General features: G+C 60.8%; 8 protein-coding genes across 31 annotated transcripts in view; 4 read left to right on the top strand and 4 right to left on the bottom strand.

Moving 5' to 3' along the window:
• Positions 1-16,090, top strand: part of FNBP4 (formin binding protein 4) — an 18,212-nt gene extending 2,122 nt beyond the window's left edge. Inside the window, exons 2-17 of one of the 6 annotated variants that reach the window (XM_075928922.1) lie at positions 1,240-1,332; positions 3,429-3,565; positions 4,081-4,270; positions 4,631-4,778; positions 4,859-4,979; positions 6,098-6,430; positions 7,443-7,653; positions 8,289-8,404; positions 9,015-9,119; positions 9,729-9,862; positions 10,771-10,949; positions 11,460-11,770; positions 13,144-13,288; positions 13,391-13,653; positions 14,244-14,401; positions 15,064-16,090. In XM_075928922.1, the coding sequence (XP_075785037.1) occupies positions 1,240-1,332; positions 3,429-3,565; positions 4,081-4,270; positions 4,631-4,778; positions 4,859-4,979; positions 6,098-6,430; positions 7,443-7,653; positions 8,289-8,404; positions 9,015-9,119; positions 9,729-9,862; positions 10,771-10,949; positions 11,460-11,770; positions 13,144-13,288; positions 13,391-13,653; positions 14,244-14,401; positions 15,064-15,154 (2,735 nt within the window). In that variant the 3' untranslated portion in view covers positions 15,155-16,090. The other 5 variants (XM_075928921.1, XM_075928920.1, XM_075928923.1 and 2 more) reach the window with 5 other exon arrangements.
• Positions 16,091-21,012: 4,922 nt separating this feature from the next.
• Positions 21,013-52,534, top strand: AGBL2 (AGBL carboxypeptidase 2). Of its 10 annotated transcripts, none has more exons than XM_075928909.1 (20): positions 21,013-21,077; positions 22,461-22,520; positions 22,793-22,856; positions 24,548-24,694; positions 29,671-29,859; positions 30,627-30,734; positions 32,660-32,774; positions 33,933-34,712; positions 38,870-39,029; positions 40,081-40,207; positions 42,600-42,700; positions 44,319-44,449; positions 45,026-45,089; positions 45,738-45,857; positions 46,204-46,299; positions 46,844-46,982; positions 48,299-48,392; positions 49,075-49,123; positions 50,878-51,077; positions 52,248-52,534. In XM_075928909.1, exons 2-20 carry the CDS (start codon positions 22,491-22,493, stop codon positions 52,516-52,518), a joined length of 2,985 nt encoding a protein of 994 aa, XP_075785024.1. In that variant the 5' UTR covers positions 21,013-21,077; positions 22,461-22,490; the 3' UTR covers positions 52,519-52,534. The 10 variants fall into 10 exon arrangements, with proteins under 10 accessions (XP_075785024.1, XP_075785022.1, XP_075785027.1 ...); XM_075928907.1 differs by having other exon boundaries at positions 21,015-21,077; positions 32,660-32,810; XM_075928912.1 differs by having other exon boundaries at positions 21,017-21,077; positions 32,660-32,810; positions 48,186-48,392; positions 52,248-52,414.
• Positions 52,535-52,816: 282 nt separating this feature from the next.
• Positions 52,817-61,272, top strand: MTCH2 (mitochondrial carrier 2). Of its 3 annotated transcripts, none has more exons than XM_075929103.1 (13): positions 52,817-53,053; positions 55,364-55,448; positions 56,269-56,375; positions 56,767-56,793; positions 57,113-57,169; positions 57,930-57,987; positions 58,274-58,325; positions 58,468-58,527; positions 58,955-59,048; positions 59,348-59,395; positions 59,828-59,895; positions 60,839-60,914; positions 61,101-61,272. In XM_075929103.1, the coding sequence occupies exons 1-13, from the start codon at positions 52,967-52,969 to the stop codon at positions 61,185-61,187; spliced, it is 906 nt and encodes a 301-aa protein (XP_075785218.1). In that variant the 5' UTR covers positions 52,817-52,966; the 3' UTR covers positions 61,188-61,272. The 3 variants fall into 3 exon arrangements, with proteins under 3 accessions (XP_075785218.1, XP_075785219.1, XP_075785220.1); XM_075929104.1 differs by having other exon boundaries at positions 52,911-53,031; XM_075929105.1 differs by lacking the exon at positions 52,817-53,053 and adding an exon at positions 53,898-54,027.
• On the bottom strand, positions 53,864-54,638 carry LOC142829374 (basic phospholipase A2 homolog 1-like; the record flags this gene model as incomplete). The annotated part of the gene is made up of 1 exon (XM_075929139.1): positions 53,864-54,638. A coding segment is annotated over one exon (636 nt), but the record flags the coding sequence as incomplete, so codon positions are not given.
• A 1,254-nt stretch (positions 61,273-62,526) lies between the features above and the next one.
• On the bottom strand, positions 62,527-69,727 carry LOC102453937 (glycine N-acyltransferase-like protein 3). Of its 6 annotated transcripts, none has more exons than XM_075929061.1 (6): positions 67,737-69,709; positions 65,846-66,082; positions 65,006-65,113; positions 64,583-64,709; positions 64,237-64,357; positions 62,527-62,985 (listed from the first exon to the last, which is right to left on the bottom strand). In XM_075929061.1, the coding sequence occupies exons 1-6, from the start codon at positions 67,980-67,982 to the stop codon at positions 62,550-62,552; spliced, it is 1,275 nt and encodes a 424-aa protein (XP_075785176.1). In that variant the 5' UTR covers positions 67,983-69,709; the 3' UTR covers positions 62,527-62,549. The 6 variants fall into 6 exon arrangements, with proteins under 6 accessions (XP_075785176.1, XP_075785177.1, XP_075785180.1 ...); XM_075929062.1 differs by having other exon boundaries at positions 65,912-66,082; positions 67,737-69,708; XM_075929065.1 differs by having other exon boundaries at positions 67,579-69,706.
• Positions 69,728-76,806: 7,079 nt separating this feature from the next.
• Positions 76,807-82,700, top strand: AIP (AHR interacting HSP90 co-chaperone). Of its 2 annotated transcripts, none has more exons than XM_075929083.1 (6): positions 76,807-76,960; positions 78,003-78,182; positions 79,054-79,242; positions 79,627-79,803; positions 80,547-80,680; positions 81,714-82,700. In XM_075929083.1, the coding sequence occupies exons 1-6, from the start codon at positions 76,862-76,864 to the stop codon at positions 82,054-82,056; spliced, it is 1,122 nt and encodes a 373-aa protein (XP_075785198.1). In that variant the 5' UTR covers positions 76,807-76,861; the 3' UTR covers positions 82,057-82,700. The 2 variants fall into 2 exon arrangements, with proteins under 2 accessions (XP_075785198.1, XP_075785197.1); XM_075929082.1 differs by having other exon boundaries at positions 80,547-80,688.
• A 5,020-nt stretch (positions 82,701-87,720) lies between these two features.
• Positions 87,721-116,512, bottom strand: PITPNM1 (phosphatidylinositol transfer protein membrane associated 1). Its single transcript, XM_075928881.1, is given in 25 exon segments — positions 87,721-88,854; positions 89,171-89,299; positions 89,787-89,970; positions 90,090-90,239; positions 90,556-90,704; positions 94,082-94,198; positions 94,536-94,646; positions 95,405-95,553; positions 96,197-96,346; positions 96,591-96,761; positions 101,361-101,548; positions 101,877-102,037; positions 103,919-104,026; positions 104,373-104,562; positions 105,719-105,963; positions 106,252-106,313; positions 106,589-106,696; positions 106,924-107,019; positions 110,166-110,477; positions 111,992-112,216; positions 113,117-113,238; positions 113,796-113,974; positions 113,976-114,011; positions 114,123-114,215; positions 116,297-116,512. Coding segments are annotated over 24 exon segments (3,675 nt in total). The 5' UTR covers positions 114,201-114,215; positions 116,297-116,512; the 3' UTR covers positions 87,721-88,599.
• A 3,260-nt stretch (positions 116,513-119,772) lies between these two features.
• CDK2AP2 (cyclin dependent kinase 2 associated protein 2) lies at positions 119,773-126,011 on the bottom strand. Of its 2 annotated transcripts, none has more exons than XM_075929132.1 (4): positions 125,874-126,011; positions 121,213-121,313; positions 120,996-121,128; positions 119,773-120,151 (listed from the first exon to the last, which is right to left on the bottom strand). In XM_075929132.1, exons 2-4 carry the CDS (start codon positions 121,225-121,227, stop codon positions 120,084-120,086), a joined length of 216 nt encoding a protein of 71 aa, XP_075785247.1. In that variant the 5' UTR covers positions 121,228-121,313; positions 125,874-126,011; the 3' UTR covers positions 119,773-120,083. The 2 variants fall into 2 exon arrangements, with proteins under 2 accessions (XP_075785247.1, XP_075785245.1); XM_075929130.1 differs by having other exon boundaries at positions 125,463-125,992.
• Positions 126,012-134,877: the final 8,866 nt, after the last annotated feature.

Below are 134,877 nucleotides of genomic sequence, written 5' to 3'. Positions count from 1 at the left end.
TCTGCCATTCTGAGGTGGAAGCTAATGTCTTCTCTTGAACCACACAGCCTCCCTTTCCACAGACCCTGTGGCTTCCTTGACTGAGCTCACTGCTCTCTTTGCACTAATGATGTGATTATTTCACCATTGGCAACCCCCAATCCCGTCTGTGCCCAGTTGGTGCCTCACTGGAATGCCAGTTAGTATCTGACGCAAGGGAAGCGAAGATTTTTGCCCGGCTGTGCAAGGGGGCTACCCTGCCGGTTTCAGTTTCTAAAAGAAGCTATGAGAGGAAAATAAAGATCTCAGCGTGCAGTTAATAAAACAGATGCTGTGCCACCGGCCTTCATGCGTGTGGTGCAGTGACATAAGGGATGGAAGGCAGAGCTTGGGGTCTGGGCTTCCTGGCTGTTTTGAGCACGAGCTGGGAATTAGCAGCATAGCATTCTGAGAATGTCCACATAAATGTTGTGTAGTGCTCAGAGGCCCTGCCTCTCAATTAAGCTTGGGGACTTCCTGTCCAGTAGGTGACTAAGCAGTATGATCTCCAGAGAATTTCCTTGGAGAGATTAGCAGAGGGAGTACCAGAGCTGCTGGGAGAGAGGGCACGGGAGGGAGAGACTGCTGGGCTATCTGCCCCCAGAACTGCCTGCAGCTGCTTGGCTCCACCTTTGCCACAGCAGTAGGGGCGGGAGCTGTCCCTTTTTCTGTTTTGGGTCAGTGTCTTGCTCTTTTCCTCCTTAAGACATGCTGCCTACAAGCAATCTGCCAGCCTGTGGTGGCTGGCCTTACGCGGGTCTTGGGGAGAGCTGATCTTATTTATGAAAGAGGGAACTTGGCAGGGAGTCTGAGCAGCTCGGTTGTGCACACGGCCCCATTGCTGCCTTGCGTAGCCCCCAATTATTTCAATTAGTCGCTGCCTCCCTCCCCGCTGCTCAGTATGGTCAGGTGAGCCATGTGGGAGGTTTTGTGGTAGCCAGTGGCGGGCTGGGGCTATGCTGTCTGGGTTGTGCCCCAGAGCAGGGACCAGAACCTACTGGTGCTTTTGCAGGGCAAGATGCAGTGATCGCCCCAGAGGAGTGTATTGAGCTGCTGCTGTGTGGAATGGGAGGCGTGTTACCTTTGCAGCGAAGTACCCCATCCAGTGTTTACCCAGAAACAGGCATGGGGAGTTTCTCCTTCACGGGTTCCTTTGGCGGCAGAGGCTCTTCGTTTGATGCAGCCACTGAAATGACGGTCGCTTTTCCTTCCTTCATCCAGATGAACCTGAGGTGGTTGGGGAAGTTCCCAGAACAGCTCCCAACCCGCCCCAAATGACTGCCCCTGCTGGACCAGCAGCTGTCAAGCCAACAGGTAGGTGGGGCATGTCCTTCCTTTGCTCTCCCTGAGTTTTAGCAGAGCCTGCAATTACTAATGGCAAGCAGCCAAGTCTGTGTCTGATGTTTGGCGCCAGGCGCTCTAGGGAGGCAGCTGCCAAAGTCAGAGATGGCGTTTGTGCCCTGGTCTGTTTGTGCAGGAAGGAGGCTTGAATGGATCTTTCAGAGCAAGTGCCTCCTGCTTGTCCTTTGCCTAGGAAGGCTCAGGGTTGTCAGGTTTTGTTTTCCTGTATGCACTGAAGGATTTCACGGATGACTGAGGCTTTGTCTACACTTAAAAGTTGAAAGTACAGCCGCAGCATTGCTTTAAACTGAAATGTGGCCATGGCACAAGCTCTGGGAGAGCGCTCTCACATTGGCGCTTTGCAGCACTGGAACTTGCTGTACTTGGGTGAAGGGCTGGGGGGGTTGTTCACATCCCTGAGCCAGAAAGTTATGGTGCTGCAGAGTGCCTGTGTAGACTTAGCCTCAGTGGCTTTCTTTCTTTCTCATCCCTAATCGTCGATGTAGAGGTGTTGAGTCTTTTGCTATTTGTTCCAATTTTTTGGCTTTGTCTTGAGGTCACAGAGGGGTAGCCGTGTTAGCCTGTAACTAAAAAAAATTAAAAAATCACAATACTTCTGTAGCGCCATAGAGACCAACAAAATATATAAATAGTATTGTGAGCTTCTGTGGGCGCAGCCTACTTCTTTTTTTTTGTCATATTTGTTATCTGAAGAGTGAAAGCTCGTGATACTATTTATATGTTGTTGTTAGTCTCTAAGGTGGTATGGGACGATTGTTGTTTAAGGGTTTTTTTAACTTTGTCTTGGTTACTCAGCGTCTTCTCCTGCTTGAATAAAAATCCCTTCCTGCCTCAGACAAGGTGTGTCTGTGTTTAAAATGGCGCTGCAGTTAACACAACCAACAGGAAGGGGAGAGTGTAGGTAATTCACCTGCCCAACAGGAAGGGGAGAGTGTAGGTAATTCACCTGCCCAAGAGGCGCTAGCTCGGCTGAGGGAAGAATCTTCCGTTGACCTAACTCTCTGTACACCTCGAGTGAGATCAGCATTGCTGCGTCTCTCGAGGCTCTGGATTTTTCACACCCCAGAGCTATACCGATACACCAGCCTACTGCAGACCAGGCCTCAGTTAGGTTCAAGCATCAAGCCCACTAGTTCTCCATAGACTGCTCCGTCTAACGGTTTTTTCCAAGGGGCCAGAATTTGTAACATGAAACTCTTCAGGCCCCTTATTAGTGACCTTTATGAAACAAAGCAAGGGGGTGATACTGTTGTTTTCCCACTTCTCTGTGCTCACCTTTACGGTGCACTGAGGAGCTGGCTTCTGGAATGTGTGTGTACCCACTGAACTATCAATCCCAGTCTGGAATCCAGAGCTGTGCACTCTGAAGGCACCTGGAGGGAACGCTGGGAGTGGGAAGGTTGCTGGCAGGCAGCTTTTTTATTTACACCAGTCCCAGGCTTGTGGCCTGATTCAGCTTACTGAGCTCCAGCAGCCTCTGGGCTGTTAAATCTGGTTTGTTACTTGTTTGGATTTAATCTGTAGTTAAACAGTTGAAATGCCTACAACTCTGGGGTAGGCCACTGGCTTTCCTGATTTCTAATGCTGCTCACAACAGTTACCTCAGTAAGCTTTTGCTCTTCCTGCGCTGCCACGTTCGACAGCCACTGGTACGTGTAGGAGGAAGTACCCCGTGAGCATGCAATCTCCAGCACAGAGCCTGGGTGGGATGTATGGGACCTACCTGACTCGTTCAGTGCACATCCAGCACTGCAAGCTTCTAGCCTTCCTGGTTGCAAAGTTGCATCTTGTTTAAAATGAGATTGCGAGCTTCCTGAGGCAGGGATCAGGCCTTTGGTGGGTCTGTCGGGTGCCCAGTGCTGCAAGCCTGTGCCACAATATGTATAACAATCATTCCTGCTGTGCCAATGGCTTGCTGACACTTCCTGTATACTTTGGGGTGGTGGCCTCTCTGTGTGTGCACGGTGCAAGAGATGGACAGCGGGGTCTGTGTGGTTCAATTGCCCAAAACTCAGGGAGCTCCTCACGGGTACCTCTCCTCTGCCTAGGTGGCTTATGTTTGCTCGGTGCGTACGCAGACAGTGACGATGAGGAGGGAGAGGCACCTGAGAAATCGGTGCCGTCCACAGATGCCAACGGCAACAATTCGACAGATATTGACAGTACGCTGGCAAACTTCCTGGCGGTGAGTAACAATCCCATCCCGCGTCAGTCCTGAGGGGGCTGGCAGGCCCCGGGGTCAAACGGGGAAATCTCACCACCTTGTGACCGGCCTTAGTGTGTTTATAGAGGAAGGTGGCCAAAGATGCTTTCCCTGGGGCTGAAGGCAGAGGGTGGGGAGTAGTGTTTCTTAAACTTTTTAAGACTGAGGAACACCAAACAATATTTTTTGGGGGTGGGGAGGGGTGGCAGGGAAGGGTCGGGGGAAGGTCACCTTCCCCTTTAAGGGTGGCCATATTGAATTCTGTTGTCCTCCGTGGCACACCGCTGACTGCCTCGCAGCACATCGGTGTGCCACAGAACACAGTTTAAGAAACGCGGGTGTAGAGGATGAAGCTGGTAGGCAGGGGCAGGTTTCCGGGGCTGTCCCTGGGGTAGCGGCTGCTGTCTGCACATAAGGGATGGGCTTTTTTGCCCAAACTGTCTGAGTGCCCAAATCTGGGTCTTCAATTCAACTGTAACCCTTTTATGTCTTTGAAGGAGATTGATGCCATTACCGCTCCGCCCCAGCCTACTGGATCCACTGCTGCCTCTGCCGCGCCCCCGCCAACTCCGCCACGCCCAGAGCCCAAGGATTCTGCCTCCAGCCATCCCTCGGCTACGGCGAACGGCACGGGCTCCGCCCAGTCGGCGGAGTGGCAGTATGACACCCAGTGCTCGTTGGCAGGAGGTGAGCTCTGTTGCCGGGTTCGTCTGCCCCAGGGCGTGCGGGCAGCCATTCCAGCCAGGGCGCTGGGGGGGCCTCCATCCCCGGCAGCACGCCAGTCCCTTTCATTGACTGGAAACAGCCGCGTTCTCTGTAGCTGCGATGTCAGAAGATGAATGTTGTGCTGTAGCCCCAAGAATGAGACACTTAGTGGCCGACACACACAGGTTTGTGTCTTCCAAGGGCTGTTGGTGAGTGGCTGGCGCGGGGGGATGAGTGCAGGGACAGGTGGTGGGGTCTCTGTCTCTTGAGGCATGTGCAGTGGGCCAGGGTGCGGGTTTAGGGCATCCTGCTCACTCAAGGCCTTTGGTTTTCTTCTCTCAGTGGGCGTGGAGATGGGAGACTGGCAAGAGGTCTGGGATGAGAACACCGGCTGCTACTATTACTGGAACACGCGGACCAATGAGGTGACCTGGGAGCTGCCGCAGTATCTCGCCACCCAGGTCCAGGGGCTGCAGCGTTATCAGCCCAGGTAAGGCCCTGCCCAGTCTCCTCTGGAGCGGAGAGAGGGTGATGGTGCGGCCTGTCACAACCTCTCCTTTTTCTCCCTAGCTCTGCGGCAGGCGGGGAAGGGAGTTTCCTGGTGGCGGCAGATCTGTACCCTCAGGAGAAAGGGGTCGCTGTTGCCAGCATTAGCCGCGGGACTCTCCTACCCAAGCGAGAGGTGAAGAAGGTCAGTGGAACTTGCCCCTTCCCTATTCCTGCAGGCCAGCTCAAAAGACGCTCTATCATGCTGCAGTCTAGTCTCCTCCCTGGGCTCCCGGGGAACAGATGGGCCAGGAAGGAGCTAGACGTCGCTTGGTCCTACCGTGAGGGCTGGGGCCTGGACTTGATGACCTCTCAAGGTCCCTTCCAGTTCTAATGTTCTGTGCTTCTAGACAGCCTGGTGGGACCTCAGCTAGCCACAGAGTTTGAGCATGGTAATGGGATAAAAACTGCTAGCCAGCTTCTAGTGCCCCACTGGATCAGACAGGATGCTTTCCCCAGAAGGACTGTGTTCAGCTCTGGGGCCCCTGCCCCGGGAGGAAGACAAGAGGTCAGAGGCAGGTGATGAGTGATCTGAGGCTGGGAAAACATCCATAGGAAGGGACTGCAAAGGCTGCAGCTGTCCAGCTTAGAGAGGACGTTGGAGAGGTGAGGGAGAGGAGGAGCGTCCGAGACTCCCAGTAGCCCCCAGGCCGTGTTCAGGTAAAGGGGTTAAGAGGAAGTCTGTGTACACCAGTGATCCCTGTAAGCTGAGTGCTTAGGCAGCCACCCGGAAGAGATTCAAATGCCAGACCGTTGATTAGCAAAGTGCCCATAGCCGGCAGCATGTGTTCTTACTGGTGGTGCACACCTATATAGGCCTCAGTGCGCGCACAAAATTTATTCAACACATGAATGTAAGAAATTAGAGGAAACGTTGCTGTGCACCAAGGCCTATTTGTTTGGGTCTAGCAGGCCTGCAACACGCCCTAGATGCCAGCAGAGCTGAAGTCTTTGGTCATAAGTCTGGGTGTTTGCTAGGTCAGATCTAGCAGGTTAAAGACTGAACCCCTCCCCAGTGACGCTAGGGAGATACTTCCCCATTACTCCGGAATTGTCCACTGCAGGGTTCTTGCACCTTCCTCCTAAGCCCTGGTGCAGGCTGGAGCATTGGACTGGTTTCATGTGGCACGTCCTTGATTGCTTCAAATCGCTGGCTGGGAAAGAGGCCCTGTTGCAGGGATCTCTCCAAGGGGAATGCTTCTTGTTCCCCCCGTGCCGCTGTCTGAGAGGCCTTTGGGTGGCTGACTCCTGTCTGTCCCGCAGGAGGTGAACGAAGGCGTCCAGGCCCTCTCGAGCAGTGAGGAGGAGAAGAAGGGGGTGGCAGCGTCCCTGCTGGCTCCCCTGGTGCCCGAGGTGGTGAAGGAGGAAGAGGAGCGCTGGAGGAGGAAGGTGATCTGTAAGGAGGAGGTCGAGCCAGTGCTGGAAGAGAAGGCAGCTGCAGAGGAAGTGGCAGTGGCCGCTGAGGATCCGGACCCTTGCAAGGATGCTCTGGAAGACCCTTCCCAGGAGGGTCTGTGCAGCGTGGTGCAGTCAGGGGAGAGCAGTGAGGAGGAGCAGGACACGCTGGAGCTGGAGCTCGTGTTGGAGAGGAAGAAGGTAGGCAGCAGGCGTGGCCAGGTCCTCCGCCATTAACAGCCCTAGAGGGAAACTGGTCACATCGCCACCCAGCCCCGTGCGGGCTGTGCTGGGGACTGAGTAAATGGGCTGCCCCTCAGCAACAATGGGGGAGAGAGGCACCACGCAGAGTGCTGCTCCCTCCGGCAGAATGGCCCCACAGCTATCGCTACACTGCAAGCCCTACGACTGCAGTGCGGCCGCTGTATACAGCGAGGGAAGGGGTTTCCCTTCACTGTAAAGACTCGAGCGGTGCTAGCCTGGTGCTCGGAAGCATTCTTCTGCGAACCTTGCTGTGTTTACACAGGCCGGAAGGTCGGCATAGCCACCGGGTGTAGGGGCTTGGAGATTTTCATAGATAGGCTGGTCTCAGTTAAAGCACAGACCGGGGCTGGAGTAGCAAGGAGCAGCGTTGGCTGAGGCGCTGCATAGAGAAATCTGGCTGTGACTGAGGGGTTTTCCCGAACGAGCACTGTTTCATTTCCCAGTCGGAGAGAATTGACGGGAAGGAAAGTGCCGAAGGGGGGCCCTTTCTGGAAAAAGGGACTATGCCCCCAACCTCAACCCAGGGGGTCTTCTCAGGGATCCCATTACTGCCACCCACCCCCTTCGCTATGGGCACACGTGTGCTAGGCTGCTGTGCCATCTGCTGGCAGATCCCTAGATTTCCAGGCCAGAGGGGCCCATGACGATTCAGGCCAGTGGTTTCTAGACTTCAGCAAGGCAATCCACCAACCGCACTTGGTCTGTTTTTTTTGGGACCTACCATTACATACATGTGCCTCCGCACCCAGCCCCCAGGGGTGTCTCCTGTCCTGCATGGTTGGCCCCAGCTCTCCACTCTGGGCTTGGCCCTCTGGCATGGGGATCGCAACACTGCATGGGCTTGGCCTGGCCACACTGGGTCCTGCTGTCCCCTCCCTGGGGCAGGGCTTTGCCTTCTTCCCCTACAAGTTCTCCCCCCGGCAGCACTCACCTTCTGGTCTTGTGGCAGGCGGAGCTGCGAGCCTTGGAGGAGGGCGATGGCAGCGTCTCGGGTTCCAGCCCGCTCTCCGATGGGAGCCAGTCAGCATCACACGACCCAGTGCCCAAGCCGCCCTCCAAGCAAGGGAAGTGGAAGCTTTTTGTCGGGGCTGCCAGCCCAGAGTCCACCAGCCGCAGCTCTAGCAAGGCTGGCCGAGAGACTCCTGAAATCAAGGAAGCAGGTAATTGGAGAGGTGCCTCCTGGGCCAAGGCCCTTGCTCCCTGTCCCGCCAGTGACTCCAGGGAGAGCTGTAGCCTCACACCAAATTGCAGAGTTCTGTGTGGGCTGTTCCTTCACCTTGCGGGGTCAAACACTTGGGGGTTTATCTGGGAGGGTCTCACTGCCAGCCTGAGCTCCTTCCTGTCTCTAAGCCCAGCAGAGGTGGCTAGGTTACGCATGTTTTCTTGGGGTCTCTGTGCATGCCCTCCACTGGGAGGAGCATCACAGCATGTGGCGCCCCAGAGCCTTTTGGGTGCCGCTCTGCAAGTCTGCGCGTAACTGCTTTTTATCCATGGAGACAGATGTCCACGGGATAGTTCTCGGTCTTCAGATCGGCTGTGGATACAAATTTTGTATCTGCGCAGGGCTCTGCTCCTGGGACAGCCCCAGCAATAGCAGGGAGCCGCTTGTGGGGCGGAGGGTGGCGTCGCTGCATAGGTAGTAGATCTGGGTGTCTCGACAGCTCTGGCCACGGGGGGATGGCATGTGCCCCAGAGCCTGGCAGGTGTGAGCAGCATTGCCACTGAACAGCTCCCTTCCTGGCAGAGGGTGCTTGGGGCCAGTCGGAGGGCTCACGTGTTTTGTCCCCCTCAGCAGTGAGTGCAGAAGCCACTGAGGAGACGTCGGACAAAGAGCAGGAGCCAGAGGAAGTCCAGGACAAAGTGAAACCTCAGGGGGCACCCAAAGCAGAGGAGGAGGAGCAGGACCTGAAGGTGGGTGGAGGCAGGGGAGAGAAGAACATGGAATGGGCAAGTGTTTGGGTCTCAGCTGCATTGCGGGGTGGGGCAGGGAGACCCCTCCCAGCCTCATCCTTGAGCATGGGCCATGTGGGGGTTGGTGCATGCCCTTGGGGCACTCTGTCGGGTTGGCCCTCTGGCCTGGGCCCCAGGGGAAGGTGCAAAGTGGGAGGGTTGAGGAAAGCCACCAGCTGGGTTTGGGTTCTGGGCGTGCTGCTCGTGGCTGTGCTGAGCAGCAGTACAGCGTGTGCTGGGGGCACGGACAAGACGGTGGCTGTACGGTGTGTGTGGAGGGCAGGGGTGGGAGTTGCCTGCCACTCCAGTGTAACCCCTCCAAGTCAGAGGGGGAAGAGGCCTCTTAGCTCAGGGCAGGGCTGGCTTGTTCCAGCTGGGCAGCATGAAATGGCTTTGCTTGCGGAACACGGGCCAGGGAGCCAGATTCTGGGTACTCTGTACAGCCCCTGGGCTTTCTCTCTGCCTCCCCTGCCTGCTCTTAGCTACCCTGGGGCTGTCCGAGGCCTGGCAGTCCTGCCCCGGGGCAGTCTGCAGGCCATTCCTCACCCCCTTGCACACCCTCTGTCAACAGTTTCAGATCGGAGAGCTGGCAAATACCCTGACTAGCAAACTGGAGTTCCTGGGCATCAACAGACAATCCATGTCCAACTTCCACATGCTGCTGTTGCAGACTGAGGTACCTGAAGCCTTCAGCCCTCTTGTTGACCTGTGTCCCTGCGGAATCAAACACCCTTCTCTTCCCTGGGTGCTGGGGCTCTGCAGAAGCCAGTCAGCTGGGCCCATTAATCTCACTCTAGGCAGCTAACTCCTGTCCCCTTACATTGTTCGTGTCCTTCTCTCAGCCCACCAGATGCTGGCCTGCCGAGGGGGGGTAGGGCAGCCCTCCTGGGTGGGCATGTAGGAGCCTGTTTGGCACCAGAAGAGCACACGTAACAGTGCAGCCAGCAGCTCGCTGGGCACCAGCAGCACAGGCACAGCACTGCCCGAAGCTCAGGCGGACCACGTGCAGCTTGTGTGGGCCTGGGGGCCCATTGATTGCTCTGCCCTGCAGCCCAGAACTGCTGTCAGCGGGTCTGCCCGCACAGGACAGGTCTGCACCCTTGCCCAGCCCCGTCCACAGGGCTGGCTGAGCTATGCCACCTGCCCCCTTGCCAACAGGGCATCCCCCTCTGTTGCCCCCAAGGGTGGCCCAGCTCTTGCCAGTGTTGAAAGGGATCCCCTGGCCAAGTGCCGTGCCCTCTCCTTAATGCCGAAGCGTGACAGCTGCTTTGTTTGCTGGCCCTAGACCCGTATTGCGGATTGGCGCGAAGGAGCTCTCAATGGAAACTACCTCAAACGCAAACTGCAAGACGCAGCTGAACAGCTAAAACAGTATGAAATAAACGCCACTCCTAAAGGCTGGTCCTGCCACTGGGACAGGTACGCACTCTTCTCCCCTTTTCACCTTTCACCTTTGACCTCTCAGACATGGTTTGTGACCATCACCACCTGACGACGCGGCGCCATCTGTGCGGAGACTGAAAGCAGCAGCCGTTAGCGGTGCTGGGCAGGCAGAGAACCTCCGGCACTCAGAGTTTGGGAGTGCTTGGAATGGCTTTGGGTCGCTGATTGGACAGAGCTGGTGTTTACTCTCCCAAGTGTAACGGCGCTGAGGAGGGCGGGCTCGGGGGGTCGCGCATGCGAGAGCTCTGTGCACTTTGCAGGACCTCTGGATCTCTACTCCAGCTAACAACACCGATCCTCAGGAGAGCCCCCTGGCTGCGGATGGGAACCAAGCACAGGATTACTGTCTCCTCCCGGCAGGTCAGACCCAAACATTTCTTTTTCTATTTGGCTTTTCTGGATTATTTGTTCTTCGTTTGAAATGTTTGCTCTTTTGTTTTTCAGCTCCCAGAGCCTCTCACTCTCTCTAGTGTTCACTGTATGTTTGACACCAAGAGTATCATGCATGGGACCTCGACAGCCCATGGGGGGAGCAGCCGCCTTGCTTAAATTGGGCTGCTCCCTGTTTGTACTCCGGAGGCAGTTCCTAAAAGTCCTGTTCCTAGAGAGAGCTCGCCCCCTGCTGAACATTAGCCTGCTTTCCCAGCCCTTCTCTCTTGGAGGGAGGGCTCGGGGCTGGATTCACAGAGCCAGCAATGCAAACAGCTTTGAGCGAGCCAGCTCCGACCTCCCGCCTCAGAGCTGTTTGTTGCCTTTGTGAATGGCAGCCCTGCTAGAAGAGGGGCTTCCCGGTGAGAGCACAGCGCTGTCGCGGGAAAGGCCCATGTCTGCGTGTCAATGCAGGGGAGGGAATGTAAAGCCGCCTGTTCTTTCTTGTGATCTAGGGACCATAGGCGCTATTTCTATGTTAACGAGCAGACAGGAGAGTCCCAGTGGGAATTTCCAGATGGCGAGGAGGAAGAGGACGGGCCGGCCCCGGACAGTAAAACCGAGGCTGCTCCCAAATCGGCTCCGAAAGAGAAAGCTGAGCCCAGTGGTGACTCTACAATGGAGAACACCACAGGTACTGGGGGGAGGAAGGGCCTGGGGCGGAGAGATGGGAGGGGAAAGCAGCATGGACGGAATGGAGGGAGAGTGAGCATGGCTGGCAGATGCTGAGAGCTGCTGGTACCAAGGGTGGCTGGGTGCATAGAGACAGCTTCAGTTCCCTGCTCAGCCATGGATTTGCTGTGTGATCGTGGGCCAGTCCCTTGATGCACTTGTGCCGTCTGTCAGCTGCTGAGGGGCCCTGACAGCACCAGAACAAACTCCTCTGAGGCAGAGAGGGGCAAAAATCCCCTGGCAGCTCAACCTGCCAGATTTCACTAAGCTGGGATGTAGCTAACCCAGAAGGGAGGTGCCATGCCGGGGCAGCAGGCCCATCCTTGGCAGAGACACTGTGTATCCCTGTTCCCAAGAAGCAAGCTGCCCCTTGGGGGACAGGAGCCACATGGCCAAACGGAGGAATGGGTGAGTTGCAGCAAGGGCTGTTTCCAGGGTGGGTTGCCGGGCTCATGTCAATGTGTCTTCGCAGGTCCTCTCAGCAAAGACACCTTCTCTGGCCAGGCTTCCGCTTCGTCTCTCGTGCCGCTCACCCCGTTCTGGACGCTGCTCCAGTCCTCTGTCCCTGTGCTCCAGCCCCCTCTGCCCTTGGAGGTGCCCCCACCTCCGCCGCCTCCTCCAGAGTCACCACCGCCCCCTCCACCGCCGCCGCCCCCTCCTGGGGAGGACGGAGAGATCCAGGAGGTAGAGATGGAGGATGAGGAAAGCGAGGAACCGCCAGCCCCAGGAACTGAGGAAGATGCTCCCCTGAAACCTCTTCGCCCAGCCATCACCAGCAGCCAGGTGAGGGCGGGGAGCAGCTGCAGCTTGGGGCAGGTCCAGAATTTTGTGTGTGACAGAGACTGACAGTCTCGGCCGGGCATGTTTCCCAGTGGTCCTGCTCTGTGTCCTCCTGCGGCAAGGGCCAGCTCCTTTCCCCCTCCCGCTTCTGGGAGAGACTCAGGTGAATGATGTGCCCTCTCCAAAGGCCTTGGGCAAGGTCCCTCCCAAGAGGTGGTTGAAAGGTCTTAGAGTGTTGCTCAGCCCTGGGGGGGGGCAGGAGCAACGTCCAGCTTTAACCTGCAGAGAGGTGGCCGGGCGCACACTGCTCTGTGCTGTGAACTAGGATGGGGGCCGGGGATCAGCAGTGTTACAGTTAGGGAGATTCAATTTTAGTTCAATCAGCTAGTGGATGGAATTTCCATTGATTGGTCGAAGCGCAGCACAGTTAGCTCCCAGCCCCCGGAGCTAGCCCCACTGCGGCTCTTTCTTTTAAGTGTACTAAGAACTGGACAGCTGATTCCTGGCTCACGCCAGGTCCCCCCCGCTGCACACCCGCCTTTTAAATCTATTAAGAGCCTGCCAGCTCTTAGTACCTTTAAAAGGCAGAGGTGCAGTGCCTGGGACTGGGCACGAGACGGGAATTAGCTGATTCCCGTCTCGTACCTGGTCCCTGCTACCCCCTGTCCCCTACAGAGATGGTGCTGGGGGGAAACAGCTTTTAAGCCAGCTCCCACCGGCTCCTGCTTCCCTCCCCCCACCTTGCTGCCTCTCTCTGATAGAGGCAACAAGGAGGGCGGGGGAGGCGACTAGTCACTTACATCCCTAGTTACAATGGGTGAGGGGCAAAGTGCCCAGTAGTGAGCTGCCTGGGGCTGGTGGGGTGCTGCTGCTCTAGAACAGCCCAAATACCTTGACTCCGTGCAGGGTTTTCTGCCACGTGAAAGGGTTCCTTGGCAGGAGTGCAAATGTTTCCCCAGAGAGTCTATTTGTCTGCCAGGGCAAGTGAAACTGCAGACCAAAGGCGAGTAAGACTGCAGGCCTGCTTGAGGTGCAGCCCTCCCCCCAGCACACCGCCGGCCCTCTGCGCTAGCAGCCTGTTTGACTGCCCCCTGTGTCAGGGTATGGGCCACGGGGAGCAGTGAGGTCCCTCAGACAGGCCGGAGTTATGGGGGAGGCTGGAATGAGGCGGTGTGGCAGTCCAGCGTGGTGGTGATCTCCCTCTGGCCCTGGGCCCCCCAGGCCTAAGCTGGTCATGAGCAGAACTCAGCACAGTCCCAGCTTGAGTGGGCACATCCCTTGGCAGAGAGCCCCTCTCAGGTTTGGCCGGCTCTGCAGAGGGGCCAGGGAGACGGCTCCTCTCAGTCCAGCCCCCTGACTGCCCCCCCTGCTTGCAGAGTAACTCCGGAGGCAGCGCGCCTGCTGCCCCCTCCACTAAACCGCAGAAGAGGAAAGCCGGCGAGATGAGCACAGGGCTGGTGCAGCGAGCAGCGACCATCGGCAGCTGTCCCGTTCTCTACAGCCAGCCCATCGCGGCTGCCAGTGAGTACCAGGCCCGGCGCGGCTTCTGCAAGGCCAGGCTGCTAGCGTCTGCAGGGAGCAGCTGGGGACATACCGACCTCCATCTCTCTGCTGTGTCTGCAGGCCCGCAGCCCACGGGACTGAGCCTTCAGCAAAGTTACCTGGGCATGACCGTGCCAGCCATCGTGGGCTATTCGGAGTGTGCCGTGCCCTCTCGGCTCGCGGCCACCATGGCGCATCCAGCCCCTCCACGGGGAGCCCTGCCTGCCAAGGGGGCCATGGAGCAGCAGCCGCCGCCCCCACCTCCGCCACAACCGCCACCCCCGCCTCCCCCCGCCACCAAACCGCTGCCTCCTGAGAAACCTCGCAAGGGGAAAAAGGACAAGGTAGGAACAGAATCACTGCTGCCCATGTGGGCCGAGCTTGGGGGGAGCTGCCGTGGGGGAGATCCCAGCGGTGTCAGTGGGTCCTGCTGCCGAGAGAGCAGTCGGGGCAAGTCACTTCCCTCCTGTCTGTGATTGGGAGGCTGGCCCATGTGTGGCGTGCCTGGGGGCCCTGAGCGAAGGGCTGATGCTGCTGGCCACACTCCTGAGCTAGTAGGGGTTGCTGCTGGACATCACTGAAGTGACTGAGGGGGGAGGCCTGCTTTCCTGGTGGTAGCTAGAGACGCTGAATTCTAGGTGCTTCTCCAGCATTAACGGGGGCTGAGGGCACTACCATAATGTACCACCCCTAGCTTAGTAGGAGCAGGACTTGTGCCAGCCCCTTGACTCACTGCTCAGTGCCGCCCTCCCCCTGTCTCCCAGCCAGCCACCGGAGCAGAGTAACACGCCCTTCTGAAAGTGTCAGCTGTCTTTCCCGCCCACTCTGCCTCCATTCACATGGCTGGGTCCGGCTTGCTTCCTCTCCCTCCAACCCTGGCCCTGTGGGGGAGGGCCACCTGCTTGGTCCCACCTGTCCCCTTCCGCCTGTGCAGGGCAAGAAGGGGAAAGCAAAAATGCCCTCGCTAGTGAAGAAGTGGCAGAGCATCCAGCGGGAGCTGGACGAGGAGGAGAACTCCAGCTCCAGCGATGAGGACCGGGAGCTCACCTCTCAGAAGCGCATCGAGGAGTGGAAGCAGCAGCAGCTAGTGAGGTAGGAGGGTGGCGTGGGTCTGTGGGTGATGGGAAGGAGCCAAGTGGCTGCTGCTGCTTCCTCCCCTCTTCCCCAGTCCTTCCAGTAGCCCCGATGCCTGCTCTGAAGATGTTTATAGGAAGCTTCTTCTCTCTGACCATCCCTGTGAGAGGCATGGCGGGAGGAGCGTAGCTGACCCCTCCCATCAGATCTGAAGCCTGACTGCTGTGCTGTCATGCACTGGGGGGCGGGATTTCTGGCAGCCCCAGCAGCCAATAGGCACAGGGCCAGTTTCTGGCTCTCTGGAGAGTTAATTTGGTCACTCTGTCAGAGGCGGCTCTGGGAACTTGGCATCGCGTACACGTCCTCCCTGTGCGGAGCCTCCCCTTGCAGGGCGCTGTAGCCGCTGTCGCATCCACAAATGCAGGCTCCGGGCCCCCACCGGCTTACAGCACAACAGGCGGGGCGGGGCAGGGCGTGACTCGCATGGCGCTGGCAGCTGTTTTAGTGCCAGTCAGGCCATTTTCAGAGTTCCCGTTTCTGGGCTGAGACTCCTGTCACGGAGACCAGCTGTGTGCTTGGCTGCACTGGCCTGCCCAGAGGAGCCCAGGCCTCCGAGGGTGGGTTGCCTGTGCTCAGCCCCCACATCATTGCAGGGCCTGATGTGCTTTTTGTCCCCACAGTGGCATGGCGGAGAGGAACGCCAATTTCGAGGCCCTGCCAGAGGACTGGCGCGCACGGCTCAAGCGGAGGAAAACCACTTCGAGCACATGAGGCCACCGGCACTGTTTTGTTTTGTTTTTTTACACGTGTACAGTTTAGAGCCTCTTACCGATACGACTGTTGTCAATAAATTGTAACCGTTTGGGGCATCCTGTTTCAGTTGAATGGGCTGATGCAGAATCCCCCTAAGCCGGGACCTCTCTGGGAGTGGCAGGTGTGGGGAGGTGACAGGCCTGTTAGGGGTTGGGCAGCCCTGACCCGCCCTGTGCTCACCCTTTGGCTCCTCCTGACACAGCAGGAGGGCATGAATTGTGCATTGGAGGTTGGGCTCCGGCAGTGACTGCATGGGATGGGCCTGCCTCCTGGGTAGTGCTGTGCCTGGCCAGTAGAGCGGAGTCCAGCACCCTTTTCTTGCCCCTTGCAGTTCAAGGAGGAAAAAACTGCTCTTCCCAGGTGTTCAGACCTAGTTCTCTGATGCCTCCTGGCATAGCCATGCCCAGCATCTGTGCCCTGCTGTGGCCCTGTCGGAACCTGTGTGTGCAGTTCTCCTGTCAGCCAGCCCATGGCCCAGACATCCCTTAGAGCTCCCCTTTCGCTCGGTTCCAGGCTGTGTCTGCAGGTCCAAGGGCAGAGACTAGACGTGTCCACTTTGCCAGGGCCATGAAACCTTTTGTTGGCCATTGCTAAGTCCCATGGGTTGAGAGGCCTCATGTCCGGAACCGCTCGTGGAAAAACGTTGCTGTTCTTTCTCTAGTTTCCCTAGGCCCACCACCCTTCGCTCCCCCTCAGCCCCCTGGTTTCAGCAAAGGTGGCATTTTGTCCATTTTAAGCTCCCTCCCCCTTTTTCTTTGGCTCAGAATCAGGTAAAAATCATTTTCTTCCCACGGAAGGGAAGGCCGCTCGGGTTTCCAGACATTCGTATTTCTCCAAGTTTTGGCTTTGTAAATGTGTACATAGACATGAATAAAATCCCTTTTATACTTCAAAGCCTGTGTTCTTATGTGTCAGCACGGGGCTGCAGGGACATGGGAGGGAGCAATCTTCTGGGGGACTCAGACTCCTCCAGCCCCGTCAGTTCTCCAGCAAAAGGGGATCTCTCTTGGTCTGTGGCACACTAAAGCGGTGGTTGTTGCAGGCTCAGCAATGTTGGGGAATCTGTTTTTGGAGCGGTTCAGTGACACTTCTGACACCTTCTTCTCTGTGTAGTGGGATGATGATGGCAAACATCCCGTCATGGGATTTTTTTTTCAACTTAATTCATTACTTTGGTCCTACAGGCCTACCCTGGTCCCCCTGTTCTACCAGCCACTTCGTAAAGCCATGTCTGTCTTGTGCCAGAAGGAAATTTCTGAGAGGGCAGAAAGATTGAGGGTTTTTTTTTACGGAGTAACAGAATGCAAGCGTTCTCAAGTGCCGGTCAGGGGTGCGGAGAAATGCCATGCCCTACCATGTGATGGGGGGGGGCAGGCACAGTGAGGCTAATGTAGTGAATCCTAAAGGTTAAATTGACGTGGCATGATGAATCCCAGCAAACCTTCCTCTTGCCAGGGGGAGTGTGGTATCTGTGTGAAGGGGGCAGGGCCATGCCATGGGGGAAACAGGCTGGCACGAGTCACAGCTCAAAGCTGCTTCATTTGTAGGACGAGAAGTAACTAGTTGACCGCAACAGCCATCCCTGGCAGTTGTGCATACTGAGGCTTTATTGGCAGGACCAGAGGAGACGCCTGCCAGGGGACCTAAGGCAGAGCCAGGCAGAGCTGCTTGTGCTGGAGTCAGGCTGGCACATGTGCAATATGCCCCTCCACCCCAATCCAAGGGTCCTGTAGCGCTGAACCCTTGCTGGGGAGCAACGGCCAGCTCCAATTCCTGTGTGTACCCCACAGGGCGGACCATGGCCCTGCTTTGCTCCCTGCAGCTGGGGGGCAGCTGCTTTCTGCAGAGCTTGCTGCTCTACTGCCTTGGCAACCTGCCCGCAGCACTCTTCACTTGTCACACTGCTGGCTGCAACTTCCCTGCTGGCTGTCCTTTTTCTCCCGCCCTATTACACGGTCCCAGCCCTAACTGTGACTTCTCCCAGGGCAGCAAATTGCCATCCTCGCCCATGGAGAGGTCTGATCCTCCCATGCACTTATAGGCCACAGGGACCTGGCAGCCACTTCCTAGAAGCCATGGTAAGCACTGGTAGGACTCTACCCCCTCCCCCCCAAATTCCCTGCTGCAACCCAACATCCTGTCCCATCCTGGAGCCACCTCCTGTGCCCCATACTTCTCACTCCAAAACTCAGACCTCACTCCTGCCCACCGTCCAACCTCATGTTCTAGCGCCGTGAAAGTGAGCAAGGGTGGGGCAGAGGAAGAGGGGATAAAGAGCAAGCAAGGGGCAGGGCCTCAGAGGAGGGACATTTGTTGATGGAGTGGGGCAAGAGGTCCCCAAAAATTTAGTATTAAAATGGGGGTCCTCAGGTTGTTGTAATCAGGAGTGCTGCTGTTTAAGCCTATCTGTTCCTCCCAAATTAATACAACAGGCCCACTCCATATAGCAGAATTGCATGTGCAGGCTATGGGGAGCAGAAGGGATCCCTCCATACTCACAGGTGCAGGTCTATAGGGTAGGAAGGCCTTCCTACTACACACCCGTGGCCAGGGCTATGGGGCAGTAGAGCCTGGTGTCTGTGTGCAGGTCTCGGGGGCAGTAGGAGCTGCTCCATACAGGGACAGCTTTAGACCGATTCGCCCGATTCCTCTGAATTGGGCCCCGTGCCCTAAACCCGGAAGTGTGCTGGGCGCGCTGTGGGAGGGGGCGTTGGCCCCGCAGGAGGAGCGCGGTGGCTTCTGTGAGCCGCGGGAGCAGGAGTCGGCCTCTGGGTTTGGCACAGTGCAGGGCTATGGGGCAGTAGGAGCTGGTCCACACATACGTGGGCAGACCCCTGAGGCTATGGGGCAGTAGAGCTTGGCCTGCACAGGGCGGGGCTGTGGGGCAGTAGAGCTTGGCCTGCACAGGGCGGGGCTGTGGGGCAGTAGAGCTTGGCCTGCACAGTGCGGGGCGGTGGGGCAGTAGAGCTTGGCCTGCACAGGGCGGGGCTATGGGGCAGTAGAGCTTGGCCTGCACAGGGCGGGGCTGTGGGGCAGTAGAGCTTGGCCTGCACAGTGCAGGGCTATGGGGCAGTAGAGCTTGGCCTGCACAGTGCGGGGCTGTGGGGCAGTAGAGCTTGGCCTGCACAGTGCGGGGCTGTGGGGCAGTAGAGCTTGGCCTGCACAGTGCGGGGCTATGGGGCAGTAGAGCTTGGCCTGCACAGTGCGGGGCTATGGGGCAGTAGAGCTTGGCCTGCACAGTGCGGGGCTATGGGGCAGTAGAGCTTGGCCTGCACAGTGCGGTGCTATGGGGCAGTAGAGCTTGGCCTGCACAGTGCGGGGCTATGGGGCAGTAGAGCTTGGCCTGCACTGTGCAGGGCTATGGGGCAGTAGAGCTTGGCCTGCACTGTGCAGGGCTATAGGGCAGTAGAGCTTGGCCTGCACAGTGCGGGGCTATGGGGCAGTAGAGCTTGGCCTGCACAGTGCGGGGCTATGGGGCAGTAGAGCTTGGCCTGCACTGTGCAGGGCTGTGGGGCAGTAGAGCTTGGCCTGCACTGTGCAGGGCTATGGGGCAGTAGAGCTTGGCCTGCACAGTGCAGGGCTGTGGGGCAGTAGAGCTTGGCCTGCACAGTGCAGGGCTATGGGGCAGTAGAGCTTGGCTTGCACAGTGCGGTGCTATGGGGCAGTAGAGCTTGGCCTGCACAGTGCAGGGCTGTGGGGCAGTAGAGCTTGGCTTGCACAGTGCGGTGCTATGGGGCAGTAGAGCTTGGCCTGCACAGTGCAGGGCTGTGGGGCAGTAGAGCTTGGCCTGCACAGTGCGGGGCTATGGGGCAGTAGAGCTTGGCCTGCACAGTGCAGGGCTGTGGGGCAGTAGAGCTTGGCCTGCACAGTGCGGGGCTATGGGGCAGTAGAGCTTGGCCTGCACAGTGCGGTGCTGTGGGGCAGTAGAGCTTGGCCTGCACAGTGCGGGGCTATGGGGCAGTAGAGCTTGGCCTGCACAGTGCAGGGCTGTGGGGCAGTAGAGCTTGGCCTGCACAGTGCAGGGCTGTGGGGCAGTAGAGCTTGGCCTGCACAGTGCAGGGCTGTGGGGCAGTAGAGCTTGGCCTGCACAGTGCGGGGCTATGGGGCAGTAGAGCTTGGCCTGCACTGTGCGGGGCTATGGGGCAGTAGAGCTTGGCCTGCACTGTGCAGGGCTGTGGGGCAGTAGAGCTTGGCCTGCACAGTGCAGGGCTGTGGGGCAGTAGAGCTTGGCCTGCACAGTGCGGGGCTATGGGGCAGTAGAGCTTGGCCTGCACTGTGCGGGGCTGTGGGGCAGTAGAGCTTGGCCTGCACAGTGCGGGGCTATGGGGCAGTAGAGCTTGGCCTGCACAGTGCGGGGCTATGGGGCAGTAGAGCTTGGCCTGCACAGTGCAGGGCTGTGGGGCAGTAGAGCTTGGCCTGCACAGTGCGGGGCTATGGGGCAGTAGAGCTTGGCCTGCACCGGGCGGTGCTGTGGGGCAGTAGAGCTTGGCCTGCACTGTGCAGGGCTATGGGGCAGTAGAGCTTGGCCTGCACAGTGCGGGGCTATGGGGCAGTAGAGCTTGGCCTGCACAGTGCGGGGCTGTGGGGCAGTAGAGCTTGGCCTGCACAGTGCGGGGCTATGGGGCAGTAGAGCTTGGCCTGCACCGGGCGGTGCTGTGGGGCAGTAGAGCTTGGCCTGCACAGTGCGGGGCTATGGGGCAGTAGAGCTTGGCCTGCACCGGGCGGTGCTGTGGGGCAGTAGAGCTTGGCCTGCACTGTGCGGTGCTGTGGGGCAGTAGAGCTTGGCCTGCACAGTGCGGTGCTATGGGGCAGTAGAGCTTGGCCTGCACAGGGCGGGGCTGTGGGGCGGTAGAGCTTGGCCTGCACAGGGCGGGGCTGTGGGGCAGTAGAGCTTGGCTTGCACAGTGCGGTGCTATGGGGCAGTAGAGCTTGGCCTGCACAGGGCGGGGCTGTGGGGCAGTAGAGCTTGGCTTGCACAGTGCAGGGCTATGGGGCAGTAGAGCTTGGCCTGCACTGTGCAGGGCTGTGGGGCAGTAGAGCTTGGCCTGCACAGGGCGGTGCTGTGGGGCAGTAGAGCTTGGCCTGCACAGGGCGGGGCTGTGGGGCGGTAGAGCTTGGCTTGCACAGTGCAGGGCTATGGGGCAGTAGAGCTTGGCCTGCACTGTGCAGGGCTGTGGGGCAGTAGAGCTTGGCCTGCACAGGGCGGTGCTGTGGGGCAGTAGAGCTTGGCCTGCACAGGGCGGGGCTGTGGGGCGGTAGAGCTTGGCCTGCACAGGGCGGGGCTGTGGGGCGGTAGAGCTTGGCCTGCACAGTGCGGTGCTGTGGGGCAGTAGAGCTTGGCCTGCACAGTGCGGTGCTGTGGGGCAGTAGAGCTTGGCCTGCACAGTGCGGGGCTATGGGGCAGTAGAGCTTGGCCTGCACAGTGCGGTGCTGTGGGGCAGTAGAGCTTGGCCTGCACCGGGCGGTGCTGTGGGGCAGTAGAGCTTGGCCTGCACAGTGCGGGGCTGTGGGGCAGTAGAGCTTGGCCTGCACAGTGCGGGGCTATGGGGCAGTAGAGCTTGGCCTGCACTGTGCGGGGCTATGGGGCAGTAGGAGCTGGTCCCTACAAACAGATTGAGGCAGCATGGGAGGGGGAGGGGGAGGGGCAGGGGAGGTCCAGTCAGGCCGGGCGGGGGCGGGGCCCCGAGACGAGACGAGCCAACCCGCCCCGCACGAGGGTGGGTTCGATTGCATCTGGCTCCGCCATTGGCGCTCATCGGGGCCGCCCCGCGCGGACAGACCAATGAGCAGGGAGCTCTTCCGCGGAGCCACGCCCACTGCCGGTTGCTCGGTTACCGCGTCCCGGCATGAGGAGAGGCCCAGTGCCGGCCGCGAGGCTGCGGTGAGGGGCGCGCGGGGGGGGGGGTCAGGGCTCCGGGGCTCGGGGGCGAGGGGAGCGCGGGGGGGGTCTGGGCTCGGGGGCGGAGGGAGCGCGGGGGGGTCTGGGCTCGGGGGCGGAGGGAGCGCGGGGGGGGTCTGGGCTCTGGGGCGGGGGGGAGCGGGGGGGAGCGGGGTGGGGGGGGTCTGGGCTCGGGGGCGGGGTGGGGGGGTCTGGGCTCGGGGGCGGAGGGAGCGCGGGGGGGGGGGTCTGGGCTCTGGGGCGGGGGGGAGCGGGGTGGGGGGGGTCTGGGCTCGGGGGCGGGGGGAGCGCGGGGGGGGGTCTGGGCTCTGGGGCGGAGGGGAGCGGGGTGGGGGGGGTCTGGGCTCTGGGGCGGAGGGGAGCGGGGTGGGGGGGGTCTGGGCTCGGGGGCGGGAGGAGCGCGGGGGGGTCAGGGCTCTGGGCTCTGGGGCGGAGGGGAGCGGGGTGGGGGGGGTCTGGGCTCTGGGGCGGAGGGGAGCGGGGTGGGGGGGGTCTGGGCTCTGGGGCGGGGGGAGCGTGGTGGGGGGGTCTGGGCTCTGGGGCGGAGGGGAGCGGGGTGGGGGGGGTCTGGGCTCTGGGGCGGAGGGGAGCGGGGTGGGGGGGGTCTGGGCTCTGGGGCGGGGGGAGCGTGGTGGGGGGGTCTGGGCTCTGGGGCGGAGGGGAGCGGGGTGGGGGGGGTCTGGGCTCTGGGGCGGAGGGGAGCGTGGTGGGGGGGTCTGGGCTCTGGGGCGGGGGGAGCGTGGTGGGGGGGTCTGGGCTCTGGGGCGGGGAGAACATGTGGGGTGTGTCTTGAGGGGGAGTGTTTGGGGGTGGCTGGGCTGAGGGTGTGAGGGGGGTGTCCCTACAGCACAAGCAGCAGCCCGGCCTCCTGTTTTCTACATGCCAGCTGACTGCCTGTGATTCCAGCTTAGCCCAGCACTTGGCTCTGCACTGTCAGCTGCCGGGGGGGCAGCCTTGAACCAAATGGGCGTGGATGGGGGTGAAAGTGGAGGTGCTGAGCCCCAGAGCACACAGCCCGTGGGGCAGGCAATAGCTAGGGGTGCAGGGAAGAGGTGCGGTGTCCATGGAGCACCTAGGCCCGTGCGGCAGGTGATGGCTGTGACAAGCAGCATGTGAGGGTGCGTTGTGATTGGGATGTTTCTTGATAACTTGGCAGATACCCCACCAGAGCAGCCTCTACTCTGAGTAATGTGCCCTGGATCCTGAGAGCTGCTGAGGGAGCAGAATGGGGGTGCAGAGCTGAGATTCCCTTCATGAAGTGTGTGGGAACATATAGAATGGGAGGTCTGGTTTGTGTGTAGGCAGGGGCAGGGGGCCATCAGGTCCATTTCCACTCCGGGTGACCAATTTCTCTGCTTCCCCTAGTGACCGACAGAGCTGTCACTGCTGCCTGCCATGTCTCCAGCCCAGGGGCCAACCCCTGAGGTTAGTGCAGAACTGGGCCTGCGGGGAGCGGGATCCATTCACTGATTTCAGCCAATGGGGCTAAGCCATGGGGGACTGCAGCAAGGAAAGGGGAGGAGAGCAGTGCAGGGCATCGGGGTTGAACCGGCACAGGTGAAGGGGCTGGCCCGACAGGGCTGTGGCTAGAGGGGACTGGCCCTGTGCTCTCTGTCCCGTTTGTTCATTTTACTCGTGTGCTGGTATCCAGAGGTGTGGAGGCCTGGGTCTCACCTTTCCCTTTCCCCTCCCCGCAGCTGCTCACGGATCCCTATGAGAGCTTCATGCACCACCATCTCCAGTACTATGGCTACTTCAGAGGTGAGAGCACCCCAGGCACCTGGCTGCTCACCAGCCAGACATTTCACTGGGCAGCAAGCAGAGACTCAGCTGCTGGATGCCTCTAGGTTTCACTCCCCCATCCCTTTAGACTGCCCTCCTGCACTGGGCACAGCATGTGGGGGCAGCTGTGGGGAGCGGTTTGCTGTCAACTGCAGAGCTTGGCACCTTCCCTACTGCTGTATGGAACACCCCGGTCCCAAGGAGAACAAGACATCGGCTGGGTGCCAGGACCCCATAGGATTGCCAAGCCTCCCGCTTTTGCTGGGAATCTCCTGGAATTGAGTTCCATCTCCCATAAGCTCCTGAAACCAAACCGGGAAATCAGTCACTAAAAGTCCAGGGGCACTGCAGGGCTAAGGCAGGCTCCCTGCCTGCCCTGGCCCTGCCACACTCCTAAAGCAGCTGGCAGGTGCCTCCCTGTGGCCTCCATGTGTGGGAGTGCAGAGAGTCTCCATGTGCTGCCCTTGCCCCAAGTGGCAACTCCACAGCTTCTATTGGCTGGGTATTGCAGCCAAGGGGAGCTGCAGGTGTGGTGCCTGCAGGAAGGAGCAGGTCATGGGACCATATGGCTGCCTGCCTAGGGGCCACAGGGAAGGATGTGCTGGCCACTTCTGGGAACAGTGTGGGACCAGGACAGGCAGGGAACCTGCCTTAGTCCTACTGTGCTGGTGACTGGGACTTGGAACCGCCCAAGACAAGCGCTCACCCCAACTTCCTGCCCCAGCCCTGATTCTCCTCCCAGAGCCCACACCCTGTCCCATACCCCAGTCCCCTCCTGCACACAGCCCTGGGCCCCCCACATCCAAACTCCCTCCCAGAGTTTGCACCCTCACCTCCTCCTGCACCCAGCCCAGAACCTCTTCCCACCCAGAGTCCACACCCCCTCCCACACTCCAACCCTCTGCCCCATCCTGGTGAAAGTGAGTGAGGGTGGGGGACAGCTAGTATTCAGGCATCTAGTATCTGCAAGCTTTGTGCCTGTAGGGAACCATGGGACCAGGGACGACTCCTCAGTGGGACAGAGTGACTCCTCTGGCTCCCATCTGGCCTTTTCACGTTAAATGACTGAGATCCCCCGGGAGGACCCTACAGCCAATAGCCCTTCACTCCCTTGTGCTCAGGAGCAGAGTAGCTGGAAGTTAGAAGATCTGCTGCCATCCCTAGAGGGGCATGGGACCCAGGGCGACCCTCCCACAGTGCCTCAGGCATGGCGTCCAGGGAGGGGTCTCTGCAGGCCCCAGCCCATCCTCACTCCATCTCTTCCCCAAGCCTCACTCTGATCTGCCCCACCCTTTCCTGCCCCTGCTTCCCCCTCTTGCTCCTATTGAACCCCTCGCACAGGGCTCCCTCCCCCAGACCATGCCACCTCAGTGAAGCGTGGGAGACAGGCAGCGGGGCAGAGTGGAGCAGGCTACTGGGTCATTCCAACTCCCACCATCGCAGTGAGTGTGGGAGGGGGGCAACCCCTGCTGTAGCCCTGTACCAACCCCCCCAGGTAATACCCCAGGCCACCCTGGGCTCCGCTAGTCCCATCCATAGGACGATTGAGGTGGCTCTGCCTGCTGGTCCAGTCTGTCCCACCCCCGAGCGCGGAGCTGGGTCGTTCTCTGCGCACGGTGGCCAGGCTAGCTCAGCACATCCCCAGCACTGGCAGCAACGTCTCTTCCTAGATGAGGAGCAAGCAGTGGAGAACAGCTCCCCTGTGCGGCAGCTGCCCAGGCCACAGAGCTCGGACTCGCTGCTGGCACGGGAGGCCCTCCAGGAGAGCGGTGGATCAGACCTTGAGTCCCTTCAGGACAACGGGAAGAAGCTGATCTGTGAGTGAGCAATGCAGCGTGAGGAGCCAGTTTCCCATGGCCATGACAGCCATTGGCTCAGTTCTGCAGCTCAGGGCCCGCGTGAGGTTGAGAAGAGACCGTGGGGGTGGGGAGCACAGGGCCCGGAGCAAACGGCTGAGCCATGTCAGGGGGCCTAGCTGGGGGCTGAGGAGCCACCATCTCCCAGGGGTCTGAACGCCACTTTGTAGAATACGCTGCGTGTTGGGAATGGCACCTTGGCTAAGGAGTGGATGTATGAAAACGCAGCTCCCCAGGAACAGGGCTTGTTGCAAGTTGCAGCACAGTCTGTCCGAGCTGGGGGGAATGACCGGTCAGTGCGCCGCTGGGGAGGTGGCTGGTTACCCCAGGAAAGTGGAAAAGAACTTGTGTAAAATCCAGATTCTGGGGGGGTCCTGATCTCATCCCAGTACTGCGCAGTCCCCTTTTCCAGTGAGGGGCTCTTTATAAAGGGGCTCTGCAAAGTGGGGGGCAGTGGCTGGAGGGGATCCTTCCTGGGGCTGGGCATACTGAAGGCTTGGTGTTTTCTGCCTGTCTTTTACCTGTGGAGTAGATGGATCAGGGCTGTGATGTCTTGCCTCCCCTGTTTAGGAGATTTGGCTATTAACAGTCCCAGAGCACTTGTGCAGTGGTAAAGGGTTTTAATTCCAGAGCAGGCTAGTGACTTGATCCCTTTGTGGGCTGTTGGGCTTCCCAGGCTCTCAGCGAGAGGGAACCAATCCACTGTCCTTTTATGGAGAGCACAAACAAGCAAATGTAAAGCTAATGAATTCCCTGCAATGCTCCCCAGGGCAGCCGTCCAATGGGAGCTCCAGGCTTCAGTAAGAAACTACCACTAGCACGAAGGAGAATGAATAACTTTGCCCTGAAAATAAACCGAGATCAACAATTGATCAAAGCAAGGCACGAACAGTCGGTCACATCGTGCAGGTGGCTGGACACAGCCTGAACCTTTACCCACAAAGCCTTGGCCTCACCGAGACAGAGCCGCCTCCTTCTTAGCCCTAGACACTCTGCTGCCTCTCTTTGAAGCACTAAGAATGGAACGGGTTGCTCAACCCCCCCACCATCTGCTTCCCAGCCCCAAGGATCCCCTCTCAGGCAAGCTGTTTTTTCCCAATACCTGCCCAAAGCCAAGCGGCACAGTGTGGTCTGGTTGCTTAGGAGTCAGGTACGTCCAGGTGCAACTTTCCTACAGGGACTAGCAGCATGGTGCAGTTGCTTCACATACACATGAACTGGGCACCTCCCCACGAAGGTAGGGTTGCCAGATGGCTTCCCAAAGAATAACGAACACGCGGGCTAAGAATTTGTCGAGCAAAAAAAAAAAACCATTGCCACGAACACACATGCTGTGTTTAATGCTTACCTTTATTATAAACCGCTTTCATCCTACACCATCTCTATGTAAAGAGGCTTAGAAGTAATTGTGCAACTGTGCATGCTATATTCATTGTTTTCTATTCCTCTAAAGCGAAGGCTATAGAAGAATTTAGAAGAGCTCCTTTTTATCCTGCAGCTGAAATGATTGTAGAGAACTCCCAGCGCCAATCGCGCCCCGCCTTCCAGCCACTCCCCCGCCCCCGCCAGGCTTCTGTGCAATCACAGGCTCCTAGCACCAATTGTAGCCCCGCCTTCTAGCCGCTCCCCCCGCCCACGCCAGGTTCCGTCCACTGTGCAGACAGGAAAAATCAGAGAATACCGGACATTGCACGTGTCTGGTATTTTTGATCTTTTTTACCAGACAGAGAGTGCAAATACCGGACTTTCCGGTAGAATACCGGACACCTGGCCACCCTACCCGCAAGTGAGGTAAACGCAGATAGTGCAGGCGTCCCCACTGTTCGCCAAGACAACAAGCCAAAAGTGAGAGAAACCCCCTGGGAAGAGGCTCTGTTGTGTGGCTGGCTTGGCCCGTGGAGCTTTGCAGGCAGTTTGAGGAGCCAGGTGCTGTTCTCGGCTTGGTAGCTCACCGGGGTGTTGTCCCCCACTCAGCTCTGTGCTGTCTCTGCTCTCTCCATGGGACGGGCCAGGCAAAGTGGGGGTCGGCTGTTGGGTTGTGGACACGGCACGAGCCCACCTCTTTCTCACTCACCTGGCTTGTTCAGGTTGCTGTTGGCGCCTATCAGGCCCTGCTCTCCCCCCAGGGATCTCTAGCACATAGCAGGATCCGGATGGGGTTTTGTACCCCAGCTGCATGGCCGTGTCCAGGGTGAGTGGGGTCAGGGTTAGCTTTGGGCTCACGTCTGGGAGCCTCCTTCCAGCAGGGGAATTTATCATCATCTCCATCTCGAACTGCAAATCCACATGCTCTCACCCTGGGGAAACAGCCTGGGGGTCACAGATGGCTCTCTGGCTTGTAAGGCCTCGCCACTGCCCTGGCCTGGCTTGAGCCCATTGCCTTTGGGCCAATAACAGAGGCACTGCCCCCCCGCCCGTTCCCACTGGGAGCTGGCCAGGCTGTCACCTGTGGCTAGGCTGGGGGAAAGGCCGTCTGGCTAGTCCCAAGGCAAAGCTGCTTTGGATCCTATTACTGGAAGGTTCATTACAAATACGAGAGCTGAAAGCTGAGACACTAGGCGGCTGGTACCCACTGCTGGGTGCTGAGCCCAGAGCTTGCACTGTGGTGTTGTGCACGGGACTGTTCTGCAGGGCGCTGGCTGGGGCCCCAGGGACTACTGCTGCCCAAACCATAGCTAGAGCACACTGGCTTTACGGGGGCGTCCCGGCTGAAGAACACATGGAAGAGTGTAAAGCGCAGCCTTTCCCACCTAGGAGGGTTGGAGTGAACAAGCTAAACCCGGCCGCCTCCCCCAGGCCCTAGGAAGGGTGCCCCCAGCATGGGCAGGCCGTGGGAGGAGCCATGGCAGAGGATGTTCCAGTGGGCTGGGTGCTGCACTGGGATATGCTCCCTGAGGGTATGTCTACACTACAAAGTTAATTCGAACTAACGGACGTTAGTTCGAATTAACTTTGATAGGCGCTACACTAGCGCTCCGCTAGTTCGAACTAGGTAAACCTCATTGTATGAGGACTAAGCCTAGTTCGAACTTACTAGTTTGAATTAAGGGGTGTGTAGCCCCTTAATTCGAACTAGTGGGAGACTAGCCCTCCCCAGCTTTCCCTGGTGGCCACTCTGGCCAACACCAGGGAAACTCTATTGCCCCCCTCCCGGCCCCAGATCCCTTAAAGGGGCACGGGCTGGCTACGGTGCCCGTGCCAGGTGCAAGCCTGCCAGCACCCAGCTAGCAGACCCTGCACCTGGCACGGCTCGAGCCAGCCACCCGATGCCCCCCAGCCCTCCCCCTCTTCCCGGGACCAGGCTGGCGGCTCCCGGGAGCTTGCCTGGGACCACAAGAGGCGGGCACCCACCTGGGCTAGTGCGGACATCATGGACCTCGTCCACGACCTCCGCCCTAGGCACAGGAAAGTGGCCGTCTAGGGCGAGAGAGCTGCCAGCCTGGCCACCCAGGAGCAGGTGTGCATGAAAATCAAGGTGGTCCACTGAGACCCCCGACCCTGAGCCCTGAGCTTACAATGGCCGTCCTGGGTCAGACCAAAGGTCCATCTAGCCCAGTAGCCTGTCTGCCGACAGCAGCCAACCCTAGGGACCCTGGAGGGGATGGACCGAAGACAGTGACCAAGCCATTTGTCTCGTGCCATCCCTCTCCAGCCTTCCAAAACTTTGGGCAGGGACACCACTCCTACCCCCTGGCTAATACCACTCCATGGACCCAACCTCCATCACTTTATCTCACTTCTCTTTAAACTCTGTTCTAGTTGTAGCCTTCACAGCCTCCTGCAGCAAGGAGTTCCACAGGTTGACTCTTTGCTTTGTGAAGAACAACTTTCTGTTACTAGTTTGAAGTCTGCTCCCCATTCCTTTCCTTTGGTGTCCTCTAGTCCTTCTATTATGGGAACTAATGAAGAACTTTTCTTGATGCACCCTCTCCACCCCACTCATGCTTTTAGAGACCTCTATCCTGTCCCCCCTCCGTCTCCTCTTTTCTAAACTGAAAAGTCCCAGTCTCTTTAGCCTCTCTTCATATGGGACCTGTTCCAAACCTCTGATCATTTTAGTTGCCCTCCCCTCTCCCACCCTCTCTCTTCCCCTCTCCCACCTCCTTTTCCCAGTCTCCCCGAGTTTTGTTGAATAAAGAGAGATTCTATTTTTGACCACACTTTTTCTTTATTTTGTACATCAGGAAGGGGGTTAGGGAAGGGTAAGTGGAAGGAGGTGAGGGAGGAATGGGGCACGAGCCCCCGATGGGGAGGACTGAGCTGGCTCTGCGGGCTTCTGGGGATGGAAGCTCTCCTGCAGCCCCCCAATTGCCCCCTCTCCCCAGATGGCAGCCTGCGGCAAGTGCAGCCGGGCTGATGGCCGAGTGGTGTGATGTGCCCAGTGTGGGCACTCAGGGCACTCCAAGCCAGGACTGCTTTGCAAGCGGGGCACCCCTGAGAACTGTCTGTGTGGGGTGGGGGTCGGGACCCTTTAAGCGCAGCCCTCGGCTAGCCTGAGACAGCATCCCCATGCTCTAAGTCCTCCTCTGATGCCCTGCCGGCACTGCTTCCGGCCATCTTTAACCCCGGTTCAGGGTCCACTTAATGTGGACATGCTAGTTCCAATTAGCAAAACGCTAATTCGAACTAGTTTTTTAGTCTGGATCCGTTAGTTGGAATTAGCTTAGTTGGAATTAGCGCTGTAGTGTAGACGTACCCTGAGGGACCTTCTGCAAGTAGCCAAGCTAGAGCTGCCGCTGTGCAACCCGGGCGTGAGCTGTGACGGAGGTTTGGTGCTGCTCCCGCCTTGGCCGATTCAGCTGCTGGCAGCCACGTGGGGCCAGGAGTGCTGGTGAGCCTTTTCCTATCGCTGCCGATTCTCAGCTGTGCCGTGTGCATGCACCAGGGAAGCGGGGCACCAGGCCAGCCCCCAGCGCCCGCTCCTGTTCTCTTGGCAGGTTCGCTCATGCTGGAGGCGGCCCTTCTCAAGAGCAAACAGCTTCTCTTCAGCCACCTCGAGGGCCCTGGGGTGCGGCGCCTGCGGGAGCCACGGGGTCTCTTTGCTGTGCCCATCTCGCAGGGCCCCCTGCAGGCCCCCCGCTGGCCCGTGGAGTGCGAAGTCATCGAGGAGCAAATCCAGCACATCGGTAACATACTCTGTGTGTGTCACTGCCCCTGTCGGGTGTGGGGCTGCCGGGGGCTTCCATCCAGACAGGGCGTTGGGAATCAGAGCCCTCTGTGGGTCACTGCCCCTGTCCCCTATGGGGCTGCCCTCCCAGTCACAGGCTAAAGCTCGAGCCCACGACCCTCGATCTTCCCTGTCCCCCGAATCTCCCTGTTTTCGGGATGCACCCACCCGGCAGGGGCTTGTAGCCAGAACGCTCCCCTGCCTTTGGCATTGCTCCGCTCCCCTGAACAGCTCGTCTGTTTGTTGCTTCTCTTATCTGGCCCCGCTCCGTTTTTCAGGCCCTGCCAGGGCACAGGTTGCCGGAGCGCTGTGCCTGCCTCCCTGCCAGCTGGTCGGATCTAGTGCACCAGAAGCCAGATTGCTTCTCCCCCATGTGTTGGATCATTCCCCATTGGCTTATGCTGGGCTCTGTGGCACAGGGAGGCTTGGAGAGCCAGGGCTAAGCCCCAGCATTACCCAGAATTCTCTGCCTCCGCAGCAGCCCATGTAGCACTCTCCCTGCACAGAACTTTCCAGCCAGCCCTTGGGGTCTCCTGTTCTTTTGGAGGACCCAGAGTGGGCGTTTCCCCTAGGGGAGTCTGGGGGAATGACACCAGGGAAGGGTCGTGCCTCTCTCTCTGTCACTACAGGGCACAGAGGCTTGAGAGCTCGCTTCCGGAGAAAGCTTTTCTGTTGCCATCTGACCCCCCTGCAGCCATAACAGAAGCCATTCCCCTGTCTCCGCAGAGTGGGTGCCGCCTGAACCGGAGCCCTTCTACCAGCCCACAGGAAATGAGCCGGTCCCACTAATTGTGGGGCAGGCGAAAGGAACCGTGGTCTATCGCATACGCCCAGGTATGTGCACCCCCTAGCACTGGCCGATAGCCTGGGCGTGGAATCTCTCAGGGCTTTCTGGTGCAGGGCTGAGACATGCCTGGCAGGCCTCCGAGAATGCTGGCTGCAATGGTTCAGCCCCAGAGCAGGACACAAGCTCCCCACCCTCTAGTGAAACCCTCGGGGCGCAGGAGCTGAGTTACTTTTGCCTGTGAATGCTCCATCCCCTCTGCATGGGGGCTCCACCCTTGCTCTGCTTCTTCCTGCCCCTGCTCTGCTCCTTCCCACGCAGCCCCCATACATACCTCTCTGCCCCTCCTCCCCATAGCACCTCCGGCCAGCCCCAGGCTCCCCCTGAACTGTGATCAGTAGCCAGCCCTGGGCCCCGGAACAGCTGCAACTGATGGGTGCTGAGCACCCTCTATTTTTTTCCATGGGTGCTTGAGCCCCGGAGCATCCATGGAGTCGACCCCTCTGCTCGCAGTCTTGCTCTGCGCTTCCGGTGACAGATCTGCAAAATTCCCATCTCCAGCTCATGAGTCATGCAAATAACTCAGGGCCAGAGCCAAAGGCCAGTCAAGCCAAAGCTGATCAGCCCAGGTGTTAATTGGGAAATTAACACTTTAATCAGCACTCCTGTGGGTACCTCTGTCTAGGGTGGAAATTACACCAGAGCCCATGCTGGTGGAGCTATGCCAGCATAGCCGCCAAGGAGAGAAATAGCCTACCCTGACAGAAGGAATATTTCTGCCAGTGTGGGGGCACCCCTGCCCCAAACGATGTTAGCTGTGTCAGCAGAAGCCCTCTTCCCCTGGCGTTGCTGCATCCCCACAGGGTGTTGTTGACACCGCTATGTCGGGCACCTAACTACGCCCGTGTCACTGAAGTGTGCACTAAGGTGCACCATGTCTAAGTGAAGCCACCTTTGCGCACTGGTCTGGCAGCTACTCAGCTCTCAACCTAGCGCTCCAGCAGGTCATGTCCACACCCAGCCCTTCGCGGAGCAGCGCCGCCCCTGGGGCTCTTAGCGCGTCTACACAGCCAGCAGAAACCCCGCAGCAGCAAGTCTCAGAACCTGGCTCACCTGACTAACCCCAAAGTGCCGTGGTTCTAAACCCTGCAGTGTAGACGTCCCCTCTTGGCTGGAGCTGGGCTCCAGGAGCCTCCCTCCTGGACAGGTTTCACAGCCTCGCTGTGGGATCCTCTACACTGCTGGGTTTAGAACCCTGGCATGAGCCCAACGCACTGGACCCGGGCTCTGAGTCTCGCCGCCGCGGCAGGTTCTTGCGCAGACGTGCCCCTGATGCAGACACATCGGAACAGGGATGTTTCTGTGCCTGGTACGAAAGTCCCGTTTCCTGTGGCGCACGGGGCAGAGGCATGGAGGAGGGTGGTGCTGCTTGCCCACGCTCTGGCTCCATCCTGCTTCTGACGTGATACCAGCACCTCACCAGCCCGGCAGTGAGCACCAGCAGAAAGGCTGCGCCTCACGGCAGACAGACCCCTGGTCTGGGGCTTAGGACACGGGGCTCTGTTCACAGGCCTGCTGGGTGACCTCGGGCACATCGTGTTACAGCCCTGTGCCTCAGTTTCTCTGCTCCATGACTATTAGGAGTGCTCTCCAATCATGGCTTGGGGATTAGTCCAGGCTGCCCCCAGGGGAGGCAACGGGGGGGCTGTCGCATGGGGGCCTGAGGGTGAGGGGACATGAAGAGGAGGCCATAGGGGAAGCCAGAAGTTCAGCTGCAGTGGGGTATTTGCTTGGTAATGGGGGCAGCTTTGGGCACTTCCAGCACAGACGTTCCCTGCCTTGGACTGGCACCCAGAAATTTCCCCGCCCTGCGTTGGAGGGCAACAGGACTCCAAACACAGGCCAGGCTGCGAGGTGCAGGGGACGGGTGCAGCGCAGGCTGTAGGTGTGACACGGGCATCTCCTCTCCCGGCAGCGGCCAAAGGCTCCTATTTCACCTGCTCCCGCGTTGGAGGCGCACAAGGGCCCATCATGTCACGTGCCGTCAGCTTGGAAGGTCCAGAGGACATCACCCTGCTCTTTGAATCCAGGTTCGAGAGCGGGAACCTCCAGAAGGCCGTCCGAGTGTGAGTGAGAGGGCAGGGGGCAGAGGCCGTGGGGCTGTCCAAGGCAGGCAGGGCAGAGGGAGCTTTCCAGCTCAGCCAGGGTGCCCGGGGTAGGCTCTCCATGGAGGGCAGGCAAAGAGGGAGCTTGGGCGGCTGCGTTGGGTAGGATAGGGGCATGAGGGGACAGTGCCCCCAGTGGTTGCCTGCTGCATTGCTGGGAGGAGCTTTGGCAGCTGGGCCGAGGGAACAGCTACAGGGCTTGACTGGCCAGGCCTGAGCCTGGGGATCCCCTCTCCCGCAGCCTCGGAGGGAAGGAGGGGAGGCTGCACTGTGATGGCTGCTGGATTCTCTGCCCCCACCCAGGTTAGAGCAGCCAAGAAGTTGCTCTACTCTCTGCCAGCTGGTAATGGCTCCAACACCTCTGCCTCCACGTCCTGTGGGAAGGGAAGCTCATGCACTGACTGACGCAGGGAAACACAGCAGGCGGTGGAGTCTTTATGGCTGTACCATGCTGCGGACTCCCCCAGGGACAGGCGTCGGATTGCCGGGCACAGGTGAAGCTGGTATTTCCTAATGGCCTATTGCCGGACTTGCCATTTAAAGATCATCCTTTTAACGAGGCTTTTGGCATGTCATTGCATGTAACGGAACAAAGGCCTATTCCCCGCACAGACCTGCGCACTGGAGGGGGATCTACGGCCTACACAAAGAAAAGTTGGAGAGAAACCTCTGTCCTCGTGCTGGCGGGTTGCGACATGACGTGACTTTATTGCTAGAACGCAGAATGTTAACACCCAAAAGCAGAGAGAGACCAAGCAGGCTGCTCCCTCCCTCTTCCTTGCTGCAGGCTGGATCTCTGCTGACTGCCAGTCTGCACACTTCCCTACAGCTTCCCCTCGCCTGCAAGCAGGGCCGGGCAACTCCCTGAAATTGAGTGTAATAGCGTATAATTATGACACTGTTTTCACTGCCCCACTGGCCTAACTAGGGAATCCAGCTGGAGTCCAAGTATCTAGAGCCACTCCAGACGAGCCCACTAGCTGGCAGCTGATGTGCACAGAGCAGGCCTATCTGTGGCCTTTCCTGCGCTCCGCAGGCAGAAGCTGCTCCGGGTGTCTCAGAGTTTCTCTTTGCTCCTTGCAGAGGCCCGTACGAGTACGAGCTGACGCTGCGCACGGACCTGTACACCAGCAAGCACACCCAGTGGTTCTACTTCCAGGTCAGGAACACCAGGAGCGACGTCACCTACCGCTTCTCCATTGTCAACCTGATGAAGCCCAAGAGCCTGTACAGCATGGGGATGAAGCCACTCCTGTACTCGGAGCGGGACGCGCAGGAGCACGGGGTGGGCTGGCGGAGAGAGGGGAGCAACATCCGGTATTTCCGGTGCAGCTCCGAGGAGGGCCAGGCCTTGTACTGCCTGACGTGGACAGCGCGCTTCCCCCACGACCACGACACCTGCTACTTTGCCCACTTTTACCCCTACACCTTCTCGGACCTGCAGCGCTACCTGCTGGCGCTGACCAGCGACCCGGTCCGCTCACAGTACTGCAAGCTGCGCGTCCTGTGTAGCAGCCTCGCCGGCAACACCGTCTACCTCCTCACCATCACTAGCCCATCCCGCAACCCCGCCGCCATGGCCGCCAAGAGGGCTGTGGTGCTGAGCGCCAGGGTGCACCCCGGGGAGACCAACGGCTCGTGGGTGATGAGGGGCTTCCTGGACTTCATCCTGAGCGACTCTCCCGATGCTCAGCTCCTCCGCGAGCTCTTCATCTTCAAGGTGGTGCCCATGCTCAATCCAGACGGGGTGATCGTGGGGAACTACCGCTGCTCGCTGGCCGGCAGAGATCTCAACCGCAACTATCAGACCATCCTGAAGGAGTCCTTCCCCTGCATCTGGCACACCCGGAGCATGATCCAGAGGTGAGCTGCAGGGCGCTGCGCTCATTGGCCTCAGCGGGTAGCGGGGAGCAGCTACGCCACCTCTGACCAGTGCCTACACTGAGCCCTGGTCTACATGAGGACGTTATTTCAAAATAACTCCCCTTGGGTTGAATTTATAAGTGGAGCGTCCACACCACCAAGCCCATTAGTTCGAAATAACGGGCCGCTTATTGCGAAATCTGCACTCCTGCTTTTCCTGGGGAATAACGCTTGTTTTGAAATGGTTATTTTGAAATAGTGTTAGCGGCACCAGAGCATCCACACTATTTCAAAATAATGACTCCCCAGAGTAATTGGAACTAATTACTGCCCACTGCTTCCTGGGGCTCTAAGTCGAGGTAGTGCATCCACATTCACGGAGCCTGCCTCAGTCTGATTTCAAGGCTTCCCTGTAGTGGGGACACGCTATTTCAATTTTGTACAATCAGGAGTTCTTAAGTTGGATTTAGTTAGTTCAGAATAATTTCCTAGTGGAGACATGCCCTGAGATTGCCCAGTTAGGACCAAACTGCAAAGAATGGGGCAGACGATCTCCCAAACTGGTGGTTATTTCTTAGACATCGATTCACCCAGCCAGCAATAAAACAGCTTTCACAATGCCTTACCCAGAGCCAGTCCTAGGGGCAGGTGAGCCAGGTGGTTGCCCAAGGCCGCCATTTTCAAGGGGCCACCGATAGAACTGGTCTTAAGGGTAGGCCACGACCACATTTTGCCTGCCCTCCTGAACCCTCCCCCCGGGTTTCCTGGTTATTCTCCATCACTTTTTTTTTTTTTCCTTTGCTTGACAAATTTTCGTCAGGTATATTTTTTTTAACCATCTGGCAACCCTACGGGCGAGCCGGATGGTCACTCGGGGCCACCAATTGGTTAGGACCAGCCCTGATCTTACCAGTTACCCAGAAGCCAAACCACAGTTCCTGTAAAGCAGGGTTGGGGAACCTCAGGCCTGGGGACTGGATGCAGCCCCTGGCTTGCCTAGATCCAGCCCCCAAGGCTCAGGGCCCCCACCAGCATTGGAGAGCCCACACTGGCACTCCAGCACCCCTACTGTCCTATTGCAGGGCAGGAGCGTGCAAAATCTACTAGGCTGGGCCCCCCATGGCTCTAGTGCAGTGTTTCTTACACTTTTTAAGACCAAACAACACCAAACAATTTTTTTATGAGGAACTCCAAGGATTTTTTGTTGGGGGGGGGGGATGGGTCGGGGGGGGGGGGTTTACAGAGCAAAAAAAAAAAAAGTTTGCCTGCCCTTTTAAGGGCAGCCATTTTGAACTCTGTTGTTCTCCGTGGCACACCTCCGACTGCCACGGAACACAATTTAAGAAACACTGCTCTAGTGTGTGAGGGGAATGCTGGAGTGTCTTTCTCCTTTTCCGTCAGGGGTCACATCAGTGACGGGTGGTTTTTTTTGGTTTGTATTTTTTTTTTCTTTTCACTTGTGTGCAGCCCCTGACTGATGTTTCTGTGGGTGAGAGGGTGCCAACCCAAAAATGGTTCCCCAGCCTTGTTTTAAAGCAACCCAGCATTGGACTCCCACACAGACAGCCACGTCAAATACAATGGGGGCTACTGAAAATCTTGTTTGTCATAAAAAAAGTTCTGCTGATCCCAAAGAATGGGACGCATGACTCACCAGGTTCATGAATGCTTCAGAGTTTGCCCAAACACATGCTTATAGGCAATTCTTATTAACTAAACTAAAATGTATTAAAAAAGAAGAGAGCGAGAGAAGTAGTTAAAAGATCATTATGCATACAGACCTGAATATAGTTCTCAGGTCAGTTTCACAGTAGAGATGGTGAGTTTCAGAGTGAACTTTAGAGGTGCAAAAAGTTCTTTCAGAATTAGTCCCTAAATTACAGTCCAGGATCAGGTGATCCAGACAGGACTGGATCTCAGTCTTGCAACTCGAACTTCCCCGATGAAGATTAAGCAGCTCTGACATGAAAGGATCCGAGAGTTTGAATATATCCCAGGGTGGGTACTGCCAGCCTCTTGACAGCAGTGACAGTGAAGTGTCTGTGAATGAACCTCCTATTTAATCTCCCTGTCAGTAATACATCCTTAGGCAGGAACTTAGGGTTACAATGGCAACCTCTAACAATACATATGTAACCACACAAACCCCACAACCATTCTCTGTGAATGGGTCAGTTAGCCCTTTCTGGCCTGGGTCAAACCACCACAGCATAGCAAAGGAAAGAGATGACCCCTGATGAGAGGCAGTGTGGCCTAGTGGTAGAGCACTGGAGTGGGTTCTAACCCCGGTTCTCTCACTAGCCTGTTGACTATCCCTGGGTAAGTCATGTCCTCGCTCTATGCCTCAGTTGCTCCCTCTGTAAAATGGGGCTAATGATCCTGACATCCCACCCCTTGGTAAAACACTTTGGCTGTGTCTACATTGGCACCCTTTTCTGGAAAAGGGATGCTAATGAGACCAGTCGGAATTGCAAATGCCCCGTGGATTTAAATTTTCCCTGCGGCATTTGCATGAACATGGCTGCCGCTTTTTTCCGGCTCGGGGCTTTGCTGGTAAAAAGCGCCAGTCAGGACAGGGATCTTGCAGAAAATAAACCCTTTTCTGGAAGATCCCTTATTCCTACTTAAAACCAATTTCTATTTTTTAGAAAGAGAGTGCTGCCTAGTGGCTAAAGCGTTGGTCTGGGACTCAGGTGACCAGCAGGGTCTATTCTTGGCTCTGCCTCTGGTTAGCCATGTCTCCTCTCTGTGCCTCAGTTTTCCCATAGGTAAAAGAGGAATAATGAGACTGACCTGGTTTGCCAAGTGCTTTGAGATCGTCTGACGAAAAGTGTTGGATAAAAACTAGGCATTATTATTAATTGTTGTATTTCCCAGAGTCTCCTCTAACCTCTAAGTTTCTCTCCTCCTCTCCTCAGTGACACTGAGGTTTCGCAAAGAGTGCCACTTCATTTTTGCATTACCCATTGATAACTGCTAAAATGTCCTTTAAGCCTGAATTTACAGTCCGGTGTCATGTTCCATTTTGCACCCATTCGTCCAGTTTTGTTAAAAGCCCCCATACAAGTATCACACCTTTGCTAATATATTTATTTCACCTCTTTGTAACTTTAGCGAGTGCTTCCTGAATTGACCTTGCTCTCACAAACGCTTTGAACAGAGAGAAAGCAGGCGTTGATTGTTAGTTGATTAGCTTTAAATGTCTAGTATTTCTAATCTGAAATGCATGATTAGGCTAAGGATGAAAGATGGCACTAGAACAGGATTAATGTTTCTTATCCAGTGTAAAGACTAGCAAGAGGCTACTACTTCAAGGTAGCTGCTTCTGCAGTAGTTTGGGCAGGTAGTTTGCAACTGTTAATCAATGTAAGTCTCTGCTTGAGATTCATTAGTATGCACTATATGTAATGTCATGCTGCACTGAACAGCTCCTTAGCCCATGCCCTGTCCGCCCGAGGGAGCTGGTTTCTAACTGCAGTGTAGACACACTCTGACTCCTGAAGCAGGGCTCTCCCTCCCTGCGTCTTCGCAGCTCAAAACTGGCTGTGTACAATGTCTGCCAGAATAATCCGTCTCTGGGCAGAGCCCAGGCCTGGGAAGAGTCACTCCAGCTATGTCTACACTTGCACCCTCTTTCGAGAGAGGGATGCAACTGAAGACATTCGAAATTGTAAATGAAGCCAGGATTTAAATATCCCGCACTTCATTTGCATATTCGTGTTATGGCGCTATTTCAAAATAGCACTATTTAGAAATAACAGACGCTGTTAAGACGCGGTTATTTCGAGAGAAAACCGTCCTCTCGAAATGACTGGTAAACCTCATTGTATGAGGAATAAGGGTTATTTTGAGAGAAGGGTTTGCTTTCAAAATAACTGCGTCTAGACTGCGTTTCTTTTTTCAAAATAGCACTATTTCGAAATAGCGCCAGAACGCGATTATGCAAATGAAGCACAAGATATTTAAATCCTGGCTTCACGTGCAGTTTCGATTGTCTTCATTTGCATTCCTCTCTCGAAAGAGATGTAGCCCTGTGGCGGTAGGAATGGAGTGTTAGTTTCCCCCGGAGGCAAGTAGGAGTCCAGTCTAGGGGCTGTATCCCACCCTGTTCATTTGTAAACCTGTGTGACTGCCTGGGGGTTTCCTCCCTCGTGCAGAGTCCTGGAGGAGCGGGAGGTCCTGCTGTACTGTGACTTCCACGGCCACAGCCGCAAGAACAACGTCTTCATGTACGGCTGCAACAACAAGAGCTCGCCTGCCCAGCGGCTCCACGAGCGCGTCTTCCCGCTCATGCTCAGCAAGAACGCCCCTGACAAGGTGGGCGAGGGAGGGTGCCAGGAAGGGAAGGGGCCCCCCAGCATCCAAGCCCAAGGGTTGGTCCTGCTTTGGGCAGGGGGCTGGCCTCGATGACCCCCTGAGGTCTCTTCCAGCCGTAGGATCCTATGAGGAGACGCATGGTCTCTGTTCTTGGAGCCCCTCATTGGCCCCTGCGGGCTGAGTGGGGTCCTGGCTGCGAGGCTGCATCTCTGCAGCTGAGTCCCAGTCTCTCTGAGCCAGTGAGCCAGCTGTGGAGGAGGTGGGGGGAATCCCACCATGAAGCCAGGGAGGGTTTGCTCTCTTCTGGGGCATAGCAGAGCTGCACGTGGGCTGCGGCTGCCCCAGAGCAGGGGGCTGGAGGGACCTAAGGCCAGGACTGCCGTGGTCACCCCATTACCATTGTATGTACAGCCAGGGACTGACTGGGCACTGGGGGTGGGGCGAAAGCGGCACGGGCAACCTGAACTCGCATTTCCCACCCTTACAGTTGGTCTTTGCAACACGAAATCCGCTCCGAGCAGGGAGAGCCGAGCCCCATTGGCAGCAGGGGCCAAGCTCCCTGGGCTTTGTAGAGCCAGGCCCCTCCCCCCCAGCATTTCTGTGTGAGCTGTTGGTGGGTGCAGGCAAACCTGAGGTTCCCAAGCCCCCTGCCAACCTCCGGCTTTCAGCTGGGGGTCGTTTTTCCAAGCGTTAGCTGTTGGGGTGGGCGCTTGGCCTGGCAGGCCTCTGTCTGGAGCGGCACCTTTGGGATTGTTTCAGCAAAACCTGCGGAGCCAGCTCCAAGCATGAGCTGAGGGACAAAGCTGAGCTAAGTGGCCAGGCTGACAGGCAGGTACCGCTGGAGTCACTTCCCCCGCCTGCTCCAGCCGGGCAGCCGGAGGGCGCAGGAATTAGAAGAAACAGAAGGGCGCTGAGCAAGGAGAGAGGAAGCTGACTAGCATCCGCCTAGGAGAGGGGACGAGCCCCTGGCTGGGATATGGGGAGACCTGCAGATGGGGGAGGGGTGTTGGGGGCAATCCCGACCCCGCGCTGACCCCCTGGGGTGCTGCAGTTTTCTTTCCACAGCTGTAAGTTTAAGGTGCAAAAGAGCAAAGAAGGGACAGGACGGATTGTCATGTGGAGGATGGGTATCCCCAACAGCTACACCATGGAGTCTACCTTCAGCGGCTCCACTCTGGGTAAGAGCAGCGCCACTGCTGGGCCGGGAGGGAGCTGGGGTGCCGAGAGACAAGAGTTTAAGGCTGTTTCCTGCCCTATGGATCACCCGCTGGGAGCTCAGCTGGGTTGGCACCACCAGGGCCGCTGGGCTGGTGCCAGCCTCCAAGTTGGTGCGTGGACCCCACCGGGCCTGTTGCTCCACAAACCCGTGGGCACGCTGCCTCCTCCTGCCCCCAGGGTGTGGGCGCAGTCTGGGCCGCGGGGGAGGCGGGAGCTGGAGAGTAGGCCTGGGCCTGACAGCTGGGCTGTCCAGCAGCACCGGAGCAGGGGCAGTGCAGAGGGCCAGAGGGAGGCGCTGTAGCTCAGGGGAGCCTGCGAGGAGGATGAAGGAGGCCAGGGAGGCGGCAGTGCTGCAGGCAGGCATTCCGCGGTGCAGAGGGCAGTTTGTGAGTCACCAGCATAGGGATGGGGATGGAGCCCTGCAGAAAGGGAGCGCGGGGAGGCAGAGGGGCCCAGGAGCTGTGTAGGGTTCCTCCCTCCCGTGGTCCAGGCACCCCCTTCTGGCAAGATGGGGGAGTTGGGCAGGTCAGTCGGCAATTTGTCGGGGTGGCCTGTCCAGCAGCAGCCCAGTGAGCACTTCCCACCCCTACGGGCCCCGGCAAACCGCCCACCGCCGGCTGTCCCGGCGCCCTGGTTGGGGCACTGAAACAGGCAATGGCCGCAGGCAATCTGGAGCATGGGCTGAGCAAGGAACCAGTTGGTGACTCAGGCCTATTGCTTTGTGCCTGGCCATTTCCCAAGGAGGGGGAAGCCAGGCCCACCTTGCTGCACCAGGTCCTAGCAGGGAAATGCGGAGCTCTACCTGCTTTCCCTGCCTGCTTCCTCCCAGCTGCCCTTCCCCCCACTACATCCTGCTGGGAGGATGAGGGGGGTCAGCTGTGCTTCCCAAGACAATTAACCCCCTCTGCACTGTGGGGAGGCCCCTCGGCCTTGCAACAGGCAGGGGAGTCAGGGGCAGCCCCACAGGTGGGGGGAGAAGTGGGAGGGCAGAATGCCACACGGGGCAAGATGGGCAGGGGGTGGGGTGGGGGATGCTGTGGAAATGGAGGATGGGGTGCAGCTCAGCCTGAGATTGGTGGGAGCAGATTGGGGAAGGCCGGGGGGGGGGAGGTGGGATGCAGATATGGGGCTGAGAAGGAAGAGCTAGGGGAGCAACGTGTTTGAACTGGGAGGGGAAGCAGTGGGGGCAGGACACAGGGAGGTTAGTGGGGGCAGGAGGTGGGGTCAAGCAGGCGGTGGGGCTCTGTACCAATGACCAAGGAGAGGGAGGAGAGGAGGGGCAGGCCTTAGCGTGCTGTGTCCGTCTTCACTTCAAAAGCTGGCCCGTGACTCAGCCAGCGCTGTGGAAGCAGCGGGGTCAGTCGCCACGTGGAACACAGTGTGGAAAGCTGGTTAGCCCAGAGAATAGACAGTTACCGCTTGGTCCTGTCTCGTTAGCCAGCCCCCAGCCACGCTGTGTGAGCCCCTTGGCTCCCCCTCTGTGCTCCTCTGTCCCACCTCCCTGGCTGGCCCGCCTCCGCCCTTTGTTCCCAGCTGGCGGGGGGGTGGGCCAGCCAGGGGCGCTGGAACAGTTCGTAAAGCGGGGTGCCTGAGAGCAAACCCTGTATATAATGGAAACCACTTCCAGCCAGGGGATGCCACAGCGCCTCTGCATCCCGAGCAGATCCGAACGCAGGAATTTCGGGGGGGGGGGCAGGGTACAAGCTATGGGAGGAGCTAGTGGCTGCCCCGCCCCACCACAGTGGTCCACTCCCAGCCTTGCTCCTGGTGGGAGTGGGGGGGATCAGCCCCAGCGTTCCCCTGGACAGCCAGAGCACGAGGGAGGGAGGCTGCGGCACCGCGACACCCCAGCCTCACACTTACTTGGAGGACCACGGGGGGGGGGGGTGTTCACACCCTTCGCAGCTGCCCTGTGTACAGGCCTGCCTAGTTCCAGCACATAAGGGACCATCCATGGTCCCTAGTTGCTAGATACCAAATGTCCTGGTGATCGGCCTTGCTGTTGTTTTCTGGGTTCTCCAATGACCTGTTCCAGCCGGCCCCTGCCACACCTTTGCCATAGCCTTGCCCCTCCCCCTCTTTAACCACGCAGCACATGGGGGAAACTGAGGCCCGCACGGCATTCATACAGAACATCACAGAAAATCCCTGCTGTGTCACAGGGCTACACTGAGACTGAAGAGCTGTGGAGCCACAGGGCCCGGATAGGAGGGAGGGCAGCTGAGCAGACTGGGGAAGGTGGGTCGTGCTGTCCCATGTGCCCTCTGCTGGGCAAACCCCAAGAATGTGCGAGGGTGAAAGGGGGTGCTGTGAATCCAGCCCTCACAGCCTGTGCCTCTCCCCCTCCTTCAGGCAGGAAGAGCGACTCCCACTTCACCTCGGAGGACCTCAAATCTCTGGGCTATCACGTCTGCGACACGCTCCTGGATTTCTGTGACCCCGACCGCTCCAAGGTGAGATCCGCTCCACGTCGGGACGTAGAGTCCCATGTAACCAGTTAACTAATTAAATGGGGGCGGGTGAGGGGCTATTTTTGCCCAGCTGCTCCCGTCCCACAGGAGGGGGAGGCTGCCAGCCCCCAGCCCACATGGGCTCATATGCTGCCGGGTTACCTGTTCACATCCTAGCTCCACGCAGTCCTGCGGCAGGGGCTGAGGTGGGTAGGGCCAGGACAGTGGTGGTTAATTTGTGCCAGGGATGAGCCCTGCACTTCTGGGCTTGCTGCATCAAAACGTGGTGAGCCCGCACCGCTTGCAAATGAAGCCCTGGGGCTGTGTGGGTGGGTGTGAGGACTGGTTGGATCCCACAGAGGGAAAGGCTGTTGAAAGTCCTGCACCAGGGAATTTACACCCACTGGTCTCACTTTTCCTCCCTGGGCTTTATCCCTCATCCCAGCCTCTTCTCCAGCCAGTCACGCAGACTAGGATCCTGCGGACTAGGGCCGCACAACCCCTCCTCAGCTCCCTGAGCTGCCAGCCCTGCCTCTGCCTCGTGCCTGTGGGCTCTGCCTGTGCTGCAGGCCTGGGGAGGTGCTCAGGGCATGGGAGAGCACACGGTGGGGTTACATTGAGAACTGTCAGGCAGCAGGACACATGGAGAAACTTGGACCTACCCTGGGGATGCGGGGAGGCAGGTAGGGGGCAGTGTTATACCAGCCGTGGGCACAGCGGGAGGCAGTTATACCAGCTGTGGGCACAGCGGGGGGCAGTTATACCAGCCGTGGGCACAGCGGGGGGCAGTTATACCAGCTGTGGGCACAGCGGGGGGCAGTTATACCAGCCGTGGGCACAGCGGGGGGCAGTTATACCAGCTGTGGGCACAGCGGGGGCAGTGTTATACCAGCCGTGGGCACAGCGGGGGCAGTGTTATACCAGCCGTGGGCACAGCGGGAGGCAGTTATACCAGCTGTGGGCACAGCGGGGGGCAGTTATACCAGCCGTGGGCACAGCGGGGGGCAGTGCTATACCAGCCGTGGGCACAGCGGGGGCAGTGCTATACCAGCCGTGGGCACAGCGGGGGGCAGTGCTATACCAGCCGTGGGCACAGCGGGGGCAGTGCTATACCAGCCGTGGGCACAGCGGGGGGCAGTGCTATACCAACCGTGGGCACAGCGGGGGGCAGTGCTATAGCAGCCGTGGGCACAGCGGGGGCAGTGCTATAGCAGCCGTGGGCACAGCGGGGGGCAGTGCTATACCAGCCGTGGGCACAGCGGGGGCAGTGCTATAGCAACCGTGGGCACAGCGGGGGGCAGTGCTATACCAGCCGTGGGCACAGCGGGGGCAGTGTTATAGCAGCCTTGGGCACAGCGGGGCGTGGGCGGGTGGGGAGGCAGGCAGAGGAGCAGAGGTGGCAGCCTAACGTGTCTGTTCTCATTGGGTTCCTCTGCACGCTCTGGAATCGCTCTGCATCACAGGGACGCTGGGTCTCCTTGGGCAGCAGCTCCCATAAGGGGCTTACATGCTCCCCCCTTTGCCCTGGCTGCGCTCGGGGGGAGGGGGCCTGGCCGAGCAGAGACTCCAGGCCCGCTCTGCCCCGGGAAGCCCCTGGCAGCTCTCGCCTCTCCACCCTCAGTTCCTGCAGTGTCTGTCCGAGCTCCAGGACCTGCTGCAGCAGCAAATCCATGGGAAGCTCCAGGAGCTGGGGCACGAGCAGGACTCAGCTGGCGCCTGGAGCGACCTCTCCCTGTCAGACATGGAGTCCAGGTACCGCCGCCCTGTCACCCGCTCAGGGGCTCTGCCCCGGGGACACCCCTCTCTGAGTACACAGGGCAGGACTGAGCCCCAAGCCTGGTTTGCCCCAGGAAACCTGCTCAGCACCTGCCCCCTCCTCTCTGAGCCCAGACACCCCCAGAGCTGTGGGCCCGTGCTCCTGGCCAGCCTCAGGGAACCCCCAAGCAACAGCTGCCCCTCGTGGGCCTTGGCTGTGCCCAGCACTTGGGGGCCTGCCAAGCAGCCTGAGCTCGGCTGGAGCCCCCTGGCTCAGGGTAGGAGGTGACCTGGGGGTCGGAGTATAGCAGACACTGGCAGAGCGAGGCTCAACAGCTGGCGCTGCAGGGACACGTTCAGAGAGCCAAGGGGCTGTGTCTAGCAGGGAGGGGAATGACTTTGGAGCAGCCGGCTGGGCCACGGCGAGTCTCCACCACTTGGCATCCATAAATCCAGCCAGGTGTGGGGTGACTGGGGCTCTGGGGTGCCCAGGGCCGCTGGGGGAGGCTGTCTCATCTGCAGGCTGGTCAGAACCTGTGCAAACAGCTAAGGGGCTCTCTCTGCCCGACGCAGCACCAGCGGCTCCAACAGCTCCCAGTCCGATGGCCTCCCTGCTCATCTCAATGTGACGGAGAAGGTGAGAGCCACGTGGCCACGGGAGACACTGAGTGTGGGCAGCACCAAGGGGCAGCTCCCCCCACCTGATGCCCCATATCCCAGCCCATAGACATGAGGCCACTAGGCTCCGTGTGGGGCAGCCATTCTGCCCGCGCCTGGCTCCCTTTCGTGCCCACCTGCCACTTAGGCAGGAGGCTGTGGCGGGGCCCCGTGGTGGCCGGAGGCTCATGGGGTGACGCTTTCAAGGAAGGGGTTGGCATACGGAGGTGTGAAATGGCAGGGCAGCGTTGCCTGGCTGGGCTCCCCCATTTGCCAGGAACTTGGGCTGCCCAGCTCATCCTTGGTTCTCCACAGCGAGAAACCTGCTGCAGTGCCCAGCTGGGCTCTTCCCTCGCTCCCAGGGCTGGGCCGGTCCCAGCTATTGCCCCACTGGGAGCAAGACTGGGGCTGGGACTGCATCCAGCAGGCAATGCTGGGGTCTGCTGCAGTCTGTGAGCGCTAGAGGGGCGTGTGGCATCGAGGCTCCAGGCCTGGGGCAGCAGGATGGGCCGGAGCAGGTCAGGCCCCGGGCTTCGGCCCGTGTTTCTTTGGCTCGGTTGAGGGCTGGGGCCAGGCAGAGGTGTGTTAGGGGAGCAGGCCTGAGCGCGGGGCTTGGCTCTCCCCCCAGGTCCCGCAGAAGAAGAAGAAGAAGAAGAAGAAGAAGCGGCTGCGGACGAGGAAGGAGAGGAACGAGCTGCGCCAGAAGTACAGCTCGCACCAGGGGCTGGCAGGCCAAGACAAGGCCCCGGTAAGGAACACGCCACGGAGCGAGGCGGGGGCCTGCCAAGGGATGAGTCCCCTGTGGCGGTGGCTGACATGAGGGGCGGCCTCGGGGGCTCTCTGGCTGGTTGAAGGGTGTTGTGGGAGCGGTTCTGGGTTCAGCTCCCTGCCGGGAGACAGGGACCTTGCCCACGCACGTGCCACAGAGCGACCCACGCCCTGGCCACATCGGCTTTCCGATCCCTCAGTGGGCCCAGTGCGCGTCCTCCCCCGGGGGTGTGGCCTGGCTCGTGCCTGCTCTGCCAGCGGCTGGCCGAGGGAGGAGAGGGCTCCTTTGCTTGCTTCTGCAAACACCCCTCCGGGGCTCCTTGCAGGTGACAGGGGAGAGAAGGTCGGGGAGCCCCAGCTGCCGGACCCGCCAGCCTGTCAGCACGGCGGCTCTGTGCCCGGAGGACAGCTCTGGCAAACAGGTGCAGTGCAGCCCCCCCACCAGCGTGCCCACTGCTAACAGCACCACCTGCTTTGCCCCTCTGCACAGCCGGGGCTACTGGGTGCCCCAGCGCTGAGCTCCCCACTGCAGGGGTTGCAGCAGGGTCTGCGTCTGACACCAAGGAGGGGTGCCGGCTTGAGGGGAGCCCCAGCTGGGGAGGCTCTGTCTCCGTGACCCCTGGCAGGGGGCGGTGTCGAAAAGGCCTGGTGCCGCAATGAGACACTTTCTGGGTCAGGGAGTGCTACACACACCTGCACACACCAACACTTCTAATTGTTCTCCCCTGCCCACCACCTCACGCGCCCAGCTCTGGAGCAGGACATTTCTGTTTTCGCTCCTTCTCCCCTTCTCCCTGCGGGTTTGTCTCAATCCCCTGGGTTGTGCACTGGCCCTGAGCTCTCAGGACACCTGGCCCTTAGCACGGCCCAATCGGCTTTGCTACAAACAGTGACGGGGCTCCGGTACGCAGGCCCTTGGCAGGAGGCCGCGTGGAGACGCTGAAGGGTCCGTGTCTCCCCGCATAGGGCAGGACCCTGGAAACCGGCCTCGTTTCCGATCTGCCGAGGAGACAGCCCAACGCCGGCCAGGAGGAGGTCCCAGGTCCAGGCACAAAGTGGTCTTGGCCCACGTTGCGTGGTAGAAAGGCTGCGTGTGTCTGTGCGGGTACGTACAGGGTGGGGGTAATGACAGCGTAGCAGCTGCCAAGTGTCTAGTATACACTCAGTTTTGTCACCCCACCACGAAGCAAAGGAACTGCAGGCCCGGAGGCTAGTCCTGGGGCCCAGGTCGGATTTCTCTGCCCATTTGGAAGTGAGTTGCTCAGCCTGCTCCTTAACTATAAATGCTGCAGAACGGAGAGCTCCACCGCCCCAGCCTCTTCAAACGCTGGCTTGCCCTGCGGAGCCCCAGCCCAGAGAGCAGGAGGATGGCACATGGAGCTGCCTCCGCTCCAGGGTCGCTCGGTCCAGCCCAGTTACGAAGGGCTTAGTGCCTGATCCAACTCCCGATGGCTTGGAGGGCACCAGAGGCTGGCTGGAGACCTGACCCTAAATGCCCAGAATGTGTCTACACAACGGAGGCCATATCGGCGTAGGCCCTGTGTGTAGACAGCCTCGGCCCCGAACGACCACAGCTCCGTCAATGGACACTGCCCTGCCACAGCTGTGTTTACGCGGGGCTTTGGTCAGCCGAGCTACACTGGGCAGGGCTCTGGTTTCTTCTCCAGCTGCCCTGGATCCCGAGAAGGGGCTGGTGTGGGTGAGCCTGGGTAGGCGGGAACTCACTTCTCTTTGCCGAGAGTAAGAGCTAAGCCTGGCCCCTTCCTCAGCCGCTTGCTGCGAGGCCCCCTACCCACAGGAGCAGAGCCCACCCGCTTCTCTGGATGAAGCTGGTCTATGGTCTGTGTGTGGCTTGGCTGGAGACCTGGGGGGGACACGCCTCTCGACTGCGGCAGAGTCTCTTGCTAGTCTCTGAGCTCCCCACCCCGTCCCTGGGGTTCTAAGGAGGGCAGTGCTGACAGGGAGCAGGGAGCTGGGGGAGCAGCAGACGTCAGAGACTCTGAGCCCCTGCAGGCTGCCCAGTGTGACCCCCAGCCTCAGGACCCTTGGCCTGCCCCCCACTGCTGCAAAGCACGTGCCCCCATCCCAGCGGCATAGCATCTGCAGGGTCCCTCATGAACCCGCCCTTGGGGCCGGGCAGCTCCTCATGAAGGGCTCTGTAGGCCAGTTGGGGCTTGCTAAGAGTACGGGGAAGGGAAAGGGAGGAATGGGTGCTCACCCCTGCCAGAGCAGGCCTGCCCCAGCTCCCCGGCACTGGGCTGTGTCCCAGGGCTCAAACCCTCTGCCCCCGCTGTTTGTCTGCTCCCAGAAGAGCGCCTATGGGAGAGTAAACTGTGCCGCCAGCACAGCCATTGGCCTGAGCGCCTATGGAGGGCCCGGCCGCCCCAGCCCCTGATAATCACCACGCTGCCCCCGCCGCAGCCCCCGCGACCTGCCGGCACAACGCCCGTCCGAGAGCAGCCCCCGCCCTTCCATGCCCCGCTGGACGGAGAGCCCCAGGGCCCGCGGCACACAGGTGAGGGTGGAGAGCAGGCTGCGGGCTGGCGCCACAGGGGTTACCGCGCTCTCAGGGCAAAGGGACAGGCTAGGCACCTGGCATGGTCCAGGCCCCCCCTCCCCCCGCAGAGCTGGGCTATTCCAGGGAAACCTGCCTCTCCCCCCCACAACAGATCTGGGCTGTTCCAGGGAAATTCTATCCCCCCCATGTGTGGCAGAGCTGGGCTGTTCCAGTGAAATACTCCCCCCACTGAAGGAGGGTGTTATTCGGGCCCCATCCGTGGGCGCTGGGTCTAGGGCTGCTGCTGCACCCCCAGCTCAAAGTGGTTTCCATCATGTGCAGAGCCTACGGTCGGTTCAGTGACACTCAGCAGCCCCCCCACAATTGTCCCAGTGCCCCAGGCCCCGTCCCTGCTGCAAGGTGGCCACAGGGACCTTGTCCCACATGGGCTCACCCTGGGGCCCTCCCGGGGGCAAAGGGTGCAAGAGGAGCCTCTGTCCTGCCAGGGTGGGAGCTGATGTGTGGCGGGGGAAGGGAGAGGGATCTCTCCAGTCATGGCTGTACCCTGGTGGGGCCTGGGAGGGGGGTCTCTCCCCCTCCCCCATCCTGCTGCCTGCTCACATGGAGCTGCACTGAGAACCAGAGCAGGGGTTGCTGTTGCTAATTAGTGCTCTGACCTTTGTCTCCTCTCTGCCCCTAGGCAGCTCAATGGCGCACTCTGCATCCACTGCTGGAGCCAGCCCATGCAGGTGCGGCGCTGGGCCTGGGCTCGCTACCTGGCGGTGTACGTGTGGAGGGGGTGGGGTAGCCGAGGTGGCCCGGAAGGGGTCTGATTGCTGCCCCAATGCTGTGACCCCACTGCCATCCCACCTTCCCCAGACATAGGGAGACGCCCTGCCTGTTTCATTCTGCAGGGACCCACTTCTACAGGGGCTCCTTCTGCTGCTACCAGCGAATGGGGCACTCAGAGCCTTCAGCTGGCACAAAGGCTCCCCAGAGAAACAGCCTGGGGGGCTCTGCAGGCATCCACGCTTCTGAGCGCCCAGGGGAAAAGGACGGGGAAATGGCAGGGGGGAGGGGTCAGTCCAGCCAGCAACCCAGGCCAAGCAAAGCCAGCGACTACAGCCAGCGGCATGTAAAAGGGAACTGAGCAGCCGATAGCTCAGGGCAGACCTGTTCCCATGCAAGTGCATGAGTGCCCAGCACACCCAAGGCAGAGAACTTTGTGTAGCAGAAGCTGCTGGGGTGGGCAAGCAGCTAGTGCCTCCTCATGGCCCCTCCTGAGGCCATGGAAGGGCAAAGCCCCCCTCCCCCATAGTCAGCTCCTTCTCACTACCTTCAGCCTGACTTGCAGTTGCTGAGTTATTGCCCCAGGGTGAGATTACGCTGGGTGCTTTGTACATAGTGGCTGTGTCTACACTGGCACCCCTTTCCGGAAAAGGGCTGCTAATGAGACCAGTCAGAATTGCAAATGCCCCGGGGATTTAAATATCCCCCGCGGCATTTGCAGGAACATGGCTGCCGCTTTTTTCTGGCTCGGGGCTTTGCCGGAGAAAAGCGCCAGTCTAGACGGGATCTTGTGGAAAATAAGCCCTTTTCCGGAAGATCCCTTATTCCTACTTTCAGTAGCTGCTTGCCCACCCCAGCAGACTACACACCTGCCACCTACTTTCAGTAGGAATGAGGGATCTTCCAGAAAAGGGCTTATTTTCCACAAGATCCCATCTAGACTGGCGCTTTTCTCCGGCAAAACCCCGAGCCGGAAAAAAGCGGCAGCCATGTTCATGCAAATGCCGCGGGGGATATTTAAATCCCCGGGGCATTTGCAATTCCGACTGGTCTCATTAGCATCCCTTTTCCGGAAAGGGGTGCCAGTGTAGACACAGCCAGTTAGTTTTATCCCCATTAGCTCACTAGTTATGTTTAATGAGCGGTTAGTTAAGCCTGGCGCTAAGCACTGTTCTTTACGTGAACTCAAGCCCTAAGGCCAGGCCCAACAGACACTCAGCTACTTGAAAGACAAAGGACCCTTAAGGCCACATCCAAAATTTTGGTCTAAAGTGGTTTCCCTGCTTCATCTCAACCAAACAACACAGTTGCCTGTATGTTTCCTAAGCTGCGCTCCCAGGCAGATGAACTGCGCCTTCATGCAGTGGGTGCGTTCTCTCCAGACGGGACTCAGCCTATTTGATTCTCTCCAGTGTTATGTGTCTTGTGCAGACCAGATGAGCGCTCAAGCGGTTTCAGCTCAGACTGTTTCCAGACACTTCCTGCACGATGACAGCATACACTGTAGCCAACGCCAGCCTCCACGCAGGTTCTGGGCTCACTTGCCAGGGGTGCAGGCTGCCTTAGTGGCATTACTCGGGGTTGTTCCCATAGTAGCTAGATGCAGCGTTGCTGCTTAGTCTGCAGTGCCCAGGTTTAGCAAACTGCAATATCTGGACTGCTTGTGGGGGGCGTAAGCTGGGGAAGAGCAGTTCTGCTGTCTCTGTTTGAATAGACATGGAGCCGGTACTGCTTGCAAGTCTCCAGAGCAGACTACACACCTGCCACCACTGGAAGAAGGAATGGCAACTGGTTCTTTGAGATGTGGGTGCAGCCGCGTACGCCACGACCTGCCCTCCCTCTTCATCCCACTCTCCAGGCAAACGGATGCCAGTGCAAAGGAGCTGACGGGGGACAGGGAGGGGGCAGGATGGGGTATGATGCACTGCTACACACAGTTCACTGACTTTGGTGCACATCCCTGTCTGTGGCCACCCCAGTTATGGTGCAGGTTAGGGACCAGTTTCCATGTAAGCCCACGGGAGCTAGGAGAGGGATCAGAGTCCTGTGGTTACTGGGCATCGGTTTTCCCTGGCCACATGCAAAACTCTAAGACCCAGCTGATAGAAAGTGAGGTCATTTGCGGTAGCTGGATCTGGGAGTCCCTTCAGCAAATGACTCCAAACTCGCAGCACAAACTGTACCCCAGGCCCCGGGAGGCACAGCAGTCCTGAGCATATGTGCTCCTGAGCAGGGCTTTTAACAGCCAGCTGGAACAGTGGGAGTCCCAGCGCCTCCTTGTCCAGGCTGCCCTTTGTGTGTGTGTTGGGGGGGCTTGCTGTACCACTGACTGAGCTGTGCTCTCACGGGTGAAATCTGGGGAACCCTGCCTGAGGCAGCCGTGATGGACTCTTAGCCTATGGAGCCTTCTCTCACTGGGAAGCAGGAGTGGGCCCTGGTGCCTACTGCTGGTTCCTGGGAGCAGAGATGACCCCCAAAGCATCCATGTAGGGAGGGAGCGAAGGGGCAGCATTGAAGGTATGAGCACAGAGCAGCACATTACACTGCCCCATAGAGCCATGTTGCAGGGGGACAGCAGTGGCCTGGATGAGGCACAATCCTTCAGTGAATCAGCTTAGTGCTCCAGGGGTTGCTCACTCTGTGTCCTCCCTGGCCTCACTATCTCCAGAGGAAGGGGCTCTCCCCACAGAAGCCCCTTTCCTTCAGTTCAGTGGCATTACCAGGTAACAGCTGAACAGGGCTGGGAAGCCAAGGACTGGACCAGTGCTGATCTGGGGCAGGTAACAGCAACAACTGGCACTGGAGGGGCTTGCAGGAAGGGAGGAGATATTGGCCACGGGGCAGGAGTTGTGGGAAGAGCAGACACGCAGGGAAGGGGACATGAAGGAAGTGTAGTGACCCAGCCCAGAGTACCAGGGGAATGGGGCAGGGGGCCGGGAGGCAGAGGAGCTGTGGGAAGCCCGAGGGCAGCACTCCTGGGGGAAAGGGAGTAGGGACAAGAGGGAGCTGGAGAGGGCCCCAGTGTGAGCAGCCCGTGGGGAAGGAGGGAGGTGCTGAGCGGCGCTGACTGTGTCTGTCCCCTAGGTCCGTGTGGTGGGGCCCCGAGCAGCCGCCTGTGACTCTACTGCTGAGCAGGAACCTCTTCCCCAGACCTCAGCTCCCTGCCCAGCCCGCGGCCCTTGAGCCCCACAAGCTGAAGCGGAGCCGCTCGCAGCATCTCCTGCCTCCCACCCGCGTGACGTGGAGCCTGCGGGACTTCCAGCCCCTCTGCACCAAGCCGGAGCGGAGCGAGAGCCCCCCGCGGCCGCAGCGAGGGGCGGGCTGGGCGCCCCGCTCCGCATCGGCAGCGCATTAAAGGGATCTGAGCAGCCTGGAGGCTTCCTCCCCGCAAGGGGCCGGGCGGGCGGGGGCACAGACGCAACCCTGCGGCGGCTCCCGGGGCACCTGCAGCCGGGGCGGGCTCCAGCCGGCCCGGCCCGTCAGCCCCGGGGCTGCCCTGCCGCTGCCGGGCGCCACGCCCCGACTTTCCCGCGCTGGGACGGGAAAAGCCACGTGACCCGCAGCAGGCCCGAGCACGAAGCTGGTTATCGCCCCGCCCCCCGAAGGTCCCATTGGACCATTTACGCGAGCAGGAAATGACGAGGCAGGGAGGGCGGAAGTGGAGCGCGGAAAGCGCCCCGGGACCGGAAGTGGTAGGGAGGGTACCCGGAAGTGCCCGGCAGTGGTAACTCCGCCCCGTGCCCTTTTCGGTGCCGGTCACGTGGGGGCGGCGCGGTGACGTGCCCGGCCCGGTGCAGCTCAGCATGGCGGACGCGGCCTCGCAGGTGCTGCTGGGCTCCGGCCTCACCGCGCTCTCGCAGCCGCTCATGTACGTCAAGGTGCTGGTGCAGGTGAGAGCGGGCCCCGCCCCCAGCAGCGACCCCCCCAGCCCCGCCCCCCAGCAGCGACCCCCCCCCGCCGGGCCCCCCAGCAGCGACCCCCCCCAGCCCCGCCCCCCAGCAGTGCCCCTCCCCCGCCGGGCCCCCCAGCCCCGCCCCCCAGCAGCGACCCCCCCCGCCGGGCCCCCCAGCAGCGACCCCCCCGCTGAGCCCCCCAGCAGCGACCCCCCCCAGCCCCGCCCCCCAGCAGCGAACCCCCCGCCGGGCCCCCCAGCCCCGCCCCCCAGCAGCGACCCCCCCGCCGGGCCCCCCAGCAGCGACCCCCCCGCTGAGCCCCCCAGCAGCGACCCCCCCCAGCCCCGCCCCCCAGCAGCGACCCCCCCGCCGGGCCCCCCAGCAGCGACCCCCCCCAGCCCCGCCCCTCAGTAATGATCTCCTGTGAGCCCCCGCCCGGGCGTAGGACCCACCTCCCCCAGCTCTCTTGGCCTCTGCGGGGGTCAAAGTCCAGGGGGCGGGACAGGAACGTGCCCTGCAGAGCACCCCGGGGCCTACCCGGGCGGGGCAAGTCCCTTTGCAGCTCCCTGCCCAGGTGCGGGCTCACAGCGCGGGGAGTGTCCTAGGTCTCTGCTTGCCCTGCAGCAACTATCTGCACCCACCTACCTCCCTGCTGCCCATACGGGGCCTGCCCAGCGCTAGAGCCACTGATCCCCGCGTATCCAGGCAGAACCCATAACAACCCCCCCCACCCTCCTTGTCCCCCTGTGACTCCGTCCTGCTCTCCCCACATGTCCCGGTTTGCTCAGACCACAGTGAGAGTGCCCAGCAGTTGTTGAAAACATTTACTCATCGAGAGGGTGAGAGCTGCCCCCGCACCAGGAGAGCGCTGCACGTCCCCACGAAGCACTCAGTCCCGGGGAGGAGTTTCCATCCGTGGCTCCCTGCACAGCTCAGGGCCCTGGCGTCAAGAGCCAGTGCTAGGAGTGGAGGTGGGAGGGGTCTTACTCCAGTGAAGGATTTCGGCCCTTTCAGGGAAGGTGGCCGGGCAGGTGCCCTTGGGGCCAGCACACAGCTCTCGCCTGTTGTAGAAGAAATGCCCCCTCCTGGGCTTGGCTGCCATCAGACACTCTGCAAACTGCCTGTCGCACTCGCAGGCCATCCTGCCGCAGACGCTCTGAGAGCGGCACTCTGTGCCCCGGCGGCGGCACGCAAACTCATAGGGCTGCCACTTCACTCTTCCCCTGCACTCCAAAGAGACCCGGGCGTGGCGGTAGCAGCAGTCATGGAGGAAGCAGCACTCATCCACTGTGTCCCGTGGTGTCCCAGAGCCTCCACTGCCGCAGTAACACCCATAGAGGTTGAGAGCCAGCAGCGGGGTCTGCAGCCTGTGTCGGTAACACCACAGAGTGAGGCCCAGCTCCAGGAGGCTGCGTCTCCCTCGCTGGCTGCACTGAGCCTCGCGGGCAAACAGCAATAACAGGCCTACCAGGACTAGCCACACGGCCACCTTCATTGGGTCTGTGGGCTTCTGCCTCGGGGGAGCCCCAGCGGTCTGATTCCCAACGTGGCTGTCGGTTCCTGCCAATCTCCCCTCCGATCCTCAGCTCCGTGGAGCTACCCAGTCGCACCGCTCCCTTCTGCTTTACCTGGTGTTGCTGGCTGGCTGTCAGGTCTCAGCCCAGTGTCGGAGTCCTCTCATACTATTCCTGGCTGGAAAGAGGCAGCATTTCAGCAGCACGAGACCACTTAACCCTCGAGCGCCCAGGGCGGTCCCCTGTCCTCGCAGACACAATGAAGGCAGCTTGCTCTAGAGCTGCAGGGCGCACGGGCAGGTACCCCTAGAGAAACCCTTTGAAATCATTGTAAGGCCAAATCCATTGGTAACCGGAAGGAGCAGCCGGGAACGGCCCATGTTTGTCAGGGTCATGCCCCGGATCGTTCTCTCCGGCAGGCCCCGAGCCCGGCGGCTTTGAGTCTAATCCTGTGCCTGCAGCATGCGGATACCAAGGCCGAGAAGCGAGAGCGCCAGGAACGTGCAGGGGCTTCGTTTAGGGGAGAATAAGTGAATGTGTTTGTGGCTCTCCTGTGCCACGCCAAAGGGCAGCCGCCAGGGCTCACGGCCTCCCTGTGCCTCGCTGGCAAGGGGTTAAACCCAGGCCTAGCTGAGTCCCGCCCACTGGCAGACTGCGGAGGCGCTGGGCCCACCGCTAAATATAGCGGCTTTGGCTTTGGAACCCTTCAATTAGCTACTGACGGTCCCGGGCCGGAGGAGGCACCGGAAGATCATCAGGGCAGGTTGCTGCAGTTGCTCTGTTTGTTTTGAAGGTGGGATATGAGCCGCTCCCTCCGACCCTGGGCAGGAACATATTTGGGCGACAGGTTTACCAGCTGCCGGGGCTCTTTGCGTACGGTGAGTCCCTGTCTGCGGCAAGCACGTGGATTTGTGGACAGGGCAGGAAGGGAAGCACCAGAGGGTGGGGGTTGTAGGTGAGAGTAGGCCGGGCCCTTCCCCCAATACTGAAGTGAACACAATGAGGTCTCCCCCGCCATGCCTGATGGATGGCACCAGACCACTCAGCCGGTCTGGATTTTGTGGGAGGATCCCACCCATGGGCTGTGCCACCAAGACGGGTGTGTTCCAGGGGCAGGAGTCTGACGTCACCTCCAGATACCCTGTGGACCTGGAGTGTGTGCCCCGAGCAGGGGGCCGGGCGTTCAGCTGGGACCTCTGCTCCCTGAGGCCTGTATGTCCATATGCAGCACATATCATAGCCTCGTATCCCATCCACGGCAGGCAAGCAAAGACCCCCCCAACAAAGGCGTTGGTCATAAAGCCATTTCAGACGGGGTTAGGGCTTGAGCCCTGGTCGCGCAGAACGGCTGCATCGCACCCACGCGTGACTTGGCTGGCCTGTCACCAGGTCCTGCTCTGCCCTCTGCTCCTCTCCCCAGGGTTTCTGAGCTGCAGAGTTCTGCTCCTGGCATCACATGGGTCAGGCCCCCTTCTGACCAGCCCGCAGGGGTCGCGCCAATGGCCCGTAGCCCCAGCGCTGGAAGCCGGCCTCAGAGCTAGAAAAGTCCTTGCAAACAGGCTGTCTGGTGTAACCCCCCGAATCCGCCAGCTGCGGAGTGGGTTGCAGCACGGTGCGGGGGTTCCTGAGGGGGGGGGGTTCCACACTGGCTGGTTGGGCTGCGGGGGAGGCGCCCCTCATGCCCGTGTCACTTTGCAGCGAAGCACATTATGAAGATAGACGGAAGAGCCGGACTCTTCAAAGGGTTGACTCCCCGACTCTGCTCAGGCGCCATCGGCACCATTGTGCACAGCAGGGTGCTACAGGTACACTGGGCGGGGAAACCCCCTTGGGAGCAGGCTGGCTATGGCCGCAGCTGGCCCGGCCTGGGGGGTTCGGTAACTCCCGGGGCAGCTGGACTTGCCCAGGTCCTGGGTCCAAAGGGGTCTCCCGTGTGCTCTTGTCCCTTGTAGAGGAGGCATCCAGGGATTGGAGTTCTGGCCCGGTGGCCTGTCAGCTCCTCTCGGGGGGCTAGCTGTGATTTCAAGCGGGAGTGGGGCGGTGTCCCCGGTGGGAGGGCTGGAAGGGGAGCTAGCCAAGCAGGGAGGCCGCCTGCTGTTGGTCCACATGGCATTTTGCCCTGGGCCCTGTGCGTAGGGGCGGTGAATGCTCATGTTCCCCGCCCTGGCTGTGCTAACCCTGTCCCCTTGCTCCTAGCGGTACCAGGAAGCTGACCAGGAGGAGGTATGTCGGAGCTGGTTTCTGAGTCCTGTCCCTGGCAGGTGCCTTTCCCAGGTCTCCCTGCACCGGGGAGATGGTAGATACGTCCCCTGTCAGGGGATGCTCAGCCTGCAGAGCCTGATGCGTTACGGGGGGGGGGGGTGGCAGCCACCTGGGTGGGTCTGGCCTGGCTGGCTTATGGGTGGGAATGTGGAATAACAAAGGGGACCAAGGCAGGGCTGTTGATCTCTGTGCCAGCTCTGGGGGAGGGGACTGTGCTTGGGTGGGGTGGGAGCCATTAGGGGAGCTCTCCTGTCTGAACTGGCCTCGCTCCCTCTCCCAGGAGTCTGGAGCCAGCCACAAGGAGTCCGTGTCCTCGCTGGAGCAGGTGGTCAAGGAGGTGAGCGCAGGCCTGGCCGGAGGGAGGCTGGAGTCAGCGACGGGCCTGGGGGCTTCGCCACAGGAGCTGGCCCCCCTGGGGCGAGGGGTGTGTCATGCTGTCTGGGGGCTCACGCCCAGGAGTGCTGCCTCCGCGCAGGCTGTGAACCGGGGCTACCAGCCCAGACGGGTGGTGCGTGCTGGAGTTAGATTTCACCTAGGCAGTGACCAGTGCACTCCTGGGTCACCGTAACTGCCTTCCCATGGAGCCATGGGGGCAGGGGGCTGGGGTGTGATGGGAGGGGAGGGCTCCGGCTGGGGGGGTGGGCTCGGGGGCGGGGTTGTGGTGCAGGAGGGTGCTCTGGACTGGGGGGGGGTTTGGAGGGCAGGAGAAGGATCGGGGTTGGGACTCAGGGGTGCTGGCTCTGGGTGGTGCTAACATCAAGCCGCTCCCAGAAGCAGCAGCGGGTCCCCGCTCCGGGGTCTGCTCGGAAGCAAGGTCCAGGCTGCGCTGTGAGCTCCCCCATCGGCAGGGGCGCCCCCGCAGTTTCCTTCGGTTGCGGTTCCTGGCCAGTGGGAGCTGCAGAGCCGGTGCTTGGGCTGAGGGCAGTGTGCAAAGCCCCCCGGCTGCCCCTGCTCCCACCTCCTGGCTTGGGCGCTGGGCAGCGTGGAGCAAGCCCCTGCCCCCGCACGGCCCTGCCGTCTGCCGCTTCTCTCCACCTGCCCCTCCCTGCTTGCTCTGTGCCACCCGGCTGAGCCCTGACGGCCCGTGTCTGTTCCAGACCTCCCGCGAGATGGTTGCCCGCTCGGCCGCGACGCTCGTCACCCACCCCTTGCACGGTAGGTGTGCGGCACCGGGGGGCCACTGGTGGGGCTCATGCCCGGCCCTGCTCCCGGGGGTCCACCCACGGAGCCCACTGCTGAGGGATTGGGCTGGACAAGTCCGGGCCCATCCCTTCCCAGCAGAGCTCTGCCCACGGCCAGGAGGCGCCTGGCGGAATTGGCCTGTTTACCCAGTGGGCTCGGGGCCTCTGTTGCCTTGTCTGACCCCTGCAGGGGGTGCTCTCTGGCGGGGGCGCAGCCCGGCTGCCCCACGCTGACCTGCTGTGTCTGGCTCTGCCCGCAGTGATCACGCTGAGATGCATGGTGCAGTTCATCGGCAGGGAGACCAAGTACAGGTAAGGGCAGGCCGGAGGGGCTGGGCACCTGCTGGCGTGGCCAGGGCCGTGGGCTGGGGGGTGCGGCGGAGCCAGGGGACGTGCTAACTTGCAGGCCCTTCCATCGGGAGCCACGTGTGACGGCGTCTCTCCTCTCTCCCAGTGGCCTCTTCAGCCCCTTCGTCACCATCTACCGGGAAGAAGGCATCCTGGGCTTCTTTGCGTGAGTCCTGCGGCCGGGAGGCGGGGGTGTGCCCCCTGGGGTGCCTGGAGGAGGGTAGGAATTGGGAGGGGGGGGCTCGTCAGGGAGGACAGCAGGGACTCTGCTGACCCCGCTCCCCCCGTGGCTCAGGAAGGGGCGATGAATTCCAGTCCCAGCTCAGCACAGTGGAGATGTCTGTTCCCCTCCTCTCGCCCCCAGTGCTGGCCCAGGCCTGTGCGCCCCGGTCTCCCCCTGCCACCGAGTTAGGGCACTAGCCTGTGACTCGGACGCCTGGGTTCAGTCTGCACTTGAGCAGGGCCCAGTCCCTCGGGGTAACAGCCCCGCCCGTGCTGCGTGGGGGGATTGTGGGGCTGCCCTTTGCCGGAGGGGGGTCCTGCCAGCCTGTGCTGGGGGCGGCCTGCGCTCACTCACCTGCTGTTTCTTTCAGGGGGCTCGTTCCCCGGCTGCTGGGCGACGTGCTGTCGCTGTGGCTCTGTAACATGCTGGCCTACCTCATCAACACCTATGCACTGGAGAACGGGGTAGGCCCTGCCGCCTCGCTCTGGGGGGAGGGGGCGGAGGCCAGTGGAGTTCGGGGGCTGGGGGTCTCTGCTGGGCCCGGCCTGGCGCCCCCTTTGTGCTCTGCGCTCCCCACCCCACGCCTGGCCGGGGAGCCTGTCCTGGCCGTGACCCGCGTGGGGGCAGTTTGGGCTTCTGGCCCTGGCACAGCCCAGCCTGTGGGCTCGGTGTGGGGAACTGGGGCAGAGCCAGGCCCTTGCGGGGGGGAGGCTGCGGCAGGGCACAGGGTCTCCTTGTTCAATGCCTTTCCCTCCCTCTCCAGGTCTCCTCCATGAGCGAGATGAAGAGCTACTCGCAGGCCGTCACTGGAGTGCGTGTGTAACCTCTCCTCTCCCTTGGGGGGAGGGGGCAGCCCCATGGCACCTGCCCTGGAGTGGGGGAGGGGCACCCCCAAGGAGTAGCCCCACAGAGCTGTGCCGGGGCGTGGGGTTGACATCCTGACGTGAGTCTAAATCACTAGCTGGCGCCACGTGGTGGGTGAGCTCCTAGTGCACGTGGACTGCCCCCTCCCCAGGGCTGGGCCAGTGCCCCCCCCCAGCAGGCCCTGTGCTCTCTGGGCCCCCGGTGCTCCGGGATGGGCAGGACGCAGACCCCCAGCCCAGCAGGGGCCCAGCTCGTGGAAGAGGCGGCAGCAGCGGCCTGCCACGCTGGGAGCTGCCCACACAGCCCTGGGCTCGGGGCACTGGGAGGGCTGCGGAGCCAGCACCCCGCCCCGCTCACCGTGGCCCGTCTCTGCCTGCAGTTCTTCGCCAGCATGCTGACGTACCCCTTCGTCCTCGTCTCCAACCTCATGGCCATTAACAACTGTGGGTGAGTGCCCCGCTGGCCGCGCCAGCTGCCTGCCCCCGCGCTGCGAGGGCACCCTCGGGGGTGGGGAGAGCCCGTCTGCAAGCCAGGGGCCCCAGGCAGGTCAGGGCGCTCGGCCCAGCCCAGGCGCGGCCCCAGGCGGGCAGCATGTTCAAATGCCAAGAGGTGACTTTTCCCCGCAACCATGCGGGAGAGGCCTGGGGAACTCCCTGCCACAGAAGGTGCTGGGAGATGTTTGAGGGAGAGCAAGGCTGCCAGAGCTGAGGGAAGCAAGTGAAAGTGACCCCCGGGTCAGGCCGGGGTACCGGGGCGTCCATGGATCCTGCGGCTGGGAAGGGAAATGACACACACATACCCCCTTGCTGCTCACTGCTTGCCCCCTGCCCCGCCTCTCCCCTCATGCAGCCTCCTGTGGCGCCACGGCCCTGCGACGCCTCCCCTCCTGCGCCCCCCCCCCCCCGTCGAGTGCTTGGCAGGAGCCTCCCAGGACGGACCTGGGCCTGTTTGGGCGAGACAGCCTGAGCCAGCCACACCCTCCCCAGGGAGCATCGCGGCCCTGGCCCATCTCCCCAGGGAGCGTCGGCTCTGTGCCCTGGAGAAAGGCTGCTCTCCTGGGCCGTCTGCCCTTGTGCTGAGCGTGGGACCTGGCCGAGCTGCCTGGCTCTGGCCCTGTTCTAGCAACGCCGCCCAGAAGGGCTCAGACAGGAAGTGGCCCAGGGGAGGCCGTGTGGGGCTCTGGGAATGGATGGGCTGCAGCTGCTGGTGGCGGCCAGGGCCGGCAGGGGGCCCACAGGGTGACTGGCCCCTGCCAGAGGCCTTGGCGGGGCTCGGTGTGGGCTGTGGATCTGGGGCGCGGAGGGCTTACGGCCCGGTCTGTGTGAGGGGGGATGTGGGGCCCATGGGACACATGGCTCACTTCTGCTCACTCCCCCCCTCTCTCTTGCAGGCTGGCTGGCGGCCTCCCCCCCTATGCCCCCAACTACTCCTCCTGGTTAGACTGCTGGAGCCAGCTGCTCAAGGAGGTACGGCCCAGCCTGGCCCCATGGCCCAGCGGTGCTGCGGGGGGGCATGGCTTGGGGGGCTGGTTAGAGAAGGGCTGGGAAGCAGCAGGCCTGGAGGTGGGAAAGGGCGAGGTGGGCCAGGGGCTGGCTGGCTGGGGCGGGGCAGGCCCCCCTGACGGCCCGTCTCTCCCCGCCCTCCCCCCGCAGGGGAACATGAGCCGAGGGAACAGCCTGTTTTTCCGGAAGGCGCCTGCAGGGAAGCTGTACGTGTGGGAGGAGAAGCGGTTCCACTGAGCCGGCCGGGCCGACGCACTGAATGACGGGAGCGTGGTGATTTGTACACAGTTTTTTAAATAACGATACAATCTCGGGAAATGGAGGCGAGTGCGTGCGAGTCTGAGTCTCAGCGCTGGCTGGGGCAGGACAGCTCCCTGGCGGGCGGCTTTCCCCCGGCGCTGCCTGCTGACGCGCCCACCCTGGCGAGCCCCCGGCGCTGCTCCCCGCATTGGTGCTGGGTCCCGGCTTGCAAACCAGCCCTCGGAACCCGGTGACGTGCCAGCCCCCAAGGGGCCTCTTGCTGTGGTCAGCCACCCGGCTCCTGCCCTCTGCCTCGCCCTGCGAGCTCTGCCCGGCGTCCCGCTGAGCCAGAGACGTGGGCGCCCGTCTGGCACCCCGGCCCACGTCGGCAGCGACGCCGCAGCCTGTCCCCCACAGCAGTTCACTGGAGCCTGGAGCCCGGCGCGGGAGCCCAGGGGAGCACAGAGAAGTGACGGCGACACAGGCCGGGGCCCCGCCCAGCCTGGCTGCTGCGGCTGGTTTTGGTTCTGCCTTTGGCAGCTCTGGAGCTCCTGAATCCTCGCCAAAAGCCAGCGCTGCGCCCGGGGGGGGCCTCTGTTCCCGAGCTGGGGGCGGCAGCCGAGAGCGCCTTGCTTCAGCTCTGGTTGCCTGGGGGAACCTCCCACTCCTGCGGCGCCTCCGCTGCTCTGAGTGGGAGGCCAGATCCTACTTCCTCAGCCACGTGACCCCTCCCCCTTCTCATCCCTACTCTGGCTGAGGGGCAGCTTTTTACCCCTTTTGCACCCCTGGGGCAGCGGTGCCAAGTACAGAGGGAAACTGAGGCATGGAGGCATCACAAACATGACAAAATTCTCCCTTTGCCCTCCTCCCCCGGGATGAAGGCAGTTTGTGTCCCTGCCTGGAGAGCACCCCCTGCTGAGCCTCTGCCCTCCTGCAGGGGTCAACGCATAGGAGCGAGTCTCCTGCCCCAGGCCTCCCCTGCTGGCTGGTGGTGTCCCCTTTTCTCGGGGGCCCCGGGCTGGGGGAGGCCCCTTGCAAGGAGCCCAGCAGCCATCGCCTCCAAGCCTTGCCCAGGGCTCGTAGGGTGCAGAGCCCTGTGCCCCATGGCAGCGAGGGGAATCTCTCGCCCCCCTGCCATGCGGCTTAGTCGCTAGGATCAGCTGTGCTGGGCATCACTCACGCTACAGCCCCCTTCCCTTCCCCCCCCGCCCCCCCCCGCCCCGTGTTCCGTGCTGGGAGGCAGCGCGACCCCCCAGAGCTGGGCACAAGGTTCCCGGCCATGTCCCCTTCACCCCCCCCATCACAGCGTTCCATGCCATGGGAGGCAGCGACCCCCCAGAGCTGGGCGCAGGGCCCTACTTAGTGCAGGGTACTAGCTGGCAGGGACTGGCCGAAGGCGGGTGTCACCACCAGCTGGTAGAACACCCCCGGCAGGATCTGGAAGCCGAGGCGCTGCATGGTTCTCAGGGAAGACTTGTTGTGGGGCAGCACCCTGGAGTACACAGGGAAGCCCAGGGCATGGAGATGTGCCCCCAGCATCCCCACCACAGACCCCGCATGGTGCTTGCCCCGATACTCAGGGAGGGTGTACCCTTGTGTCAGGGCAGCCAGGGGGTCGGAGAGGGACCAGGAGACGGGGTGCCCCTCGGGGGCCAGCAGGCAGGCGTTGGGGAAGTCACGGATCAGGTGGCTCACGTAGCACAGGCTCCAGCTGTTCCCTCCGAACATCCAGGCGTCGCTGAGCAGCAGGGCGTGGGCGGGGGACACGGGGGCCAGCCTGAACCCCTCGCTGGGCCTGCAGCACAAGGCAGGGGGGACAGAGACGGGGCAGGTGAGCACGGGGGGACTGCCCTGGCAAAGGGAGGGGCCGTCGTGGGGGGGGTTAGAACCAGGCCACAGTGTTTGTGGGGCCCAAGGCGGCGTGTGGTTGGCTGCGGGGCGGGTAGGGCGGGTCCCCAAAGGTGCGGAGCTCAGGGCAGCCACGTGGCCCTAAGGCTGGGCCTGGCTAGAACCAGCGTGGGGAGGGGGAGGGGGGAGTTGGAGGGAAGGGGGCACCATGAGCGTAGCAGGAGTGGCCCGGCTTGGGGGAGGGGGCCAGCCTGGTACCAGGGTGAGTGAGCCTGGGAGGGGAAACTGAGTTGGCCTGACATGGCATGTGAGGGCAGCAGGGATGGTGGTGCCCGCCTCTTCCCGGTGGGGGGATGTGCCCCTGGGGGAGCGGGGTGCCCAGCTCTGAAGGCAGCGCCGCACACGGGTGACGTGCTAGGGCTTAGCCGCCTTTGGGCTTTGTGCTGTGGGTCCAGGGTGTAAAGCCCTCCCCACCCCCACCCCACCCCAGTGCCACCCATGGAGGGAGGGAGGCTTGAGGGGGCCTGGCCCCCGAGCGGAGGGAAGCGAGTCTGAGGGGAGCCGGAGTCTGGACCCAGCTTGGGGGGAGGGGATTGAGACACCCCGGGCTCTGGCGCAGGGGCTGTCAGACAAGCCCAGTGCGGCCCCAGCAGAGGCATCCCCGGCGGTGGGGCTCGGCTCCGCTCGGCTCCCCACAGTCCCCGGGCTGAGCGCCGCAGGGCCCAACCTAGGCACCTGCTTGTTGGCGGGGGAGAGGCCCAAAGGGGGCAGTGCTTAGAGCCCCCTTCCTTTCAGAGGGGCTGGCTCCGGGCTCAGGGCAGCACCGGGATCCCTGGAGACTGAAGGCTGCACCTCCCCCTGCTCTCCCCATCTCGGGTGGGGACAGAGACCAGGGCTTCCCTGGCCGGGCTGGGTTGCTCTTGCCCCCAACAAAGCACGTGGGTTGACTACACCTAACCCCTGGACGTGATGGGAAATCCTCGTCGACGTGCCCAAGGCCTGGGGCTGCGTGTGCGGCCGACGTGATGCCCCTACCCTGTCAGTGCTGTTAGCCTGGGGAGCTCCGAGCCACCGGACCCATGATGCAATGGAAGCCTTTGGCCTGGGGTCCTTTCAGGCCCCTATCCCTACTGCCCCCTTTGTCTAGCCCTGGCTGGCTACGTATTCCCTAACCCCCCCCCCCACCACCACCACCTACCGCTCCTGTGGCAGGGCGGGCGGGTCTGGGTGCAGCAACGGCAGGTACGGATACATCTCCAGCTCTAGCCCCCTGGCCTTGGCAGTGTCTCTGATGGTCTCGTACACCCCGCGCTGGAGGCCTGCAGGGACAGCGCACAGTGAGCAGAGGGGCCCTGAGCGGTGCCTGGGATGTGGGGGGAGAGCTGCAGAGACGGGCCAAGGGCCGCTGTGATCAGCGCGACCCCGCTGCACGTTTCCAAGCTTTGCTCATCCCGGTGTCTGGGGCTGGACGGAGAAGGGGCCCAGGTGGGCTCCGGGGACCTACTGTGTAGTGGTAGGGGGCCCATGGGGCAGGAGGGGCTCACCCTGCATCTGAAAGGCCTGGCCCCAGTCCACGGCTTGGGTGTTCGCCAGCAGGGCCCGGCAAGCGCCCTCGTCCCGGTAGAAGGCCGCGTACAAGTTGGTGCCGTAATCATTCCGCTCCCATGCCACCTGTGGTGGGGAGACTGCCTGGGGTGAGCACAGCCTGGGACCCCCCCACGCCCCTCGGGGCAGCAGTGGGGGAAGTGGGGTACAGGGATTGGGGGGGAAGAGGCCCCATCAACAGAACCCAGGGGCTTTGTGGGCTGGGGGGGGTGGGACTGAGACAGGGGAGGGGTAGGGATGACACCAAGCAAAGAGAGGGTTAAGGAAAGGGGGGAGGGGAGCCGGGCAGAGAGGGCACGAGGTGGGGGAGGGGAGGGGGGCAGAGATGGTGGTGTAGAGGGGGGAGGGGCCCAACAACCCACCGCTCTCTGTGGCCGGGTGAGGACGATTTTGAACTCGGGCCATGAATCCACCAGCACCTCGCTCCTGGCTGGGTTCCCGCGGTTCACGTGCATCACCGCGCCGTAGACCTGCCAAGAGGCGGGGGTCAGAGGCGGGGGCGAGGCTCCCTGCGCACCAGGGCCGTCCCATGGCAAAGGCAGACTATGTGGCTGCTGCCGGTCTCTCCCTGCCCCCTCGTGCTCCTCTTGGCCAGCAGCGGGCTCCCTGCTGCTAGCCTGGGGGGCAGAGAGGAGCCCCCAGCCACTGCAGCTCTGTTCTAGCTCCAGGGAGCCCTGCGTCCCAGTAACGGGGGGGGGGAAGCCCCCAGGCAGGAGGGAGAATGTGGGGAGCCCCAGGCCCTTGACAGGAGCTATGCTGGGGGGGAGGTGGGACCACCTGGAGCCCAGCAGACACTGGGGGGCTCTTGTGTGGGGCCCTGCAAGCAGCCCCCCAGGGGTGTGTCTGTTCTTCAGGGGCAGCCACGTGGCCTCACCCCTGCACTGGCTGGGCTGTGGCTTAGCCTTGCCAGCCCGGGACAGGTGCACCGCTGCCGTGTGTTGCCAAGGCTGCCGGTGTCTCTGCCCACGCACACGGGGGCGTTCCCTGCAGGGCCCCGGCCCAAGCCCCCCGCAGGCATTTGCTGTGGGGAGCCAGGGAGAGGCCGGGGGGCTGCAGGCCCTTGTGGGGGGGTCCAGCCTCGGGCCCCAGGGCACTGCAGGGATCGCTCTCAGAATGGTCACGGGTTGGGGTATGGTGCTGCCCCTGTGCATCCAGGAAAGTCTGCCCAGCCGCCCCCCTGCCAGGCGAAGGGACCCACATACTGCTGCCCTGCCCAGGGAAGGGCCTTCGCCCCAGCCCCAAATGTGCCCCAGGAGCCACCGAGGGACCTTCCCCGTTCTCTCCCTGGAGCAAGGGCAAATCCTGGTCACCGGCAGCGTGTCAGGCAGGCCCCGCCGGAGCATCCCCTCCAGCAGCCACAGCTTGGAGGAGCAGCCCAGGAGCAGCATCGCGGGCCGGGAGAGACCTTCGCAGCTTCCAGCCGGGCAGTGCAAGGGCACCTGTGGGATGGGAGACACATAAAGTCCCTGCGACTGTCTCCCAGCCCCCGAGACAAGCTGCCAGCTCACAGCCCTGCAAAAATCACAAACTCTAGGGCTGTGTCTAGACTGGCAAGTTTTTCCAGAAAATCAGCCGCTTTTCCAGAAAAACTTGCCAGGTGTCTACACCGGCCGCTTGAATTTCCGGAAAAGCACTGACGATCTCATGGAAGATTATCAGTGCTTTTCTGGAAATACTGTGCTGCTCCCGTTCGGGCAAAAGTCTTTTTCAGAAGGGCTGTTGCGCAAAAGGGCCAGTGTAAACAGCACAGTCCTGTTTTCTGCAAAAAAGCCCTGATCGTGAAAATGGCGATTGGGGCTTTTTTGTGGAAAACCGCGTCTAGATTGGCCACGGGCGCTTTTCCGCAAAAAGTGCTTTTCCGGAAAAGCATCCTGCCAATGTAGACGCTCTTTTCCGAAAATGCTTTTAACGGAAAACTTTTCTGTTAAAAGCATTTCTGGAAAATCATGCCAGTGTAGACGTAGCCTAGGTGTAAGCCCTGCACTAACTCACCAGTCTGTGTGCAGCCCCGAGCTCACCAGAGACCCTGCACTAACTCACCAGTCTGTGCGCAGCCCCGAGCTCACCAGAGACCCTACACTAACTCACCAGTCTGTGTGCAGCCCCGAGCTCACCAGAGACCCTGCACTAACTCACCAGTCTGTGCGCAGCCCCGAGCTCACCAGAGACCCTGCACTAACTCACCAGTCTGTGCGCAGCCCCGAGCTCACCAGAGACCCTGCACTAACTCACCAGTCTGTGTGCAGCCCCGAGCCCACCAGAGACCCTGCACTAACTCACCAGTCTGTGTGCAGCCCCGAGCTCACCAGAGACCCTGCACTAACTCACCAGTCTGTGCGCAGCCCCGAGCTCACCAGAGACCCTGCACTAACTCACCAGTCTGTGTGCAGCCCGGAGCTCACCAGAGACCCTGCACTAACTCACCAGTCTGTGTGCAGCCCGGAGCTCACCAGAGACCCTGCACTAACTCACCAGTCTGTGTGCAGCCCCGAGCTCACCAGAGACCCTGCACTAACTCACCAGTCTGTGTGCAGCCCCGAGCTCACCAGAGACCCTGCACTAACTCACCAGTCTGTGTGCAGCCCCTGAGCTCACCAGAGACCCTGCACTAATTCACCAGTCTGTGCGCAGCCCCTGGGCTCACCAGAGACCTCACAATAACTCACCAGTATGCACATCCTGTGCTCACCAGAAACTCTAACTCACCAGTCTGTGCGCAGCCCATATTCACCAAAGACCCTGCAATTACTCACTAGTCTGTGTGCATCCCCTGAGCTCACCAGAGATCTCACAATAACTCAGTTTGCACAGCCTCCCGGCTCATTAGAGATCCTAAAATAACTCACCAGTCTGCACATCCCCCATAGTCACCAGAGCCCTGCAATAACCAGTCAGTGTGGGCCGCGCGCTCATCAGAAACTCCACAACAACTCACCAGTGTATATTCCGGGCTCACCAGAGACACTACAGTAACTCGCTAGGCTGCATGGGCTGTGCTCACCAGAGCCGCAACACTTAAGGCGGCCGCTGTGGGGCCGTGTGCTGCGGAGCTGTCTGCACAGGGCTAGAGGGGCCCCCAACACTCCTCCGTACCAGGGGGTGACGCCGTGCCAGGGGATGGCACAGTGCTGGGGGACCTGGGTGTCTGTGGAGCTGCACAGTTCCTGCTTGACTCTCTTTCAGGGGCTGCTCCAGCCTCTTATTCCTATGCGAATGAACCATTAACAGAGTCCGTGGTCCAGGGGCGGAGACACCCCTGCAGATGCATGGCACAGCTGATTGGGCTTGTCCTCTGGGGAGAGGTAGAGGGTACTGGGGACATGCCAAGACATCCAGCATGCACCACGGGCAGAGTAACAGGCCCCTTCAGCTACCGATGCCCCTCCAGTCTGAGCTGCAGCCACTGCCTAGTCTCGGTCACTGTGTGTCCGTGCCACACCCAGCCCCATGGGGCCCCACAGGCCCTGACTGTTAGCGGCCCCAGGGGTTGTCAAATTGTCCTGGAGGCCCCCCAGTCTTCATCTAGCACATGCGGGAGGGAGCTCACGACTTCTGCCTTGCAGCAGGGTGGTGTGGCAGTGGCTTCTGTCCAGCAGGGAGCGGGGGGCCTTGGGGTTTCAGCCCCGTGGGGTGTCTTGCCAGGTCTCAGGGCTTCAGCAGGAGCAGGGCTGAAGTTCCCACCCCGACTCCTAGCAGGTGTGCCTCAGCTCTCGAACTTCTGAAGATTGTCGTGTGTGGCTTGCAGATCCAGTACGTTTGGCCGCCCCAGCCTAGAACATGCCAGGGGTCAGACCTGGGCTCCTTATCAAATGTGAACGCCTCGGCCAGCTGGAAGGCAGTGCCTGGTGAATAGAGACACTTTGCACCAGCTCAGCCATAGGGAAAATAAAACAAACAAAATAGATGGGAGATTGGTGCCTGCTAATTTTTTCCATCCATGTGCAGAATACATTTTGTTCAGTGCACTGAGGCATGTGCAGATGTGCACCACCTGGAGAAACAGATGTGCTGGCTGTGGGTGCTCTGCTAATCAGCTGGGCAGCATTTGAATCTCTCCTGGGAGGCCAAACAAGCACTCTGCTTACAGGGAACATGGGTGCCTGGGACAAAATGGGATATTTTTGGTAATATTTTTATGACCTCTTATATGTGCCTCAGTTTCCCCTATGTACTGTATTGTTTGTGTGGAGGAAGAGGGAAGGAAGCACATTTGCATGCAGGACAGGCTGCTAGACAGGTGGGTGGTGCCCTCATCTGGGTGGAGGAAGAAGTCTTTAAGAAACTATCTGAAATTGACCCACATCAACAAGGGGGCCAGAAAGACAACGCAAGTGCCCATTTTCAGAGATTTCTCCGCCTCTCAGCGGGGAAGCTGAGGCTCAAGAACAAAGGACTGAGGGGGGAAGGTGGAGGATTGTGACAATGTACCCGTGTCCACACCCTACCTGCTATCACAATCTTCCTAACACCTTGCAAGGCACCAGTTGTAATCGTATAAGTGGCTGGTCAGTATCGCCCTGATCAAAAGCGAGGGACAGCGTTGTACGTGCAGCCATAGGCGTCCGCTGTATATTGTTAACGTGTTCCGAACTGAGGCCGGCGAACGCCTGTCTCAAACCACCGGCTTCCCAGCTCAATTTGCATCTCAGCAACATCAAACAGGAAGGGAAACAAAAGATGCTCCAACAGGTGAAAGAAAAGCAGCAGGGAGCATCCTTCCCTGTAGATTCTCTCCTGCATTTCAGTGGCAAATGTTCTCCAAGTGGGGGCTGACACTATAAAAAGGAGGGACAACTCACCCCCCCCTCCTCCGGCCTCGCTCTCTCCATCGATTCATTGCACCACAAGGGGCAAAGGACACAGCACTGAACGGGAGAAGGCTCCTGACCTATGAAGTTTGCTCCGCAAGACTGCTGAGAGCACGGGGAGAGAAAGCGTTGCTTGGAATGTAACAACGTGTTAGGCAACAGCTGCACCTTTCCTTTCTGTTGCTTGTAACCATTTCTGACTGTTATGCCCCACTGCTTGTACTCATGTCAAATCTGCCTCTTCCTAGTTAATAAACTTGTTTTATTGCTTGATCTAATCCCATGTGCTTACATTGAAGTGTTGGGGACATGCTCTTGGAGACAGCCAGCTGTGTGCGTGTTATTTCTGTGGATGAAATGAAAGGTTTTATATACACTTGTATTCTCCAGGAGAGGGCTGGGCAGTACAGGACACAGCTGCAACACATGGCACAGGGCACTCCAGGTTAGAGGACAGGGCGACACAGGGACTCATGAGTGCGGATTATACTCTGTGTCCACACACAGATAACTCACATTGGTTTCTGGAGGAAGCTAGGAGCTTTCGCCTGGGAACTAATTAAGGAGTTCAGATGTCTGCAGTGGGGCTGTAGCTGTCTCTGTCCCAGGCTACTAGAGACAAGGTGGGTGAGGTAAAACCTTTTCTTGGGCCAGCCTGTGTTCAGGGCCATCCCAGGCCCACAATTGGGACATTATTTCTATATTGGAACAGGTTCTTTCAGGTATCTGAGTAGCCTGTTCCATGATGCGAGCTAATGGTGGAGTGTCCTCCTTTGGTGAAAGCGGTTTTGCGTGTGTGAAGGTGGATCAACCAAGCTTTGTCCTTGAAGCACATTCCTTTTTGGAGAGCCTGGCAGTAAATTACAGATTTCTTGGTGTGTCTGGGTGATTACTGGCTCTGTGAAGGTAGGTATGGTGATCTGGGAGTTCCTTGTGTACAGCTGTCTGCAGGGTTCCACTGGGGAAGCTGATCATGGTGTCCAGGAAGTTGAGGCTAGTGTGGGAACATGGGAAAAACCAGCATCTATCCATGCTGGTAATAGGATGTTGCATTAACATCCATATGGATGACTATCTCCCTAGGGGGACGTACGGCACCTGACATAGGCTGCTTTGAATGCATATATCCAGGGATTACAAGCCAACACACACAATAATTGGCACTAAGATTGATAGCGGAGAAAGCTCAATGAAAGAACAAGAACATCTACAATTGCTTCGTCGATTTTCAGAAGGCATTTGACAGTATAGATCAGAAAGTGACTTGGGTGGTGTTGAAGCAGACTGATTCGGTTTCTGAAGGATATCGACGACAATGCGGAGGCAGCGGTGAGAACGTGCAGAGAGTTGGGAAGTTGGTTTAGAACAAGTAGAGGTACAAGACAAGGAGTTCCGATATCGCTGAGTATCTTCGTCATGCACCTAGAGAGAGCGATGGACAAGGCAGAAGGGATATCAGTGCATGGGGTGAGAATTAACAACTTGAGGTTCATGGATGATATAGTTATCATCAAGGAAGATGAAGAGAAGCTAGCGAGAATGTGCAGGTGCTAAATGAGGAAGGGAATCGGAATGGACCGATTATGAACATTGATAAAACAAAGACAATGATATTTGGAGATAAGGAACTAGGAAGGAAGATCAGTGTAGATGGAATTGAAGTAGAGAACGTAGAGACATTCACATATCTGGGTAGCAACATGACGTATGATCTAGACCAGTGGTCCCCAACCTTTTGAGGTTGTCGGGTGCCAGGGGGCGTGGCCGTTCGCCCGCCAGGCGCCAGGGGGTGGGGACACTTGTGCGCCCGGGGGCGCTCCCCCCATAGCCGCATGCCCGGGGGTGGCCCCCCCCATAGCCACATGCCCGGGGCCGGGGCTCCCCCATAGCCACGCGCCCAGGGCCGGGCCCCCCCATAGCCACGCGCCCGGGGCCCCCCCATAGCCGCGCGCCCGGGGCCGCTGCTCCCCCCCCTCCCTGCAAGCGCCGCGCGCCCGGGGCCGGCGCTTCCCCCCCTTCCCCCCCGCAAGCGCCGCGCGCCTGGGGCCGACACTTCCCCCCCCCCCTGCAAACCCCACGCGCCCGGGGCCGACGCTCCCTGCAAGCGCCGCGACATGTGCCCGGGGCCAGGCCAGCCCCGAGCACCTGGCGGGCACATGCAAATGCCCCCGCGGGCGCCATGGCGCCCGTGGGCACCGTGTTGGGGACCACGGATCTAGACTGTAAGAAGGAAATAGCGACTAGAATAGCGAAAGCAAGAGTGAGTTTTAAGGTGATGGATAAGATCTGGAAAAGTAAAGCGATTCGCTTAGGAATTAAGCTGAACGTCTTGAAAACGTATGTACTGTATTCAGCAGCATGTTGTATGGATGTGAGACATGGGTGATAACAAAAGATTAAAAAAGAAGGATATTGAAGTTTGAGAGGAGTTGCTATAGAAACATCCTGAGAATAGGATGGATGCAGAAGGTCACCAATGAGGAATTATATAGGAAGATACAGCTGAAAGTGAACCGACTGCAGAAGGTTATAGAATGGAAGCTACTGCTATTCGGGCATATCTGAAGAATGAACAATGAGCGAAAAGTCAAGACCTTGGTATATGCCATAATGGATAGTTCGAATAGGAGGGGCAAACCCCACAGAGAATGGGTAGATGATATAGCAGATTGGTGCGGAGCTCGTCTACAGAAACTAAGCCAATCCGCGCTGGACAGGGAAAGATGGAAGGAAACAGTGAGGGAGGCATCAGACACCAACAGGCATTGAGCCCATGGTTGTTGACGATGATGACACACAATAATATGGACTCCCAACAATCTACAGTCCCCCCAGCACATTTCTGAACTGCACACAACCCCGTGGCCGTGCGCCAGACATTGATATTCTTACACTGAATCTCCCCACTGCTAGCTTTCATCGACAGGTGGCTAGTTCCGATGCGGCATGGCTGGTTTGTACAGCACAAAGGAGGGAATATGATTCTTTCTTTAAGCACCCTGGTTCACCGATGGTTGCCAGACCCCCAGGAATTAAAGGTTAATCATTCATGTCATGTGACGAAGTCTGCAGGAATACGTTCAAACCAAACTGGCAACCCTCGGCGCAGCTCTGTCAGAGTGTGCAAGTTTCCAGTCCAAGTTTAAGGTTAAAGGCTTGTCTGCGATGGTTACGCTCTCAGCCTCCATTTTGAATTCCAGGCAATCTGCCATTCCTGGCTACACACTGCTGCTTGCGGCTTGCAAGGCATTTTGCTTTGGGTAATAAATTGGAAATCCTGTTCAGCCCCAGATTCATAACAGACACGCAGCCACACACTGACCAGGCTCGGGCTGCGTCTGAGTTACAGATCTTGTGTTTCTGATGCTGCTTCCGTGGCGGGCAGCTTCTCTGGAGAGAGGGGATCAAGAGATCAAACTCCTTGTATCAGGATGATAGCAGGGTCCCAGAGGGACAGTTCCCATCATTTCTAACATCTGTTTCATACGCGAGTTACTGGTCCCGTGAATCTCCAGCATGGCCAGTGCTTTATCTGCAGGTAGGCGTGGCTAACCTCGCCTTGCCCCAGAGATTCCCCAGACTGTGTGTTCTCATGAGCGGCTCACAGCCTGCTTGGCAAAGGAGATCTCCATCTTGGGGGCCATCGCTAACCAGGGCCGGCCCACATTTTGGCATCTGAGGCGGGGAGCTCAAATGACACCCCCATGTCCCCTCGCTTGGGCCAAAACTTTGAAAGGTCTCAATTCTGCCTTCTTCCTTCAGCACAGCTCTCCACCATCTCCGTGCATCTAGAGCAGAGAGAACACATCTGCACCAGCAGCAGACACAATGGGTCCTAGTGGCTTCCCCCCACAGTCTGGCACCTGAGGCAGCCGCCTCAGTTCGCCTCATGGAGGCCGGCCCTGTCGCTAACACAGGAACTCAGCGGTCAGAACAACGGGGAATGGTTAAACACCAAGCAGCTGTACTTGAACCAGAGCGGGGGGCGTGTTGCTTCCATTTTCTGGATCTGTCCTTGCTCTCCCATGCCTGGCCAAGGATGTCCTATATTAGGGATGGTAAAATGCATTTATTCTGGTTTATCCCATGGATAAAGGACAGAGGTAGCGGAGGGTGGGGGAAGCAAGCACCCCGCCCCCGCCCTGCTGCCGCTGATACAGACGCAGCAGCATGGAAGGGGGAAGGGTTGTGTGTCCCCATGAAAGTTAACTGATAAGTCCAGGCTCATCGATTAACTGTTTACACTTTCACATCCCTATCGAATACCTGGCCAGAGTCCGGACTGGCCAGAACTGGCTTTCCCGACAGAATTTGTGGTGCATCTTCAATGCCTTTCTCACAAGCAGCAGCCAACCCTGCCTTGTCTGGCTTTGTCCTACGGTAACAGGCACGATGTTTCTGAGACCCTCTTCAAACTGGCGGCCACGATTAGCCACGTCTGCCAATGTCTGGCCTTGTCTTCTGCTTGAGGAATGGGCCAATGAACAGCGGGTTCCACTTTCCAGGGATCCAGGCAGATTGTCCCCCTCCTGCCCACAGCCAAGGTAAGGGATTTGGGCGGCCCCATCTTGCCCTTTGACACGTTTACAATGAAACCTTCACTTCTGAGTCTCTTCAGCACATTTCCACGTGATCCTTATGATCCCACAAGGGATTAACGAAGGCTGTAATATTCTCGATATAGGCCCGGGCAAAGTCCTGTTACCCAGCCACGCGGTTGGCAAGCCTCTGAAAGGTGGCTCCTGCATTCATTAACCCAAACGGTAACACTTTAAGTCAGAAAGTCCCAAATCCATTAGGAAGGTTCATTATCTCCCAAGACGAAGCGCCAATATCTCTTTGTTAAATCCTGGATGCTCAGGTCTGTGTCGGAGTCCCCTCCTTCTCATGTCCACAGCTGCCTTCTGGCTGCTGTACCCTTTGACACAGATCCGCAGGGTCTGATCTATGCCCCAGCCTGTTATCAGCTACCTGGGAGGGACCCCTTTGGCGTGCTAAGCCTCAAGGACCCACAGAAACTGTGTTCTCTGCAACACTGAAATGGCCTTTGGGGCCAGTGATCCCTGTCTCCTGGCAGCAAATCCATCCGAGCCAGATTCCTGTAGTGGGCCCCTCCAGCATGTGATGCTCCCAGAGAGACAGTGGGCAGCCTGGGCAAAATGAGGAAGAGACCCGAGGCCACAGGATGTGAGTGGCCTTCAGCCGGTATGGAGAGACAGGGGCTTGGCCAGTGTTCAGTCTGGCCAGCATTAGCCAAGCAGGGCAGAACTGCTATGTCGCTGTGACTCCCGTCACTTCTCCATCCATTGGCCTCCCCTGGCAAAGCCTGTGGGGTCACATGGTCGGCCTGCCGGCACTTCCAGCTACATCAGTCCTTGGGGTTCCCATTGTCCTCACAGCAACTCCATTGATGTGGGTCAGTGTCTGACAGTCCTTTAACGCCCTAGGCTGGGTCCATGACATAGACACTGCACGTCTCTTGCTCTGTCCCAGGAGCTGCGGGACTTCCTGGAGCTTTGAAAGGGGAGGGGCACAAGCCAACAGGGCACCAGAGATCACATAACACTCAGCAAAACCATCAGGGTAGGCATTGTGGGATACTGGCAGAAACCAGTTCTCTTGACAAAACAAACAATAGAGTCCACACTGGCTCTTTGTTGACAATAAAGGGAGGGGAAAAGACAAAAGTCTCTTGCAGGCCTGGAAGTTTTTTGTTGCCAAAACTGGGTGTTTTTCCTGACAAAAGTGGCATTGCAATGTATAAGCGACGAGGAGTCCTGTGGCACCTTATAGACTAACTGAAGTGTAGGAGCATAAGCTTTCGTGGGCAAAGACCCACTTCGTCAGATGCATCTGACGAAGTGGGTCTTTGCCCACGAAAGCTTATGCTCCTACACTTCAGTTAGTCTATAAGGTGCCACAGGACTCCTCGTCGCTTTTGCAGATTCAGACTAACACGGCTACCCCTCTGATACTTGACATATTGCAATGTATATGCTCTCACTAGTTTGTCACCAAAAGGCAGTTTTTAGAGACAAAATGTGCACTGTAGACAAGCCTTAGGTCTGCTGCAGATCCTGCTTCCTGACAAGAGGTCCTGAGATGCAGCTCCTGCCCCTTGTGCAATTTCTTAAGATTTCAAAAGTCCTCTGTGAGCAGGGCCAGAAAGAGTTACACAATGAATTGTGGCTAACTGACCAGATTCCACCCACCAGCTGAGAACTGGGCTTGCAGGGTAGGAGACTTCATGCGATTCCCCCCGCCCACAGACCCTGATTGACCTGGGGGGGGGGGGGGAGGGGAGTGCAAAGTCTCTCCCTCCCTGCCCTCTGGTGCATGATGTTTACAGTCAACCGCCAGGGTTGACTCTAAGTGCCACATGCTCCCCTATCCCTAGGCCCTGACTGACCTGCGGGGAGGGAGTGGCAGGACCAAATCAACCTGCTTGGTGTGCCAGATCCGGCCTGCAGAGGTCCTTTAGCCCACCCCTGAGTTAACCAGGACTCTCTCACTTTTCTAATAAAGCTTAAAAGTCCTGGAGAGACAGCCGTGGTAGTCTGTAACAAAACCAAAACCAAACCCTGTAAAACTCATTTAAAAAAAATAAGAATTGGCAGTAAGTGTGTGACATCTGAAGTATTTGGGTAACATCTGAAGCATTCATTAACCTGGTGGGTAATGTGACTGATCCTTTGGGATCAAAACTTTTTATGGGACAAAAAATTTTCTGTAATCATATTTGACTTGGCTGTGTGGGTGGGAGCCCACATCTGGATTGCTTGCAGGAACTGTGTGTTTGGCTTCTGACTAACCAGTAAGCTATTGGAGAAGCAGTTTAGGTACCTGCTTGGTGCATTTAAGCATTAGAAATTACAGAGTTTTCAGGGATTAACTGCCTCATTCTTTGCAGTTTTCCCTAATTGAGCAATCTTGGTGTGGCAACCTCCAATTGTGGTTTGCAGCGCTAGGGCAAAGTAGCAGAGTCCCCTCTGTGCAGGGGAGCCCATGGGGGGGGGGGAACAGGGACATTTTCAGCCTTTAGAGTTGGCTCTGCAATGCTCTCCTGCTTGTGCCACAGCAGGGACTCCCAGGGCAGGCGAGACAGGACAGCAGGTTGGCAGGGAGGGAGGGCTGGGATCGGTCGTGGGCACAAAGCAGAGCTCCCCGTCAGTAGGGTTCAGAGTGAACAGCGCCGGGCGCTTCCCGCGCTGTTCCATTTCCCGCCGCCAGGGCAGCGCTGCCGGAAATAGCCGAGCGCCCGCCAGCTGTTCTGGCGAGGGCCGAGGAGTTCCGGGTGTAGCCGAGCGGTTCCGGAAATGGCCGAGCGGTTCCGGAAGGAGCCGATCCCATCCGGAAAGTCCCGGAGCTCTCCGAGCCGGCGGCGGCGTAGAAGCCGCCGCGGGAGCCATCATGGCGGATCACCTCGCGCGGCTGCGGGACGACGGGATCGCGAAGCGGCTGGTGCATGAGGGCCGGGGCCCGCTGCCCGACTACTGCGACGGCACCAAGGTAACCAGCCGCCCCTCCCCCACGGGGCACAGCGGGGCCTGGCGCGCATGCGCGGCGGGGACAGACCGTTAGGATGGGCCTGACGGCATCTGCAGCTCGGAGGCCAACATCCCTGACGTGGGGTTGGGACTGCGCATGCGACAACGAGCCGGTACTACGGTGACGTGCCCCGCCTGTCCGGCACCGCGGTTCTATTGGTTCTGGTGCCAGTGACGCACAACCGCCCTTGCGCGCGCTGATTGGCCAGTCACGCTAACGGGGCGGGGCACCCAGAAAGAGCGGTGTGATTGGACAGCGGCTCTGGCGCGGGGCAGTGAGGCCCCGTGCCAGGGAAGGGGCGTGTCCCCGGGTGCCAGCAGTGACAAGCCCCGCCTCCCTGGGCTGGGGGTGGGGCTGTAACCCGCGCGGGGAGGGGTATTTTGGTAGGGTCGCTCAGTGTTTACATTCATCAGGCTGGGCTCCCCAGGGCTGGGGGGTGTTACAGCAGCCTGAGCCCCGGGAACAGCAGGTGCCCATCCCCCGGCCCAGCCAGTCGCCCCCTGGCACAGGCCTGTGCTGGGCTTCCTCCCGCCCCGCAGAGCCGGGCCAGTGCCCAGGGCTCATGGTGAGACTAGACCGGCAGTAGCTGTCAGCCAGGCTGATGCCCCCCATCATGACCGAGAGGGCAGGGCCAGGCAGTGGCCCCAGTCCAGTGGGCGAGGGGGGCTGGCATGATACATAGCAGGGGCCTGCCCGGAGCACACGACCCAAGCTGGGCACGCAGCAGCGCCTGGGCCGGGGTGCTCTGGGTGACTCTGCTGTTCTCTGCCAGGTCCCTTCTATGTAATGGGCTGGGCCTGGTCACTGGGGTTGTCAGAGGTGGCGAGAGCTGAGACTCGCAAGGCCAGCGTGCCCACCTTCCAAGGCAAGCCTCCCTGCCCCAGATCTGCTATGGCCAGTAGCCAGTCTGGCCTAGCAGTCACTTGCCCTCGGAGCCCCAGCGTGCTTGGTGGCAAGGGGTGGGGTATGAAACAGCCTCATTACCCATTGATCTTCTCCCCAGGCCACTTTCCACTACCGCACCCTGCTGTCCGATGGGGAGCACCGCATGCTGGATGACAGCCGTGCCCGCGGGAAGCCCATGGAGCTCATTGTAGGCAAGAAATTCAAGCTGCCTGTGTGGGAGACCATCCTGACCACCATGCGGGAGGGGGAGCAGGCTGAGTTCCTGTGTGACACCAAGGTATCCTCCCACTATCCCCATTGCTCCTTGCATCCCCCTGCCAAGCATCATCCCTGAGCAATGGCTTATGGGCTAAGTTCCTGGGTCGCCCGTCAGAGATTTCTGTCATCTGTGCTGCCACCCCACCTTGAGACAGTTTTGTCTGGAGAGCAGCATTCCATTGTACCAGGCTCTGGGCAGAGCTTTCCAGAAGGGCAGCCAGATGGCTCTAGGACTTTGGGCTCATGATGAGCTAGTCCAGCTGAGATCTGTTGGCCTCTTGTAGCCCTGTGGGAAGCCATGCCGGTATTAGAATACCAGTCAAGCCACCTTGGCAGAGCCCCTAGTCCAGCTGGAAGGCAGCAGGAGATCTGTCGCCATAGCTACCCTCCCTCCCCAAATGCCACTTGATCTGCCGAGAGCAGCTTTCTTCTCAGCATAGCTCTGACCGTGCCGGGAGTTCTCCAGTGCAGCTTTGTTGGTTGTGGGGCTGATTTTCTTGCTCTTGGAGCTGGCAGAGCCTTCCAGCTCTCCGGATGGGGTCGGTGCCTCAGGGCTAGGGTGGGGGACAGACCTGTTCCTCCCAGCAGCTGCCAACTTCTCCCGTTTGGGGCCAGCCCCTTCCCAGGAGTTACTGGATTCCCAGGTCTCTGCTAGGTCTCTATTTGTGGGTGTTGGTTCAGCCCCTTGTTGTTAATGGGTCTGATTCCAGCCCAGTCGGCGCAGTGATCAACCCCTGGCCTTGTGCTCCTGGCCCCCGGGAGGAGAATGATCCGTCTCCTCTAAGTGGCCACGCAGGGTGAGCAGGTGCCCTGGATCAGTCCCACCAATTCCTGCCTTCAGCCTGCGCCCCTTGCCCCCGCTGCTCAGTGCTGACGCCCTGTCCCCCCAGCACGTGGTGCTGTACCCGCTGGTGGCGAAGAGCCTGCGGAACATCGCGGCGGGGAAGGACCCCCTGGAGGGGCAGCGGCACTGCTGCGGCATCGCCCAGATGCACGAGCACCACTCGCTGGGCTACCCCGACCTGGACGAGCTGCAGCAGAATCCCCAGCCCCTGATCTTTGCCATCGACATGCTGAAGGTGATGAGGGCTGGGGACCCTGACCTGGGGATTGGGGTGTACATGAGGGTGGAGTGCCCCTGAAAAGGGGGCCCCCCTGTAGTCCCTAAGGGGTGGGGAAAGATGGAGGGATTGGGGGGTTGTTCCAGGGCTGGATTGGGCTGGGCTTTCCCTTGACAGGTGTGGTGCCTGGGAAGGGAGCCAAGGGAAGCAGGTAGTGTGATGGATGAGGTGCCTGGAATCTCTTCGGATGGGCCTGGTGCCCTGGGGCAGGGCTGGGGGCTTGGTTCTGTCTGGATCAGCCTGGCGCTGTGGGCCTGGGGCGGGGCCAGGCTCTCTCCACTTGATGCAGCATCTTGTGGCTGGAGCAGAGCCGGACCTTCCCCCAACAACGTGCTGTTGCAGGTGGAGGCGCCCGGCTCATACCAGCAGGACCCCTGGGCCATGACGGACGAGGAGAAGATGCAGGCCGTGCCGCTGATCCACGAGGAGGGCAACGCGCTCTATCGCCAGGGCAAGGTCACCGAGGCAGCTGCCAAGTACTATGATGCCATCGCCTGCCTCAAGAACCTGCAGATGAAGGTAAGCGATTGGCCCGCCTGGACACAGCATCCCGAGCTGCTGCCCTGAGCACGGGGGTGGGGCGCTGGCTCGGGGGCTGTTCCAGGCCGCTCCCGCCCACCTGGTGTCCCATGGGAGAGCCCCCATTAGCGCTGAGCTCTGCATGGGGCTTTGGGCACCAGCCCCCCGTCTGCCCGTGAGCTCTGGCAGCGAGTCCTGCTGAGATCAGACTGTGCGCCCCCAGGGAACGCCACTCCCGGGCGCAGTCACAGCCAGGGCTGCCTGGGTCACCACAGGGTAGTGCCCTCGGGGCAGCCAGGGCTACGTCATGCCCAGAGACTGCAGCCCCAGTGTCAGGGGCCCTCCTGGAGTCGGGATGCTTTCTGACCTGTGGCCCTGAGCCTGGCTCTTAGCCCACCCACCTGCTGGCTCTATCCCCTCGCTGGGCTGGCCCTTGGCTCTGTAGTTGGCAATGCCATGCTCTGGCTGGGGCCTACGTAGCAATCCAGCGAGCCCCACTGGCCCCGTGTCTCCCAGCTGGCCCCATCCCAGGGGGGAATTAACCCCTTCGCCCTCAGTGGCAGTGGGGAAACTGAGTCACAAAGCTGGTTCATGACAATATTCCCATAGTCCCCGACCGCAGGCACCTCTGCGTTAGTGGCTGCATCAATGCCACTATCTTGCCAGGCTCCAGCCCCAGACCCCCCCAGCCTCTCCCCTCCCCTCAGTGCCTGTGCCTCGCTCCCTCCTCCTCCCTCTCGCAGGAGCAGCCAGGCTCCCCGGACTGGATCCAGCTGGACCTGAAGATCACCCCCTTGCTGCTGAACTACTGCCAGTGCAAGCTGCTGTGCGAGGAGTACTACGAGGTGCTAGACCACTGCTCCTCCATCCTCAACAAATATGAAGGTACGGAGCTGCGAGGGATGCAGCAGGACAGGAGTGGCTGGGGGTTGTGAGGGGCACAGGCAGAGCTCTGTGAGGGGAGCCCAGGGCTGGGCTAGCAGGGGCTGTGGGGCAGGACTGAGGGGCACAGGCAGAGCTGGGGGTGGGGAGCCCAGGGCTGGGCTAGCAGGGGCTGTGGGGCAGGACTGAGGGGCACTGGCAGAGCTGGGGGTGGGGAGCCCAGGGCTGGGCTAGCAGGGGCTGTGGGGCAGGACTGAGGGGCACAGGCAGAGCTGGGAGTGGGGAGCCCAGGGCTGGGCTAGCAGGGGCTGTGGGGCAGGACTGAGGGGCACAGGCAGAGCTGTGGGGGGAGCCCAGGGCTGGGATTGCAGGGGCTGTGGGTTGGGACTGGGGCGGTGCTGGCAGAGCTGTGGGGGGAGCCCAGGGCTGGGATTGCAGGGGCTGTGGGGCAGGACGAAGGGGCGCTGGCAGAGCTGTGGGGGGGAGCCCAGGGCTGGGATTGCAGGGGCTGTGGGTTGGGACTAGGGCGGTGCTGGCAGAGCTGTGGGGGGAGCCCAGGGCTGGGATTGCAGGTGCTGTGGGGCAGGACGAAGGGGCGCTGGCAGAGCTGTGGGGGGGAGCCCAGGGCTGGGCTAGCAGGGGCTGTGGGTTGGGACTGGGGCGGTGCTGGCAGAGCTGTGGGGGGAGCCCAGGGCTGGGATTGCAGGGGCTGTGGGTTGGGACTGGGGGGGTGCTGGCAGAGCTGGGGGGGGGGGGGAGCCCAGGGCTGGGATTGCAGGGGCTGTGGGTTGGGACTAGGGCGGTGCTGGCAGAGCTGTGGGGGGAGCCCAGGGCTGGGATTGCAGGGGCTGTGGGTTGGGACTAGGGCGGTGCTGGCAGAGCTGTGGGGGGAGCCCAGGGCTGGGATTGCAGGGGCTGTGGGGCAGGACGAAGGGGCGCTGGCAGAGCTGTGTGAGTGGGGAGCTCACGGCTGGGCTAGCTGGGCAGTGAGTCAGGACTGAGGGGCACCACCCCTCCTTTCCCCCCAGACAACGTCAAGGCCTATTTCAAGCGGGGGAAGGCGCATGCAGCTGTGTGGAATATAGCGGAGGCCCAGGCCGACTTCGCCAAGGTGCTGGCGCTCGACCCATCGCTGGGCTCCGTGGTGGCCAAGGAGCTGCGCAGCCTGGAGGCGCGTCTGCGCCAGAAGGACGACGAGGACAAGATCCGCTTCAAGGGCATCTTCTCCCAGTAGCGGGCGTGCCAGGGAGCCGCCAGGGGCTGCACAGGCTGAGGGGCTCTGCTGACCCCAGCACCATTGTGCCCCCCACCAGAGCCCAGGCTAGAGCAAGCGGGCAGCTCCGTCCGTCCGTCCGTCCGTGCTTGGCCTGACCCCCTCCCCCCCGCTCAGTAGCCAGAAAACTGATATTTATCTTTGGGCTTTGTCCGCCCTTCCCCCCGCCCCAGCCAGGCCAAAGCCACTGCCATGCCCCTCCGCATCCCAGTGCGGCCCGATGCCCTGGGCACCCCACGACCCCTTCCGTGGGTGAGTGAGCTGGGTTGGGTGCCTTGGAGCTGGTTTATCTGCAGGACCCTGCTGGTCACGATGGGGGCCCTTCTGGGCCCTCCAGAGCTACCCTCACTCTCCTAGTGCCCAGGAAGCGGCTCCCTCCCCTCCCCTGCTTCAAGTTCTCAACCTGGCCCTGCCCCGGACCGTGGCTGCCAGAGATGCCGTGGGCCGAGATTGGTGTCTGGACTCAGAGCCCAGGGTGGGCGTCCGCCTAGGCACTCCACATCACGGTGAGCCCTTCACCCTGGCCCGTGGGAACCCCCTCTCTAATGGTGCTGCCTTGGCAGGGGCTCTGGCCCCGGCCTACCCCGCGTGGGGGCAGGTGCCAGGAGAGGCGGGACAGCTCCCTGGGCAGGACTGTGGGTGCTTCCCCGGCTGGGCTGCAGAGGGCTCGGCTGGGAGGGGCCGGGGGAGTGGGGATGTCTGTTACCGATGTGTGAAGTTGCTAAAATCCACCTGCAACCTGCGAGCGTCTGCTATTGCTGCGTCGCTGGGGCCGGGCCGGGGGGGGGGGAGCTCTGGGGGCTGGGGGTCAGACCCTGGCATTGTTGCACCACGCTGACCTCCCCCAAGGGGCAGCCTGAGCTGGTCACTGGCATCCACTGGTATTCGCACCCTCCGCAGGGCTTGGGAGTGTGGGGTGCCCAGCCTGGCCACAAGGGGGCTTGGGAAGCAGACAGGAGCCCATGATGTCGACTGCCAAGGGCTGTGCATTTGAGTCCTGCTCGGGCATAGCCTGGCCCAATTTGCCCCTTTGCCCAGGGACAGCAAGGCTCCCCCAGGCCTGTGTGGTTAAGGGCTGATTCTCCAAAGGGCCATCAACCCCAAGTGCAGCAAGCTGGGCTGTCGAACTGTTGTGCCACATCAGGGGTGTGAATCTGAGCTCCCAAAATTCAGCCCTCCCACTGAGCTGCTTTTAGCAGGGCCGGAAGTCTTATGGAAGTTAAGGCCAGAAGTGACCATCGTGATCCTTTACTCTGACCTGCTGCGTCCTTCCTGCCCACTCCTGCACTAGCTCAGAACCAGTGGCAGGGTTAACAGAGTCCCCCAGCAAGACCGAGACACACCACTATTTAACTCAGTCCATCAAATGACCCATGTGCCATGCTGTCCAGAAAGGGAAAACACCAAACTCTGCCAGCGTGACCTAGCGAAAACTTCCTTCCTGACCCCAAATATGCCCATCAGACAGACCCTGAGTGTGTGGGCAAGACCCACCAGCCAGACAGCTGGGGAAGAATTCTCTGTAGTAACTGAGCACCCTTCCCGGTTAGTGCCCCATCTCCAGCTGTTGCGGGTGTTTGCTGCTAGCAGTCAGATCAGCCGTGTGCCTTTGGAGGCAGTCTCACAGGCGTCCCTGCCGTACATCTGTCAAGGTGAGTCTTGAAACCGCTAATGTGATGCTAGAGCCCTTACAGCTCTCCTGTCAATCCACCCCAGCAAGAACAGTAGCTGTGTCACAAGGAGAAGCGCCTGTCAATCCACCCCAGCAAGAATAGTAGCTGTGTCACGAAGAGAAGCGCCTGTCAATCCACCTCCGCAAGAACAGTAGCTGTGCCACGAAGAGAAGCGCCTGTCAATCCACCCCAGCAAGAACAGTAGCTTTCACGAAGAGAAGGGCCTGTCAATCCACCCCAGCAAGAACAGTAGCTGTGCCACGAAGAGAAGCGCCTGTCAATCCACCCCAGCAAGAACAGTAGCTGTGTCACAAGGAGAAGCGCCTGTCAATCCACCTCAGCAAGAACAGTAGCTGTGCCACGAAGAGAAGCGCCTGTCAATCCACCTCAGCAAGAACAGTAGCTGTGCCACGAAGAGAAGTGCCTGTCAATCCACCCCAGCAAGAACAGTAGCTGTGTCACAAGGAGAAGCGCCTGTCAATCCACCCCAGCAAGAACAGTAGCTTTCACAAAGAGAAGGGCCTGTCAAACCACCCCAGCAAGAACAGTAGCTGTGCCACGAAGAGAAGTGCCTGTCAATCCACCCCAGCAAGAACAGTAGCTGTGCCACGAAGAGAAGCGCCTGTCAATCCACCCCAGCAAGAACAGTAGCTGTGTCACAAGGAGAAGCGCCTGTCAATCCACCCCAGCAAGAACAGTAGCTGTGTCACGAAGAGAAGCGCCTGTCAATCCACCCCAGCAAGAACAGTAGCTGTGTCACAAGGAGAAGCGCCTGTCAATCCACCCCAGCAAGAACAGTAGCTGCGTTGTGAGAAATGCCTGTTAATCCTCCCCAGCAAGAACAGTAGCTGCGTTGTGAGAAATGCCTGTTGATCCACTCCCAGCAAGAGTGGTAGCTGTGTCGTGGTGAGAAGTGCCTGTCAATCCACCCCAGCAAGAGTGGTAGCTGTGTTGTGAGACATGCCTGTCAATCCATCCCCAGCGAGCAGCAGTGTCTGTGTGGCAGGGCAAAGCTCTCCCACCAGCATAGCACTGCCCACACCAGCGCTGTCAGTGGTGTAATTTATATTGCTCAGCAAGATGGCAGCTTTGAGAGACATAAGTGACACTGACATACGTGGTAGTGTGGACACAGCCTTTGGTTTTTTGGCTCTGCTGCTGCCTTCGCTCCTCTGATGGTTAGAAAGCTTGGTCTGATTTCAGGTCTAAACTTGTTGAGGGCCAGTTTATAGTCATTTGTTCTTGTGTCCATACTGGTGCTTCACTGAAGTAATTCCTCCTGCTTATCCCTCTGATGTATTTAGAAAGAGCAATTCTGTCTCCTTTCAGCCTTTGGTTAGGCTGAGTAACCCCGGCCTCTTGGTGCCTCATAGAAGGTAGGTTCCCCATTCCTTGGACCATCCTAGTCCCTCTTCTCTACACTTGGTCCACTTTGAATTCATCTGCTTGGAACACGAGACCAAAACTGCCCACACTGATCCAGATGAGATTTCACCCAGGCTGTGTCTACACTGGGCCACTTATTCCAGAAAAGCAGCCGCTTTTCCGGAATAACTTGCCAGCTGTCTACACTGGCCTCTTGCTTTTCTGGAAAAGCAATGATGAGCTACTGTAAAATTGTCAGTGTTTTTCCAGAAAAACTATGCTGCTCCCGTTCGGGCAAAAGTCCCTTTCCAGAAAAACTGTTCCGGAAAAGGGCCAGTGTAGACAGCACAGTAGTCTTTTCCGGAAAAAAGCCCTGATCGCCAAAATGACGATCGGGGCTTTTTTCCGGAAAAGCGCGTCTACGTTGGCCACGGACGCTTTTCCAGAAAAAGTGCTTTTCCGGAAAAGCATCCTGCCAATGTAGATGCACTTTTTCCGGAAATACTTATAACGGAAAACTGTTCCATTTTAAGCATTTCCGGAAAAGGGTGCCAGTGTAGACGTAGCCTCAGTGTTCTATATCCCTGTCTCTGCGGGAAGTCCCTTGTCTGATGCACTCTGGGTCTGCATTTGCCTGTTTTACAGCCGCATCACACAGGTGGCTCACAATTAGCCTGTGATGAACTGAAACACCCAGGTCTTCACCCTTTGCCATTGCTTCCACCTGATACGTCCACCGTTGATAGCAACAATTCCTGTTGTTAGTCCCTAGGAGCACGGCCTTGCACTTTGCACTGTTCAGTTTCTTCCCATTTCTAGTCAGCTTTCAAGGTGGTCCAGATCTCCTGGTATGATATTCTGGGCTCCTCCGTATTGCCAGTACCTGCCAGCCATGGGTCAGCAGCACACTTTCATTAGCACACTCCACTTTCTGTACCAAGGTCATTGATGAAAATGTTAAATAAGGTTGGCCCCAAGACAGGTGCTTGAACAACTCCACTGGCAGGGCCATCCCTGTGCACATGTGGCTGCGTAGGGCACCTGAAAATTCGGGCACCAACAGGGCAGCATGTAAGAATGGGTTGGCTCCTGCGTGTGTGGAAGCCGACCCGCTCTTACCTGTGATCCTGCTGGTGCCCCAAATTACAACAGCATGACCTTGCAAACGTTGGGGTGCGTGTGTCCTTACCACGGCTGCTACTGTTCCCCCTAGCTACCTGAGTCAGCCTCCCCACTTGCTGAAGCGGCTCTGATGCCAAGCGAGCTGCGTGGAGCCTCCACAGGAGCCATTTAACCCCCTTTCTGCTGGACTCTCCTGGGTAACGTGCCATGGCTGGAGAGGGAATGAGGAGAGAGCAGGGATCCCGGGTTGGGGGCGGGAATAAGTCACGGGGAGAGGTGTCTGTGGGGCCCCATCAATCTTAAGGATGGCCCAGTCGACTGGTAACCTAGCCTAAGAGTTCACCTGTCAGTGTGACCCGCTCTGGTCTCCCCCTTTTACCCACCTCCAGTGGAACGACTTCCCAGGTGGAGCTGCACCAAACGCCCGTCTGGCTTTGCACATGCAGTGCCGCCAGCTCTGGGCGCAGCACCCAGCCTCGCACAGCAGCCCTGGTGCTGGCTGACAGGCGGGGCCGCTGCCTGCCTTGCCCCTGGACAGAAGACACAGCCGGCCTGTGCAGAACAGGGCATGGAGCAAATGGCCCATGTCCTGGCAGGCAGAGGTTCAGCACCACCCAGAGCACGGGCAGCGCCTGACCAGCTCCGCTAGCAGCACTAGTGGCCAAAGAGCAATGGTGACAATGCCAGTCTCTAAGTACCCCCGTGGGAACAAACGTGGGCATCAGCCTGGTGGCCCCAGGACTCACTCAAGCCCGTGGGTGGAAGCTGCAGGCAGCCAAAGGCCAACTGGAACCTGGGCGCACTGTACCAGTGAGAGTAATTACCCACTGGATCAGCTGCCCCAGAGGGGGGGGGAGAGGCGGTGGATTCGCCATCGCTGGCAATGGTTAAATCAAGCCTGGATGTTCTCCTAGAAGTGCTGCAATAGGGATTAGTAGGGGATCATTCTCCGGCCTAGAAAAACAAGCCCTGTGGCTGTTGCCCATGAAATCGTCTGCCCAAGTAAATGTGAGTCTCTAAGGTGCCACAGGACGCCTCGTTTTGGCAGATCCGGCCAAACTCAGCCACGGCTCTGAGCCCTTTTCTGGCCTGGGTGCCACAGGAAGGTCGGCCCAGCTGATGACAATGGTCTTGCACCTGGCCTTGGACTCTAGGAATTCTGCTTTCTCTGTTCAGACGCAGGCTAATCAAGCATTTGCCGGTGGGAGGCAGGAGACTGGCATCGCTAGTCGTAACAAATGCCAAGGCCGTTGTAACCCTGCAGCACAGGACACTGAAATGGCAGCTCCCCCCACTCGGCTCTCTCAGCAGACAGGGGCGTAAGGAGCGGCCCATCCCATTTGCGGTTGTGTTTAGCTGGTTGGGCCGTGCTGGGCTCTAAGCCGTTCAGAGCGTTTTCTTCTGCGTTAGCAGCTAGTTCCACTTTTGACAAGGCCCCGACCCCCTTCCTGTCCCGCTGAATAGGTTCTAACCTGTGGGTTTAACATTCCCATCGCACACGACCTCCCCCAGGGACCTGCCGCCCTGTATTCCCCTCCCCTGAGGATCTGGCCACCTCATCTTCCCCTCCCCTGCCCCAGGAACCAGCCCGTCCTGGTTGTATCGTTCTCCATTTATTTGTACATTTTTATTCCACATTTACACCATTTAAAAAAACAACCCAAAGAACCATGAATCCATCCAGCCCCTCCCCTTCCAGGCCCCACCTGCTCTGGGCCTGGCCCCTCCCGACCTCACTTGCTAACTCTGACACGGAGGGAAATAAATAAAAGAGCCCCTAGGTGGGGGCAGCTTGTGCCCCGCAAGGAGTGTGGCCTCAACCCAGCTCCAGGCTGTTTGGCCCCACACTGGGGACCCAGCATCAGACACAGGACACAGCCAGGGCTGGAGGGGGAAGGTCTCTGTGCAGGGGGCTGAGTCATGCAGGGTACAGAGAATTGCCCAGATACAGGGACAGCTGGTCCTCCTCCCAGTTGCTGTGCTGTGGACGGAAGGGCCCAGGGGCAAAGGTGCCAGAGCCGGGCCTTGCATGGGGGGCGGGAGAAGAGGCCCAACCTCCTAATTTCCAGCACCAACTTACTGTTCCTCTGGGGAACCAAGCCACACACCCCAAGGGCAGCCGGTTGCTCCCAGACAGAACGGCATGGGCAAGAAGTGGGCAACAGGGTGCGCCTAGCAGAGAACCGGGGGTGGAGGGGCACCAGCAGAGCTGGGGGGTGGCACCCAGGGCTGTGGCAGCAGGGGGCTGTGAGTGGCAGGCAGGCCATGCCCGAGACAGCAGTGGGCTGTGGGCAGGAAAGGGGAGCCCAGGTGAAGGGGGCAGGCCATCCCCGGTGCTGGGGGCTCCTTGGGCCCCTACGCACAGTTCTGGCCCCGGGCTGGGGCTGCGGCGCAGCACGTGGTCCCAGCGGGCGCTCCCTGGTTTCCTTGTGTGGGTGCAGTGCCGGCGGCGTGCGCGCCAGGCCGGAAAGCGGCAGGGGCTCATTCCTCGCTCTCCAGCTTGAGGCTGACGCTGCGGGCCTTGGCCCGGGGCGCCGCCGGGGCGCCCCCCTCGCGCTCCACCTGGCTCTGCCCCCGCGAGCGCAGCAGCTGGCTCTGCTTGCGCAGGAAGTCGACGGGGGCGGGGCAGCCGTAGGTGCCTTTGCCCAGCGTGGGCCGGGGCGCCCCCTTGGGCGAATGCGCCAGCGAGGCCGTCTCCAGCTGGGCCAGGTGCGCCACGTAGCCCTCGGACAGGAACTGTGGACAGACACATGGACCCAGTGTGGGGACAGACGGCGGCGGGTGTGCCGGGGCCCAGCCCCCACTGCCCCTGTGCCAGACCCCCAAGGCCATGGGCACCTCTGCCTCCCAGCTTCCAGGCCCAGGGGCTCTGAGCCTTATGCAAGGGAAGGCTCCTGTGTCCCATTCCCTGCCCATCCCCACCACCTCCCCGAGCCAGACTGATGCCAGCACCGCCTGGAGGGGAAAGGACCCGTATCCCAGTCCCTGTCCCCTGGGCTGGCCAATCCCCCAACAGGGGCTGCCCCTTGGGCTCTCCCTGGTGCCCACGTACCTGGCACTGGTTCTGGAACTTCTTGACGGTGCGTCCAACGATGTAAATCTGGGTGGGCAAGAGCCCCAGGGAGCTGTAGACCGAGATGTCCTTCGTGGAGCCATAGCCAGCCACAATGGTGACCTCCGCCTGCGGCACATGGGTACTCAGCCTCCTGGTGCCACCCGAGCCCTGAGCCCCTTGTGCTGCCGGACCCCGCCCCCTTGTGCTGCCAGACCCCGCCCCCTTGTGCTGCCAGACCCCGCCCCCTTGTGCTGCCAGACCTCGCCACCACCCATGGCACCCTAGCCCGTCTCATGTCACCCAAGCCCCGCCCCTTGTGCTGCCAGACCCCGCCCCCTTGTGCTGCCAGACCCCGCCCCCTCGTGCTACCCAAGCCCCATCCTCTCTCACTGCCCTAGCCCCACCCCTCATTCCACCTGAACCCTGCCCCCTCCCCACCCAAGACCTGTGCCCTTGCAGAGCCTGAGCCGTCACTCACACTGCCTGAGCCCCGCCCCTTGTGCCATTCATGCTCCGCCCCCTTGTGCCACCTCGTCACAGCACTGACTAAGCCCTGGCCTGCTCCCTGCCACCCCCACCCCCTGCCCCGAGCCCCGCCCAGCGCGGGCGCCACCTCGTTGCGCAGGCTCTGCAGGAAAGCCGCTTTCTGGCGCAGGGGGTCGTGGGTGAGGCCGTCGCAGAAGGAGACGACGCCGTGCGGGAAGTTGTGCTGCGAGAGCCAGGCCACCACGCGGTGCTTCTGCATGTCGGGGCGCCCCGTCACGTAGACGATCATGTACCCCGAGTCCTGCCAGTGTCTGGAGCGACAAGACACGGGCATCACGGGGGGCTGGAGCTGAGAGGACAGCTGTGGGAAGGGGGTTCGGAGGGGAGGGGGTAAGTGGGGGTACAGATGGGGGGCACCCGGGGCACCTACCGCACAACGTCGACGGCGCCTGCCCGCACCTTGGGGTCGCTGCCCATGATGGAGACGCTGGCCGTGAAGGAGCCGTCGATGCTGAACACAACCGCCTCGGTGCCGCGGGCCACCACCGTCAGGAAGGCCTCGGCGTAGCTGTGATCCCCTCTGCGTGCGGGCGGAGGGGAAGGTCAGGGATTGGGTGGGACACAGTCGTCCAGAGACACCCCCCCCACACACCTAGCTCTCCCCTCCCCCACTGCAGGGGACAGTCCCACAAGCCGTCCTGGGGTCAGAGCAGAGTGGGCCCCCTGGAACGAACAGCCTCCCCTCCCCCATTCCCGAGTCCCATCCCAGCATGAATTTCTGGGCCTTCCCCTGGGGGCTCCCTCTGGCAGGCTCCTGGTGCAGCCCCGCTCCTCAAAAGGTCCCTGCCCCGGGGCCCCTCTCCGGGACCACATGCAGGGCAGGGCAGGGGGCTCACCTGACCATCATGCGCACGGGGTACATGCCGATGCCCAGCGCCTTCTCGGGCGGGATGAGGAAGGTCAGGCGCCCGCTGCTGCTTGTCACCTCGGTGCCGTAGTGCAGCCACTTCCCCGACAGCGGCTGCGTCATGATGTAGATGTCCACCTGTGTGTGTGTGGGGGGGGGGCACACAGACGAGAGCGTCGGCTCGGAAACGTGCTGTGAACAGCCCCTGCTCACCTGCCCCGCCTGCCCAGGATCCCAAATCGGCCAGCGCGGCACCGACACGTCTGGCTTCCCCTCGGAGTGGCCGAGACCCCCTCGTCCACAGAGCCCGGAGTCTGTGATTCAGCTAAAGCTAACGACCTGCAAGGGGATCTCCCGGCTGCTGTTAGACTGTAACCCCAAACACTGCCCCATCCGCTCCAGGAGGAGGCAGCCAGCTCGTGCATCTAGCTAAGAGCCCCTACCCCTTTCCGGCCTCCTGTCTCCCAGGAGCGAGCCCAGGTAAGCTGAAGGCAGCTGGGAATGGCTTGCTGGGTGACTCAGAAAGATCCGCAGCGTTCGAGACGTCTCCCCAGCCAACCCGCCCTGCCGGCCTCCAGACAACCCGCTGTCGTGTTCCCCTCTGGGACGGCTCAGACCCTGGGAGAAGCTGAAGGATGGATCAGAGACCATCTGGCAGCCCACCCCACCGCCAGGATCTGTTGGCTTCAAAACCGAACTGGAGAGAGAAACTGCGGCGCTGCCCTTCCTATGCAAATTTGACACTATCCCTCATGGCCTGAGCAGAGACATGAACTGGATGAGCCGTTATAGTCAGCACCCAATTGACATGAAAAGCTGCGCATGGGGCACCTCCCGCCCTCTCAATTAGCCACATTAGCACCGGCACTATAACTGCCTGGTTTTCCCCCCTCCCCCTTCTTTTTCTGTTATAAATTGTGAGGTTCCCCCTTTTTTCTCCACTCAGCTCATCTGAGGAAGTGGATCTATATTTTTGTTAGTCTCTAACGTAAGAGCGGCCAGACTGAGTCAGACCAAAGGCCCATCTAGCCCAGTGTCCTGTCTTCTGACAGTGGCCAATGCCAGGTGCCCCAGAGGAAGTGAACAGGACAGGGAATCATCTTGTGATCCCTCTCCTGTCATCCATTTCCAGCCCCTGACAGAGGCTAGGGATGCCGTTCCTACCCATCCTGGCTAATAAGTATTGCTGGACCTGTCCTCCATGAATTTATCTAGTTCTTTCTTGAACCCTGTGAAAGTCCTGGTCTTCACAACATCCTCTGGCAAGGAGTTCCACAGGTTGACGGTGTGAAGAAAAACATCCTTTTGTTCGTTTTAAACCTGCCGCCTATTAATTTCATTTGGTGACCCCTAGTTCTGTGTTATGGGAACAAGTAAATAATTGTTCCTTATTCACTTTCTCCACACCCGTCATGATTTTATAGACCTCTATTATATCCCTTCTAACTCTCCTCTTTTCTATGCTGAAATGTCCAAGTCTTTTTAATCTCCCTTCATATGGGACTTGTTCCAAACCCCTCAGCATTTTTGTTGCCCATTTCTGAACCTTTTCCAATGCTAAGAGATCTTTTTCTAAGGTGCTACAGGACTACTCAGTATTTTAACGTTACAGACTAACAAGGCCACCCCTCTAAGACTTGGGATGTGAGGGTTTGGTGTGCTCCCTCTGGGAGTCACCGGGGCTAGGGTTGCCAGCTGGTTTCAACAAAAATACCGGACACACTTGACATTCCATCACAATCGACATTCCATCTTCGTTAGAAAATACCAGGCAGTTCTATTTTCTCCATGTGTTTCCCGAACAGAAAGCTGAAATATTGGACTGTCCAGTTCAAAACCGGACACCTGGCAACCCTAGCTGGGGCCCTCTAGGAGTGACAGGAATTGCACAGCACCCGGAAGGCGGTCAAGAGACTCTGGAATCTGAAGAGACATTGCAGCAGAGAAGGGCTAATTAGTCTGGGCTAATTCTGATCTAGGCCTGGTGGTGAATCAATACGACACCGCTGGCGTTCTGCAATGTGTCGCACACCGACGCCATCTCCTGGACATTGGTGAGAGCAGCAGGGGAACAGAGAGCTGGAAAGTGCTCCCCAGAAATGAACCCCCCCCCCAGCCTCCGGACAGGGCAGAGCAGTTCATTGCTCGGGGATCCTTTCACCCCTATGGCAGGGCGCATGGTGTGACTCTAAAGACAAACGCCTCCCTGGAGACCCCCCGGAAGGGGGTGTCCGGTGTGGGGGTGGAAGACTTGCGGAGGATGACTGGGAAGCAACCCGGCCTCAGCTCAGCGGCTCTGCTTGTGCGGCCGAGGGGCAGGCCCGAGGGGCTGGCGGGGGCTTCGCTGGGGGGGCACTGCAGTGTGTGTGCTAACGGCTCCGGGGTGTTCGTACCCTGGGCGCTGAGCACTGCGCGGCGAGGAGCCCGGTGTGAGATGGGAGCCGATGCCTCGTGGGCTCAGGAAAAGGGGCTCTCCTGTTAGCTTCCGCAGGCCCGCTCCCCCCCCAGCACAGCGAGCCCAGGTCGGCAGAGATCAGCTTTCAAATCCAAGCAGTGCCCGGGCAAACTCAGAGCTCTGACCCCGCCATTCGCGCTGGCACGGGGGCAGCACCTGCTGAGGCACCCAGACAGACCCCCCCTCACAGACCCGCACCCGCTGGGGCACCCAGACAGACACCCCCTCACAGACCCGCACCCGCTGGGGCACCCAGACAGACCTCCCCCCACAGACCCGCACCTGCTGGGGTACCCAGACAGACGCCCCACACACACACCCCTACCTGCTGCGGCACCCAGACAGACCCCCCCTCACACACCTCCACCTGCTGGGGCACCCAGACAGACCCCCCTCGCACCCACCCACCTGGTGGGGCACCCAGACAGACCCCCCCACACACACACCTGCTGGGGAACCCAGACAGACCCCCCTCGCATCCACCCACCTGCCGGGGCACCCAGACACACACACCCTCGCATCTTCCACACCCGCTGGGGCACCAGGACAGACCCCCCCCACACACAGCCCCCACACATGCTTGGGAACCCACACAGACCCCCCCAAAACCCTGCCCAGAGAATCCCCTTCCACCTGCTGGAGCACCCAAAAAGACCCCCCCCCCCCGCCCCTGCTGAGCTCACTGGGTGGAGCAGAAGGGCGGAGCCCAGAGAATCCGTCTCGGAGGCAGTGGGGCTGCAGGGTCCCCACACAGCAGAGCATGGCTCTGACACTGACTCCATGGCACCCCACTGCTAGCACCCACACGCCCTTTCCCCACATCCTGTTACCCCCCAGGTGCAGCGCCCCCACCCCGCACCCCAGACACAACCCTCCAACAAGGGGTATCCCCCCGCCCCACACTCCAGACACAACCCTCCAACAAGGGGTATCCCCCCGCACCCTCTTACCCCACACCTGCTGGGACACCCAGACTCCTGCACCCCCCATCTCCACCCACCAGGGTGCCCAGGTGCCAGGATTCACACTTCCAGCCCCTCCCCCCCACCGGGGCCGGTACCTTCTCCCCGGTCAGCGTCACCACGTCCAAGGGGCCGTACATGAAGCGCCCGCTCAGCACCTGGGACCGCCCCTCGCACACGATCACGTCGCTGGCTCGGTGGTTGGACGTCACGTTCTGTGGGGGGAGGGGGCTCAGTGGCTGCTGCTCCCCCCCCATGGGCTGTTGGGGGTCTCTGCCCCACGCCCCAGCCTGAGCTCACAGAGCACAGCTCCCGTTCAGAGCCCCAAGCCTCAGAGCCTGGCCCAGCACCGCCGGGGGGGGCCCGTAATGTGACCTCGGCCATCAAACCCCATCGCCCGCCCTCGTTCATCCCCCCCCACCCCCGGCCTGGCTTGGGCCCTGGCCCTGCCCACTCCACTCTCTGCCCGCAGCCCCGCATCACCTCCCACGCCCAGCCCCCTGCTCGGGCGCAGGCCAGCTCCCCGGTGTCAGCCGGGCGGAGGCCACGTACCCGGATCTTCACTTGCGTGCGCTTGCGCTGCCACTTCTCGCGGGGCACGGCGGGGCTGTAGATGGAGCCCTCCTCGCACTCCGTCAGCTGGGGGCGCTCCTTCTCGATCACCTGCAATGCCAGCCTGGCCTCAGTGCCCCTGCCAGGGCCAGCCCCCGCCACAGGGCACCGATCCCCTCGCCACGGCATCGGCCCCCCAACATAAGGCACCGATCCCCTCGCCACAGGGCATCAGCCCCCCAACATAGGGCACCAATCCCCTCGCCACAGGGCATCAGCCCCCCAACATAGGGCACCGATCCCCTCGCCACAGGGTATCAGCCCCCCAACATAGGGCACCGATCCCCTCGCCACAGGGCATCGGCCCCCCAACATAGGGCACCGATCCCCCCGCCACAGGGCATCAGCCCCCCAACATAGGGCACCGATCCCCCCGCCACAGGGCATCAGCCCCCCAGCATAGGGCACCGATCCCCTCGCCACAGGGCATCGGCCCCCCAACATAGGGCACCAATCCCCTTGCCACAGGGCATCAGCCCCCCAACATAGGGCACCGATCCCCCCGCCACAGGGCATCAGCCCCCCAACATAGGGCACATCCCCCGCCACAGGGCATCGGCCCCCCAACATAGGGCACATCCCCCGCCACAGGGCATCAGCCCCCCAATATAGGGCACCGATCCCCTCGCCACAGGGCATCGGCCCCCCAACATAGGGCACCGATCCCCTCGCCACAGGGCACCAGAACCCCAGCCACAGGGCACTGGCCCCTGTACACTCCCCTTCATGCTCAGGCGAGACACCCCCTGTGCCACAGACCCTGCCCCCAGGCCCAGCGGCTCCCCCTAGCCGGCTCTGCCCGGGCGCACCTGGCGCAGGATGAAGGCCACCACGTCGGAGGACTCCCAGTAGCTGGCGTGGAAGAGGTGCGGCAGGGTGATGGTGGGGAAGGCGGTCAGCGCGTCGGGGCAGTACAGGGAGTAGTCAATGCGCTTCGGGCCCCACCACCGCTCCAGGACTGTGGGGAGGAGCAGTATCAGGAGACCCCGGACCTCTGTCCCTCCGCCGCCACCTCAGACCCCCGCCCTGACCGGCCCTAACCCCCGCCCCCCTGCCCAGGACTCCCACCCCAGTCTGGCTCTGCATTCCACTCCCTCTGGCTGATACCCCAACCTCCGACCATGCCCCACAACCTGTGCCCTGAGCCCTCCACTGCACACTGGCCCCTCACGCGGCACCCTCTGCCCCTACCTCAGGCTGGCCCCAAATTCCCACACTCCTCCCTGCCCCCTTCACACCAAACCTGCCCTGCTCCCCACACACCAAACCTGCCCTGCACCCCACATCTCCCACCCTGTGCCCCCCTGCCTCTAGACCTGGCCCATGCCCTGTACCCTGCACGCAGTACCCCCTCATCTTAGACCTGCCCTAGGATCCTCCCCAGATCTACCCTGTACCCCCCATGCCCCTCCCAGACATATCCCTTACCCCTTGGACCATGCCCTGCAGCCCCATACCCAGCCCTACCCTGTATCCCCCACCCCCTGCCTCGTGCCCCCCTGAATGCTGCACTCCCCCATCCCTCCGTGTCACATTTGAAGTCTTCGCTGGTGCTGGGAGCAGGCAAGCGAGGGGTGGGGCGGGGGCCGGGCTGCACTCACTCTTGACGACCTCGCTGGTGCTGGAGAGGGCGGGGGGCTCCACCATCTCGCTGCCTTTCCAGAAGCCCCCAAAACTGCTGGTGGGGGTGGTGGGCGCCGTCAGTTCCAAGTCACCGAGGAAGAGGGTGGAATGAGTCTGCAGGGCCTCAGCTGAGCCAGGGAGAGAGAGAGCAGGGTGAGGAGAGCAACCCCAGGACCTGCCCCCCCCCAGTCCTCCTGAGACAACTCACAGGGGACCCCTCAGCCAGACCCCCACTGTCCCAGCTCCCACCCGCCCCCGATTGCCCACCCCAAGGGACATCCTAGAGGGAACCCCCTAGCCCGCATTGCCCCACAATGTTACCTCCAGCCCCCATGAGACTGCCCTCAGCCCCTGCCCACTCCCAGCCCGTACCCAGCAGTGCCGAGGTGCCGTCGCCCAGCGGGTATTTCTGGTAGCGGGGCACGCCCAGCGGGGGCACGGCGTGGAAGGCTTTGACCAGCAGGGGCTCCAGGCGCGAGGCGCAGGGGTCGGCTGCGTGGAACAGGTTGTAGATCTGCTCGCAGGCTGGGCGCATCTGGACCACTGCAGGGAGAGGGGGGTTAAGTGCATACGCTGGGGGGGGGGGAGTGAGCAAGGCGGGAGTGGGGAGCAAGCAATGCGGGGAGGGGGAAGAGTCGCGTACTGAATGAGCAATGCTGGGGGGACGCAGTGAGGTGGGGGGCAAGTAATGAGGGGCAGCAGCTCTTGTACCTGTGGGGGGATGCGAGCAATCTAGGGGGAGGTCCCTGCACCGGGGGGAAGGTGAGCAACAAGGGGTACAAATGTTTCAGGGGGTAGGGTCAGTACCGAGGGGATTGAGAGGCCCCTCTCTGTTGCAGAGTCATGGGGAGAAGTGGGGTGCTGGGCCCACAGGCCCCATCTCAGAGCAATGGAGCTGAATAAAGGGGACCCTCCCGGGGCGTCTGTATACAGGCTGGGGCAAAGCAGAGACTCTGGAAATCGGTGCCACCGTGGTGGCGGCAATGGGCTTTGCAGGCAGCCGTCATGCCCTGCAACAGGCGGCCACGGCAACGGAGTCCAGCTTAGAACAATCTGTGTGGTGGGTTCTCTGACGTTCCAGTCAAGGGGGGCAGGTTTGTTCCACAAAGGAACGAGTTGGGGGCTAGGCCAGGTGATCCCCATAGGCCCTTCTGGCCTGGGAATGCAGGAGAAAAGAAACAGCAGGAAAAGTGACATGGCCAAGGCTCCCTGCAAGGGAGGTAGCAGAGCAGCGCAGCTGGGGTCAAGCACAGGGAGGGCACCAAGGCCCAGGTGGGAGGCTGGCTCCAGCAGCTCCTGGCAAGGGTCGTGCATTCCACCCCCGGCGAGGTTCTGAGAGTTGCCAGCCGCGGAGATCCCGACACACCAGAGAGGAGGATGAGGGTGACAAGCAGTCAAGATGCAAAGTGCCCCAGTTCGAGGGAGGGGGACACAGGGGCACCTTTTCCCTCCGAAGCGGCCTGTGAACTGTATCCCCCGGCAGGCAGGCCGTGTAGCCTCCCCCCTTCCGAAGCCCTGTGAACACTCATCTTTCCCCAAGGTGGCTACAGCTGCCATGGGGCCTGCGGGACAGCCACCCACTCAAGGAAGAAATCCACGGTGGTGGCGGCAAATATCATCACTCGCTCCCCTGCGCCAAGGACCTCCCCAGCGAGGCCTTTAGCCGCCAGGGGCTAATTTCATGTCAACCTTTCTCTGGCACTTATGGAGAAAAACACAGGGTCCGAAGAACCTAAGACCAGCCATGGTGGGTCAGAACACCACTCTGTCTAGCCCAGTGTCCTGTCTTCGGATAGTGGCCGGGGCCAACTGCATCAAAGAGCAACTTCTCAGTGATCCATCCCCTAGCACCCAGTCCCAGCTTTGGGGTTGGGTGTGTGACTACCTTGGCTAATGGCCAGCAAAGGACCGACCCTCCATGAATGTAGCTCATTCTGTTTTGAACCCACTTTTACTTTTCCACCGGTTGACGGAGCATTGTGTGAAGCACTTCCTTATGGCTGTGTCTAGACTGGCCAGTTTTTCAGGAAAATCAGCCGCTTTTCCTACCTGAAGGTAGGAATAAGAGATCCTCCGGAAAAGGGTTTTATTCCGGAGGATCGCGCCAGTCTAGACGCTTTTTTCCGGCTTTTCCCCAAGCCGGAAAAAAAGTGGCGGAGATGTTTATTTAAATCCACGGGGGATATTTAAATCCCCCGCAGATTTCCCTATGCTGACTTACCTGATTTGCATCCCTTTTCTGGAATTTGTGGCCAGTCTAGACGTAGCCACCCTGACTTCCTACTGTAAGAAATCCGTGCTTCTTGCGGAAATACTATTCTGCTCCCGTTCAGGCAAAAGTCCCTTTTGCACAAAGCTTTTGCGCAAAAGGACCAGTGTAGACAGCTCAGATTTGTTTTCCGCAAAAAAGCCCTGATTGCGAAAATGGCGATCGGGGCTTTTTTGAGGAAAAGCGCGTCTAGATTGACGGTGTGAAGAAAAACATCCTTTTGTGCTTTTGTGGAAAATCGTCCATGCCAATCTAGACACTCTGTTCTGAAAATGCTTTTAATGGAAAACTTTTCCGTTAAAAGCATTTCCGGAAAATCATGCCAATCTAGACACGGCCTATGTGTGTCATAAACCTGCTGCCTAGTCCTCTCATTGGCTGCCCCCCTACTTCCTGTGCAAGGAACAAATAACACTTCCCTATTCACTTTCTCTACACCAGTCATGAATTTATAGACCTGTAGCGCGTCCCTCACAAGAACTGGGGGTCACCAAATGAGATGAATAGGTAGCAGGTTAAAAACAAACTAAAGGAAGTTTTTCTTCACACATACACACAACCTGTGGAACTCCTTGCCAGAGGATGTTGGGAAAACCAAGATTTTTAATAAGGTTCTAAAAAGAGCTAGATAAATCCATGGACAACAGGTCCATCAATAGCTATTAGCCAGGATGGGCAGGGATGGCGTACCTAGCCTCTGTTTGCCATTAGCTGGGAATGGGTGATGGAGGGATCATTTTATGATTTGTTTGTTCTGTTCATTCCCTCTGGGGCACCAAGTAGCAGCCATGTCAGCAGACAGGACACTGGGCTAGACAGATCTTTGGTCTGACCCAATCTGGCCGTTCTCATGTTTAATCTCTCCTTTTAGGGAAGCTGTTCCATGCTTTAAGCATGCCATTCTCTGTACCTCTTCCAATTCCAAGATACCTTTTTTGAGATAGGGTGACCAGAACTGCTCTCAGTGTACATACCACGGACTTGGGTAGCGGCATTTCATTTTCTGTCATTGATTCCTTTCCTAATGGGTCCTAACATTTGCTTAGCTTTAGCTGACTGCTGCTGTGCATGGAGCAGACATCAGCCAACTGTCCATGTGGCCTTTAAGGTCTCCTTGAGTGGCAACAGCTAATGGAAACCCCCATCATGTTGCATGCCGACTCGGGATTGTTTTCCAATGCATTCTGCCCTCATCAACATTGACTTTTGCCTGCTATCATGTTGCCAGGTTTTGTGAGAGCCCTTTGAAGCTTTCCACAGTCAGCTTTGCACTTAAACTGCACCGGAGTCATTTTATATCATTTGCAAACTGCCACCTAATTGCGTCTCCCTTTTTTAGTAGAGGTCCCAGCAGAAATCCTTGGAGAACCCTGCTATTTACTTCTCTCCATTGTAAAAACAGCCCACTGATGCCTTCTATCTTTTAACCAGTGACTGGTCCATGAGAGGTCCTTTCCTCTTCCTTCCTTTGCAGCTTCCTTTGCTTAAGAGCCTTTGGTGATGTAGTGGGGTTGGTCTTGCTTTGGACTAGTTCACTTCCTGAGGTCTCTTCCAACCCTACTCTTCTACGACCTCGCCAAAGGCTTTCTGATGGTCAAAGTACACTATATCCACCAGATCCCCCTTGTGCACATGGTTGTTGACACCCTCGAAGAATTCTAATAGATCAGTGAGACATGATTTTCCTTTGCGGAAACCTTGTTGACTTTCCCCCCAACAAATTATGTTCATCTCTGTGTCCGGCAATTGTGCTTTACTCTAGTTTCAGCCAATTTGCCCAGGACTGAAGTTAGGCTTACCAGGCTGTCATTGATGGGCTAACCTCTGGAGCCTTTTTTAAAAATCAGCGTTAGCTTCGCTACCTTTTCCAGGAGCTGCGAGAGGTTATGTACCACAGTCAGGAGTTTTGTAATTCCATATTTGAGTTCCTTCAGAACTCACGTGTGAATTCCAGCCAGGCCTGGTGACTTACAACTTTTTAACTGGTCAGTTTGTTCCAACAGCTCCAGCCAACAGGCTGATGGAGAAGTTTAGTGGGACCTTGACCATAATGCAGAGGGCACTTACAGACTAACAGCTACAGGACTGCGACAAGCACTTACTCTATCTGCAAATCTACAAGGTCTCCCCATTCGAACTGCTCTACGAGAGGTGAGTGAGGCTGGATCTAGGCAAGCCGGGGGCCAGATCCGGCCCTGGGGCCATAGGTTCCCCACAGCAGTTTAACAGCTGGGGCCTACCACGGATCCTGGGAAGCTGCAATGGCTTCCAAGAGAAGTGGGGGAATCCCCAGCCCTATGGGTGTTGAAGAATAATTGAGACAAACCCATCAGGGCTGGGCTAGTTTTACATGCTCCTGTCCTGGGGCAGGCGGACGGACTTAGCTTTCGAGGCCCCTTCCAGCCCGTCATTGCTACGATCAGAGCGTGGCTGCCCAGGAGCCGCTTTCACAGACCCCAGAGGCTCCAGGCAAGAGCAGAGACTGTGATGATGTTTGGCTTCCCCAAGGCCTCTCCAGCAGCAGCTTCCAGGGGCCTGCCAAGCACGGACGGAGGAAGAGGCCCTGGTCTCTCACTGCAGATCCTTGCCCGGCCCTTTGCTCCACCAGAGGCCTGTCCTCACCTGGACCCGCTGCGGAAAAGCTGACCCTGGGGCCTGGCAGACGACGGATACGTCGGCAGAGGCAGGACCAGGGGCTTTCTCTCCTAGGCAATCCCGGCAGGAAATCCCCGCCCGGGGGCAGTGCCTACGTCAGGGGGGAGCCCAGGTGTGTGCACGTGGGGGTCAGTGCTGGAGGCAGAGAGCCGGCCCGGTGTCGGCCCTGGGGGAGCTCTGTCAGGGGGCCGGGGCAGGCTGGCACGGGGGTCCCTCACCGTCCAAGGCTGGCATGACAGTCTTGCGCAGCGCTAGCACCAGCCCCAGCGGCGAGCCGAACAGGAAGAAGCCGGACACCTTGAAGTCGAGGCGGGTGGCCGCGCCCTCGCCCCCGTCCGGCGCTGAGCCCGAGGAGTAACTGCTGCGCCGCAGCTCCGCCTCCCCCTGGGGGACGCTGGCCTGCAGGCTGGAGAGGACAGGAGAGCGGGCTCCAGTCGGCTCCCGGACGGGACGTGGGACCGTTCCCCTCCAGGGCGGGGGCTGGCTGGCTCAGGGGGGCCGGGAATGGGACACGGGGCCGTTCTCCTCCAGGGGGCGCTGTCTCCTGTCCAGCCCCAGCCACGTGGCGCGGCTCCCGTGGGGTTGGGGTGCGGCTGTCACACGTGGTCAATGGGGCGAGCTGTGCTGGGGGCCCACAGCCACTGTGCCGAATCTGCCAGCATCCTCCCTAGAAGGGCCACCCCTTGCCTCCCTCACAACCAGGGGCAGCCCTGCCCCAGCCCCGGGCCTCTCACCTGCACAGGAAATTGTGCTGCTGGCGCACAGAGTCCACGTCGCCGTGCTCCTGGGGGGGCGGGAGCGCCCCTGGCTCAGGGCTGGCCCGGCCCAGTGCCCCTGCCCCCTCGGCCAGCGGGTCCTTCCTGCTGCCGAGCTCCGGGGAGATTGGCTCTATGTTCTGGGAAGAGAGAGCAGGGCCCTGCTGGGATGGCATCCAGTGGGGGCACCCCACCCCCTACGGGGCCAGCGCCGCCCACCCCACTGCGGGCACCCCACCCCCTACGGGGCCAGCGCCGCCCACCCCACTGCGGGCACCCCACCCCCCACGGGGCCAGCGCCGCCCACCCCACTGCGGGCACCCCACCCCCCACGGGGCCAGCACCGCCCACCCCACTGCGGGCACCCCACCCCCTACGGGGCCAGCGCCGCCCACCCCACTGCGGGCACCCCACCCCCCACGGGGCCAGCGCCGCCCACCCCACTGCGGGCACCCCACCCCCTACGGGGCCAGCGCCGCCCACCCCACTGCGGGCACCCCACCCCCTACGGGGCCAGCGCCGCCCACCCCACTGCGGGCACCCCACCCCCCACGGGGCCAGCGCCGCCCACCCCACTGCGGGCACCCCACCCCCCCACGGGGCCAACGCCGCCCACCCCACTGCGGGCACCCCACCCCCCACGGGGCCAGCGCCGCCCACCCCACTGCGGGCACCCCACCCCCCCACGGGGCCAGCGCCGCCCACCCCACTGCGGGCACCCCACCCCCCCACGGGGCCAGCGCCGCCCACCCCACTGCGGGCACCCCACCCCCCCACGGGGCCAGCGCCGCCCACCCCACTGCGGGCACCCCACCCCCCACGGGGCCAGCGCCGCCCACCCCACTGCGGGCACCCCATCCCCCACGGGGCCAGCGCCGCCCACCCCACTGCGGGCACCCCACCCCCCACGGGGCCAGCGCCGCCCACCCCACTGCAGGCACCCCACCCCCCACGGGGCCAGCGCCGCCCACCCCACTGCGGGCACCCCATCCCCCACGGGGCCAGCGCCGCCCACCCCACTGCAGGCACCCCACCCCCCACGGGGCCAACGCCGCCCACCCCACTGCGGGCACCCCACCCCCTACGGGGCCAGCGCCGCCCACCCCACTGCAGGCACCCCACGGGGCCAGCGCCGCCCACCCCACTGCGGGCACCCCACCCCCCACGGGGCCAGCGCCGCCCACCCCACTGCGGGCACCCCACCCCCCACAGGGCCAGCGCCGCCCACCCCACTGCGGGCACCCCACCCCCCACGGGGCCAACGCCGCCCATCCCACTGCGGGCACCTCACCCCCTACGGGGCCAGCGCCGCCCACCCCACTGCGGGCACCCCACCCCCCACGGGGCCAGCGCCACCCACCCCACTGCGGGCACCCCACCCCCCACGGGGCCAACGCCGCCCACCCCACTGCGGGCACCCCACCCCCCACGGGGCCAACGCCGCCCACCCCACTGCGGGCACCCCACCCCCCACGGGGCCAACGCCGCCCATCCCACTGCGGGCACCCCACCCCCCACGGGGCCAACGCCGCCCACCCCACTGCGGGCACCTCACCCCTTGCAATAGCCAGCGCTACCTACTCCAGTGTGGGCACCCCACACCTCACGGGGCCAGCACCGCCCACCCCATTGCAGGCACCTCACCCCCCCTACAGCCAGCGCTACCCAACTCACTGCGGGCACCCCACATCTCACGGGGCCAGCGCCACCCACCCCACTGGAAGCACCCCAGCACCCACAGGGCCAGCACCGTCCTCCCACTCATCGTGGGTGCTTTCCCCGCCCACCTCAGGGGGCCTTCCATGCCCCCACTGAGACCCGCCCCATGCCAGACCAGGGCTCTGTGGGCTGCTGGCCCCTCCCCCCCACAAGCAGGATCAGGGTCATGGACAGCCCAGCAGGCTCCAGCCCTCGGGGGCTGGGTAAGGGGCAGGGTGGGGAGACATGGAAATGGGGGATCCCATAGAGGGGCCCCCAGAGCCACCCCAGCTCCCCTGGCAGAGCGGGGCCCAGGCACTCACCAGGCTGCCCCGGCGGCTGCTGCTCCGGCTCCCCACAGTGCCCGCCCGGCTCTGGCACAGGGCATCAAAACCCAGGATGCCCCCCACGCAGTCACCGATCAGCACCACCTGCCGGCAGGAGGCGCTGTCAGACCCGGGAGAGACACCACACCCTGTCCCCCATCCTAGCCCACCTTCACAGCCTCTGCCCCCTGCCAACAGTCCCCCACCCCACTGCCTCCACCCCCCACTCCTCACAATGCCCTCCCGTCTGCCCCCCACAGCCAGCGCTCCCTTCTCCAGCCCCCCAGTCAGAGATGCCATCCGCACAGCTTCTCCCTCCTACAGCCATCACCCCCGCCCCCTAGCAACCCCCCCCCCCCGCCTGATCCCCACAGCTCCACCCGCATCCTCCTCCCAGCTGTGCCTACAGCCAGCAACCACTGCTCGCCGCCCCCCAGCACTGCCCCCTGACCTGGCCGCAGAAGCCGGAGCCCTCGGCGGAGTGCAGGAAGGCGCTGTGGGCCTGGTTGGTGCGGGCGACGGTGGTGGCCACGGCGTGCTGGTAGCTCCCGGAGGACGTGGCCAGCAGCGGCAGGGCGGCCAGGGGGATGTGGTCCTGGCTGCTGGACAGGCTGTCCCCATCGTGGCTGTAGGGGCTGAGGCTGGGGGAGAGAGGGGAGCGGTGAAAGAGGCGGCAGCTGCCCAGATACCCCCATGCTCCTCTGCTATGAGCTGAAGGCAGCCCCATGGGACGGCACAGGCAGCTGGGCAGGGCAGCAGGCCCATGGGACCCCACCCACCATAGCCCACAGAGCCTTTGCTTTCGCTCTGCAGGACACAAGACCGTCAGCACGTTAGCAGGGGGTCAGCAGCCCTGTGGCCCTCGGGAGTTCTCGCTGCTATCTAGATCAGCCTTTAACTCCACAGCCCCACAACTCCCCCACCCTACACCCAGCACTTCCTGCTCCCCCCACCTGAGCCCCACGGCGCCAGCCCCACCCTGCTCCCAAACGGGCATACAGACAGCAACTCCTCGGGCAGGCCAGGGCAGGGCTGCCTTTGCCTAGCAGTGCTAGGCCCCCAAGGCAGGGTGTGTGTCTGCGCGCATGCAGGGAACAGCTCCAAAGGGTCCCTAGCGCCGTGTTCCTGCTCTCGGGGTGGGGGCTGGGGCTCTCTTGCCTACACGCTGCGTGGGACTAAGAACTTGGCTTTGCCGTTCATCCCAGGCCCAGTCGGCTGCAGCTCTGTGGAGTCTGAGTCAGATGGTTACATTAATAACAACTGCAACCAGGGATTATAAACCCTTAAAACCACCACACCCAGCAGCAGCTCATCCGCTGAACAGGAGGGCAGCGCAGCGCCCCCTAATGCTGCACTGGGGCGGCATTGCCAAGGGAGAGCGCCCCCTATAGAGCCTCCTCCTTACAGCACAGCGCCCCCTAGTGTCGCACTGGGGCGGCACTGCCAAGGGAGAGCGCCCCCTATAGAGCCTCCTCCTTGCAGCACAGCGCCCCCTAGTGCCGCACTGGGGCGGCACTGCCAAGGGAGAGCGCCCCCTATAGAGCCTCCTCCTTGCAGCACAGCGCCCCCTAGTGCCGCACTGGGGCATCACTGCCACGGGAGAGTGTCTGCTATGGAGCTTCCATCTCAGTCCCTGCAACACAGCGCCCCCTAGTGCTGCCCAGTGGTCAGGACTGTCTTCCCTGGAGAGAGCACCCCCTATAGGTTCCCCCCATGCCCTGCAGGACAGCGCCCCCTAGTGCCGCACTGGGGCCAGCTCCCGCTGCAGGCAGTGCCCCGGCAGGAGAGAGGACGTACTTGGAGACCAGGGCGTAGGCGGCGGCACAGATGGGCGGGCAGGGCACCAGGCGCAGCGCCACATGGCCCAGCGCCTCGGGGAAGTGCACGCGGGCGACGGCGTCGAAGGTGGCGGCCAGCGTCTGCACGTCAGCCTGCTTGGAGCCCGGCTCGCCCGCTCCCTGGTCCAGGATGTTGCCGCTGTGCAGGATGAGGAACAGCACGTGGATTCGGCAGGCCTGCGCCACGTTCTCCACGGAGCCGCCCTGCAGAGACAAGCCGTCAGTGGGGCAGGCGGGGCCAGGGGCCCGTGGTGTGGGGAGGGTGGGCCGTGGCACTCACACTGGTCCCATGTAGCTGCCCCAGGCACACTGGCCTGTCAGCAGCCAGCTCTGTCCCCTGCTGGGATGGGGGGTGTCTGTGCTGGGGGAGGCCATGGCTAGTGGTGCCCGGGGGGAAGGCAAGTGGCACCTGGGTTGCAAGGAGAGGGCAGGACCAGTCGGGGTGGGGCTGGGACAGGTGGTAAGGCCAGGGCCACGACAGGGGACACACACCTCAGCAAAGCTGGCCTGAGTCAGTCCACTGCCATTGGGCTTGGCCACGCTGGTCCCGTCCCCTGCACAGACAAAGCCCAGGTAAGCATGCTGGCGTGGGAGGTGCCCCGGAGGGGGAGGGAGGCCCAGCTGCTGGATCCCTGCTGTGCTCAGACCCACTGCCCCACCCCCCCACTCGACCCACCCCCATCCTCCTGCCTCCACCTGCCCCGTCACAACCCCCCACCCTCCCAACCCTCTGACTCCTCCCTCTGGCTGCCCTGCCCCAGCTCTCTCCTGCTCCCCACTTCCAGCTTCCTGCAGTCCCTCCTGCTCCCCTGCCCTGCCCCGCACTCACCCAGCCCCTCCTCCAGCTCGCCTGGCCGCTCCAGGGTGTCCAGGAAGTCGTTGGAGTTCCACTTGGTCATCTCCTTGGCAAAGACCTCGTCGCTGTCAGACAGATCCTCTGTGGGGGAAGGTGGGTCATGAGACTGAGACCCCCCCCAAGAATGAGGGAGTCCCGGAGAGACACCCGTGGGAATAGGGGATATTGTTGGCGCATGGCTCCCTGGACTGAGGGGTCCCAGCACCCATCTCTGGGAATAGGGGACCCCCAGCAGAGACACCCCTGAGGAAGAGGGGGTGCCCCAAGTGCATAGCCACCAGGAATGGGGGACCCCTCCCCACTCGTACCGTGCGCATCGAAAAATTCATCCTCTGAGCTGTTCTCCGAGTCCCGGGCGATGTTCTGCATGCGCCACTCTGAGAGACTCTGGGGCGACACCCCCCCTGGGGAGAGGGGCCAAGGTCAGATACCAGAGACTGGGCAGCCTGCCCCACAGCGCTCCCACCAGCACCCCACCGAGTCCCCCAGCGAGCACCCCACTCTTGGGCACCCCTATCGCCCAGAGTCCCCGCTAGCACCGCCCCTCCCGCAGTGCCCTGTCCCCCAGAGCCCCCACCAGCACCGCCCCTCCCCCAGTGCCCTGTCTCCCAGTGTCCCTGCCAGCACCGCCCCTCCCCCTGTGCCCTGTCCCCCAGTGTCCCTGCCAGCACCGCCCCTCCCCCTGTGCCCTGTCCCCCAGTGTCCCTGCCAGCACCACCCCTCCCCCTGTACCCTGTCTCCCAGTGTCCCTGCCAGCACCGCCCCTCCCCCTGTGCCCTGTCCCCCAGAGCCCCCGCTAGCACCACCCCTCCCCCTGTGCCCTGTCTCCCAGAGCCCCCGCTAGCACCACCCCTCCCCCAGTGCCCTGTCTCCCAGAGCCCCCACCAGCACCGCCCCTCCCCCTGTGCCCTGTCTCCCAGTGTCCCTGCCAGCACCACCCCTCCCCCTGTGCCCTGTCTCCCAGTGTCCCTGCCAGCACCGCCCCTCCCCCTGTGCCCTGTCCCCCAGAGCCCCCGCTAGCACCGCCCCTCCCCCTGTGCCCTGTCCCCCAGAGCCCCCACCAGCACCACCCCTCCCCCTGTGCCCTGTCTCCCAGAGCCCCCGCTAGCACCACCCCTCCCCCAGTGCCCTGTCTCCCAGAGCCCCCACCAGCACCGCCCCTCCCCCTGTGCCCTGTCCCCCAGAGCCCCCACCAGCACCACCCCTCCCCCTGTGCCCTGTCTCCCAGAGCCCCCACCAGCACCACCCCTCCCCCAGTGCCCTGTCTCCCAGAGCCCCCACCAGCACCACCCCTCCCCCTGTGCCCTGTCCCCCAGAGCCCCCGCTAGCACCACCCCTCCCCCTGTGCCCTGTCCCCCAGAGCCCCCGCTAGCACCACCCCTCCCCCTGTGCCCTGTCTCCCAGAGCCCCCGCTAGCACCACCCCTCCCCCAGTGCCCTGTCTCCCAGAGCCCCCACCAGCACCGCCCCTCCCCCTGTGCCCTGTCCCCCAGAGCCCCCACCAGCACCACCCCTCCCCCTGTGCCCTGTCTCCCAGAGCCCCCGCTAGCACCACCCCTCCCCCAGTGCCCTGTCTCCCAGAGCCCCCACCAGCACCACCCCTCCCCCAGTGCCCCCAGCACCACCCCTCCCCCAGTGCCCTGTCTCCCAGAGCCCCCACCAGCACCACCCCTCCCCCTGTGCCCTGTCTCCCAGTGTCCCTGCCAGCACCGCCCCTCCCCCTGTGCCCTGTCCCCCAGAGCCCCCGCTAGCACCACCCCTCCCCCTGTGCCCTGTCTCCCAGAGCCCCCGCTAGCACCACCCCTCCCCCAGTGCCCTGTCTCCCAGAGCCCCCACCAGCACCGCCCCTCCCCCTGTGCCCTGTCTCCCAGTGTCCCTGCCAGCACCACCCCTCCCCCTGTGCCCTGTCTCCCAGTGTCCCTGCCAGCACCGCCCCTCCCCCTGTGCCCTGTCCCCCAGAGCCCCCGCTAGCACCACCCCTCCCCCTGTGCCCTGTCCCCCAGAGCCCCCGCTAGCACCACCCCTCCCCCTGTGCCCTGTCTCCCAGAGCCCCCGCTAGCACCACCCCTCCCCCAGTGCCCTGTCTCCCAGAGCCCCCACCAGCACCGCCCCTCCCCCTGTGCCCTGTCCCCCAGTGCCCCTGCCAGCACCACCCCTCCCCCTGTGCCCTGTCCCCCAGTGCCCCCGCTAGCACCACCCCTCCCCCTGTGCCCTGTCCCCCAGAGCCCCCGCTAGCACCACCCCTCCCCCTGTGCCCTGTCCCCCAGTGCCCCCGCTAGCACCACCCCTCCCCCTGTGCCCTGTCCCCCAGTGCCCCCGCTAGCACCACCCCTCCCCCAGTGCCCTGTTCCCCAGCACACCTGCCAGCACCACCCCTCCCCCTGTGCCCTGTCCCCCAGTGTCCCTGCCAGCACCACCCCTCCCCCTGTGCCCTGTCCCCCAGTGCCCCCGCTAGCACCACCCCTCCCCCTGTGCCCTGTCCCCCAGTGTCCCTGCCAGCACCACCCCTCCCCCTGTGCCCTGTCCCCCAGTGCCCCCGCTAGCACCACCCCTCCCCCTGTGCCCTGTCCCCCAGTGTCCCTGCCAGCACCACCCCTCCCCCTGTGCCCTGTCCCCCAGTGTCCCTGCCAGCACCACCCCTCCCCCTGTGCCCTGTCCCCCAGTGCCCCCGCTAGCACCACCCCTCCCCCTGTGCCCTGTCCCCCAGTGTCCCTGCCAGCACCACCCCTCCCCCTGTGCCCTGTCCCCCAGTGTCCCTGCCAGCACCGCCCCTCCCCCAGTGCCCTGTCCCCCAGTGTCCCTGCCAGCACCACCCCTCCCCCTGTGCCCTGTCCCCCAGTGCCCCCGCTAGCACCACCCCTCCCCCTGTGCCCTGTCCCCCAGTGTCCCTGCCAGCACCGCCCCTCCCCCAGTGCCCTGTCCCCCAGTGTCCCTGCCAGCACCACCCCTCCCCCTGTGCCCTGTCCCCCAGTGCCCCCGCTAGCACCACCCCTCCCCCTGTGCCCTGTCCCCCAGTGTCCCTGCCAGCACCACCCCTCCCCCAGCGCCCTGTCCCCCAGCACACCTGCCAGCACCACCCCTCCCCCTGTGCCCTGTCCCCCAGTGCCCCTGCCAGCACCGCCCCTCCCCCAGCGCCCTGTCCCCCAGTGCCCCTGCCAGCACCGCCCCTCCCCCAGCGCCCTGTCCCCCAGTGCCCCTGCCAGCACCGCCCCTCCCCCAGCGCCCTGTCCCCCAGTGCCCCTGCCAGCACCACCCCTCCCCCAGTGCCCTGTCCCCCAGTGTCCCTGCCAGCACCGCCCCTCCCCCAGCGCCCTGTCCCTCAGTGTCCCTGCCAGCACCGCCCCTCCCCCAGCGCCCTGTCCCCCAGCACACCTGCCCCACAGCCCACCCCCCCAGCCCTGCCCAACTGCCTGCCTCTGCCAGTAGCCCTTCCCTGCTGCCTGCAGCACCTCCAGCCCCACTTTGGCCAGTGCTCCCATCCCACACCTCCACCCCACTCCTTGCAGCCCCACCCCGCCAGCATCACTCCCCACGTGCCCCGAGGCCCGCACCTCCGTGCTGGGAGGAGTAGGAGGAGCGGGAGGACGTGGACCACTGCTTAGTGAAGGCGTCGTCAGGGGAGGCGTCGGGTGGCTCCTGCCCCTCCGCTTGGTCCTGCCCATCAGCGCTGCCCAGCTCGGCCCGGCCCTCGGTGCTGGGGGCAGCAGCCGCCTCCTCGGCCTCAGTGCACTTGGCCATCTTCTGGGCCAGCATGCGGGCCGTCTCCTCCTCCAGCTGCCGGATATCCTCCATGGTCAGCTCCGTCCACTCGTCCTGCCAGCACCAGGCCTGGCGGTGCGCCCGCAGCATCACCTTCCGCAGCCCTGGGGGGAGGGGACGGGGAGTGTGGCACAGCCAAGGCGCCCCTCACCCCAAGCCCCCCACCAGAGCATCCCGCCCCTGTCGGGCCTCTCCAGCCAAAGCATCCCTCTCCCACTACGTCCCCCACAGTCAGAGAACTTCTCCTCCATCGGCTCCCCCAGCCAGAGCACCCCTCCCCCGCCAGGCACCCCACAGCCAGAGCACCCCTCCCCCGCCAGGCACCCCACAGCCAGAGCACCCCTCCCCTGCCAGGCACCCCCCAGCCAGAGCACCCCTCCTCCGCCAGGCACCCTGCAGCCAGAGCACCCCTCCCCCGCCAGGCACCCCGCAGCCAGAGCACCCCTCCCCTGCCAGGCACCCCCCAGCCAGAGCACCCCTCCCCCGCCAGGCACCCCCCAGCCAGAGCACCCCTCCTCCGCCAGGCACCCCGCAGCCAGAGCACCCCTCCCCTGCCAGGCACCCCACAGCCAGAGCACCCCTCCCCCGCCAGGCACCCCCCAGCCAGAGCACCCCTCCTCCGCCAGGCACTCCCCAGCCAGAGCACCCCTCCTCCGCCAGGCACCCCGCAGCCAGAGCACCCCTCCCCTGCCAGGCACCCCGCAGCCAGAGCACCCCTCCCCCGCCAGGCACCCCCCAGCCAGAGCACCCCTCCCCTGCCAGGCATCCCCCAGCCAGAGCACCCCTCCCCCGCCAGGCACCCCGCAGCCAGAGCACCCCTCCCCTGCCAGGCACCCCTCAGCCAGAGCACCCCTCCCCTGCCAGGCACCCCCCAGCCAGAGCACCCCTCCCCCGCCAGGCACCCCTCAGCCAGAGCACCCCTCCCCTGCCAGGCACCCCGCAGCCAGAGCACCCCTCCCCTGCCAGGCACCCCCCAGCCAGAGCACCCCTCCCCTGCCAGGCACCCCGCAGCCAGAGCATCCCTCCCCCGCCAGGCACCCCCCCAGCCAGAGCACCCCTCCCCCGCCAGGCACCCCCCAGCCAGAGCACCCCTCCCCTGCCAGGCACCCCCCAGCCAGAGCACCCCTCCCCTGCCAGGCACCCCGCAGCCAGAGCATCCCTCCCCCGCCAGGCACCCCCCAGCCAGAGCACCCCTCCCTCACCAAGCTCCTCAGTCTGAGCCAAAGCAGCCCTTCCCAGCCAGGGAAGCTAAGAGGAGTGGGGGGGATCAGAGCAGGGGCAGCGCTAAGGGAAGCAGGAGGATCGGGGCACAGGGACCGGGGCAGTGGTGAGGAAATGGGGGGTTGGAGTGGGGAGACCGGGGCAGCGCTAAGGGAAATGGGGGGTTGGAGTGGGGAGACCGGGGCAGTGCTAAGGGAAATGGGGGGTTGGAGTGGGGAGACCGGGGCAGCGCTAAGGGAAGTGGGGGGTTGGGGCGGGGAGACCGGGGCAGCGCTAAGGGAAGTGGGGGGTTGGGGCGGGGAGACCGGGGCAGTGCTAATAGAAGTGGGGAGAGGCGGGGCGGGAGCAGGGCAGCGCTAAGGGAAGTGGGGAGAGGCGGGGGCAGGGCAGCGCTCACCTACGTCGTGGATGAACTGCTCGATCTTGGACTGCATGCCCCAGTAGCGGAACTCCACCTTGCACAGCTTGTAGGCGCACATGAGGGGCCCGGCAGCCATGGCCCCCTCCAGCCAGTCCTCGCCCAGCGGCCCCCGGCCCGTCTTCGCCGAGCGGTACAGCTTGGGGTCCTCCTCCGCTTTGTACTCGTTGGGCGAGATGGGGTCCCGCACAATGTCAATGGTGTCTGGGGGCAGCAGGGAGTCAGCACCCATCCGTGGCACCCACCTGCCCCAGGGCCAGGGTCTCACCCGCTGCAGCTCCACAGGGACAGGTGAAAACCTGCCCCCTTCCCCACAATGCCCCAGGGGCCCCCTTCCCCATAATGCCCCAGGGGCCCCCTTCCCCATAATGCCCCATGGGGCCCCCTTCCCCGCAATGCCCCATGGGGCCCCCTTCCCTGCAATGCCCCAGGAGCCTCCTTCCCCATAATGCCCCATGGGGCCCCCTTCCCCGCAATGCCCCATGGGGCCCCCTTCCCTGCAATGCCCCAGGGGCCCCCTTCCCTGCAATGCCCCAGGGGCCCCCTTCCCCGCAATGCCCCAGGAGCCTCCTTCCCCATAATGCCCCATGGGGCCCCCTTCCCCACAATGCCCCATGGGGCCCCCTTCCCTGCAATGCCCCAGGGGCCCCCTTCCTCACAATGCACTGGGGGACCCTTTCCCCAATTTTTTTGTTGCAGAGCAACAAAGCAGGGAGTTTGGAGGAGTGTGAGGGGTGGGGCACAAAAGGGAGGGAGACTGGTCGGTGGAGGAATGCCCCGCCCCCCACGGCACTCTGGGACAGAGCACACGCCAGCAGTAGGGCTCAAGGACCTCTCTCCCCTCCAGCAAACCCGACTCAGGAGTAGGGGGTGGTAGCTCCCCAGGCTCCAGCGCCTAGTCCCCGGCATCCTCTCACCTACCAGAGCTGCCCCCTCCCCTGCCCTGAGCTCCCTTCTGGCACAACTACGAGTTGCAAGGCAGGGCAGGTCTCGGCTACCGCCCCTGGGTCTGGCACCGTACCTCCCCCTCTTGGGGAGCGGAGGTGCAGACTGGCTCACCAGTCAAGTGCCCCGCTGGGAGCTGTCCCCACTAGCCAGGCTCACCCAGAATCCGCTGCCTCTTCTCGGCCGCCGTGAGGTTGAAGACGTTGGTCTGTTTGCCGGCGTCAGGCCGGTAATAGGTCTCGATCTCGATGGAGAACTTCTCCACAAAGGGGCAGGTGTACCTGGGAGGTGGCAGAAAGGAGGGAGCGGGGGGATGAAATAGGCAGTTTCTGCCCTGCCCCACCTCTGACCAGCCCTACCGCCTGTCCCACCTCCACCTCTGCCTCACTCTCCCCCCATCCCGCCCCACTCGGCCCTAGTCCCACCCCACACTGCTTCTCCCCTGGTCTTGCCCCCATCCTTGCCCTGCCCAAGCTACGGGCTGACCGGGCGACAGCCGGGGGCGCCCGATTGTGAGGGGCGCCGCGTGGTGCTGCCAGGCCGGGTGGGGGCAGGGGCAGTGCTAAGGAAATGGGGGGTTGGACAGGGAATGGGAGGCACCTGCCCTAGGGCTGTCAGTGCAGCATGAGGTGGGGCCCACAACGAAGGGGGCTGTCCCCTGCTCTGTGCCTGCTCCCTGGCCCTGCGAGGGATTTGGACAAGCACACAGCAGAGCAGAGAGCAGGCTAAGAAAGCAGCCCTTGAATACAGCTACCAATGTTCCACAGCTCCCTCCCCGCCTCCTGGGTGCCCCTCCGCTGGCCTTACACGCCCCCTCCCCGTGCCCGCCGTGCGGCACCTGGTGCGCGTGTAGGGGTAGGCGTTCCACGACTCCTCCTCCACCTGCAGGGCAGCCTTGGGCAGCAGGGCCCGGAACCAGCTGGGGATGTGGGAGCCCACGTGGTAGATCTTGTGGGTGTACTGGCCGTTGCCTCCCGGGCCGTCACTGTAGGGCCGGTTGGCCAGGATCTCGACCCCCGCTGCCCTCGCCGCTTGACTCCTCCCGGCTCTTCTTCTGGAGGGGAGACACTGAGCCATTGGCTCCGACCTGGGCCCGGGCGCCTGTCTCATCCCAATCAACACCCCTCCTCCCAGCCCTCCCAGACAGACAGCCCCAGCCCCTCACCTGGATCATATAGAGCTGGGCCACCTGGTACTCCTCCAAGGTCATGGGCAGCAGGATGTGATACTCTTTGATGAGCATGGCGATGGGTGGGGCCTGCAGAGGGGCAAAGAGTTAGAGCCCCACTGCCCCTCCCCCATGTCTCCCCAGGGGGCCACCCTTGCCCCTCCCCACTCCTTTCTGGCTGCAAAGCCCTGGGATGGGGGATGGGGGATCAAAGCAAATCTCCATGTGACCTGCTTAAAAATCCATCCTGCCTGGTACGTTTCTATGGTGATGTGGGGGGGGGAGGGGAGCAAGAGGCTGGGAGGGGGCATTCCCCCCCCCCCCACACATATACTGTCAGCACCTCTCGCGTCCACTGTGCCCTGCCCGGCATCATCAAGGGTCAGGCCTGGACTTCTGGGTCCCAACCCAGGCAAGGGTGAGACTCTGTCCAGCTCCAACCCCCAAATTGGATGCTGCTGGAAATCCAGGTCGTGGGGTCCGAGAGCTGCTCCTGGAGCCAAAACGTACAGCAACCCCCACCTGGGCACCAAACCCGTCCCTGTCAACCCTCACCTGCACCAAATTTCCCCCCTCACAAGCCCACCTGGGGCCTGGGCACCCAACAGTCCCCCCACAACCCTGGCCTGGGACCTTTTGGTGCCCCCCGCAACTCCCACCTGAGGCCGGAGCATTAAACCTCCCCCCTCACCTGGATCCAGGGCTCCAAATTTCCCCCTCCCCCTGCACAACCTTCACCTGGGACTTGGGTACCAAATATCCTATCTTCATCGTTCCCCTATGGGGCCTGGGAAGCAAACCTCCCCCCCCCACACACAGCCCCCAACTGGAACCTGGGCACTAACCCTATCTTCCCCTTGCCTGGGTCCGCCTGGGCGCCAATCCTCCCCAAATTCCGCCTAAGCCCTGGGAAACAACTCCCCCGCAACCCACATTTGGGGCCTGGACACCAAATTGCCCCGCCTCACTGGGATTCCAGGCACCAAACCTCCCCCGCCCCATACACACACACCCTTCCAAGTGAGCCTGGGCACCAAACCTCCCCCCCCCCCGCCCAGGTCACCAATTGTTCTCCCACCCACAACAACCACCTAGGCCTGGGACACCAACACCCTCTTCCCCCACAGCCTGAACCCTCACACCACAGGCAGCTGCTGACGAGTGCCCTGCAATGGGACTCACAGCCCTTCATTGACCGACAGTTTCCAGCCAGCGGCTTATGTCCCGTCTTCTACCCCCAGACCAGCCAGTTCCTCATCCTGGGGCTGGATCAGAACTGGCACCATATAGAGGGGAAAGGCTCTTGCCCCATTCCCTCCCCCCAACCCTCCCGGTCAGAGGAGGCAGTGCCCCCTAGAGGCCCCTGCCCCATTCCCCTCCCGGGTCAGGTCATAGTCAGCCCCCCCTAGAAGGGAAAGGTCCCTGCCCCATTCCCTCCCCCCCCGTCAGAGGAGGCAGCGCCCCCTAGAGGCCCCTGCCCCATTCCTTCCCCCCCCCGGACAGGTCACAGCCAGCGCCCCCTAGAGGGGAAAGGTCCCTGCCCCGTCCCCTCCCCCCGGGTCACAGGCAGCCGGCACCCCCTAGAGGGGAAAGGTCCCTGCCCCGTCCCCTCCCCCCGGGTCACAGGCAGCCGGCGCCCCCTAGAGGGGAAAGGTCCCTGCCCCGTTCCCTCCCCCCGGGTCACAGGCAGCCGGCGCCCCCTAGAGGGGAAAGGTCCCTGCCCCGTTCCCTCCCCCCGGGTCACAGGCAGCCGGCGCCCCCTAGAGGGGAAAGGTCCCTGCCCCGTTCCCTCCCCCCGGGTCACAGGCAGCCGGCGCCCCCTAGAGGGGAAAGGTCCCTGCCCCGTCCCCTCCCCCCGGGTCACAGGCAGCCGGCGCCCCCTAGAGGGGAAAGGTCCCTGCCCCGTCCCCTCCCCCCGGGTCACAGGCAGCCGGCGCCCCCTAGAGGGGAAAGGTCCCTGCCCCGTTCCCTCCCCCCGGGTCACAGGCAGCCGGCGCCCCCTAGAGGGGAAAGGTCCCTGCCCCGTCCCCTCCCCCCGGGTCACAGGCAGCCGGCGCCCCCTAGAGGGGAAAGGTCCCTGCCCCGTTCCCTCCCCCCGGGTCACAGGCAGCCGGCGCCCCCTAGAGGCCGAGGCCCGCGCTCCGCTCCAGCCCGGCCCGCAGCCGCCCCACCTGCTGGCGCTCGCTGGCTGCGCCGGGCGGCTCTCACTGCTCCCGCCGGCCGAGCCGGGCTCTCGCCGTCCCGCGGCTGCTGCAGCGCGGCCCCCTCCCCGCCGCGCACTGGAGCATCGCGCGGAGCTCGGCTGCTGCAGCCCGGCCGCGGCGCTCGGCTCGGCTCGGCTCGGCTCCGCTCGCTGCCTGCCCGCGTCACCGCCCCCCGGCTCTGTGCGGGGGGGAGCGAGGGGCGGGGGGAGGGAAGCCTAGGGGGCGGGGCGGGCGGGAGCCGAAGGGGCGCGGGAGAGGAGTGGACCAACGGGGAAGGAGCCGTGTGGGGGGAGGGAGACCGAAGAGCTGAGTGGGAGGGGGGTAGAGGAGGAGGCTGGGGGGCGGAAGGGGAGGGAGCCGTGGGGGGGCAGGCTAGGGGAGAGCTGGGGGCAGCAGGAAGGGGAGGGAGCCGAGCGCAAGATTGGGGCAGGGGAGGGGGGAACACGAGGAGGGAGCGCAGGGGGCTGGTGATGGCGCTGTCCCTTCTTCCGTGGTTGGCTGGTGGGCTAGGCTGGATCGTGATGTTCCCAGTGAGGGGGCATCGCACCTGGCCCAGGGACAGCGCCCCAGGAGCCCAGCCCGGGGAAGGGGGGCCTGACCCTAATCTCCCTCCCCACATTCCAAGCAATCAACATCTGAGCTCCTTTAAGAGATCAGCGTGCCATCCTCTCTGCCTGTGACATCACAGCTAGTTGCCATGGAAACAGCTGTGACATCAGAGGCCAATGACATCAAGCCCAAAAAGGGAATAAACAGCTTTGAGGACGGGGGATGAGATGAACGTGACTCACAGCATCAAGCCGCCACCACGAGGGACTGTCCTCGCTCTTGGCTCCCGCTGCCAGTACCCCTTAGTCCCCACCCTGCAGCCCCGTTATCCTAGCTCTAGGCACCCCCCAACTCTTCTGGTGCCCCCAAGCCTGACTTCAACCACTCTCTGCTGGTAGGAGCTTTGTGGCACACAGCCCAGCCCATTTCCTGTCGCAGACAGTGCCCTGTGCCAGCGGCTTGGTGGAGGGTTTAGGAGCCCTGCCCTAGCACAGATAGGCAGATTAGACATCCCTGTGCCAGGGGCCAACAGGTCCTGTCTCTGTCCTAGCGGCAGAGGCCAAGCCCCTTGCCCACAGGGACCACTGGCTGCTCTGGCCCTCTGCAGTGCTCAGACCCAGCTGGGGTCTGGCTCAGTGGGGCACGGCAGGCAGAGCTCTGAGGGTAAAGCAGGAGGGCTGGAGCTCAGAAGCTCTGTCTCAGAGGTGGTAAGGTTGCATGGTCTGCCCTGAAGGAAGAGTGGGACCCCTTGCAGGCCTGGCACAGTGAAGGGCTCCTCCAAGGCAGTGTTTTAAAGCTAGCACCTAGTACAGATCCATTTCAAGCTTGCCCATCCCCAGTCTCCTCCTCCCCACTCCCCAGTCCCAGCACCGTTCCTGGCCCATGCACCGAGCTTGCATCCCCAATGCCCAGCCCATCTCACCTAGCAGTGCTCCACAGGAACCCAGCAGACTTGGTCTTGGCTGCATCTCTGCCACGAGATACCAGTGCAATTCTCCATGCATCAGCCAGTTCCCCAAATCCATCCCAGGCTCACCAGGCAGATGGGGAGGTGTCAGGGGCTAGAACTACTCAAAAGCACAGCCATGCCCAAAGAGCCCTGCTGTGACCCTGACACTGGGCCCAAAGGCTGGGAGTTTTCTCAGGAAAGGCCTGTAATGCAGAGGCCATGGGCCACTGACACAGCATTAGATCCATTAACCAGACTGGCAGCACCTGGCTCTGCATGGCTCACACAGAACTGTGGAGGGAGCAATCGTAGGCAGAGATGCCAACCTGCCATGAGCAGAGGAATTCAAGCTCGTGTTACTCAGCAGTTTGAGCTAGTCCTTGATGCCACTGAATAGCCAAGCTGTCATCAGCAGGCTGGGGGGGGGCAGAGGTCCAGACTCTGGCACAGAACAAAATTTTTCCCACAATCTACTCCAGTCTCTGATATCTTGCATCAGTTTTCAAGACAATCATCCCTCTGTACAGCACTTTTCGTTATTAAAGTCAGCTCTTTATTGGGGCAAGGCCATGGTAAGGAAGTGTTATGAGGAGGAAATAACAAGAACTAGGGGTCACCAAATGAAATTAGTAAGCAACAGACAAAAGGAAGTATTTCTTCACAGAATGCACAATCTGTGGAACTCCTTGCCAGAGGATGTGGTGAAGGCCAAAACTATAACGGGGTTTAAAAAAAGAACTTAGGTAAGTTCATGGAGGATAGGCCATCAATAGCTATTAGGCAGGATGGGTCCCTAGCTTCATGTTTGCCAGAAGCTGGGAATGGGCAACAGGGGATGGACCACTTAAAGATGACCTGTTCAGTTCATTCCTTCTGCAGCACCAGGCACTGGCCATTGTCAGAAGACAGGACACTGGGTTAGAAGGACCTTTGGTCTGACCCAGTGTGGCCCTTCTTAGCAAAAGCCGAGAAACCCCTTTGAACAGATGATGGCAGCAAGCTCCTTGAAATACCTGTGGCCTGAACGTGTAAGCAGACACTTTCTGAAAAAAATAATCTAATTAAAATCCATTTTCCCATCAAAACCACTCCCACCCAGAGAGGCCTAGAGCCCTAGGGAAAAGCCAGAAGGAACCACAAAATCGTCTGGTCTGACTTGAGTATCACAGGCCACCATCCCCAGCCTTAATCAAACCACTCCACATTTGGACCAGTCCACCTGGCTTCCACTGAGCACAGCAAGATTCAAATCAATTCAGGCATGAATGTGGATTTCAGTGCACTTACAAAATATGGGCTGTGAACCAGAGAGTGCACCTTACCCTTACCTATCACCCTGATCCCTTCCAGTAAATACTGTGCCCCCCTCGCTCCCCCACTTGCTCCACTGGAGCATGCACTTGGGCTGGGATTCTAAGGGCTCCAATGACAAGGCCAGGCTTGAGTACTGGACCCGCTCACACTGCTGGCAGGCTGGTCATGCTGAGTCAACAGAAAGCTTGGCTACGGCAGGGGGAGGCAGTGCCAGACCGCAGTGTGGGCAGACCACACTAGGAACGTGGGGGAGAGGGGGGTCGAGCAGCGCAGGTGCAACTGGAGTAGGACCAGAGCAGCTTCTCCCCGGTGCAATCCCAGCGCTGCCATGCTGCTCTCCCATCAGCCTCAGCAACTGAGCCATTTCCCCAAGCACACTCCCAATCACCAACTGGGGTGTGCAGCGGGTGGCATGGCTCCACATGGTGCAGTTCCAGGCTCCAGGTGCTGTGGCTCTCTGCAGATAGCCCCAGGGCATACAGCAGGGCTGCTGTGCACACAGTGGGTCTCCTGCCCCCAGTGCAAGGCAACCACCCTCCTGCGAACTGTGGCGGCTTCCAAGGCCCTGGGAGGCGGGAAGGGCTGGCTCCTCCTTGTCACAGGGGCAGCACAAACCACAAGGGCCAGAAGGTCAGAATCCCAATGCTTCCTTTTATTGAGTTATAAAAACAAAACACGTTATAAAGACGTGAGAAAAATCGCTGGCTTCTCTTCCTGGAGATCCCGGCAGCGTGGCCCAAGCACCAGCTTCCCCAGCGCTGACTGCCGGCAACAGAAGCATCCCAGCAGGACCTGCTCCTGATCCGTGGCTGCCGAATGGCTGAAAGGTCTGTGTGGGTTATGGCAGAGCCAGGTCTCAGGTGGGAAGGTCCGTGGGAGGGCAGCTCTCCAGGTTCTCAGATGTTCGTGGGTGGGAAGGTCCATGGGGCAGGGCAGCAGCTGTTACGTACGGGCGTTGCGCTCTGTCTCTGCCAGACACTCTCTCACCAGCGCCCGGGCGTGGATAATGCCTGCAAGGGGAAACCCCAAGGGAGCTTTAGACCTGCTGAACAGCCTCCAAACCCAGCACAGCAGGGCACATTGCCAGGGTCACACCTAGGCCTCTGCTGGGATCCCAGGCCTTCTGGAGGCTCTATGAGGTCTGGAATCAGCTCACGGCCAGGGCAGAATGCTGGAGGCAGGGTGTGAAGGGGAGTCCGAAGGGGAGCTTCAGCCTTGTGGGAGAGGCACCAGCCAGGCCCCCGACCTCCCGTCCCCTGCACAGGAAGGATGGAGCGGATCCCAACTCCACAGGCTTTATCTCCTCTCTCATGGCACTGCAGCCACTGGCACCTCAGGCACTGGCAGGGAGCTGGAGCCTTCAGTGGCTACCCAGGGGCACTCGGGGCTTTAGCTTGGGGGGAATGCATCTGCCCCACAGCCCTTTGCCTCAGAATCTGACATTGCATCCGACAGAGACACGCTCACAGGACGGGGCTGCCAATGCCGTTGGCAGGAAACAATGCCGGCAGCACGATGGTCCTCATGGAGCTCAGCAGGAACCGCCATTGAGATGGCGGGGCAGCCCGTCCCTCGCCCCGCGATGGGCTGAGACTCAGACAGCACTGCTGTGTCAGTCACACCCATGGCCGCCTCCCACTGCCCAACCCAGCAATGAGCTCAGGCTCTCTGCAGCTTCAGGCAGCAGCACTGCCCTGATCACATTTGGGGCAGGACCCCCAGCAATGGGCTCAGGTTCTCTGCCGGTCACACCCGCGGCAGGCCAGGCCGTCGGCAGGTGGCTCAGGCTCTGTGCCCAGTCAGGCAGGGTCGCTGCGTCAGTCACACTTAAGCCTGACCCCCGGGGCCTCGTACCTCGTTTCAGCCGCTCCATGGCACTCTTGCTACCTGCATAGGTGGGTCGAATCTCTTTGCCCATCTCCTCAATGACAGAGAGTAGGTCAGTGTACGTGCTCTGAGAGCCCTGGGAACCTGGTGGCTTCATGGCCTGCAAGGGGCAGAGAGATCATGAGGGGCCGGCTTTCCCCAGGTCATGCTAAGCCAGGCAGCAGAGGTGGAGGCAGCAGCTCACCTGCACGTAGCCCATGGACGGGGGGCCAAAGTCGTTGAAGAGGGGCCGGAAGGGGGCAGAGGCTCCAGGGATAGATCCGGATGGCGATGGGACACTCGTGGCTGAAAGAGATGGGAAGGGAGAGGTCAGGTTACCCTGGAAACAGCAGCCCTGTTCCCTCCCCTGTGGCCAGTGCTTCTAGCACACAGGGCTCTCCCAAGCTTGCTGTGGGCTGGAGATGCCAGCAAGGCTACAATGTCCTGTTTGTGGCACACGGGTGGACTGGCTCCACAGGGCTCTTAGTGGGGCAGGGCTCTGGCCCGAATGCTGCTGCTACGGGCTATCTGGCCTGTCATTTGCTGTCACCACAAACCAGTGGGGAAGATTCTGCTCCTTACTCCTGCTGCTCTAATGCCCCCCGATTTATTGACCCCCTTCCTGTGCAACAGCCCCGCCAGCTCCTCCAAGCTTGTCTAGTTGGGCTCCTACACTAGCACCAGCACCATGGTACCAAGGGTTCCGACAACATCCAGGGACCAAGACAGGCCCACAGCCTGGGAGTCCCACCTCCACGCAGCCTAGCCCCTTCTCCGTGGGCTCAATGCAGACTTTGACACTATGCCCTTCCCTGGATGCAGTTCCATCCACTGTTCTGGGGCGGAGAGGTCCGGGGCAGGGCTGAAAGGACATTAGGGCTCTCGCCCTCTCACTGTACAACCCTACTTGCTAGCTGCGCCATGGGCAGAGAGCCACTGACCTAATTCTGCCAGGTGCATGGAGCACCCAGAGCTAATCGCATTAACCTCCTCAGTGCATAGCACCCACGCACCCTGCAGGCCTTGGCCACAGGAACATATGGGTTTGTCTCATCTTCTGCGGCCCAGTGTTGCAACAAAAAAAAAAAAAAAATCTATCTTGGGCAAGAGCCGCCTCCGCCCACAACCCCGGCTCCACTGCCCCTCCTAGTCCCAGCCTGCACTGCTCCACTGTTCCCTGGCCCAGTACTGCCTCCCCAGGCCCTGCTCTAGCATGCTCTAAGCACAAAGCACTTCAGCTCCCACAGTTCACTCACCTTCACCCTGCTCTCTAGAGCCCTCTCAACACCACTTCAGGCTCCCTCAGGCCCCTCAAGTCTGGCCTCTGCATTGCATAGGCCATGGAAACCACCCCCCCCAGCCCATACTGTGTGGCTGTCGCCACTTCCCCTCCGTGTCCAGGCCCTCACAAAAGGGTCAGTGCGAGAGCTTCCCCCACATCACTCACTGTCTGCCTCACCAACTTCCCTCTCACTGTCAGCCTCAGCAACAAGCACCTCTCCATTTGCCGCTGGCCTGGAGGACTCCTTGTTGGACCAGAGAAGCGGGAGAGCCTTGGGTCCCTCATAGAACTGACTGTTATGTCTTCACAAAACATCTCTCCCAGCTGTCTGTCTGGCATTGGCATGAGACAAAATTGAGATCTTTTAAATCAGCTGACTAAGGCCTTGTCTACACTTGGTGCTACTCCAGAATAGCTGTTCCACATATGGATGCTCTTACTCCAGTTCATCTTAATCCACTTCCTATGCAGACTAAACTAATTCAGACAAGGCACTCTTGTTCTGAAATAAAAGCATCCACACATGTTCATCAGGGAGAGTTAATCCACATCCCAGCTTCTTCCAGGTTGACTTTCATGTGGACAGGCGCTAAGCTTCCCTTCCACGCCCCACAGCTGAGGATTCACTCTTTTGGCGAGGTCACAAGCCTACAGATTGTCCAGGGGTACAGAGAGTCTTACCAGAGAAAATGGAAGATGAGAGCTGATCATCTAACTTAAGTCCAACAAGCAGACCAAACCACCACTACAGTAGAGCTTTCTTAACACATCTGCGAAAGCCAACACCCCTCCTCCCCCCAACTGTGACATTTCCTGATTTTTGCATGCTTAAAATATACAGCATCTACTTCAAAGGAAGGTGCAAGATAGTCTGCAGCAGCAGTTATGGGAGAGCCTGCCCTATGGGAGATAGTTATTTAATGTTCTAATAAGACCTGGTTCTGGCAGGGTTATCCCCAGTTAAATATCTGAGCCTTTTCTGTATCTGGCTAGTGATCTCCTAGGGCAGTGAGTGCTACAAGCTTGATCATAGATCCCTGGAGTTAAAGCAGCAAGCCTGATTTAATGCCATCCAATGTCCATGTGCCTTAAGTTATGATACAAGGGAACTACACAGTCTTCTCTAGTCCATTCAGCATTTTGTATCCTTTCATCAGCCCTCCCTCTGCCAGGCTGAACCATCCCAACCTCCTTCCAGGGCTGAGAGTTTCTTGTCACTCATCTCTGAAGCCCTTCCAATTCTTCAGTGATGGGTTGACCAGTACCGCACATCATTTGCAAAGGAGGGTGCCCCATTGAATTCCAGAAGAGCATGCCAAGGAGTTCAATAGTATTCCTCCAGTCCATTCCTCATGCCCCCACCAACTGTGTTTGCCTCTCTAAGTTGCTGCCCAGCAAACAAAAGGAATCACAAGAGTCGTACTCAGCAGCTTGGTGAGTGGTGATGGTTAATATACAGCCCAGTGAAGTGGACAGTGAGTTCAGATTAGTCCCGCCAATGTGCATTACTTAGCATCTGTCCCCCTGGAATCCCATCTGCCACGGTGCTGTTTTTTTCCTTACCATGGCAGGGCCCCTCAAAAGTGCCCTATCAGCATGACTCCCACCCAGGAACAGAACTGGCCCTTATAGTGAAATTTATCTCATTATCCATGCAGCTTTTCAGCATTTAGGCTCCTATTTCCTTAGGAGGGAGTGTGCAAGGTTTCACAGTTAACCACAGAGAAGTCAGGAACACTCAGGTCCCAGCTGTGTGCACTACCCTAACCCTCCCTACCCAGTCACCTGTATGCAGAACAAGTCTGACTTCACAATCCAAGTTCTCAAACAACATTCGGTCCTTCCGGCTCAGAGGCTACAAACACGTGCAGCACCTACTACAGACCAGCAGGCTCTGAAGTAGGTGCCCAGCAGGAGACCCAAGTTCCACTCCTTACTAAGCCATAAACCTTGGAGAAGCCAAACTCTCTCCCTACCCTCAATTCCCCTTCTGTAAGATGGGGGGCACTTGTACTTAATTTAATAATGGGCTCTCGGCCTCAGGATGAGAAGTGCTACCTAAGGACAGAGCTGATCGATCACAACGAAAGGCGAATACACCATGTCAAAGCTCCAAGGTAGCAGACACAGACCTGCCAGTGATCACATCAGCTTTTCGGTCACACAATGCCCCCCTTGGGTATCCATTCCCAGTATGACACTGTAGTACTGAAGGAGCAGCATGTGCCACTCAGCCTGTGCCAATGGAGCAGGGCAGGGGAAGAGAAGGCCCTGCGGGTGGCAGCTGTGGCACTAACTAGCAGGGGGATTCAGGATGTTGGCAGGGAACAGAATTCCTGTGAGAGCGCACTGGCGAGAGGGGGCTCACCGGTAAGCGGTGCCCCAGGGCCCTCGGAGGTTCAGTTCAGAGACTGAGTGGGCAGGCGGCCAGTTAGGGCTGTTTGAATTGGGGCTGTTCCGTGTGTGGATCGGTCAACAGCAGATAGGGGTCAATTGGGGGGGGCTGGACTGGGGCAGGGAAAATTTAGGATACAGCTCCTTGGGGGGGGGGGGAGGGGCTGGTCCCAAGGGGGTTTCTCAGGGAGAGCGGGGGCGAGTCTCTCACTAGTGAAAGGAAATGAGGGCGGTCACACAAGGGAAGTGCAGTTCCGGAAAGGGGGGGGAGGGGCTGGTCTCTCTCAGTAGGTAAGTGGGGGGGGAGAGGAAGTCCCCTCGCGTGGGGAGGGGCTGTCCCACTCGGAGGGGAGGGGAGTAGCTCGCGGAGAGCAGAGGCAATTGGGGGGGGTCACGGAGGGAGGAGCAAGGGCTCCGGGGGGGGGCTGTTCCCTGAGGAGGTTACTCCGGGGGGGAGGGAGGTTCTGGGGGGGGTCACTCCCAAGGGATTTGCTCGGGGGGGGGCTGATCGCGAGGCCGGGGGGTGTCTCCCAGGGAACAGGAGAATTCGGGGGGGGGGGGGGACGATCCCGGGGGCCTGTCGCTCCCCGGCGGGCGGGGCTGTTTCCCGGGGGGGCGATCCCGGGGGGGGGGCTCTGTCGCTCCCCGGCGGGCGGGGCTGTTTCCCGGGGGGGGTGATCCCGGGGGGGGCCGATCCCGGGGGGGGCCCTGTCGCTCCCCGGTGGGCGGGGCTGTTTCCCGGGGGGGGGAATGACCCCGGGGGGGGCTCTGTCGCTCACCGGCGGGCGGGGCCCCGGGGGCGGGGCTGGCGCTGCTGCTGGTGCCGGCGGCTCCGGAGCTGGCGGGGGCGGGCGCGATGGGCTTGTAGGACATCCCCGAGTCCCCTCCCTGACGCGGCGCGCGGCTCCTGGGCGCTGATTGGCTGCGGCTCCGGCGCGGGGCGCGTCGACTCCCGGGCTGGCGGGAGGATCCCGCACGCTGCCGCCGATTGGCCGGCCGGCGAGGCTGCTGAAGCCGATTGGGCGGCCCCGCTCACCCCTCGCCGCTGATTGGCCGCGGCCTCCCCCGTCCCGCTGGGTCCCGACGCCGCTGTCCGGCAGTGTCCTCGCGCTGGGGTTGGGAGTGGGAGAGAGAGCGCGCGCGCGCGGCCCCTTCCCGGCCCCTCGGGCGCGCGCGTTTCTGGCGCTCACCCCTCCGGCTCGCGCCCCGTCCCTCACAGGCCTGGGCCCGCCCGGCCCGGCGCGCGCCGCTGCCGCCTGGCTCGCTCGCTCGGCTCGGACCCTGCGGCGCCCGCTCGTGACGCCTGCCTCCCGCGCCTGCGTCCTCCGCCCCCCTCTGTGACGTGCGCCCCGCGTCACGGCGCCCCTTCCCTGGCTCCCGTCTCTATGGAGACCAGCGAGACGCCCTGAGGCCTAGGCGCTCCCGGCCAGCCCGGCCTCGCGTGGGGAAGCCGGCGGGCAATTGCCCGCTTAGGGCGCCGCGTGGCTGGGCGCCTGAATCAGCCTGGGGCCGGGCTGGAGCGAATCCTGCCCGGGGGGGGGGGCTGCTGTCGTGGCCTGGGAGACCCATCCCCCCCCCAGCTGTGGGAACCCAGCAGGGCGGTTTTGCACCAGGGCCCGGCCCTGGGATGCTGCAGCGCAGGCCACAGGGGTCTGCGGGAGCAGGGGGGGCTTCCCTTGGGGGGGCCCAGAGGCACGGGGGGGGCTTCCCTTGGGGGGGCCCAGAGGCACGGGGGGGGCTTCCCTTGGGGGGGCCCAGAGGCACGGGGGGGGGCTTCCCTTGGGGGAGGCCCAGAGGCACGGGGGGGGCTTCCCTTGGGGGGGCCCAGAGGCACGGGGGGGGCTTCCCTTGGGGGAGGCCCAGAGGCACGGGGGGGGCTTCCCTTGGGGGGGCCCAGAGGCACGGGGGGGGCTTCCCTTGGGGGGGCCCAGAGGCACGGGGGGGGCTTCCCTTGGGGGAGGCCCAGAGGCACGGGGGGGCTTCCCTTGGGGGAGGCCCAGAGGCACGGGGGGGGGCTTCCCTTGGGGGAGGCCCAGAGGCACGGGGGGGCTTCCCTTGGGGGGGCCCAGAGGCACGGGGGGGGCTTCCCTTGGGGGGGCCCAGAGGCACGGGGGGGGCTTCCCTTGGGGGAGGCCCAGAGGCACGGGGGGAGCTTCCCTTGGGGGGGGCTCCCCATGTAGCTGTGAGACTGGTGGCTGGGGGGGGGCTGCCCCGAGTCGCCCCTGCCATAGGCCCCGGGCGGGAGCAGGGGGCTCTGCCCGGGGCTCAGGCTGCTCTAAGTGCCGGCGCCAACTGGCCTTTCGCCCGGGGAGCCAGTTGTGTGAAGGGCGCCCGGCGCTGTGAGGGGATCCCCCCCGGGCAGCCGCTCCCTGGGCTCCTGCTCTCGTTGCTTTGCAAGGCCAGCAGCAAACCCCTCTGCACAACAGCACGGGGAGGCACCCAGCTCGATCGCCTGCATGCGCCCAGAGCTACGCACGCGCCGCACAGAGAAAGGCGCCAGCCACGGCCGCCCCGCCTTCTACCTCAGGAATAGACCTTCTTGCCCGGCTCACGGTGAGCAGAGCAAATGTATTAACTGGTTCGCCACTCGCCACACAGGTGAGGGCAGGAGAAAGGTGAAGCATGAGCCAGTGTGGTCTGTTTTATACCAGGGGTGGGCAAGATCCAGGCTGCCAAGCTATTTGATCCTGTCTGCGGCCCACCCTGCCATGCCCCTGCCCCCAGGCCCGTCGGGACTTGGGGGTGGGGGAGTGCATGAAGTCTACTCTCCCTGCCACGGGCATGTGGCATCAGAGGGAACTGCCAGCTTTTCAAAACAGCTGGTGGTTCCCTCTGGACACTCAGTGCCCTGGCACGGCAGGGGGCCAAGAGATTTCGCATGCTGTCCCACCCTGCAGGGGGAATGTGCAAAATCTCCTCTCCCCCACTCCCTTCCCTCCACCGCATGCAGTGCCCAGAGGAAACTGGCCCTTCTGCCTAGGTCCTGCCCCTTCCACCTGATGTGCCAGCCCAGAAACCATTAACAAAACTGGTTAAGTGCCCCCCCCCCCCCAACAATTATTGCCCACCTCTACCTTAGTCCATCTGCTTGGAGAACACAAGTCCAGGCAAGTCTGATGGGTATTGCTGAGTCCTGAGGCAAGGTTGAGCAATTCCCCTGATGCAGCTGTCTTACGCAGGTGAGTCATTGAATTGTTCCTTTGCTTGATAATGTCTATTGATGCTTGTTTTGACACTTGCCTGGGTTTTGGCTTCTCTCCATGCCAGCAGTTCCCAACCTTTTCCAGATGGGGACCCATTTTGACAATTCAGGAAGACTTGGTGACCCAGGACAATTCAAAAAATGTGTGAATGGCTCCTTAAGAGCCACCTGGGGAGACCCTTTTGAAATGTAATGGCGATCCATATTTGGGTCCCGACCCATAGGTTGGGAAAACCTGCTCTATGCTGTTGTCTCTGCGGAGCTAGTATCTAGAGTTGATCTTCCAACTTACATCATGTTTTCATGGCACTTGTACAAAACAATCTCAAGACTTATATGCATTAAATATATACATATGTACAGGGCTTGCCGAACCGCGGTGAGCCCCACTCGCCAGCCGCGCTGTCCGGCGATCTGCGCATGCTCAGATCGCCTGAACCCGGCTCTTCCGGGTTACAAACTACTCGCCACAGGCGAGTAGATTGTATAATTTGTCGAGCCCTGCATATGTAGATAGAACAATGATTATCAGCTGATCAGAACCTTTCCCCTGATACCTAACATGGTATGCTTTATATATCCAATATGACAATTATACATGGCCACTGACTCCGTGGGTGCTTCGGGGGGAAAACTGATGAGTGCTGAGCACCCTCCCAACAACCCCCCCATAAGCTCTCCCCCCCAGAACCTCCCACCCATAGGTTGGCCCCATGGATCATTGCCTTTGACTTCAAGCCTCACACCCACTGTGAGCAGCTGGAAAAGTGAGGATGCAGTGTGCTTAGGGGAGGGACGGGAACTGGGTAGGACGTGGGAGGATGGTGTCTTGGGGGAAGGGGTAGAGTGGGACAGGGCTTGAGGCAGAGCCAGGGGTTGGGCATCCAGCACTTTTGAAAGTCTGTGCCTGTGCAGTTATATGTAGATGAAAAATAGTTTTTGTTTTTTTTTACAAGGTGCTCCTGTAAGGTATAAAGCAGAGCTACTCACCTTTGGGAGCCCCAGGGGCCACAATGATACTCACAGCACATGCCGAGGGCTGCAACTTAAGTGTGGTTGCATATACATGCAAATACATATGCAAATAGGTTCTTTCACACTGACAGGCATGAATACAAAGATTAAGGCAAGACTACACAAGATGCAGGCCCCATTTAAGAAAGATCTGCTGATATTAATAAAATGCAGTATTTACCTGATTTCCACCCACATGACAGCACTTTTAATGAGCGATGACAGTCCAGGAATTTAACTACTAAAATGCATATCAACAGAAGACCATTATATTAACTTGCCGTTGTGGAGCGTGTTCTCAGTGGAGGTCATGTTCAAAGGATCTCACCTGCAGGTCACATGTTGAGCCCCATGTAAACCCAAACTGCACCACGAGCCGCAAATAAATGGGCCGCAGCCCGCGAGCCACATGTTGAGTAGCCCTGGTATAAAGTCTCACAACAGTAAAAATGCAAAAGTTAGCAATTTGTAATAATATGTGGCAGTGTGACACTTTGGCATGTTTATGTCTGATTTTGTAAATATATCCTTTCTGCCAACTGCAGCTGGCATCAATCAGGGACGAGTTCAATATCTAGGAGTTCCTTTTCAATAGTGCAATAAAGAACCGGCTCAAGCCTCCATCCTCCACTAACCTGGAAAAATTACTCACAAGCACAGAGTCTGGGTGTAGTAAATAAACTTTTAATAATGGGAGAAGTCATTCGACATTAATTAGAGGAAATGCCACCAGCAGGATTCATAAACATAAAACCGTGACGAGAACACCCACATCAGCACGCATGGGCAGTGCCTTCTGCCTCATGTTCTTGAGTTCTGCAACCAAAAGTTTCTGTGCTGCGCTCCCTTCTGCTCCTTCATCACTGTCCACTCACAGTGGTGGTCCTTGGTTAGTGAGGAGCCAGAGTTCAGAGGCAATTCTGTATGAACTCACCTCCCAGCCAGGAAGGAAGGCACTTTGCTTTCTCTGCCATCTGAGCACTTGCTCTGGCTGGCCACCCCACCAACTCCAGTTCCACTGGCCGCCCTGCCAGCTGCTGTTCTCCAGCCAACTACTTGCCACTTTTCAGTTACTTTCTGCTGCCACTTGCTTCTCTGCCGTGACCTCTGTCGGTCAGTCTCTCTTCGTGATTTTTAGCTCTCAGGAGGTTAAGCAAAAACACTGTTCTATCACAGGTGATTTCAGCTTCTAGTGAGTACTGGAAATAACAAAAGGCTCCTAGTGAAGCCTATTTAGCTCTATCTTTGAATAGTGGTGGGGAGCACATTAAACCGGACCGGGGACTCTTAGGGAGAGCCTTCTAGCTGGGACACATGTCTCCACCACTCTTCTTTTCACAGGGGTCTGGCATCCAAGCCCCTGGCTTAACAAGGTCCTTTCAGCTGGTTAAGCAGGCTTTGTCCCCTTTATTCATACAATAAAGACAACAATATTGATAACAGTTCGTTACCCCAGCATTCAGTACTAAGGTGATCTGTAGCCCAATGCCAGCCAAAGTGGATCACTCTCAGCTGCATAGCTCTTTCTGCTGGATATCTTGGCAGAGTGGATGTGTTCATGTAAATACAGTTTGCTCCAGAAGTTCTCCCCTGGCCAGCTAGCTGTCGGGAGACCTCCTTCTGACCCTGCTTACATTAGCAAGTAGTTTTTAAGCGTGGTGAAAGTTGGGGATACACAGAGAGACATCAGACTCCAGAGAGGGGTACAGTAGTCGGGAAAGGTTGAGAGCCCCTGGCCTAGATCATCCCTGACAAGTGTTCTTAAAATCCTTCAGTGACAGGGATCCCATAGCCTCCCCTACAACCTATTCTAGGGCCTTAGAGTTAGGAAGTTTTTCCTAATATCTAATCTGCATCTCCCTTGCTGGAGATTATTTCTTGTTCTCCTTTCAACAGACATGGAAAACAGTTCACCACCATGGTCTTTAGAACAGCCCTTACCATAGCAGGTTATCAGGTTCCTGCAAGACTAGAGAGCCCCAGAGATTTTGTGACCTTTCCTCCTAGTTCAGGTTTTCTGAATCTTTTATCATGTTTGTTGCTGTCCTTTGGACTCTCTCCAACTTTTCCACATCTTTCCTTGAGAGTGGTGTCCAGAACTGGAGACAGTATTCAGTGGAGGTCTCCCCAGGGCTGAGTATGGTGAGATAATTATTTTCTGTGCCTTACATATGACATTCCTGTTAATACACCCTAGAATAACATCAGCCTTTTTTGTAGCTGTATCACACAGTTGGCTCTCATTCAATTTGTGATGCAAGGAAACCCCCAGATCCCTCTCATCAATAATACTGCCTAGACAGTTATACCCCATATTGTAGCTGTGCGTTTGATATGTCCTTCCTAAGTGACGTTTTTGCACTTATCTTCATTGACTTCCATCTTGATGTTTTCAGACCAATTCTCCAGCTAGTCAAGGTCTATTTGAATTCTAATCCCAACCTCAAAAATTCCAGTAACCCTTCCCCTCTTGCTGTCATCTGCAGATTTTATAAGCATACTCTGCACTCCATTTCCAAGTCATTAACGACAATAAGGAATAGTACCCGACACAGGGCTGACCCCTATGGGACCCCACTCCATACATCCCTCCAGGCTGACAGTGAAACATTGATAACTACTCTTTGAGTAAAGTCTTTCACCCAGGTGTGTAACCTCTATGCCTGTGTGGGACTCTGAGACCCACCTCAGGGAATATGTTACTTCTCCCTCCACTCACGAGGCTGCAGCCATCGGCACTGAGGGAGTAACAGCCTTGGCTAGCTGCCTGGAAACGCTCAGGGCTTTAGCTTGTGGGAGATGTGTGGCCTCTTTGTCTCCTTGTTGACAAAGGATGGAGGGGACCTTCCAGTGGGTAGAGGGATGGATTCCTCCTTCACACCCCGGAACTAGCTGCCCCTCGCCCCAGTAGCTGACACTGCTTCTGACATCTGTGAGTACATGCTCACAGGACGGCACTGCCTTCGTCACTGGCAGTGGGATTGGCAGGGACAGCACCTGAGGCAGACCCTCCCCCATGCACAGCAGTGACCTCAGGCTCTCTGCAGACTCCGGCAGCATTTCTGGTTTGGTCTCACCTGGGCCCGCTTCCCACCCCCCGCGATGGGCTGAAGCTCTCTGTCGATTCTGGTGGTGTTGCTATGTCAGACACATCCAGGGCACCCCGGAACAGCTAGAAAGTGTTATGGACATCAAGGGCACTGCCATACAGGCTCTGCTGTCCGAGTGCAGCTCCCAGAGGGCCCTCCAAGCATTAGTCTGCCCTTGGATTCTGGTGTCCCAGTGATTCCAGCGCAGACTGTCTATGGCTGGGACGCAGCCAAACCCACTGGTCACTGGGAACACACCAGAAACAAGAGGTGCCAGCTGGGACATACAGCTCTGCCCTCCCTCCCCAACATCCTGCAGGAATGGCTGCAGCCCATAGGGGGGGGCGCTGGCACTTCTAACCACAACCCTGTCCTTTGGCAAAGTGGGAGTTTTTGTAATATTTCTGAGTCTGGTGCGTGCCTCAGTTTCCCCTATAAGGAGGGGATGACTAAGCTTACTGACAAGTCAGATTCAGAGACATAGGGGTGGGTGTCAGCTTCCTGTCTGGTTGGAAGGAACAGTTATTAAGAAACTGGCTGAAACTGACCCGAAGAACAAGAAAATGGGAACTCTACTGACTCATACATCCACCCTCTACAGCAGGGAGCTCCAGCCAGGGGGGATGGGACCTCAGCGTGGCCACGCTTGCAGGACAAGGACAGATGGGTCCCGTGAGAACAAGCGAGGGCTCTGGAAGAAGCGGGGGAAGTCCAAGCGATCCAGAGTCTGAACATGGAGTTTGGGCTAGAGCGGGAGCAGGTTCAGGATATGGGGGCAGGGTTGGGCTGGTGGATTATTGCTTGACCAGAATGGGCAGTGCTTTAACTCTCAGGTTTCGGTGCTGATCTGAGGCCTCCCTGGGCCATGTAACAGGTGACTAATAAACCCACCTGGTTTGAAAAGGCTGCCAGGTGTCACTGCGAACACGGGCTAGATGCCCCCTCCTCATTCTCCCTACTCAGATGTCAAGAAGAGCAATGCTTTATTAGATCAGATATTGGACTCACAAGCAAAACACCTGGGGGGCAACCAAGGGGCACAGGCTGGATGGGCTTGGGGGCACACACACTCAAAACCTATTGGGAGCCTGTCTGGAGACTTGGACAGGGGCCGCATCAGGGTGGGGGGTAGGACCAGGATACAGAAGGCAGCACTGAGTTGGGGGGTAAGGGGCAGCAGTAGAGGCAGGTGCAGGGGAGACAAGCAGCATGCAAGGGTTCATCTCAGGGTGCAGAGATCTGCATTGGGGTGGGTGTTGGGGGCAGGGGCCGAGTCGGGGACTGGGGCAGGACATGGGGACACGATCAGTAGACAGAAGGCACTGTTAGGATTGGGGTGTTGGTTTCTGTGTTGTGCAGGGGCAAGGTTGGGATGTGGAGGGCAGCACTGGAGCGAGAGGGGCAGGCAGGGGGCAAATTGGGGATGGCATTAGGAGCTGAGGTGAGGGCAGGTCTGGGTTGCAGTGTGTGGGAGGAAGGCTTGGGGTGGGAGGGGCAGCATGGGGGCAAGGTCAGGATGGGTTGCAGTGTTAAAAGGTGGGATCAGGGCTGAGGGGCAGAGGGCAGCACTTTCCTATAGGGCAGGGATGGGGAGAAGGAGGAAAAAAAACCCAGATGTGACCCCCAACTGAGCAGCGGTGTGTGGGGGGGAGGGAGACACTGTGATTCCTGGCCAATGGGAGCAATGGGGGTGGTGCCTGCAGGGAGCGTTCCTCCCCCTGCCAGGCAGAACTCACAGGCCAGATCCGGGCAGTAGCTTGCCTTGATTGGTCCTGCGAGGCTTGTGTCACCCCACTGCAGGTCAGATCAAGGCAAGCCATGGACTGGATCTGGCCGACTGGCTGTAGGTTCCTCATCCCTGCTATAGGGATGCTATAGAGGTTGGGGGGGACAAGCCAAGCTCCGTAGCCGGGGATGGCATGTCCCGAAGTGCAGTAGAGCCACCTGGTGGTATAGATGGAGTGGGCCAGGGATGCAGGCAGAGGGGACCGGGGCCAGTATGGGATCAGGTGGAGCAGAGCAGGCTGGGGTGCAGGTAGAGGGCCAGAGCCCAGTGTAGGGGCAGAGTGTGGGCAGAGCACGCTGGGGTCCTGGTACAGCTCAGCAGTGGGATCTGTGGGGGTGGAGCAGGCTGTGGTGCAGACAGGGGGCCAGGGACTGCCGTGGTCCTGGAGTGTGGGCAGTGCAAGCAGAGCTGGGGCAGGGGTGTGGGTGGAACAAGCAGAGCCAGGGCAGGGGTATTGGGGTGTGGGTGGAGCAAGCAGAGCCAGGGCAGGGGTGTTGGGGTGTGGGTGGTACAAGCAGAGCCGGGGCAGGGGTGTTGGGGTGTGAGTGGTACAAGCAGAGCCAGGGCAGCGGTGTTGGGGTGTGGGTGGTACATGCAGAACCAGGGCAGGGGTGTTGGGGTGTGGGTGGTACACGCAGAACCAGGGCAGGGGTGTGAGTGGTACAAGCAGAGCCACGGCAGGGGTGTTGGAGTGTGGATGGTACAAGCAGAACCAGGGCAGGGGTGTTGGGGTGTGGGTGGTACACGCAGAACCAGGGCAGGGGTGTGGGTGGTACAAGCAGAGCCACGGCAGGGGTGTTGGAGTGTGGATGGTACAAGCAGAGCCACGGCAGGGGTGTTGGAGTGTGGATGGTACAAGCAGAGCCACGGCAGGGGTGTTGGAGTGTGGGTGGTACAAGCAGAACCAGGGCAGGGGTGTTGGGGTGTGGGTGGTACAAGCAGAACCAGGGCAGGGGTGTTGGAGTGTGGGTGGTACAAGCAGAACCAGGGCAGGGGTGTTGGGGTGTGGGTGGTACAAGCAGAACCAGGGCAGGGGTGTTGGAGTGTGGGTGGTACAAGCAGAACCAGGGCAGGGGTGTTGGGGTGTGGGTGGTACAAGCAGA

Source organism: Pelodiscus sinensis, chromosome 4 (assembly GCF_049634645.1).
Source record: "Pelodiscus sinensis isolate JC-2024 chromosome 4, ASM4963464v1, whole genome shotgun sequence".
NCBI lineage: Eukaryota > Metazoa > Chordata > Testudines > Trionychidae > Pelodiscus > Pelodiscus sinensis.
This window is presented reverse-complemented; position numbering and strand designations above follow the sequence as displayed.

Bases quoted from the DNA above. Each gene is read 5' to 3' on its own strand.
- AGBL2 (XM_075928907.1), top strand. From the start codon at position 22,491: ATGTCTCCAGCCCAGGGGCCAACCCCTGAG. The intron at 39,030-40,080 runs GTGGGCGAGGGA...GGGGTGCTGCAG, and splicing joins GCAAGAACGCCCCTGACAAG to TTTTCTTTCCACAGCTGTAA. The intron at 42,701-44,318 runs GTGAGATCCGCT...CTCCACCCTCAG, and splicing joins GTGACCCCGACCGCTCCAAG to TTCCTGCAGTGTCTGTCCGA.
- MTCH2 (XM_075929103.1), top strand. From the start codon at position 52,967: ATGGCGGACGCGGCCTCGCAGGTGCTGCTGGGCTCCGGCCTCACCGCG. The intron at 57,988-58,273 runs GTAGGTGTGCGG...CTCTGCCCGCAG, and splicing joins CGTCACCCACCCCTTGCACG to TGATCACGCTGAGATGCATG. The intron at 58,326-58,467 runs GTAAGGGCAGGC...CCTCTCTCCCAG, and splicing joins GGCAGGGAGACCAAGTACAG to TGGCCTCTTCAGCCCCTTCG.
- LOC102453937 (XM_075929061.1), bottom strand. From the start codon at position 67,982: ATGCTGGATGTCTTGGCATGTCCCCAGTACCCTCTACCTCTCCCCAGA. The intron at 64,358-64,582 runs GTGAGCCCCTCC...CTGTCCCTGCAG, and splicing joins CCAGGCCTTTCAGATGCAGG to GCCTCCAGCGCGGGGTGTAC. The intron at 62,986-64,236 runs GTAGGTGGTGGT...CTTGTGCTGCAG, and splicing joins CCCGCCCTGCCACAGGAGCG to GCCCAGCGAGGGGTTCAGGC.
- AIP (XM_075929083.1), top strand. From the start codon at position 76,862: ATGGCGGATCACCTCGCGCGGCTGCGGGACGACGGGATCGCGAAGCGG. The intron at 79,804-80,546 runs GTAAGCGATTGG...TCCCTCTCGCAG, and splicing joins TCAAGAACCTGCAGATGAAG to GAGCAGCCAGGCTCCCCGGA. The intron at 80,681-81,713 runs ATATGAAGGTAC...CTTTCCCCCCAG, and splicing joins TGCTCCTCCATCCTCAACAA to ACAACGTCAAGGCCTATTTC.
- CDK2AP2 (XM_075929130.1), bottom strand. From the start codon at position 125,556: ATGTCCTACAAGCCCATCGCGCCCGCCCCCGCCAGCTCCGGAGCCGCC. The intron at 121,314-125,462 runs GTGAGCGACAGA...CATCTCTTTCAG, and splicing joins CCCCGGGGCCCCGCCCGCCG to CCACGAGTGTCCCATCGCCA. The intron at 120,152-120,995 runs GTACGAGGCCCC...TTCCCCTTGCAG, and splicing joins CATGGAGCGGCTGAAACGAG to GCATTATCCACGCCCGGGCG.